The 136,896-nt window shown below is 55.1% G+C and overlaps 4 protein-coding genes across 5 annotated transcripts; 2 read left to right on the top strand and 2 right to left on the bottom strand.

Annotated features, from left to right (window-relative positions):
* The first annotated feature begins 25,115 nt into the window (after positions 1-25,115).
* XAF1 (XIAP associated factor 1) lies at positions 25,116-35,800 on the top strand. The gene is made up of 6 exons (XM_062174772.1): positions 25,116-25,217; positions 26,619-26,751; positions 28,343-28,562; positions 29,834-29,919; positions 32,414-32,728; positions 35,385-35,800. Exons 1-6 carry the CDS (start codon positions 25,186-25,188, stop codon positions 35,439-35,441), a joined length of 843 nt encoding a protein of 280 aa, XP_062030756.1. The 5' UTR covers positions 25,116-25,185; the 3' UTR covers positions 35,442-35,800.
* Positions 35,801-39,342: 3,542 nt separating this feature from the next.
* FBXO39 (F-box protein 39) lies at positions 39,343-42,428 on the top strand. Its single transcript, XM_062175421.1, has 3 exons — positions 39,343-40,368; positions 41,324-41,500; positions 42,121-42,428. Exons 1-3 carry the CDS (start codon positions 39,343-39,345, stop codon positions 42,247-42,249), a joined length of 1,332 nt encoding a protein of 443 aa, XP_062031405.1. The 3' UTR covers positions 42,250-42,428.
* A 14,347-nt stretch (positions 42,429-56,775) lies between these two features.
* Positions 56,776-75,579, bottom strand: TEKT1 (tektin 1). Its single transcript, XM_062175482.1, has 7 exons — positions 75,390-75,579; positions 68,676-68,841; positions 65,803-65,931; positions 65,316-65,459; positions 63,209-63,431; positions 57,662-57,858; positions 56,776-56,983 (listed from the first exon to the last, which is right to left on the bottom strand). Exons 1-7 carry the CDS (start codon positions 75,577-75,579, stop codon positions 56,776-56,778), a joined length of 1,257 nt encoding a protein of 418 aa, XP_062031466.1.
* A 28,385-nt stretch (positions 75,580-103,964) lies between these two features.
* SMTNL2 (smoothelin like 2) lies at positions 103,965-122,964 on the bottom strand. 2 transcript variants are annotated; one of them, XM_062216494.1, is made up of 8 exons: positions 122,566-122,964; positions 116,808-116,895; positions 116,121-116,363; positions 115,527-115,602; positions 114,572-114,760; positions 113,468-113,585; positions 113,070-113,221; positions 103,965-104,778 (listed from the first exon to the last, which is right to left on the bottom strand). In XM_062216494.1, exons 1-8 carry the CDS (start codon positions 122,962-122,964, stop codon positions 104,652-104,654), a joined length of 1,392 nt encoding a protein of 463 aa, XP_062072478.1. In that variant the 3' UTR covers positions 103,965-104,651. The 2 variants fall into 2 exon arrangements, with proteins under 2 accessions (XP_062072478.1, XP_062072479.1); XM_062216495.1 differs by lacking the exon at positions 116,121-116,363.
* Between the last annotated feature and the right edge of the window lie 13,932 nt (positions 122,965-136,896).

Here is a 136,896-nt window from a genome sequence, read left to right as displayed (position 1 = left end):
GGCGCCTCCAGCCTCTCGGTGCCCAGGGCCGCCCAGGGGCAGCTGAGCGGGCGTAGCTGTCTTTCCCTCTGCCCGCTCCGGGTGCGCAACCCTCCCGCGACCGCACCTGCTCTTCCTCGGGCCCTGGAGGGGCCGCCGATGGACGCCTCCAGCGGTCTCTGGGTCTCCCGCCCCAATCCCTGTCCTTTGCGCTCCCAGCCTCCTCTGGCTTCCCGCTCTGCGTCTCTCCTGTCCCCCCAGCCCCCCTGCCCGCGTGCACTGTCGCAGCCAGTGAAGCCCTGGGGGCTCTCCGGCGACACTGACACCGTGCTCTGTGGCCTGGGCGGCTCTCGCCCTCCAGCAGACCCGGAAGGGCGCCTCCCCTCCCAGAGGGTAGCTGGGGTCTGGAGAGGCGAGGACATAACCTAGGCTGCCCTGCAGGCCATTCCTTCCCTCAGCCCCTTGAGCACCCAGCCCTGCGGAGCACGGGGAGACCCTAGCACCTCCAAGCCTTCTCTCTTCTGCCTGCTCCTGGGTGCTCACTGTGCTCCTCCTGCACCCCCATGCCCAGCAGTCTGGTGACGGACGCCTTGCTCAGGTTCCTTGGCCACGAACCCCGCCATCGGCCCTTGCAAAGGTTACTTCCGGAACAATTCCAGGCCTTTTCTCCTCGCCATTGCTCCCTAAACAACACAGTGTGCCAGCTGTTTACAGAGCATTGGATGTAAGTCAACTAGAAATGATTTTTATTATTTATTTAAGATTTATTCAAAGGAAAGGCAGAAAGAGAGAATCTTCCATCTGCCGGTTCACTCCCCAAATGGCTGCAACAGCTGTCAAAGCCAGGTGCTTCTTCCAGGTCTGTCCCATGGGTGCAGCGGCTCAAGGACTTGGGCCATCCTCACTGCCTTTCCAGGCACATCAGCAGGGAGCTGGATCGGAAGTGGAGCAGCCGGGACTCGACCTGATGGGTGCCGGCCTCACAGCCAGCAGCTTCACCCGCTGTACCACAATGCCAGCCCCAAGAGGATTTAAGGTATAAGGAGGATGGCCAGGGTCCTGGAACCAATCCCCCAAGCTACCCAGAGATAACTGGGAAGTCCAGGCATTCGCTGCCTGGGTGTGTCTCAGGTCCTCAGACTCAACACAGCCTGAATCAGGTTCAGAGTCTCTTCCTGTAACCCATGCCCAGGCAAACACGCACCCCTCCCAAACCCTCCTGCCACTGCTCACCTGACCTCCTCCTCTGTAATTCTCACCCGGGTGACCCCGGCTTTCCCGCTGTCCCCACTTCCTCGTCCTCCCGGGGTGCGTAGCCCAGCTTGTGCCCAGACATTCACTGCTGTGGTTTCTATTCATGTCTGATTTATTTGTCATGTGCGCAGCCAGCACATTGTTCCATTTTATAAAATAAATTTCCTTATCTGAGAGGCAGAGAGAGAGAGAGCTTTCACCTGCTGTTTTACTCCAAATACCAGAAATACCTGTGGCTGGGCCAGCTCCTGCAAGGAACTCAATGCAGGTCTCTTACATAGATGGCAGAGACCCAACCTCTTGAGCCACCACCTGCTACCTCCCAGGGCAGCCAACGCCTTTGACTGGGCCTGGCCCAGGGTGTGCACTCAAAATGTTTTCTCGGGGATGTGTGACGGAGACCCCTCAGGACAGGACACACTGCTGCAGAGGGGTGTCACACAGAGCCTGCATGCGGATCCTGGCTGCATGCCCACAACAAGCCACCCTCTTGGAGCCGAGAGAGCAACGTCGGCTTTGCTTTCCAGAGGTTGTTTGTGACGATTTTGAGTTAGTGTTCAGGGCTCCTGCACATAATCGGCCACCGGTACCTATTTGCTCCTGTAATTATGCGCAAAATACACCTGCTGGTAGAGACTCTGTGATCTCTTAAAACTGACTAGAGCGATGGAGGGGGCAGGCACTGTGGTATGGCAGGTAAAGCCCCCACCTGTGAGGCCAGCATCCCATATGGGCAACAGCTTGAGTCCCAGCTGCTCCACTTCCAATCCAGCTCTCTGCTGTGGCCTGGGAAAGCAGCAGAAGATGCCCAAGTCCTTGGGCCCCTGCATCAGTGTGAGAGACCTGGAAGATGCTCCTGACTCCCAGCTTTGGATTGGCCCAGCTCTGGACATTGCAGCCATTTGAGGAGTGAACCAGTGGATGAAAATTCTCTCTCTCTGTCTCTCAAATAAATCTTGGGGAAAAAAAAGGAGGAAGGCTTCCTGGAGGAGGTGGCACTCCAGCTGAGACTTGAAGGCTGGTCATTTTCCAGACAAGGATAGAGGTTGATCAAAATCACCACTGAAGGAGGAAGTTATAATTGTGGAGAAAAACTCCAAGATAGTTCAGGGCCACTGGAGACTGAAGGGCCACAGCACCAAAGCCAAATAAACGAAGAGATCCTGCATAGGAAGACCAGATGTTATCAAAGCACCCGTTCCTCTCAAATTCATCTGTAAGTTAAAAATCCTAGGGGCCTAGCACTCAGGATAGCAAGCACCCAAGAGGAGTTGACACTTCCAGAAGGAGGACGAGAAGTGGGGCGGGACTGCTCTCATATCTCAGGACTGACAGAGTCATGATTGATGGAACCGCCAGTCACTGGAATAAGGATAGGAAGGGTGGAAGGAGCCGGTCACAGCGCTGGGTCTGGTGCAGGGGAGAGGTGTGCACAGCCCCACGCCTGCTCTCGCCTGCTGCACGCATTCACTCTTTTTTTTTTTTTTTTTTTTTTGACGGGCAGAGTGGACAGTGAGAGAGAGAGACAGAGAGAAAGGTCTTCCTTTGCCGTTGGTTCACCCTCCAATGGCCGCCGTGGCTGGCGCGCTGCAGCCGGCGCACCGCGCTGATCCGATGGCAGGAGCCAGGTGCTTCTCCTGGTCTCCCATGGGGTGCAGGGCCCAAGCACTTGGACCATCCTCCACTGCACTCCCTGGCCACAGCAGAGAGCTGGCCTGGAGGAGGGGCAACCGGGACAGAATCCGGTGCCCTGACCAGGTCTAGAACCCGGTGTGCCGGCGCCGCAAGGTGGAGGATTAGCCTGTTGAGCCGCAGCGCCGGCCCACACATTCACTCTTAGCAACACATTTTTATTTTCTCTAGATGTGCTAAATGCAGGAAAGCTATGATCCTGATTCCTAGTATATTACCTGTTATTTCTGGCTCTTATTCACGAATCTTATTTAGTTATTCCCCAAGCTGAACATATGAATTCAACGTACGCATGCAAATTTATCCAAATGCAGGAATGCCCTGCATTTGGTCACACTTTCAGCTCACAAATAACTGACCGTTTAAGCCACGTATTACATTGCATCATAGGCCGGCACCGCAGCTCACTAGGCTAATCCTCCGCCTGCAGCGCCGGCACACCGGGTTCTAGTCCCGGTTGGGGCGCCTGATTCTGTCCTGGTTGCTCCTCTTCCAGTCCAGCTCTCTGCTGTGGCCCAGGAAGGCAGTAGAGGATGGCCCAAGTGCTTGGGCCCTGCACCTGCATGGGAGACCAGGAGGGAGCACCTGGCTCCTGGCTTCGGATCGGCGCAGCGCTGGCCATAGCAGCCATTTGGGGGGTGAACCAATGGAAGGAAGACTTTTCTCTCTCTCTCACTGTCTAACTCTGCCTGTCAAAAAAAAAAAAAAATACATTGCATTATAACAAATGAGATTATTTTTATTTATTTATTTTATTCTTTTTTTAAAAGATTACATTTATTTATTTGAAAGTCAGAGTTACATAGAGAGAGAAGGAGAGGCAGAGAGAGGTCTTTCATCTGATGGTTCACTCCCCAATTGGCCGCAATGGCCAGAGCTGAGCTGATCTGAAGCCAGGAGCTTCCTCCGGGTCTCCCACATGGGTGCAGGGACCCAAGCACTTGGGCCATCTTCTACTACTTTCCCAGGTCATAGCAGAGAGCTGGATCAGAAGTGGAGCAACTGAACTTGAACCAGCGTGCATATGGGATGCCGGCACTGCAGGTGGCGGCTTTATTCATTATGCCACAGTGCCGGCCCCCTGAGATGATTTTTAAAAGCACATCAATTCATATTTTGGATTAATAGCAACATAAAATACATAAAATTGATTAAACCAATACATTTTAAAATTATTTACTTATCTGAAAGAGAGGGGGGTGGAGTAGGGAAGAAAGAGGGAGGGAGGGAAGGAGAAAGAGAATGACTCTTCCATCCTCTGATTCACTCCCCAAATGGCTCCAACAGCCAGGGCTGGACGAGGACAAAGTCAGAAGCCAGGAACCCCATCCACGTGGGTGTAGGGGCCCAAGCACTCATATAACCAACATTTCCATACCCAAAATCAGTTTAAAATAATACTTTAAAAAATAATTTGATGGGCAGAGTTGCGGGGAGGGAGAGACAGATTTTCCATCCTCTAGTTCACTCCCCAAATAGCTACAATGGCTGGAACTGGGCAGATCCAAAGCCAGGAGCCAGGAGCTTCTTCTGGGTCCCCCATATGGGAGCAGGGGTGCAAGGACTTGGGCCATCCTCTGCTGCTTTCCCAGGCCATTAGCAGGAAGCTGGATGGGTAGTGGAGCAGCAGGGACTCAAACCATTGCTCTGGTGCGGGAAATGCTGACATTGGGTGTCCAGTGGCAGTTTAATCAGTTCACAAGACTGGCCCTTCTCATTTTCTTAATATTCCTCAAAATATGAACCCACATTGGACTATATTTCTTAGCACAAAAATACTCTCTAACTGAAAGTATGGTACTGAAGAACATAAAACTAAAAGTATTTCAGAATATTGTTATAGTGACAGACAGTGCATAACTGTATGATGCAACTTTTTAAAAAATTTCTATTTATTTATTTATTTTTTTACTTTTGACAGGCAGAGTGGACAGTGAGAGAGAGAAAGGTCTTCCTTTTGCCGTTGGTTCACCCTCCAATGGCCGCCGCGGTAGGTGCACTGCGGCTGGCGCACCACGCTGATCCGATGGCAGGAGCCAGGTGCTTCTCCTGGTCTCCCATGGGGTGCAGGGCCCAAGGACTTGGGCCATCCTCCACTGCACTCCCTGGACACAGCAGAGAGCTGGCCTGGAAGAGGGGCAACCAGGACAGGATCGGTGCCCCGACCGGGTATAGAACCCGGTGTGCCGGCGCTGCAAGGCGGAGGATTAGCCTAGTGAGCCGCAGCGCCGGCCTAAAAAATTTCTATTTATATATGAAAATCAGAGTTACAGAGAGAGGAAGAGAGACAGAGAGAGAGAGATATCTTTCATCCACTAGTTCACTGCTAAAATGGCTGCAATAGCCACGGTTGGGCCAGGATGAAGCCAGGAACTTCTTCTGGGTCTCCTACATGGGTGCAGGGAACCAAGCACTTAGGTCATCCTCCTCTGCTTTCCCTGGCACATTAGCAGGGAGGTGGATTGGAAGTGGAGCAGCTGAGATTCAAACAGGTACCCAGCATTGCAGCTGGGGGCTTTACCCACTGTGCCACAGTGCCACCCCCTGTGATGCAACTTTTATTCTCGGCTGAATCATTTGACATCATTTAATTTTAAAACTGAGGTAGTAAAAGTCAACTTGGGGCCGGCGCCGTGGCTCAACAGGCTAATCCTCCGCCTAGCGGCTCCGGCACACCAGGTTCTAGTCCTGGTCGGGGCGCCGGATTCTGTCCCGGTTGCCCCTCTTCCAGGCCAGCTCTCTGCTGTGGCCTGGGAAGGCAGTGGAGGATGGCCCAAGTACTTGGGCCCTGCACCCCATGGGAGACCAGGAGAAGCACCTGGCTCCTGCCTTGGGATCAGCGCGGTGCGCCGGCCACAGCAGCCATTGGAGGGTGAACCAACAGCAAAGGAAGACCTTTCTGTCTGTCTCTCTCTCTCACTGTTCACTCTGCCTGTCCAAAAAAAAAAAAAAAAAAAAAGTCAACTTGGTAGTATTGCTTGAAATGTTGGCTTGATTTACCAAATCCATTTGACCTGATTTACCAGGTCAGCATGAATAGGCATTACAGGCAATCACGATTTCTGAAAAGGCACCATTCTAAGTACGAATTTCTGTAGAAACAGAGAAGTTGATGAAATTCTCTTGGATGCAGCCATGTGGTTTTCTGAGCAGCTCCTCAGAAAACAGACTCATGACCAGAGACAAATAAAGTAAAAATCTTTCCACCCCACAGAATTCCAAGTACAACTAAATCAGAGCTTAAAGCAAAACACTGATGCTGTGCTCGGTCCCATATTGTCTTGCTAGTAAACTCACCGACATCCAAAACCACGTGGCACACAAAAGTATCCATTTACAAAGCAGCCTCTAAAAATACACCCATTAATTTTTCATAAGCAAAGCAGAAAGTATGAATAACAGTGTTGTGAAAGCTTAACATCTTCACATGCCCGTGGAAGTCAGCTTGGGAAAGCTCATCCGACAGGGTTGTTCAGTGCAGAGACCAGGAACCCGTAGATGATTTTAAAAACGGTCACAGCTAATGCACCGTTGATAGTGCTGCCAACTTTCCTTTCTGCTCAGTTTTTAGAAATGCTGCAGCTCTTGGGCGGCGCCACGGCTCACTAGGCTAATCCTCCGCCTGCGGCGCCAGCACCCTGGGTTCTAGTCCTGGTCGGGGCGCCGGATTCTGTCCCGGTTGCCCCTCTTCCAGGCCAGCTCTCTGCTATGGCCCAGGAAGGCAGTGGAGGATGGCCCAAGTGCTTGGGCCCTGCACCCCATGGGAGACCAGGAGGAAGCACCTGGCTCCTGGCTTCAGATCGGCGCAGCACGCCGGCTGTAGCAGCCACTTGGGGGGGTGAACCAACGGAAAAAGGAAGACTTTTCTCTCTGTCTCTCTCTCTCTCTCACTGTCCACTCTGCCTTAAAAAAAATTTAAAAAAAAAATCTGTCTGTTGGGCCCACATTGTGGCACTGCTAGTGAAGATACCACCTGCAGTGCCAGCATCCCCTGTAGGCTCTGGTTCAAGTCCCAGCTGTTCCACTGCCAATCCAGCTCCCTGCTCATGTGCCTGGGAAAGCAGTGGAAGATGGCCCAAGTCCTTGGGCCCCTGCACCTGTGTGGGAGACCTGGAGAAGTTCGAGGCAACTGGTTTCAGCCTGGTACAGCACTGGCCATTTTACTCATTTGGGTAGTAAGCCCGTGGATGGACGGTATCCCTCATGTCTCTCCTTCTCTAATTCTGCCTTTCTAATAAATATATCCTTTTTTTTTTCAAAAAATGAATATATCAATAAACTCTAAATGAGGTTGCTTTTTTAAAAATAAGATTTATTTATTTAAAAGGTAGAGTGACAGAGAAAGAAGGAGAGACAGAAGTCTCCCATTCATTGATTCACTCCCCAAATGGCCACAGCAGCCAGGTCTGGGCTAGTCTGCCGCCAGATGCCAGGAACTCCATTGGGGTCTCCCACGGGTGGTGGGCTCCAAGTAACTGGGCCATCTTCTGCTCCCTTCCCAGGTGCACTAGCAGTGAGCTGGATTCAGAAGTGGAGCAGCCGGGACTCCAACCTGGTTCTCCAATATGAGATGCCAGCATTGCAGGTAGAAGCTTTACACACTGCCCCAAATGCCAGCTCCTGCAGCGTCCTTTTAAACTGGTGCAGAGGGGGCTTCAACTGTGCATGAAATGCTTTAGGGGTCAGTACTGTAGTGTAGGGGGTAAAACTGCAGCCTGCAGTACCGGCATCACATAAGGCCGCTGGTTCAAGTCTCGGCAACTCCACTTCTCATCCAGCTTCCTGCTAATGGCCTGGGAAAGCAGCAGAGGATGGCCTAAGTGTGTGAGCCCCTGCACCCATGTGGGAGACCTGAGGAAGCTCCTGGCTCCTGGCTTTGGACCTGCCCAGTTCCAGCCATTGTAGCTATTTGGAGAGTGAACCAGCCAATGGAAGATCTCTCTGTCTCTGTCTCTTCCCCCCTCCCTGTGACTCTTGCCTATCAAGTAAATATAACTTTTTTAAAGAAGTACTATTTTTAACTCATTTTGGATATGGAAGTGTTCATTATATTATTCTTAACCCTCTGAAACACATCTTAAATATCGTATAGTAAGTGTTTGGAATGTTTTTAAAGGAGCCCACACATATAATATTAGAAAGGCATTCATGATGCTCAAGGTTTAAGATCATGAAAAAATTTCTCACTTACTGTAAATGCAGTTTCTGCCAAAAGTCGTATGGTGTGTGTTTTTTAAAGATTTTATTTATTTATTTACTTATTTGAGAGGTAGAGTTACAGAGAGAGGACGAGACAGAGGGAAAGGTCTTCCATCTGCTAGCAGGTTCACTCCCCATATGACTGAACGGCAAGAGCTGGGCCCGTCTGAAGCCAGGAGCTTCTTCTGGGTTTCCCAAGTGGTTGTAGGATATCAAGCCCTTAGGCCATCTTCTACTGCTTTCCTAGGCCACAGCAAAGAGCTGGATCAGAAGAGGAGCAGCTGGGACTCGAACTGCAGCCCATATGGGATTGGGATGCTGGCACCACAGGTGGAGGCTTAGCCCAGTACAGCACAGTGTCGCCCCCACATGGTGTCTTTTAAGTTAGACACCTTTGCATCACTATGTCTATTAACTTTGATTCCTTTTCTAAATAGATCTGAGCCTTAAGTTTTTTTTTGAGAGAGGGAGAGATAGAGAGATCTTCCATGTGCTGGTTCACTCCCCAGTGGCCACAATGGCCCGAGCTGGGCCAGGCCGAAGCCAGGAGCCAGGAGCTTCTTCCTGGTCCCCCAAGTGGGTGCTGGGGCCCAAGCACTTTTACCATCTTCTACTGCTTTTCCAGGCCATAGCAGAGAGCCAGGTCAGAAGTGGAGCAGCTGGGACTTGAACCGGTGCCCATATGGGATGCCGGTACTGCAGATGGTGGCTTTTACCTGCTACGCCATGGCGCCGGCCCCCTGAGTCCCAAGTTTTAAGTCACTCCGTAGTGATAGTAGCCTTGACTGGCAAGTGTGAAGCCGTCGAGTCCTTTGGGCTGAGCAAGGGTCCCGTTTTCCTTTGCTCTAATTATTCAGTTTCCCTTGCTAAATGGCACACAATTCTTTCCTAAGCCCTTCTCCTTTTCCTTTCCCAGATACATTCGTCAATAAAAAAGATGCAAGTATTAGTGTATGGGTTGTCTTTTTGCCAACAAAATGGGCACATTGAGTGACACAGTCATATCGTTGCTGAAGACGCCATTGAAAGCTCTCACCCTCTGAATTCAGTTAGGTAGCATCTTTTATAGAGGATTTTCAGTTGCCACTTGAGACACCTGCATCTCCTGTCTCAGAGCCTGGGTTCGAGTTCTGGCCCTGCTCCCAATTCCCGCTTCCTACGAATGCTCACCCTGGGAGGCAGCAGGAGATGGTTCAAGTACTTGGGTCCCTGCCACCCACGTGGGAGACCTAGACTGAGTTCCAGGCTCCTGCCTTTGGGCCAACCCAGCCCTGGCTGTTGCTGGCATTGGGGAGTGAACCACCAGATGGGCGATCTCTCTGCCTTTCAAGTTAATTAATAATTTTTTTGGAAAAAAAAAAACTTATCGGCCGGCGCCACGGCTCACTAGGCTAATCCTCCACCTATGGCGCCGGCACCCTGGGTTCTAGTGCCGGTTGGGCGCTGGTTCTGTCCCGGTTGCCCCTCTTCCAGGCCAGCTCTCTGCTGTGGCCTGGGAAGGAAGTGGAGGATGGCCCAAGTCCTTGGGCCCTGCATCCCATGGGAGACCAGGAGGAAGCACTTGGCTCCTGGCTTTGGATTGGCGCAGCGTGCCAGCCGTAGTGGCCATTTGAGGGGTGAACCAATGAAAGGAAGACCTTTCTCTCTGTCTGTCTCTCTCTCTCTCTAACTCTGCCTGTCAAAAAAAACAAACAAAAAAACTTATCAGAACCCCAAATAAGACAGGTGTATTGGCGATGAGTGGGATCGGTGTGAGATACTGGGGAGACAGCCTCTACTGGAAGATTCTCCACAAGCAGCCACGCATTTAGAGACAAAGCCTGTCTCCCTCACACAAGACCCCAGCCCTCACCACTGAAAGCCATGTTTTTCTCAAGGTTTTGGTAGCAAAACCCTAGGGAGCGTAGTGTATGTGCGAGGGCTTCAGAAAGTTCGTGGGAATGCAGATTACAAGGAACTAGGCATAGAGTTCAAACTTTTTGTGCCAAAATTAACTTATCTTTTTTTAAAAAGATATATTTATTTATTTGAAAGTCAGAGTTACACAGAGAGAGAAGAGGCAGAGAGAGACAGAAGTCTTCCATCCACTGGTTCACTCCCCAATTGGCCGCAATGACCAGAACTGTGCTGATCCGAAGCCAGTAGCCAGGAGCTTCTTCCAGGTCTCCCACGTGGAAGCAGGGGCCCAAGGACTTGGGCCATCTTCTACTGCTATCCCAGGCCATAGCAGAGAGCTGCACTGGAAAAGGAACAACCGGGACTAGAACCAGTGCCCATATGGGATGCCAGTGCTGCAAGCGGAGGATTAACCAAGTGAGCCACGGTGCCGGCCCCTCCTTTTTTATAATTTCTGTGTCAAGACATCATTCTCCGGATTCTTTTAGCTCTTTGTCCATGGTTTCTCTTAGCTTTTTGAGCATATTTGCTCCTGCTGACCTAAAGACTTTGGTAATTTCAATGTCTGTGCTTCCTTGAGGAATGTGATAGTTAATTTTATGTGTCAATGTGGCTGGGCTAAAACAGAACACTAGAGCACATTGCCTTCCGTAACCTGGGTTGGTTCTATCCAATCAGTTAAAGGCCTTAGGAGAAGAGACTGAAGTTTCCCAAAGGAGAGATTTTGCATCTAAACTGCTTCAGATTCAAGACACAAGGTCAGCTCGGCCGGATTTTCAGCCTCCCAGCCTACCCTGCAGGTTTTGGATTTCCGAACCCACACAGTCACACGAGTCAAGTCCTTAAAAATCCCTCTCTAGTTTCTCCCTATTTTCCCTTTCTGTCTGCTTTTTGCTTTATCTGGGGAAAGTTTTCTCAACTTCAATAAACTGTATTTTATTTCTGCTCTTATATTTTTCATTTCCAAGAGTGCCTTTTTGTGCTTAAATAGTCTTTCAAATAGCATTCTCTTCTTCTTTCAGAGAGATCTTTTCAAAAATCTTTGAGTTTATTAATCTCAATTCTTATGAAGACTTTTCATCACAGTGTTATTTCTGATGACTAAAAAATTCCTGAAAAATCCTAACTCACAGGAGAATGGATTAGCAACTCAGAGGCACCATACGGTTGGCTATCTTACAGCAACTAAGATAAAGAAACTAAGCTCCTATGTTTGAATATTGGTAAGTCAGAAACATAAGGCTAAGGAGGAAAGGCCAGCACAAGGCCGAATAGCGTGCAGACACCATATCGCATGCTGTCCATGGGCCACCCACATCAAATCAATGCATAAAAACCATGCAAAGGCACGATCAACTCCAAAGTCAGCAGGCTTGGAGAAAACCAAGTTTTTCATATTTTATTTCTAAGGCTGGTAATGGGTCACGAGACATTCATTACCTCTAAATGGCTTTAATATTGCAACATATTAGCAGGATAGCTTAAATGGACAGCAATGGAAGAGGACGAGCTTGAAAATGAGGTTTATCCGAAGAGCACATTTTATTCAAAGTAGAAATACAGAGGGAACCTGTGAAGGCAAAGCCTCTGCTTCGAAAATTGGAACAAACCGGTTGCCCTTCTTCCAGGCCAGCTCTCTGCTGTGGCCAGGGAGTGCAGTGGAGGATGGCTCAAGTGCTTGGGCCCTGCACCCCGTGGGAGACCAGGAGAAGCACCTGGCTCCTGCCATCGGATCAGCGCGGTGCGCTGGCCGTAGCGCGCCAGCCGTGGCGGCCATTGGAGGTTGAACCAACGGCAAAGGAAGACCTTTCTCTCTCTCTCTCTCTCTCTCTCTCTCACTATCCACTCTACTCTGCCTGTCAAAAAATAAAAATTAAAAAAAAAAGAAAATTGGAACAAAACTGCAAAGACAACAGAGAAGATGTCGCCAAAACCCATCACTTACAAAACACGCCAGTTTTGCTTCTTCGTAACCAAAAAGGGACGGTGACCGCCTGTACTTGATAGCACAGAAGCCATCGAGGGAGAATTGCAATAGGAGGCCAATTATGCAAGCAGAAGCTAAGATCTCCTAGCATGCTAAAATGACTTCCCTTATGGAAATCCCCAAAGGGTGGCTGTTTGGATTAACCTCGAAATGGACATGTGCCACGCTTGCCATCTGCCCCGGGAATGGTAGAGCCAACTCTGGAAGGGTGGGCACAGGAAGGAGAGGAGACAGGGAAGTTGTGGATTGTACATGAGCCTGAGTGTTCGCAACCACATGCCCTGGGATTTCCCTATTAATCTGAGCATCTGATGTTTCTCCCACCCACGTGAGCTAATGTCAAAGTGCAATAGGCCAATGTAGCCGGATTGGCATTGGTTCATTTGCTTTGTTGTAGCATCCCTGTATGGAAATGTCTGCAGCAAAAGACCACAGAACCCATTGCCATAGCACCTTCCAATCTGGCTGGCCACGGGGCTCCCTGGGGCAGCCTGCCTTCGCTCCTGCACCAACAGACAAGGTTGAAACGGCCTGAGGAAAAACTAAAGAGAGATACTCAAGAGCATGTACCACACTGACCATTTCACCAACAGTTGCGTCATCCCACTCAACTGCCTTGTCTCACTCATCGCCCTTAGGGGAACCTGGCAGCAGCACTCCCGCATTTACTTCTAGTAATATATCCATGTTTCTAAAAAGGGAATTAACCTATACTTTCATGGCTTATCCATTTCAGAAACAATTTGTTGACTTCCTATCATAAAATATGAGTGTTTGGACCCCTCACTTCTCCTTCCTTTTCCCATATCTTCTCAATATATTATATAAGCATTTTAGTTACATTGGCACTTACATTGTTAGAACAATGAGATGTTGAGCCAACATCTTCCACCTGCTGGTTCACAGATGGCCTCAACAGCCAGGACACCGCCAGGTTGAAGCCTGAAACTCCAGCCGGGTCAGCCACCAGGTGGCAGGGGCTCAAGTTCTTGGGCCATCACCTTCTGTTTTCCCAGGATGCATTATCAGGAAGTGAGATGAGAAGTGGAGCAGCTGGGACTCGAACCAGCTCTCCAGTATGGGATGCCAGCATTGCAAGCAGCAGCTTAGCACACTGCACTACCACGCCAGCCCCTATGTTTCTTATTTTGCATAACTTTTTATTTTTCTTAGAGTACTTGGTTTCCATTTGTTTAATTTTTTTAAAGCCCTTACCTTTTATTCTTACTCTTCTTGCAACTGCAAAAAGGCTCTCAACATAATTTTCCACGTGGTCAAACACGTAAGGTCATACCCGTTCCTCTAACTAAAAGTAAGCGACTCTCTGCAGACCTTCCACTCAGCTCCCATCTTAACCGCTGATTCCCAGACCCCTCTGCACAACCGTCATCGAGGGTTCTCTCTGTCGCCATTCTGAAATGCCCCGGCTGCTGGATCCCCTACCTCCTGGCCCCTCTGCCGTACTCTTTCGTGGTTTCCTCCCTCACGTGGATGCAAGGCATCCTGCAATAGCTTCCCAGAAAGACAGCTCCTGAGGTCAGCACAAGCGACTGACTGGTAGCTTGGGTAGGTACAGAGTTCAAGTTGAAAATCATCCTCACTTAGAATTTTGAAGGCATTGCTCTATTTTAGTTTAGTGCCTGTGTGATTGTGGATCAGTATGGATTTTTTTTTTTTTAACAGGCAGAGTTAGAGAGAGAGAGACCTTTTCCATTGGTTCACCCCCCACATGGCCGCTATGGCCAGTGCTGTGCTGATCTGAAGCCAGGAGCCAGGTGCTTCTCCTGGTCTCCCATGGGGTGCAGGGCCCAAGGACTTGGGTCATCCTCCACTGCACTCCCGGGCCATAGCAGAGAGCTAGCCTGGAAGAGGAGCAACCGGGACAGAACCGGCGCCCCAACCGGGACTAGAACCCGGTGCCGGCGCTGCAGGAGGAGGATTAGCCTAGTGAGCCGCAGCACCGGCCAAGTATGGATTCTTTGTACATGACTTGATTGTTCCCTCTGGAAGTTTTGAAAAATCAGGGGATGGTGCTGTGGCACAGTGGGTTAAGTCCACCTGGGATGCTGGAATCCCAATATGAGCACCAGTTTGAGTCCTGGCTACTCCACTTTTGATCCAGTTCTCTGCTAATGCACCTGAGAAGGCAGAAGATGGCCCAAGTATTTGGGTCCCTGCCACCCACATGGGACACCCAGATGGAGTTCCAGGCTTCTGGCTTTGCCTTGGCCCAGCCCCGGCTATTGCGGCTATTTGGGGAGTGAACCAGCAGATGGAAGAGCCCTTTCTCTGTCTTTCCTTCTCTGTCACTCTGCCTTTCAAATAAATAAATCCTTAAAAACAACTCAATCTAAATTTCTAAGAAAGAAAGAAAGAGAAGAAAACTCATTGGCTTTCTGGAATTAGTTACCTGACATTGGTCTTTATTTATTTATTTTTTTTGTATTTATCTATAAGAAAGTCAGAGTTACACAGAGAGAGGAGAGGCAGAGAAGTCTTCCATCCGATGGTTCACTCCCCCAGGTGACTGCAATGGCCAGAGCGGCGCCGATCTGAAGCTTCTTCCAGGTCTCCCATGCAGGTGCAGGGGCCCAAGGTCTTGGGCCATCTTCTACTTCTTTCCCAGGCCATAGCAGAGAGCTGGATTGGAAGTGGAGCATCCAGGTCTCGAAACGGCGCCCATATGGGATGCTGGCACTGCAGGCGGTGGCTTTACCCACTACGCCACAGCGCCAGCCCTGACATCGTTCTTTATTCTGGTCATTGTACTGAGTACTGGCCTGGCCCTTTCCACCTGTAGTTCTTTCCGTTCTGAGAAATGTCCTTGAATCATTTTTATATTCTTTCCTCTCCAGCTTGCCTTTTTCTCAGCATCCTATGGATTCGTCGCTGAGCCTTCTGGGTCGGTGTTACAATTTTCTTTTCTCTTTCATTATCATCTCTTTGACTTTTCGTCCTGGAGAATTTCCTCAGCTTTATTTCCTACTCACTGTTTGTTTCAGAAGCCGAGAGCACACTCCCATCTGCTGTTTCACTCTCCAGATACCTGCAGCACCCTGGACCGGACAGGGCCAAAGCCAGGACAACCCAGGTCTCCCATGCAGTGACAGGGATCCAAATACGTGGAGCTATCCCACTGCCTCCCAGGGGCGGGAAGGTGGAGTCGGGACCAGGAGCCAGGAATCTAACCCTGGGACTCTGATGTGGGACATGGCTGTCTTAACAGGCCTCCTAACCGCCAGGCTAAACATCTACCCCAGTGAGCCTATTTTCGTTCCCAAATGTTCTTTTGTTATTGTTGTTCTTTTTATATAACGTCTTGTTTTCTTTCCCTGATGCAATGCCGTCTCTGAGGATGTTCATTACTGCAGGTGGCAATTGGGTTTGGTTTTCTTTTGTTTTTCTGCACACGTTTTCTTCTTTATCTCTGCTTCCTCTGAAAAGCTCTTATCGCTGACCGGTTGACCATGGGTATCTGAGGGACTGGTTCAAGACACCCCTCCCCACACCTAAAACACACAGATGCTCCAGTCTTTTATATACAACGGTGTAGTATCTGCATGTAACCTGTGCACATCTTCCCCTATGCTTTAAATCATCTCTAGACTACGTAGGATACCTAATACGACGTACATTCTAGGTACACGGTTACCGCACTGTCTTGTTTAGGAGATAATGACAAGAAAAATGTCTGTCCATCTTCAGTACAAATGCAATTGTTTTCCAAGTACTGTTGATCCTCGGTGGGCTGAACCCGTGGCTGTGGCATCTGTAGTTATGGCGAGCTGGCCCTAACTTTTGCTTTCTCCAGATCTTCTGGAGTTCACACCAGAGACACTTCCCCAGTGTACAGTGATCTTCGGCACGGGCACTGCAGATCAGCACCGGGCTGGGGGTGGGGGTTCCTCACTTGCTGTAGAGCGTTGAGGGTCACGCCGATGGCTTCTCTCCCCAGGAGCTCCCAGAGGTTCCCCGTCTGCAGGTCTCTTCTTTTAGAGCAGCTCTGAGAAAGGTCTGGCAAGTGCCTGCCTGATGCTGTGAGCCCGGGAAGTGTCCGGGGGCGAGGAGGCAGACTCTCCTGTCACCCCCATCTCGGCCTGGGGCTCTGAGCCCGCAGACTTTCTGGCTCAGTTTTCCAGAAATAAACTTCCCATCCCCTTCTAGGACTGCGCTGAAGAACTGGAAGGGGAAGTATCCTGCAGATTTTCAACTCAGTATCCAGTTGGCAGCCCTACGCTTGCTCCTACGCCCCTGGAAACCAGCACCTCCAATTCCTGAGCCTTCGGAGGTCCACGGAGCAGGGGTCTCTCTCCAGTCACCTTCCTGGCATCTCCGCTTTGGTGCTCAACACGCCCGTCTAACTCAGCACCTACTCGGCTGTCTCCTGACCCTCCGCCTGCCACACGACCCTTCTATCTACCCAGACTCCGACAATGGCAGCCTCTTCTTCCATTTATTCTGCCCCAAAACCTTCAAGTCATCACGGATTCCTCTTCAATTCTGTTGACTTCATTCCCAAAGATATTTGGAGTCTCACCCCTTGTCCTTTCTGCAGCTACTGCCCTGTCAAAGCCACCCTTGTCTCTCACCGAGGTGGTTGTAGCGATCTTCAAACTCTCTCCCTGCTTCTTCCCCCACCCCCCACCATCTTGCCTCGGTAGGAGACCCGACTAAAATGCAAGTCAGGGGATGCTATTATAGTGCAGCAAATTAAGCTGCTGCCTGGCTTGCCAGTGTCCCACACTGGAATGCCAGCTGGAGTCCCGGCTGCTCCACTTCCCATCCAGCTCCCTGCTAAGGCCCCTTGGAAGGCAGTAGAGGACTGCCTAAGTGCCTGGGCCCCTGCACTCCCGTGGGAGACCTGGATGGAGCTCCTGGGCTCCTGACTTTGACCTGGTCCAGACCTGTGATACTACAGCTGTTTGAGGAGTGAACCAATGGATAGAAGCTCTCACTTGTTCTCTCACTCTCCCTCTGTCACTCTGCTTTTCAAATAAATAAATAAATCTTTTTAAAAAATTGAAATTCTAAGATTGCAAAAAAAACCTCAAATTAAAAATTAACAGCAGATAGAAGATGACATAGGAAGTGATCAGTGAATTTGAAGCTTGACCAATGTAAATTAATCTGAAGAAAAAATTAAAAATAAATAGAATGGACCTCAGGGAATTGTGAAGAAATATCAGAATGTCTTACTTTTTTTTTTTTTTTTGACAGGCAGAGTGGATAGTGAGAGAGAGAGACAAAGAGAAAGGTCTTCCTTTGCCGTTGGTTCACTCTCCAATGGCCGCTGCAGCCGGTACACCGCGCTGATCCGACGGCAGGAGCCAGGTGTTTCTCCTGGTCTCCCATGGAGTGCAGGGCCCAAGGACTTGGGCCATCCTCCACTGCACTCCCGGGCCATAGCAAAGAGCTGGCCTGGAAGAGGGGCAACCGGGACAGAATCCGGCACCCCGACCAGGACTAGAACCCAGTGTGCCGGCGCCGCAAGGCGGAGGATTAGCCTACTGAGCCACGGCGCCGGCCTCAGAATGTCTAACTTACTTTTATGAGAATCCCCGAAGAACAGGAGACAGAACAAAATAATGGTGAAGTCATAGCTGAAGAATTCCTAAATTTGGCAAAAGGTGCAAATTTCCAGACACAAGTTCAATAAACCCCAATCAGGATAAATATGAAGAAGAAAGCCATGGTTAAGCAAATGATTATCAAATCCTGAAAACCAAAGATAATAAGAAAAACCAAGAACAGCTGGAGGAAAATGACCATGGACAGGGCACAGGGACTGTTCACCAGACACAATGCAGGCCTGATGATTTTTTTTAAGACTTTTTTTTTTTTTTTTTGAAAAGCAGAGTGACAGAGTGGAGAGATGGAGAAAGATCTTCCATCTGCAGGTTTACTCCCCAAGTGGCCACAATGACCACGTAGGCCAAAATCAGGAGCCAGGATCGCCCACATAGGTGCCAGAACCCAAGCACATGGACCATCCTATGCTGTTTTCCCGGGCACATTAGCAGGGAGCTGGATCAGAACCAGAGCTGCCGGGACTTGAGACAGCGCTCCCACATGGGACATCAATGTCTTAAGCAATGGCACCACAACACTGGCCCTCAGAATAAATATTGTAAACCCAGAATCTGTATCCAATGAAACTATCCTTTAAGAATTGAGGCAAAATAGAAACATTTTCAGACCAAATTAAAAGATTTCATTGCCACAAGAGCTATACATAGATACAGTGTGTACAGACTCAAGAGGAGAACTCTGGGCACCAGTGTTCAGGTGAGCTCCCTATGTGATGGCCATGTAGCAGGGTGCCCGGCAGGGGATGCACCCCCAGGATAAATAAAATGGAACTTGAAAGAAGATTCAAACAACGCCAAAACAGGCAATCGCAGAGGAGCAAAGGAGAAGACAGGATAGACGCAGGAGAGATGACAATAATGTGGCAGATCTAAATTCCACCCCGTCAATAATTATGTTGCAGGCAGGTGTCTGGCCTAGCAGTTAAGACACCGGCTACAATGCCTGTGTCCCACGTAGGAGCGCCTGGTTCAATACCCGGCCCCAGCTCTACCCCCAGCTTCCTCTAATCCCAGCAGTGATGACTCAAATGACTGGGATGCTGCCACCCACGTGGGAGAGCGGCACTGAGGTTCTGGCTCCCGTTTTTAGCCTGGGCCAGTCTAGGCTGTTGTGGCTATTCGGGGCGTGACTCCATGGATGGGAGAGCACTCTCGTTCCCTAACAATAAATATCAGGTTTTTTTTAAAGTTAGATTAAATTTTAACGTGCTAAGCACTCTAATTAAAATGTGGGCTGGGAAGCGACTCCCCCAGCTTCTTGTTTTCTGGGGAGAAGGGACAGATTGTTCCTTCTCTTTGCGTCCTGTGCCTGCGTGAAACAACTGGAGTGCATCTGCCCGAATCCAGGTTCTTCCTCTCCCACACGCCCGACCTTCGACCTAGAAAGTCCTTCCTGCTCCACCCCACTGTCACCTGCAACAGACAACACACGGCACACCACACACACACACACACGTCTTCCCTTCCCAAGAAGGCAGCATGAGCTGAACCCCACTGGGTCATAGCCGTCCCTTCACCTGCACAGGTCAGAATAGGTATCTTGTTGGGCGAGCTCCCTGGGAGCTGGGGCTTGATTTTGTTTGTGGCTCTAACCTCTGCACCAGAGGGTAGAGGGGTCGCCCAGCTGTCAAGTACACTGATTGACAATCCAAATCAAGTGGCAAATACGGTAGGCTATAGCTTACCGACTCCTCTCTGTAACAACTAATTTGAGTCAGGCAATGATCCAGTCTTGCTCTGTTAAACACCAGCCTGGCAGCTTGGCCCAGCACCATGTCTTTTTCCTGTCTCGCACACACGTATCTGCTTACACAAATTAACATTCCTGCCTTGATACATTTTTTTAAAGATTATTTATTTGAAGTGAACGGGGAGGGCGAGGGAGGGGGGGGGAGAGAGAGAGAGAGAGAGAGCGAGCTTCCATCCACCTGTTCACTCCCCAAATGGCAGCAATGGTGGAGCTGGGCTAATGTGAAGCCAGGAGCTTCTTTCAGGTCTCCCACTTGGGCACAGGGGCCCAAGCACTTGGGCCATCTTCCACTGCTTTCCTAGGCCATCAGCAGGGAGCTGGATCAGAAGCAGAGCAGCTGGGACTTGAACCAGTGCCATATGGGATGCCAGCGTCCAAGGCAGTGGTCTTACTCATTATGCCACAATGCTGGGCCCCCTTGTGGATATTTTGGAACAAAAATTATTTGTTTATTTATTGAAAGGCAAAGTGACAGATAAGGGGAAACAGAGAGAGAGAGAGAAAAAAAAAAAACCCTCCATCTGCTGGTTCACGCCTCCAAATGGCCACAGCCAGGCAGATCTGGGCCAGGCTGAAGTCAGAAGCAAGGGACTTTATCCAGGTCTCCCAAGTGGTTGGCAGGGGACGAAGTACTTGATCCTTCCCAGGTACATTAGCAGGATGCTGAGTTGGAAGCCGAGCAGCTGGGACTCAAGCTGGAGCCGTAAGTGGTGGCTTAACCTGCTGCTCCACAACCCCAGTCGCTTGTGGATCTTTTTGAAATGAGAATTTTAGTGTGATTTAACTAGTTTTATAGACTTTCAAATTTTCAGAAATTTTATTTATGGGGGACAGAGCTACCATCTCCTAATTCACTCTACAGATTCCCACAGTGGCTGGGGCTGGGCTGAGCTGAAGCTGGGAGCCAGGCGAACTCAGACCAGTCTTCTATGTAGGTGACAGGGACCCAGGTACTTGAGCTATCACTGCTGAATTAGCAGGAAACTGGAGTCAAGAGATGGGCTTGGGAATTGAACTCAGTCACTCTCCTGGGATGTGGGCACCCTACCCAGTGTCTTAACCAGTACGCTCAACACCGTCCTGCTACAGATCTTTAAGCAGAATATATCTATTGATAATATAGCACGTTCCTGTATCTGTGTGTGTGTGAAAACTATTCTTAATTGTGATACATGCACAGAAGGCCCCTGCTATTGACCCTGGACACTCTGGCTAGGATCGCTGGCTGCATGGGAGGGGCCAGGTGTGTCAACCAAGACCCTGGACGGGAGGAACAGCAGGCAAAGCGCGGCTGACGCCCGAACGCTAAGGAGCTGCCGCTTCATGCCCCGCGGGCTTGATGATAAGGTGCCTGCTGTCCACATGCCAACCTGGCGGGAGCTGGCAGGACATCCTTGCCACAAACACAATCACAGATACCCGAGGGCTTGCATTCCACCCAGAGCCCGGCAATTGCCTGTGGTCTGGGGAAGAAACTCCCACTCAAGCACACTGAGCTCCAGGAGCCTGCCATCCACGCCGTCATGTCGCCCAGGGCCCGGGCCCGCTCCGACCGCACGGCCGGCAGAAGCGCGTGCAGCCCCACCATGTAATTTTTGTCTGGGCAGTGAAATACCTCCGTCCTTACATCATTTTCCTTAACTTGGCGATCGCTTGAAAGAATGAAGGCCAGCTCGGATCCCTTCCCAGAGCCAGTGATTCAAACGTCTTCTTTAATGTCACGGCCCCGCACATGCAGCCACAGAATCCCACCCCACTTCTCTTTGTAGCCCCAGAACAAGGCGTCAAGGTGTGCATTATCCGTCCTGTGTCCTGGTCCAGCCAGAGTCCCTCCTCCGTGACAGATAACGGGGAGCCCGGCCAAGGCACATCTAAGGGACCCGTTCCCGCTTCCCTGCCCCACGGCCCCACACAAAGAGACTGCCGGAAACGCCTGGCGAGTGCCCGGCGGGTAGCCACAGTGTCCCAGAAAGGAATTCCAAGCCCACAACAGAGCGTTTCTCATCTGGGGAGGGGCTGGCCACCTGCCAAAGGCGGGTGGCCCAGTGATGAAATCCTGCAAGGCCACAGTGCTAATTCATGTCGTAGTGGGAATGGGGACAGGCTTTTGTGCTGACCAGAACGTGCCTGCGCACAAGCTCCCATTAGAACTAGGGCTGTCAGGAGCAGGCATAGAAACTCCGCTGTATCTGTACTGTTCCGTGTGTATGTGTGTGTGCATGCGCGCGTGTGCACATGCGTATTCAAAGCATGCATATTCATGCACGAGTTATGTAATTATAAGTTATTTTCAACATCAAAAGACAACGGTGTTTGCTGCTGCCTTGAGCACCCTGGGGTTCCGGGGTGTTCTGTGCTGATCTCAAAGACACAGCCTTCCATGTTCTCTCAGGGCGGCCAGCACTTGACCGCCAGCGTCACCGCCTCCCAGGCCCAAAGCACGCAGCTACCTCCAAGGACATCAGAGGGGACAGGTCAGACAGAGCTGGCTCTCCGTCACCTGTAGTGCGGTTGTGGCATCTGGAGACCACAGACAGATGAACAAGGGGCCAGAGACAGGCGCTAGGTCCTGTATCGGTGTAGTGTACAAGTTAAAGAACTGCTGGGGCCGGCGCCGTGGCTCACTAGGCTAATGCTCCACCTGCTGCACCGGTACCCCAGGTTCTAGTCCTGGTTGCTCCTCTTCCAGTCCAGCTCTCTGCTGTGGCCCGGGAAGGCAGTGGAGGATGGCCCAAGTGCTTGGGCCCTGCACCCGCATGGGAGACCAGGAGGAAGCACCTGGCTCCTAGTTTCGGATTGTCGCAGCCGTAGCAGCCATTTGGGGGGTGAACCAACAGAAGGAAGACCTTTCTCCGGGTGTGAGGATGGCCTCCTTGTCACTGTTCAAGACAGTGGTCTTGGACCCCGGCGGTGAGCACGGCTGCTCCCAGGGTCTGGGACAACTCTACGGACCCAGTGGGGCGGGGGTGGGAATTGGGGGCCCCCACCTGAGCGGATCTCCCAAGGGATGTAGGCAGCTTCCGCATCCGTCCCCACCTCCCCGGGGCACCCCAGAGCCTTTCCCTCCCCGGCTGCTCCCTGGCCTGGCTCAGATACGCAGCTTGCCTGCCGCCCCTCGGCTTGGGTGGGCTGCCCCTGTGCTCGGCCATGAGGGAGCTCGCCCACTGTGACAGCTGGGTGCTCACTGCATCTGAGGCAGGCCTCCGGGGACACTGACCAGCTCCTCCAGGCCCTCGGTCCTGCCGCAGCCCAGCCTGTCTTCCTTCCGCTCCGCACCACGCTGCCTCACAGCCTCCAGGAAGACCCTGCCACGCCCTTGCCCTCACCCTCCAGGGGCAAGGCTGTGGGCTACGGGATGGAGTTTCAGGGCTGGCCCCCCCGGAACTCAGAACACCTGAGCCCAGGACCCAGCCCTCCCCTCGCACCCCGAGGGCACCCAACTTCCCTGCACATTTGAATCACCTGAGCCATTGAAAAAAAAAATCCCGCAAGTATGCAGAGCAGGGATAGCACCCTCTCTGGGATGAGGCAGGCAGCGTGGTTTTCGTTAAACTTCCCAAGTGATTCCAATGTGCCGACGAGGGTGGAAGCAGCCATCCTCACACCTGGAGCACCGGGAGCCTCAAACCACGGCCAGACTCCGCACTGACCGCGTCAGGGCTTGCCACCGGTCCCCACCGCAGGGATGCCCCAGATTTGGGGACATCTGAACATCAGAGTGCACTTCGTGGGTCCGTGAGAAGCTGCAACCTGTCAGCTGTGGGAAAGCTCATTAAAATGCTGGGACAAATGTGCACACAGTCATGGTGAGTGCTGAAGCCAGTTAAAGGCTGCCTTGACTTTTTTAAAAGATTATTTATTTATTCATTTATTTGAAGGGGTTGAATGGCAGAATGGAAGAGACAGAGAGAGTGAGCGAGAGAGAGCGTGCAAGAGAGAGAGAGAGCACAAGTGGGCACTTCCATCTGCTGGTTCACTCCCCAAATGCCTGCACCAGCTGGGTTTGGGTCAGAACAGGAACTGGGAACTTTCCAACTCTCCCACGTGGGTATCAGGAAACAAAGTACTTGGGTCTTTGTGCCCTGCTTGCCCACGCGCAGATTAAAGCTGAGTAGCCAGGACTTGAGGCAGCACTCTGCTCTGGGACGCAGGTGTCCCAACTAATGGCTCATCCCGCAGTGCCATGCCTGCCCTCGGCTTGTTTTGGCTTTGCTTTTTTTTTTACGAATAAAATTTTGGGAAGCAGAAAAATGAGTAAACACGAAATAGCCTTTTAAAAATTCAGCATGAGGGGTGGCCTCCCCAGGTGCTTCTGACAGCGCTACCACGGCAGTCAGATGTCCCTGAACACCGGGGGTGTGTTCTGCGGAATGTGTCACTGACGATTTCATGGCTGTGTGCACGTGGCGGAGTGGTGGGCGAGGCCACGCCCTCAGCAATCAAGCACCAAGCTAAATTCCAGATGTACGGAGCTGTGGCCGCACTGCGTACTGCTCTAGAGAAAACCTCTTTTTGAAAATTTGTTGTTGTTATTTGAAAGTCAGAGTGACAGAGGAAGACACACAGAGAGAGGTCTTCTATCTGCTCGTTCACTCCGCAAATGGCCACAATGGTCAGGGCTGGGCCAGGCTGAAGCCAGGAGCCTGGAACTCCATCTGGCCCACACTAAGGACCTGGGCCATCTTCCTCTGCTTTCCCAGGGACATTAGCAGAGAACTGCATGAGAAGTGGAACAGCCTGGACTCGAACCGGCATCCATATGGGATGCCAGCATCACAGGTGGTGGCTGAACCCGCTGCGCCACAGAGCCAGCCCCAAGGACCTATGTTACTTGGTTGCTTTGACTTTCAGGGGTTCAGACTAGAGGTCAAGCAACCTGGTGGTTCATAACCATCTGGGGGTCCTGGGCCCCTTTTCTGAGATCAGTAAAGACGCTGGTGCCTCCTCAGGGAGAGGAGTACATGGGGACGATTTTGCATACGACTCCGGGGGGCACTGCACTCCAAGAGTTCCCTGCTCCACATCACCCAGGTAATCCAATAGATGAGGAAACATGGATGCCCAAGAGGCCAAGGTGACTCAGTCTGCCAGTGAATGACACTGTCAGGACTCGAACCCAGATCCCTCAGCCCCATGGCCATTGCAGCAGAGACAAGCCTGGCGGGGCAGGCTTGAGTTCTGAGCCTTGATCCTGCTGCCTATTGGCTCTGAGCCTTGTGTGACTCAAAGCGCTCCTCTGTGCCTCAGTTGCTCCCACTAAAGATGGAGTGAGGATAACGGGACCTCCTCCAAGTGCCCTCCACCTTAGTGTTGTGTGTTTACTGTAATCGTTTAACGGGAAGACAGACAAATGCCAGGAGCTGGGCGGTGCCCCAGGCCACCGAGCCGTGACTCTGGGTTCCTCCTGGGCTTGTCACCCACCGGGGCCAGCAGAAGGTGCAAGGGACCCAGGAGCTGCTTTCTCAGGGAGTAACCCTCAAGTTCAACCCGGTCGACAAGCAGAGGTGAGCAGCGAGGAGGGGCCGTGGTGGGAGTCAGTGGTTTAGGAAAAGGGATGGAGACCCAGATGGAGGGAAGCCAGCAGGGTGAGGGGAGAGGCTGCCACCCCGCCCCCATCCTCGGTGACAGCTCAGGGCAGGAACCTGCAGGGGCTGGCCGTGCTGCAGAGGGCTTCCTGGTGGCGTCCAGCCTTAGGGAACCTCGCAGTCAGCCCGGAAGGAGGACTCTGCTAACCCCACTCCCGGGAGCTGTGGGCTGGGCAGCTACTGCAACTTTCAGTTTTGTTTTCTGCAGAAACGAAACGAAACAAAACTCAACCGAGAGACTCCAGAGGCTGGAGCATGGAGGGCGACTTCCAGGAGTGCGGGCACTGGTAAGCAGGCAGCTTCTCCTGCAGGTGCCCCAGGCTGGCGGGGGACAGGGGCACACAGCACACGGGGCTGTTTCCAAGACAGGCATGACCGGTCCTGCCCAGAACACCGGGAAGGGCGAGTGGGAGGGGACAGGGAGCCGCCAGGGCGGGAAGCTCTCTGCTTCCCCAAGGGTGGGCAGCACGGCCTTCACTTCCCTGCACGCCCTGCTCCCAGAGACCCTAGACTTTCTGGGTCAGCCTCAAGTTCAACAGCCAGGCTCAGAGCCCCTCTGTGTCAGAGCCTGCGTACTGGCTTGGGGCTCTAATGACACTCGTGGGGTCCCCGGGCTGATCTGTGCAAGGAAGGGGTCTTGGGAGATTGTCCAGGACCATTCCCATCCTCCCATTCAGAAGGAGCTGTGGAGTGGGCTCGGAGGGCCAAGCTGGGGGCGGGACCACACCTGTAACTCAGCAGCACCTGGCCTGGGAACAACAGCTTTGCTCTCCACCTGCGGTGGGGACCAGGGTGGACCCTCTCTGGACAGCTCTGCTCCCAACCACAACCACCTCCTCGCCCTCTGGGCGCTGAATGGGCTCAAGGACAGCGGAGGGGTCAGGCCAGGGAGAAAAGAGAGGGAGGGAAAGCAAAGCCACCAGCCTGCATGTGCCCGGGCACTGTGGATGCCAAGAGCTGTCCAGCTCCCATCTGTGGCCCGCCCACATGCCGGCGACTTGGCCGCGCTCTGCCCTGGTCCCCTGGGCCTTGAGGCTGCAGCCACACAGTTTCCTTCCCCACAAGCTGCCAGCAGCAAGAACCTGGGAACAAAAGGAGGCATTTCCTGGGGACATCCGTCAGGGCAGTGCAGGCTTCATTCCTTGTGACCTCCTGCAGGTGGGGCAGGTGGTTGGCCGGCACTCTGAGACCGGGGCAGCTCTCACTGCCACAGCTCATGCAGGGACTCTGAGCGAGGCAGGAGCGCTGTCCTAACTGTCTGGGGACCAAGCAGGGGCAGCAGCAAACAAGCAACAATAACGACAATGACAAAATTTAGAATTTGGTCCCTATTACTTTGTTTTTAAAACAACTTTGCTACCCTGGGAGGCAGCAGGTGATGGCTTACTACTTGTGGGAATCCGTCCCACAATCATCACCCCCAAAAGTCTCCTTTGTAAGCCTTCCCTCCTGGCTGCTCCCCTCCCCCTCCCCTGGCACCACGAGGACTCTGCAGCATCCCCGCCTCTAAGTGTCACGATGTCACATTGTTCCGGCTCAGGGCCGGCGTGGGCAGGGCTGGGTAGGGGGCTTCATCGCCACACCCGCAGTGCTGAGCAGCTCTGGAGAGCTGGCCTAGGTGTAAAGTCTGACTCCACGCTGGATACCATGGCGATGAGCCCACAGCTCTCTCTCCCCTGTTCCTGCAGCAAAAGAAGCGTGGCTTCTGCCCATTTCGCCCTCCACGAGGCCCACTGTCTGCGGTTCCTGGAACTCTGCCCCGAGTGCGAGGAGCCCGTCCCAGGGCCGAAGATGGCAGAGCATCTCAAGGAGCACCAGCAGGTGAGGGGGCGGCAGGACAGGACCTGGGGGCCGGGGCCAGCGTCCGCTCTCCCTGCAGCCATGTGGATGGGACCTGGGGGCCGGGGCCAGCGTCCACTCTCCCTGCGGCCATGTGGACGGGACCTGGGGGCCGGGGCCAGGAGCCACTCTCCCTGTAGCCATGAGGACAAGGCCTGGGAACCAGCATCCTGCTCTCCCTGCAGCCATGTATACAGGACCTAGGGGCGAGGGGCCAGCATCCGCTCTCCCTGCAGCCACGTAGATGGGGCCTGGGGGCCGGGGCCCGCATCCTGCTCTCCCTGCAGCCACGTAGGTGGAGCCTGGGGGCTGGGCCCGCATCCTGCTCTCCCTGCAGCCACTTGGCACCGCCCCATTCAGCCCCTGTCTGTGACAAGGACAGTTTCCATTTCCAGTCCTTCCCCTACGGCTGCCATACAGCAGCCATACCAGGGGCCCCTGGTGCAGGAAGGGTTGCTGGTTCTTTGAACTTTCACGCGGAGGGGAAGCAGGAAGGGGGGCAGCCTGGCTGACTTCTGTCCCCTGCTTTTCATGTCAGCGCCTCCTAAGACCCTTCATCTCTCTGTCTGGAGTCCTCAAGCCAGAGTGATGGCGCGAGAGGGGGAGAGAGAAAGATCTTCCATCTGCTGGTTTGCTCCTCAAATTCCTGCAACAGCTAGAGCTGGGCCAGGCTGAAACCTGGCGCCTGGAATTCCATCCAGGTTTTCCCTGTGGGTGGCAAGGGCATGAGCACTTCGCCCATCCTCTGCTGCCTTCCCAGGCACATCAGCAGGGAGCTGGACTGGAGGCGGGGCAGCTGGGACTAGAACTGGCACTCATATGGGATGCCAGTGTCGCAAGCAGCAGCTTAATCCACTGTACCACAATGCCAGCCCCTAGGCATCCATTTCAATTCCAACTGGGCCGGCAGGCATGTCTCGAGCACTAGGCTGGGTGCTGGAGGGAGACTGAGGTAGCTGTACCCGATCCCTACTCTCTAGGAGCTCATGGACACAAAACCGGAGCTGCATGAGCCAAGGCAGATATGAAGCGGGTCGTGGGTGTGTCTCTCAAACAAAATAGAAGCTTTAAAAAGGTGGGTGGGCATCTGGCACAGCACTGAAGACACCAGCTGGGATGAATGCAATCCATACTGGAGTGCAGGGTTGGAGGTCCTGTGTCTGGCTGTTTAGGTCAGTTGGGCAAGGTGCCATCATACTGCTGGAATTATAGCAGGGGAGTCCCTGTGTGATTCCTCAGTGACATCAAGCTGGCCACCCTGTGGAAAGGGAAGTGAGAGGGGAGGAGAGGCCAACAGTTAAGATGTGCACCTGGCTATTCCCTCCTCGCTCAGGTAGGCTCGGAGAGCAGTGAGAACCAGGCCACCAGGGCGCCGCAGGTGCACCTGCCCGCATTGCTGCTCGGAAGGGCAAGAGAGCTCATCTTTCCCTAAGACAGACAGTCCCCCACTCCAGCCCTTCCCCTGCTTGCTCCGATCAGCTTCCATTCCCTAGGAATGTGGGCTCATGTGCTTGACCTGTCTGTGGTCAAAGAGGCAGGCCCATGACCATGCCCTTCCTGCTGCCTCCCACAGCCCGAGGAGTGCCTGGAGCAGCCCGACAAGCACCTGGAGCAGCCCGTGGAGTGCAAGTTCTGCGAGCTGGCCGTGCACCTCAGCAAGCTGCAGACCCATGAGCACCACTGCGGGGCGCGGACCGAGCGCTGCCCGGACTGCGGCCGGTTCGTCATGCTCCGTGAGCTGGCCCAGCACAGAGATGTCTGTGGGGGCACACAGGCTTCCGGGCTCAGGAAAGGTAGGCAGCTCAGGCTGCGGGGAGGAGGGGCTTCTCTCCTGGGTGGGATGCGAGGAAGGGAAGCCGTGTGCATGGTGTGTGCCTCAGCTCAGCTGGCTCTTCCAGACCTTGCTGTGTGTCTATCCTGGTCCAAGGTGACCGAGGCGCCAGGGGGTGAGGGCCTGGGGTCCCACAGGGAGTGAGGAAGCTATAGGGGACCCTGGAAATGGGAGACTTTCTTTCTCCTTCTTTGAGCTCCTCCAACACAGTCCCTGCTGGGCCTGACCCCCCTGCATCCTGTGGCAGATAAGGGACCTACACAGAGAATGCAACAATGCTTGCTTGAGCCAGAACTAGGACCGGGCACGCAAGTTCTCAGCTGACAGAACGGAGCCAGCTGGAGGCTTTGGGCCCATGTGGGGTCTCCCTGGTACCATCTCAGGTTCTGTTGACCTGGCTACCTCTTCATGAGGGTGTGTTCACCGAGGCCACAGCCATCGGTGGAACAGATCTTGTGTTGACATCACCGGTTGCTCTGGTGACATGGAGTCAGCCTAAAACCCCTTGGATGGTAATCTTGGCTGGTAGATAATCTACCCAGGGTCAACTGTGCCCGACGAAACACTGAGAAGGGTGGGATCCGTGCACATACCCCATCCTTTCAGCATGGCTGGGCTCCCATATACCCAGCACACAGCAACACAGTCGCATCAGCAGTCAGCAAAAATGCACACGGGTGCTTGGGCCCTGCACCCCATGGGAGACCAGGAGAAGCACCTGGCTCCTGCCTTCGGATCAGCGCAGTGCGACGGCAGCAGCGCGCCAGCCACAGTGGCCATTGGAGGGTGAACCAACAGCAAAAAGGAAGACCTTTCTCTCTGTCTCTCTCTCTCTCACTGTCCACTCTACCTGTCAAAAATAAAAATTTTAAAAATTTTAAAAAATGCACACGGTCAACAGCACGTTTGATGACAGAGCCAGTGAGTTGGTAAAATGAAGCAGGCTGGTTACGCCGGATTGGTGGATTGGCATTCGTAACTGCAGCTCCCTCACCTCCTTAGAAGCAAGTCCCGCTCCTGCAAAACGCCTCCTCTTAGGGCTGTGCGAGGCCCTGCCTGCGCGTCACATCCATGGCCGTGAGGGAAATGATGCGGGTACTGGGCCGCGGGTTGCCTGTGTGGCTGAGGATGCTGGCAGCGCAGCAGACTCCAGGCCAGGCGGCAGGTGTCGGGCAGTTGGGCTAACCATGGTCAAGGGCATTCATTCATGGTGCTGTTTCTGTGCTTACTCAGGGGAGAACATTTCGGCTCCTGAGAGGAAAATCTGTTGTGATTATTGCGGCCAGATGATCCCAGAAGATAATTCTTTCCACCATCTGGTGAGTTACAACTCGTCATTGTCTAGTGGTGCCAGTGGCTAGTTCATGTTCCAAAATGTGAGCTATGAAAGAAGGAGTCAGTGCCCAACTCCATAAAGCACGGATAGTAGGGGTTCCCGTATTGATGGTTTGCCTTGTTCAATAAAGGGGTTTTGGTGACTTGCGTTAGGCTAACTCATCCATACTTGGTCTGCGTTTGTGCCCGGCTTGCCAAGGAGCCTCGCTGACCACTCCCAGCGTCCCCAGGTTCCTCTGGCCAGCTCGTCTTCAGAACCCGGACATTGGCATGTGGTCCCCCCGTAGGGCCTGTCTTGCCATTTCCTGTTCCATAAGGAAGTCTTCTCTATCAGACTGTGAGCTCCCGGGCAAAACTGAGTGACTTCTTTCCTTGTCCTGTATCAGCGTTGGGCTTCAAAGGGGGTCTCTGCAGAGGTGCACTGTTGCATCTGATTGATAGAGTCCGCCTGAGAACACTGAGACACTCTCCCCTCCATAACCCAAAGCACCTTCCATGGCTTTCCTGTGCCCGGTCTGTGTCTTTTGCACAGGGTGGGGGACACTCTCCAAGGCTCTGTCCAAGGATGTCCTCTCCGTCTTGGGAAGAGAGCTGTTTAGCTTTCTTATGCCTTCAGTCCTTAGAATGATTCAATATCAGAACCAAAGAGACCTTAGACGTGATCCGTCTCTTTGTTTTCTGAAGTTACTGTGTGAAAATACACATAAATGTGATCATTCATGACCTTGAGTATAAGGCATGGGATTGTGCAATCGCGTTCCAGGACATTTGCATCACCCCCCCCCCCAAAAAAGGAACCCCATAGCCATTAGCAGCTGCTCCCCACCGCCCCTTTTCCCCAGCCTGCGGCAGCCACTGATCTGCTTTCTGTCTCCGGGTCTTCCTGTGAGGGGACAGGTCCTATAAAGGGAACTGCACAAAATATGGTCTTGTGAGACCGGCTTCTCGCACTTTGCATGGCGATTTTGAGGTTCATTGGGTCAGGCACATTGTTCCATTCCTGGCCTTGGGATGATCAAACTGTGTTTCGTTTAAGCATCGTCTGTTGGCAAGCGCCTGGCTGCTCTGCGCCATGCAGCTCCCAGCTTCGCGCAGTGCGATGAGTGGGCCAGCAGCCTCGGCACCACCTGGGCGCGTTAGAATCTTGGGCCCTGCCCCCAGAATGCTGAGTCAGCACATGCAGCTGTCGAAACCCATGCTGTTTGTTTGTTTTTTGGGTTTTTTTTTTTTTTCTCTGTAAAACACACTATCCAAGAACCTCTTGAAGCACCCTCATGTGTGTGGTCCGTGTCTTTTGAGTCAGAAGTAGGTAGTTGGTGAGCACCAAAATGAGAATGCAGCTGACGATGTGTGAACCAGCGACCAAGAGGTGACGAAGTGGGGGGCTCTCGTGCAAATGGAACTGCAGCTGTGGCCACAAACCCTGGATTTCCGTCCTGCTCCACAACCTCTGGATAACCGCTCCCAAAACACAAATACTCCGCTCTCTGCCTTTTCTGCTTCAAAAGCATCTTTTTATACCAAGGTTATTTTTTCTTTTTTTAAAGATTTGTTTATTAATTTGAAAGAGTTACACAGAGAGACAAGGAGAGGCAGAGAGAGAGAGAGAGAGAGAGAGAGGTCTTCCACCTGCTGGTTCACTCCCCAAATGGCTGCAACAGCTGGAGCTGGGCCGATCTGAAGCCAGGAGCTTCTTCCAGGTCTCCAGTGTGGGTTACGGGGCCCAAGGACTTGGGCCATCTTACACTGTTTTCCCAGGCCACAAGCAGAGAGCTGGATTGGAAGAGAAGCAGCTGGAACTCGAACCAGCACCCATATGGGATGCTAGTGCTGCAGGCCCCAGCTTAACCCACTGTACCATAGCACCAGCCCCAAATCATCATTCTTTAATAGACATCTTTTTTTAAAAAAAAAAAAGATCTTATTTATTTGAAACACAGTTACAGATAGAAGTAGAGCCAGAGAGAGAGAGAGGTTTCCCATAGGCTGGTTCACTACCCAAATGGCTACAATGGCCAGAGCTGAGCTGATCCCAACCTAAGAGCCAGGAGCTTCTTCCAGGTATCCCATGCAGCTGCTGGGTCCCAAGCACTTGGGCCATCTTCTACTGCTTTCCCAGGCCATAGCAGAGAGCTGGATTGGAAATGGAGCAGCCGGGACTAGAACCGGCGCCCATATGGGATGCCAGCGCTGCAGGCAGAGGCTTAGCCCACTGTGCCACAGTGCCAGCCCCCCAACCACCTCTTAAAGGCCCTACCTCTTGGCTGTGTTTTTGAGGGACCCATTCAAGCCATAGCAATCATCCCAGGCCTTTATTCCTGGCACGCAGACTTTTCTTACTTGCTTGGTAGGCTGGACATGAACTTGAAGGTCAGCCGTGTTTTGTAGTGGGGAGATTGGGGCTGTTTATTCTACTGTATTGTCCCCCCATGCAAACTGGAGTTGTCATTAAAGTGGACGTGTTACTCCCGATTGCAGGGTAAGTGTGGTCCAGTCACGAAGCCAAAGAGTCGGCCCCCATCCCTCCCACGTCCAGCTGCTGAGAGTCCATCTTCCAAGGCAAAGAAAGACGTCCGTCCAAAGTCAAAACAATTCAATGGGTTTCCCCGAACTTCGGAAAGCTCAACAAAGCAGGCGGCAAGAGGAAAAACCCGATCCATGGATCTGCCTTGGAAGTCGAAGCTTGAGCCCAGGGCCGGCCCAACCTCAGCAGGCGAGGTGGCCTACGACATCCTGCGGCAGTGTTCCCAGTGCGGCATCCTCCTCCCCTTGCCGACCCTGATTCATCACCAGGTACCACGCCTCTGTCCCCTCCTCACCCGCCATGAAGCAGCTAAGACCCGCTGGGTGTTCACGGCATGGCAGCCGCAGAGGGCTCTCCCCTGGCCGCTCCGTATCTCTGTGTGCTCTCCCGACACTGGCCACCTGCTAGATGTGTACCAAGTCCCAGAGACGGGGCTGCCTCAGGGCAGAGCCACATCTCTTGTGTCTGTGCCTCCAGCTTCCTAGGCTGGGCGCTGGCACGCGGCAAGCACTCCCAAACTGTTGAGTACATGAACGAAGCAGACAGTATTCAGTCTCCCTGGCTCACGCGGTACAGATAACTGAGGCGTGACCCGGAGACCACGTGCCTGTATTGGTCAGGATCCTGAGGGCGCTGGACGCTTGTTGCTAGCAGCTCAGGGTCATCTTGCAGTCACCTTCCTACCACTCTAAATGACGTTCTCACAGTGGTAAGAAGTGTCAGCCCAGGCAATGAGCCATCGTGCGTGTGCTGGTTGTCCGGCAGAAGTCTTTGAGTGGTTAGTCTTCAGTGCAAGCCATCGCCAGGTCGTTCATCTCCATTTCTCAGTGAGGAACCTGGACAGCAAGGTTGAGTGGCTTCCTCGGGATCACACCATCAGAGAGGGGGACAAAGGGGTCAGGTTTCTCCTGGAATCCCCGTGCGCGTGGCTCCATGGCTTAAGCTCTTGACTGAAGACTATTTTTTTTAATGTGTGTGTGTGTGTGTGTATGTTTTATTTATTTGCTATTTTTCAAAACACAAAAGACCTGGATTGTTGGGACGACTTGACAGGAGATGACACAAGGAAGGACAAAAGTGCAGCTGATCATGTGCCACTCCCAGCCGCCAGGTGCCCGGCAGCCTTGCAGGCAGCCTGTCCAAGTTCATCTGTGCCCACACAAAGCTGAACAGGCTTGGAGTGCATATTTCCCCACACACGGTACCCTGCTCTATCACTGCCCTGCTGTCTCCCTTTACGAGTGATACTTGATACACAATCTTTACAGAAAGGTACTCCAAACCTGCGTTTCTAATTTCTTCGTGCACACGTATGCTTGCTCCCAGCCTCCCACGGCGTGCTCCGCTTCCTGCTACCCTTTTCTCCACCCTTACATAATAGCATTGCTAGATATTGCAAATAAAAATGCACAACACTGGGGCCGGCACTGTGGCTCACTTGGTTAATCCTCCGCCTGCGGCGCCAGCATCCCATATGGGCACCGGGTTCTAGTCCTGGTTGCTCCTCTTCCAGTCCAGCTCTCTGCTGTGGCCCGGGAGGGCAGTGGAGGATGGCCCAAGTGCTTTGGCCCCTGCACCCGCATGGGAGGCCAGGAAGAGGTACCTGGCTCCTGGCTTCAGATCAGCGCAGCGCCAGCTATAGCGGCCATTTTGGGGGTGAGCGGAAGGAAGACCTTTCTCTCTGTCTCTCTCTCTCACTATCTACAACTCTGTCAAATAAATAAAAATTTTAAAAATGTACAACATTAATCAAATCTGAGTTTTGGAGAAATAAAGGCATGTTTTAGTGTAAGTATGCCCCATACAAAAGTTCTGGGGTTTCTTTTCTTCTTTTTTTTTTTTTTAATATTTGTTTACTTGAAAGGCAGAGTTACACAGAGGGAGAAAGATCTTCCATCTCCTTGATTCACTCCCCAAGTGGCCACAACAGCCAGGGCTGGGCCAGGCTGAAGCCAGGAGCTAGGAGCTTCTTCTAAGTCTCCCACATGGGTTGTAGGGGCCCAAGCACATGGACCATCTTTCACTGATTTCCCAGGCACATTAGCAGGGAGCTGGATCAGAAGTGAAGCAGCCGGGACTCGAACTGGTGCCCCTACAGGATGCCGGTGCCTCAGGTGGCAGCTTAACCTGCTACACCACGATGCCGGCCCCAGTTCTTTGTTTTGCTGATATTAAAATTTAACTGGGTATCCCATATTTTGTTACATAACTATACACAGGGCCAGTGTTGTGGCACAGTGAGTTAAGCCTATGCCTACAACACTGGCATACCATATGAGCCCCAGATCGAGCCGCTCCACTTCTGATCCAGCTTCCTGCTGATATGCCTGGGAAAGCAGCAGAATGTGGCCCAAGAGCTTGGGCCCCTGCACACACATGGGGGACTTGGATAGAGTTCCAAGCTCCTGGCTTCAGCATGGTCCAGCCCTGGCCATCGCAGCCATGTGGGGAGCGAACCAGCAGATGGAAATTCTCCCTCTGTCTTCTTTCCCTCTCTGTGTAACTCTGCCTTTCAAATAAATAACCTTTAAAACAAATAGACAGACATCCACAATTGGAATCCTATTACACACACTTCTTTGCACCTTCTCATTAATATGCAGCAATGCCCTCCTGCCAAGTCCAAGTCGAACAATGTGGCTTTTTCTGCCTGAGAGTCCCTGGTGTAGGCATTCTTTCATTTGTTCCTGCACTCCCTGAGGGTGACGGGCCTTTAGGAAGCACTGCCCAAACCTCCCAGACCCGCCTGGCTGGGCCAGCGGGCATACAGGGGACTCCATGCCTCTTCTATGTCATCACTCCCAAATCTGCGGCACCTGCCACTCAGGGCTCATGCTTGGGCACAGGGGAACAGCAATGTTCAACGGTATTCCAGAAATCCTCTGGCTTGCACCATGTCAAACGTTCTTATTTTCATTTCTGTAGGAGAAATGCCAGCGGTTAGCGTCTTTGAAAGGAGAACAAGTGAGAACTTCCAGGTAGACTTGGAAATGGAAAGGTATTACCGATTTGGAAGATTCCGTTTGTATCCTGGTTTCCCTGCTGCTTTGCTATCTTGGCCTTCAGGCTTCGGGCTTTAGAAGTTTTGTGCTGGGGCCACCGTTATGGCGTTAGTAGGTTAAGCCTCTGCCGGTTCATGTCCCGGCTGCTCCACTTCCGATCCAGCTCTCTGCTATGGCCTGGGAAAGCAGTAGAAGATGGCCCAAGTCCTTGGGCCTCTACACTCTCGTGGAGACCTGGAAGAGGCTCCTGGCTCCTGGCTTCAGATCACTGTGGCCATCTGGGGAGTGAACCACCACATGGAAGATTGATCTCTCTCTCTCTCTCTCTCTCTCTCTCTGCCTCTCAAATAAATATTTTAAAAAATATTTGCACTTTACTTTTCTTTTCTTTCAAACAGAGACCTTGATTTGCCCAAGGGCTACAGATAACCAGGAGGAGAAAAGTCCAGTTAAGTGTCCAGGCCCAACACGCAGGACCCTGGAAAAAACCTTCCTTTCTGAAGGCTGCGGGTTCCCCTTCTTTGGTTTCCTCGTTGGTTTTCCAGGGCAAGAGAGGGCGGGGTGCGGTGTGGGGTTAGGATCCGCAGGATGAGGCCCGGGGGGCCAGGAGAGCAGCGGGCTAAAGAGCAGAGGGAGGGGGGAGGGATGAGAGGCTGGGGGTGGTAGGCGATGGGGGAGGGCAGAGGATGGCGCTGACGGCGTTGGGCAGGGAACCCAGTTGGGCGAGCAGAGAGACGCCGGCAGCCTTTCTGCCTGGGCTCTGAGAAGCCCCCTCGGTGCCCCACTCCTGCCTGGGTAGAGGTGAGGCGCGCCCCGCGCTGTGGGAAGTGCAAAGGTGGGGCTTGGCTCTGTAGGGTACCGGGCACGAGAGGCCCCCCAGGCTGAGTGTCCTGAGGTTGGGTCGGGTCTGGGAGGAGCGGGAGGATCCCAGCTCAAGTTCGGGGCAAAACCTGGTCCTGGCACTCAGTGGGGCCGGCGTGGAGCGCGCCCGTGGCGGCCTCCCAGCCCCCAGCCGGGGCGCCTACCTGCACTGCAGGCGCGGAGCCCAGTCCCGCCGCCGGCCCACCCCAGCCGGAGACCTGGCAACTCTAGGTTTGCGCCCCTGAGCCCGGAGGGGCAGAGCAGAGCCCCGCAGGAGGCCGCGCGTCACAAAGGAGGCCCGGTGCTCGGCATTTAGCCCGGGGGATGGCAGGACGCAGAGCCCCCGGCGCTGGCGGAGTTGGCGTCGGAGCAGCGGCGACGCGGGCGGAACAGGCAGGCCTGCTCGCCGTCCGCGCAGCCCGAGGCGGGCGCAGCCGGAGGGGCGCAGCCAGCGGGTAACCGGGCGAGGGCGCACCGCGTGCGCGACGGGGTGGGCGAAGCTTGCAGCTGCAGGAGATCCCCGGGCCCGGGCCGGGCCGCTGCCCCTCTTCTTGGGCGGCCCAGCGCGCTTGGGATTCCTTCCGTGGTTGGCAGCTGGGTGTTATGGAGGGCTCTCCTGGTTCGAATCCCACCTCTGCACTTGCCGTCTCTCTTTTCCTCTTCCAACAAGCCCTGCTTACTGATGTGAGCACTGAGGCACACGTTAACTTGCGAGAGGTCACACAACTGCAGCTGACCAGAGCTGGGATCCAGCCCACCAGGCTACACTGCCTCTCTGGTGATTGGGTGGCCGGGCGTTGGAGGAAGGGGATTCCAGCCTCCGGGTGTGATCTGGGGGCTCCTTGCAACAGCCCTTGCAGCCCACCAAGCTCAGCAACATTCTGCTAACCCCCATCCCCTCCTCTTAAGCGTCAGATGATTATCTTGCCCCTTTGCCATGGTGAGGGCATTAGTTCCGCTTTGCCATAGGGTTAACCTTCCTAGAGTACCCAGATGCATGCCAAGTGCTTTGGGGGCCCCTGGCGCTGGGTGGTTTCCCAGAGACTACAGCAACATCCTTCGTTCCTCCTGTGGTGGACGTGTGAGTACCCATTCAAAGCAAGCCCGAGGATGCTGCCAGCCTCAGGAGTGTGTGTGGCAGGTGCCTTGGGAGAGGGAGGCAGGACCGGACTGTGCTGGGGGCTGCACACTGGCGAGAGAGGAGACAGAAGGAGCCCGGCTGAATGTGGAGACAGTGAGCCTGGGGGTCACAGGTGGAGCACACTGCTGTTAGTCCCTTCTGCCACACGTGTCCGGGTCTGCAGATGGGAGAGCCCGCTGGGGGCAGGGCCAGAGCTCCCGGCAGTGAGGCCGCATGATGGTGAGGCTTGGTCCCAGGAAGGCCCCCATGGGTGCCTGCTTGAGGATGCTCGTTGCTACGGCAGCACTGGGGGGAGCAGGAAGAGGCCTGGTGGGGATGGGGGGGGTCACAAGACAGGGAGGATGAGAGAATGGCAGAGAAACCCCCAGGGGTCCTATTTGGCTGATAGCCACAGTGGGGAAAGAGATTCAGAGCCACCCACGTGACTGAATGGATGAAAACACACAGGTAGTGAGCGCTCGTGTAAACAAAACCAGGTACCTCCACCTCCCACACTCTGGAGCAGTTGCCTTTGGGGGCAGGGCGGGAGTTCAGGGAATAATGACCAAGTAAAACCAGAGCAGGGTCTTGTACGAACCAATAATGTCTGTCCTGAGCTGAGAAACAGGATGGATGTTCCCCTCTGCATCTGAGGTTCAAGGAGAAGGGCAAACAGTAGGAGACAGAGTCGGCAAGTTCTCTTCCTCGCCTGGGCCCTGTCCTCCATGGGCAGCTCCCCCTGGAAGGCCTCCTCCTCTCCCTGGGCTTCAGGGGCCGGGCCATCATAAGGCAGCCACGCCTGGGGCTCTTGCCAGCCCTGTGGTTTTAGGAGCCTTGATCCACAATGCTGGGCTTCCTGGGTCAAGTGGCCAACAGCAGCTCTAGGGAATGGCAGGGTTTGAACTTGGAATTACAGGGTCTTTGGGCGAGAGAGGCAAAGGCCACAGCAGGGCTTTAAGGCGGGGGAAGCTTTGGGAGCAGAAAGTCTGGAGAATTTCAGCAGATGCTGTGCACAGCCTGACACCGGCTCTGCGGACCCCTGAGCTGGGCACATAATGTCCCCCGCAATCCAACAGCTGACTCGGCTTCATCTTCCCCGGTCACCAAGAAATCCCCCTTCCCAATCTCCCCGCCACGCCCAGGCTCTGCGAGACTGACCTTATCTCTCTCAAACATACACACCCTTGACCTTCTGGGGTCCTTCCCCCTGCCCTGGAACCCCTTGAATGGCAAGGCAGCCATAAGCAAAGGAGCCCACTGTGTAGGCGGCCCGCATCCCAGGAAAGGGGCAAGCCGGGCCGGAAGTCCAGATTCTCGGGGAGAGGGGACAGAGGGAATCCCTGGCCTCTAGGGCATGGCCTTCAGCACGTCACTCACTCTGTGTCCACTCACAAGTTCAACTCTAGACACCAAACACTCCTAGTTCCCTGCATGAGCACATCCCACACAGTCACAGTTCTGCGGGTTTGTGCGTGTCACACCCTCTACTTGGAGTGCACCAGCCACCCAGTCTGCCCCACAGCTCCTACTCACCCTTGCAAACCCAGCGCAGACACCACCTCCTCTGGGCAGCCCTCTCTGCTTCCCCCTCACCCTGCTCCTGTTTGTGCTCCCCATCCTCTGTGCGAATACCTGAACCTTTCTCTCCCCGTCCTGTGACTGAGTGCTGCCCCGCGTCCCTGGAGAGACTGTGAGTGACACTCCCACAGATGTGGCTGGAATGGTGCCTCTTATCTCCCAGCAACCCGCACCCGGCACAATGTCTTCCGGTTCAACTTCCGGCTGAGAGGTAACAGCTCCTCTTTTTCACTCCCCACAGGAAACAAGTGATTGCTTTTCTTCCATCCTTTGTGGAAGCCCTGCCCATTCCACAGCTTGCACGGGACATTCCGGGTCCCTGATGGACGAAGAGAGCGAACTGACGCAGCCGCAAGACCAGGGCTGCTGGGCCACTCTGCCCGACGTGTGCCTGCGTCGCGTCTTCTGGTGGCTGGGCGACAGGGACCGGTCCAGGGCGGCCCTTGTCTGTAGAAAGTGGAACCAGATCATGTACTCGGCTGACCTGTGGCGCTACCGGACCATCACGTTCAGCGGGAGACCTTCCAGGGTGCACGCCTCCGAATTCGAGTCCGCTCTTTGGTACGTGAAGAAATTCGGTCGCTACCTGGAATACCTGGAGATCAAATTCCTGAATCCTTACAACACCGTCTTAACCAAGAAGTTCCAGGTCACCATGCGCGGGCTCCTGTCGTGTCTGGGCAAGAGCAACAGCCGCCTGAAGTCGCTGTCCATCCAGCACCTGGAGCTGGACCGCCTGGTCTGGAGGAACAGCATCAGGACCGCCTTCATCAAGAGCCTCAGCTTCTTCCTAAAGAAAATGGGCAGGCACCTGGATTATCTCAACCTGAAAGGCGCCAGGCTGACCGTGGAGCAGGGCTGCCACGTTCTCAACGCCCTGAGCTCCCTCCGGAACGAGAACATGGCCTCCGAGCTCAACATCGAAGACTACTTTAGCCATCACCTGGCCGTCTACAGCAACACCCAGTTCCACAAGACCATGGCCATGTTCCACAACCTGGAGTCCCTGACCCTCAACTACAACTGTGTCTCTGACGAGCTGCTCGAGACCCTGTGCGAGCACAATGCCGGCACCCTCTGGACCATCAACATCAAGTGCCACATCCACGACCCCCACCGCCAGGTCGTCTGGGGCATGTCCTGGGCCAAGCTGGCCGGGCAGGCCCCCAACCTGAAGGTGAACTTCTTCTTCGAGCGGATCATGAAGTACGAGTGCTTGGCCCGGATCCTCCTGCAGGAGATCCCAGTCAGGAGCATCAGTCTGCGAAGCTGCTACTTCAGCGACCCCGACTGGTCCATGCGGCCCACTCTCACGGAGCTCCTGCCCACCTTCCGGCACACCCTGCAGGTAGGCAGGGACGGAGGGAGGTGGGGGCGTGGGAGCTGCTGCCTGCTCTTGCTTGGGCTCCCAAGAAATGGCACCAAACTAAGCATCCCCCTGCCCCCTGAGACCACGGCAGCCAACGGAGGCCACTGCTCATTGCTGCATGGGGGACACAGGGATTTGCTGGTCGCTGGCAACCAGGGGAAGCGCCTACATCCCTGGCTCAGCGGCAGGAGGCCCGAGCAGGAGGAGCCTCTACAGGTGGGCGGCAGGCGGACAGCCCTCTTCCTGCCTATCCACTTGGCCACAACAGCACACAGCAGGCCCTGTGGCTCCCTGTCACTGGCCCTAAGCTGGGGACCCATCTGATCATAGCAAAGCCTGGTAAGTGGGGAGACAGACTGGGGACGACCAACCTGAACCCGGGTTACTGAAGGGTTTGAGTGCAGAGATTCTGGGTGGTTCTGTAATGTGGCAGCTTTCCCGTCTATAAAGTCAGAACCATTTCTTCCTCATAAGGACCTGGAAGTGGCGTAACCACTGCCTAGAAAAGAGATAAACACCACGACTGACACATATCCTGCAAGGGAGGAACTCGGGAGGCGTTCACACAACCCTGAGGTGGGGAAGGGCACATGCAAGGTGACCCCGTTGTGCTACGGGAGAACCTGGGGTTTGTAGCTCCCCATGGTTGCCAAGCCAATCCTCCGCAGGGCTGTGGCCTGCTCCTGGCCTCTGGACTCCAGAGAGATTGCCTCCAAATTCCAAGGTTTTACAACCCTGGGAGATCACCAGCATCCTCGGGGAGCGGAGGATATACGTTCTTCCTCCAAGAACCCCCTGTGCGCTGTCCCTTATCTGCAAAGTCCCCGAATGCCAAGGCCATCAGCCCCAAAGCCAGGGCATGGAAACAGCATGGAAGGACCCCCGCCCCCAGCACCACCGCCCACACATCCCTTCCTCCTTGGTGCTTTTCCAGAAATTAACTTTCGAGTTCAACAACAACCACGAGTCCCTGGACGAGGAGCTGCACCTGCTCATCCTATCCTGCAGGAAGTTGTTCTACTTCAAAATCTGGGCTTTCCTTGACGTGAGGTTTGTGGAGCGGATCCTGAAGAGCCAGGAGGAGGGGCAGTGTGCGCTGCGCACGCTCAAGGTGAGGCCCCCACCCAGAGCGGGGGCAGCCCGGGGGGGGGGAGCTGTCAGAGGGGAGGTGGGCGGTCATCTCCCCTGGGAAGTTGCCTGCTCAGAGCCAGGACTCCCGCAGAGGGAGCTGGGCTCCTGGTCCACTGGGAGGTTGTGCTGCCTCAGCTTTGCTTGTGTCTCCTTCTTCTTCCTCCCAGGCTGCACCGGGCCGGTCCTCAGGTGCACCGGGAAGAGTTTGGGATGTCTTAGACAAATATCCCTCATGTCACCTTTAGCGGGAAACAAAACAGGGATTCTGCATCCCTGGGCTCAGGACACCTACAGACCCACCCGCTTGTCACTGTCGCCCTAACAAGTGAGGATGGCACGGCGTGTGTGTTGTATCTACTGGTGTAGATAGTCTAGAGATGAGTCCGGGTGTGGGATGGTACGCGCGGATCAAACGCAAACCCTACACCAGGCTTCCTAAGAGACCTGAGCATCTGCAGGTGTGGGGACTCTGTGAAGGTTCTAGAACAATCCCCTGCACATTTGGCCAACAGTCGGATGTGCAGCGCAGGGTTCGCGTGCCTGTGAGGCCCTAACTGACGCAGCGCCCCCTGGGTGTGGCGGGTGTGTTCTGTGGCGCAGGTGAGGATTTACACAAACAGATATGAGACAAACGAAGAGGACAGGACTCTCCGGGAAATTTACAGGAAGTACAGGAAGCTGATCGACTCAGAGCTGAACTATTTTGTCATCGCTTACCCCATGATGTAATGAATGAGCACCCTCCAGAGGAACCAGACCAGGAGCACTTTGGACTTGAACAGCCTTTCCCATCCAGCTGCGCTCGGGGCACCCCTTCCTTTCCCCTCTCCTCCCTGCCAGCTCCACACCAAGGCGAGCTGCCCCTGCTGGTGACGTCAAGGCCCCGGGGGCTTTAAAGTGCTATCTTTACCAACCACCTGGGGCTGGCTTCTCTTGTTGTCACTCGGGTTTGCTGGTTGACACCCTCCTTCAGCCACAGAGCCAAAAACACAACCCAAGGCCACTCACAGCGGCTTCTCTCCCCACCGCGGGGACCCTGCCCCCTGCGACCCCGAGCTCCGGTCAGCCTGTGGCACGGAGCATATAGAATCCTGCTGTCTCCAGACACACATGATTGGCTTGGAAGTGCTTTCTAGCCGAGCTGACCTCCATGTCATGGCCGGGACTGGTCACATACAGCCAGAGCAGGGAAGTCGCCTGCTCAGAGCCAGGACTCCCGCAGAGGGAGCTGGGCTCCTGGTCCACCGGGAGGCTGTGCTGCCTCAGCTTTGCTTGTGTCTCTTTCTTCTTCCTCCCAGGCTGCACCGGGCCGGTCCTCAGGTGCACCGGGAAGAGTTTGGGATGTCTTAGACAAATATCCCTCATGTCACCTTTAGCGGGAAACAAGCAGTACCAGAACTGGCTGCCGAGTGTGATCTCGATCCTATAAAACACACAGAGGGGTTACACAGAAGAGAGAAGGACACCAAAGATGGCCATGGCTGCAGGATTATGAGTGGCCCTCGCTGTCCCCATGTTTTCCATATTTCTCACTTTTCTACGAGGACCTTGTGTGAGTTTTGTAACCGAGGGAATGAGAGTATATTTGAAATGAGAGGTTAATTGCAATCAGTTCCCGGGCCCTGGACCACACTGCTGCTGCACCTGGGAGATTGTTGTACACATCAAAAGCTCTAAGGGAGTAAAATCCCAGGATTCTTTCCACAGTGACTCGTGGCAGGTTCCGTGTGTGTTGCCTTTTGCATGCTGGGGCCATAATTATGCCTTTTAGCCTTTTGTCAACAATTCATCTTTCCCCAGTGCCTTCCCTCCCCACTCACTGACCTACCCAACCTCCCCCAGTGGCTGCTTGTCGGACATGGCTTGCACTTCCCTGGGGGTCGGGAACGATCACCTTGGCAAAGGCCAGGGGTCTCCACTGCAGGGGAGAAGACAGCTCCCGGTGTTGGAACACGCTGCTGGCAGAGGGGCCTTGTGAGTAGTCTGTGCAGAAAGAATGGTGTGCGCTAGAAAGGACATAATGTTGGGGCCAGCACTGCGGTGTAGGAGCTACATGGCACTGGCATCCCATATGGGTAGCCACTGGAGTCCCAGCTGTTCCACTTCTGATCCAGCTCCCTGGGAAAGCAGTGGAGGATGGCCCAAGTCCTTGGGCTCCTGCACCCATCTGGGAGACCCGGAAGAAGCTCTGGCTCCTGGCTTTGGATTGGCACAGCTCTGGCCGTTGCAGCCAATTGGGGAGTGAACCTTTGGATGGAAGACCTCTCTCTCTCTCTCTCTCTGCCTCTCCTCTCTCTGTGTAACTCTGACTTTCAAATAAATAAATAAATCTTAAAAAAAAAAAAAGAATTAGAAGTGGAGTAAAAGTTTAAAAATTAATAAAAGTAAAGTAAAATGAAAACGATGTGGGGTAACTATAAGGGCAGGGCGGGGCTGAGCAGAGATTCCCAAGGATCTGACCCGCCCAACTCTGCATACCTCATTCAGAATTTAAAATTTAACGACTATTCTTGGGGTCAAAGGTCTCAAAACCTTCTCAACAGAGCCAGCCGGCCAAGGATACCCCTCTGGCCCCTCAGGCCTCTGGGACTGGCCACACTCCTGGCCGTGGCTCCCAGCCCGCCTCCTGGCCACCTCCGCGGGCCCCATCCGAGCCCAGACCGCCCGCTGGGAAAGCCGTCTGGGCAGGTGGGAGCCAGAACCCATTCCCCAGAGCGGGGCGGGGCGCTGGAAGACCAGCATTGCCTTTCGCGGTTGCCGAGGAAACAAGCGAACAACCAATTCCATCTACTGGAGGGAATGAGTAAGGCCGCGCCCCCAGCCTCTGATTGGCTAAAGCGCCGGCCCTCGAGCCACGCCCCTCAGGCTAGGGGAGATTTCCATGAATGAGCTGGGTGGACTCCGGCTCGCTGTCCATTTCCAAGCGTTTCGCTAGAAGCCGCTTGGCTCTCTGCCTTGGTCTGCGTGGTTTTGCACGGTCTGAACCCTGTCTGCCTCTCTCATCTCAGTTTGTTCCCCCTCCCCCCTTTCTCCAGCCTCGCTGCCCTATGATGGTTCACCCCAGGGACCTCTGCACTCTGGTTCATCCCAGCTGAAGTGTGAGCCCATGGGTAAGGCTTTTGCCCACCGCCTCACCCCACTGTGCTGATGCCGGCTTTCCCGTCATCCCATTTCCACTTGGCACTTGTCCACCGCTGTGGGAGGTGGTCTTGAAGCTGATGTGTTCTGCAGCCCCTGGCCTGAGCCCCAGGGGGACCTGAGCTCTGCCCTACTCACCTCTAACATCAGCAGCCAGGCGCAGACTGCAGGAGCCCAGTAAGTATTTGTTGTGTGAATGAACAAGCAAATGACCACCCACACACACACACCGAGTCTGAGACGCCGTGGACCTGAACAAACCTGTGCTGATCCACTGAAGACTTACACGGTGCCTCCTGTGCAGCGGCGTGGCTGGAGGCTCTGAAGTCCGCGTAAGCTTCAAGGCTTGCCAAGATCCACCAGTGAATGTCCACGAGTGAATGTCCACAAGGGCGGAAGATTAGAGCAGCAGTTCAGATACTGCACAGGACCCCTGCATCCCACACCCGAGTGCCGGGGTTCAAGCCCCACCTCTGCTTCAGAGTCCAGCCTCCTCCTAAGGCGCACCTTGTGCCGGCTCAAGGACTTGGGTCCCTGCCGCACCCATGGGACATCTACGCTGAGCTCCAGAATCTTGACTGGGGCCTGGCCAGCCCTGGCTGTCGCAAGCACTTGGGGAGTGAACCAGCAGAGGGAAGCTCTCTCTCATGCTTGTTCCCTCTCTCTTTCCCTTGCAAATAAATTTTTTAAAAAATGCTTTACCTACTTTGAGACAACAGATCCTGGTTTCCAGAGCAGAACGCCCGAGACCTCACTAATCACCAGCAACTCAGCAGCTGCCTGTCTCCCCAGGCAGGGCAGGGCAGCTCACGTTCCCACACCCTCAGTGCCTCATCTGAGATCCTGCCCGTGACGGGCACGCGGAGTGTAGAGCTTTGTGGTAAGGGGCTAGGAGCACTCTAGGTCAGAGCTTCACTTTCTGAGTCTGTCCCTGCTGCTGTCAGGCCTCAGTCTTCCCATCTGTACAATGGAGATGTTGTATACACTTATAGGAGATGTGGATGGGGCTGAATTCTCAGACACCTGCTTTGGCCAAATGGACCCTCCCTACAGTTTTTACTTAACGATAATTCTGGGTAAAAACTGTCAAAGGGGCAGGCATTTGGCACAGCAGTTAAACACACGGCTTGGCTCACCTACCTCCCATATCAGAGTGCTTCGCTTCAAGTCCTACCTAGCTCAACTTCTGACTCCAGCTTCCTGCTAACGCATACCATGTGAGGCAGCAGGTGATGGTCCTACTAGCTGGGTCCCTGCCACCCATGTGGGAGACCAAGACTGAGTTCCCAGCTCCTAGGGACCCAAGGCCACGTCCTCCCTGTTCTAGAAAAGGACTCAGCTCCCTGCGATGCCTTGCTTTCATGTCTGCTGTGCCAGTGTCTGGGACTCGCCTCCCTTTCCACCAGGCAAGCCTGATTTCTCTAGCCAGACACCACTCAGGTCCCATTTAGTCCCATTCACCCGCTCCCCTCCCAGGCAGGCAGACATGGCCTGGGAGTTACAACTCTCTGGGGTGGCAATGTGACCTACAGATGCTTGGGTGGTCCCCAGGAGGCGGGCTCTGAGCAGTCCAGCTGGGTCCACTGGCGGAGGCTGGGGAAGGCGCAGAGCCATGGTGGCGAGGCTGGGGAAGGCAGGTCATGGCTCACAGCCGTGGTCACGGAGCCCTCCTGTGAGTTCCAGGGTATGAGTCTCAGGGAAGAAATTACTGGGCACTGAGAAGGGGGTGAGAAGGACCCTGAAAACCCAGGGTGGCCTGGGACAAGGAGCCTCCTCTCCCTATTCCCCTCTGAACCTGTGTCTCAATCGGCTCGTGCTGCACTGACAGGTGGCTGAGACCACACAGCCACTGCTTGTGGGGAACCGCAGGCTGGCCACCTGTGGGAGCCACCTCATCTGCATCGCTTGCAGCAATCGGTCACTACAAGGCCTACGAAAACAACCAGGTGAAAAGGATGAAACAGAATGGACTCTGCATAAACAGCTAGGAAGAACCAGGTGAAACAGATGAACTTTCGACCTGAGGCTATACGCGCCCTTTCATCTGATTGGACGATATCAGCATAAAGGGACATTGGGATCTGGGCGGGGCGCAGCTGCCGCTGCTGGCGGCTCCCGCCGCGGCCCCTCTTCTTTTCTCCTCTCCCCGCTTTCCTTTTGCCCCCCGCAAGTAAAAGTTCCTTGAGAACCGATGAACAGTGACCGTATCGTGATTGCGTTGGACCCTTGCTGGCGAGGGTCCGACAAATGGTGCCGTGACTCGGATAGTCGGACCGGTCACTGGAACCAGGAAAAAATTAGAACGTGTGGAAAATATGGGAGTCTAGGCGGTAAAGTCTAGGGGAAAAATTAGAACATGTGGAAAACGTGGGAATCTAGGCGGTAAAGTCTAGGAGGATTGGTACCGGGAAAAAATTAGAATGTGTGAAAAACACGGGAGTCTAGGCGGTAAAGTCTAGGGTTGGTGCCGGGAAAAAATTAGAACGTGTGGAAAACATGGGAATCTAGGCGGTAAAGTCTAGGGTTGGTACCGCGGAAAAAAGGGATCCCTCGACAACCAAGTTGTCTTTTAAGAAAAGGAAAAAAGAAAAAAGTAGTGGGGACGCCTGTGAAAGCAGCCGCTGTAAAGCGGTGAGTTAGAACAGGAACAATGGCGTAGGGTCGGAAGACAATTGAGGGCAGCAGAGAAATCGCCTGAAGTCCTTAGGCTATGGCAACTGATCGACCAAGCTAGGAAATAGCAACGCTCTTAGGTGAAGGGGCTGATTTACTAGAGGAAACGCAGAGAGAATCTCAATCTGGGAGCCTGGACGGAGACAGAGGACGGAGACAGAGGACCAACATGGGTCGGGACAGAGATAGATAGGATGAGAGACCCCTTCTTCACCCCCCTATTACGAGAGACAAAAGGCGGGGGCTTCTCCTCGGAACCTCCTCGAGAAAAACAGGCAGGAGGACGAGGCACTCCCTCTAAATGGGAGGAATATCGCCATATAAATCGGGCTTTCCCTGTGATAGTAGACGCGCAGGGCAACCGGGGATGGACCAATGGACTAGTCCCAGAGGACTGGAGGAACCTAGCTAAGGCAGTGCTTGGTGGGGGAGACTTCCTCCTCGGGTCCGTGGCTTACAGAGAGCTCGAGAGGGCTCAGGCCCATGCTAACGCTAGGAACGGTCAGCCAGCCTGGAATGAGGATAATGACGAACAGGCTCAGGGTAGTTGCCCTAATGAGGTTTTGATGCAAGTGAGAGAACTAGCTCGGAGGGCGTGGAAGGCCATTCCAAGGAAAGGGGAAATCGGACAGTTTACCCGAGATTACACAAGGCCAGACAGAGCCCTATGCTGACTTTGTGAACAGATTAATGGAGACTGCTGGCAATATCTTTGAGACCATGGATGAGGCTATGCCTTTAGTCCGAAGGTTAGCCTAGGAACAAGGAAACAAAATCTGCCATGAGGCTCTAAGACCCTGGCAGCACAAGGACATTCCCACCTTTAAAACCTGTAGGGATGTCATGGATGAAGTAGCCTCGGGAGAGCACGTAGAAGTTCCCATGGCCAAAATTATACGCAATAATGGGCTAGGACGAAAATGTTTTAAGTGTGGAAAAGGTCACATGAAAAGGGAATGCACAGAACAGAGGCAATTGGGGCGCCAATCGGGACTGTGCCCTCTGCGGTAAAAGCAACCATTGGGCAAATGAGTGCTATTCCAAGCAAGATAAGGCAGGCAATTCGCTCCTATCGCCCACCAGATCAAGTGGCCAGAATGGTACATTCCAAAAAACGAGTGGCGGGCCCCCACACCCAGGAGCTCAAAAACTCAACGGGTGAGAGGACAAACCACGGGAGGAGTAGGACCGTCTCAAAAGGACGGGCAAGCTTTTACTGCACAGAGCTGTGAGCCACCAACTACTTAGTATTAACACCTCAAATGGGAATCCAGGCAATAGGTATGGAACCTCGGGAGCCCATGGATGATATCCACGGTTTAGGCGTTACTGTAGGAAGGGCTACAAATTCATTAACAGGGCTTATTCAGTTGCCTTGTTCACAGCTCAAAGTAATGTTCCAATCTACTAACAGTGCATCAGACTTGTTGATCTGTAGTGGTCCGACAGGCTATGCTTGCTGTGTATCGCTCTGACCCTCAGCAACAGATATGGCTTAGCATGATGGAGCGGTAGCCAAAGACGGGTAATCACTGGCGAGTGCCCCTAGCAACCTAAGAAGCAGGTGGCGCGTCGCTGGGAACCTAAGACAGGCACAACTTCGTGCCATAAATAACAAAAAAGGGGGAGCTGTGGGGAACCGCAGGCTGGCCACCTGTGGGAACCACCTCATCTGCATAGCTTGCAGCAATCGGTGGACTACAAGGCCTACGAAAACAGCCAGGTGAAACAGATGAGACAGAGTGGACTCTGCATAAACTAGGAAGAACCAGGTGAAACTGATGAACTTTCAACCTGAGACTATACGCGCCCTTTCATCTGATTGGATGATACCAGCATAAAGGGACATTGGGATCTGGGCGGGGCGCGGCCTCCGCTGCTGGCGGCCCCTCGCCGCGGCCCCTCTTTTCTCCTCTCCCCGCTTTCCTTTTACCCCCACAAGTAAAAGTTCCTTGAACCGATGAACAGTGACCGTGTCCTGACTGCGTTGGACCCTTGCTGGCGAGGGTCTGACAACTGCTCATGGTGCTGGAGGCTGGAAGTCCAGGCTCAAGGAGCCAGCAGGTTCAGCTTCTGGCCAGGGCCCCTCCCTGGTCCACAGGTGACACTGACCCCATCGGGGAGGGTTCCCAACCTCAGGACTCATCCCGTCCCGATCTCCTCCCAATCCCCTCACCTCCTAACATCAGGCCGTGGGGATTCAACAAGTGAACTGGGAACGGGACACAAGCGTTCAGGCTACGGCACTGTCCCCTCGTCTGTGCACTGGCAGAGCTGGGCTCAAGGACCACAGGGTGCCGTCCTGTCCCTTCACACATCCCTTTCTCCAGAACCCACCTCCCAGTCTCTAAACCTTTGAGATTGTTCTGGAAGGTTCTGGAGTTTCTCAAGTGAGACATCTCGGTGAGACCGTCAGTCATCCACAACTGTCACACACACCTCAAGGGCTCTCCCAGGGCCTCTGGGCAATGGCGAGAGTGGGGGTTTTTCCCAGCTAGAGAAATGGGGTGCCCTTGGCTTTGGCTTCTTATTGACACCTGGATCTTTCTGGCAACGTGATGTTGTCCCTTTCTTCACTTTAATTATCCCAATATACCTGAGAGGCGCCAACTCTCCCAGGAAAGAGCCTTTGTACCGGAGATCTTCCTTTTAAAGATCATGGTTGGGGGCTGGTGCTGTGACGCAGAGGGTTAAAGCCCCGGTCTGCAGTGCCATCATCCCATATGGGCACCGGTTTGAGTCCCAGCTGCTCCATTTCCAATCCACCTCTCTGCTATGGCCTGGGAAAGCAGTAGAAAGTGGCCCAAGTGCTTGGGCCCCTGCACCCACATGGGAGACCTGGAAGAAGCTCCTGGCTCCTGATTTTGGATCAGCGCAGCTGTGGCCATTGACACCATCTGGGAAGTGAACCAGCAGATGGACGACCTTTTTCTCTCTCCGCCTCTGCCTCTCTGTAACGCTGCCTTTCAAATAAATCTTTAAATACCGTGGATGATTTAAGGCATTGCAAGGAAAAGTATTTTATAAAGAAATTGTCTTCTAGGGCCAGCATTGCAGCATAGCGGGTAAAGCCACTGCCTGTGATGCCAGTATCACATGAGGGCACCAGTTCAAGTCCTGGCTGCTCCACTTCCAATCTAGCTCCCTGCTGGTGCACCTGGGCTCAGCCCAGGCCATTGTGGCCACTTGGGAGTGAGCCAGTGGACGGAAGATTCTCTCTTCCTCTCTAACTGCCCTTCAAATAAATAGATAAATCTAAAAAAAATTACATAGAACAGACCAGAAAATATTCTTTTTTAAAAGAAGGATTGATGAGATCAGCACCAGTTATTGGTGAGACTCCAGCTCTTGGAGGGCTGGCAGCTGAGTCCCACACCCTGCTACTTCCTTCTCCAGGCTGCAGTCTGCACACTTGTGCAGTGACCAAGTCGGAAACTGTGCACCACGGTAGATGTGACTGTCACCATGAATGTCACCCATCAGGCGATCTCCTGGGATGGCCTGAGGCTGTGGCAGGACCCACACAGCCCCAGAAGCACTGAGCCACGAAGGCAGCAGGGCTGGGCGTGAATGGAGGAGAAACCCCTTCTCCGCGGAGCCCAGACGGAACAGGTACCCTAGCGGGGTTGCGATGCCGTGGGGCTCCTCACGTGTGGAGGAAACAGCTCAAAGGAGCACACGACCAGCCCAAGGCCTATTCTCTGATGTGGAACATGCACCCATAGCAGTCACGGCTATGGCATCGGTACTGGCGGGCACACCCCGGCGGCCTGGTGAAAATGGAGACACACGGTGACTTGTCCTGCTCTTGGGACCAAGGTCGACGCTGAGGAGGGGCCTGCTGGGAATGTTAGGAACCTAACTGCTTCTGCTTCCCTCTGGTTTGGATGGATTCGGGGAGGGACAGCAAGGCCTCGTTCCTCAGCTCCCTGCAGGTTCCAGCTGGCTTCCGTTCAGCATGAACACCGACATCAGTATGCAAGCGTAGATTCTTTTTTAAAAAGACTGATTTATTTGAAAGGCAGAGTTGGAGGGAGAGACGGAGGTCTTCCATCCACTGGTTCACTCCTCTAATAGCCACAATGGCCAACACCAGGCCAGGCTGAAGCCAGGAGCCCAGAGTTTCTTCTGGGTCTCCCATGTGGGTGGCAGGGACCCAAGCACATGGGCCATCTTCCATTGCCTTCCAGGCACAGGAGCTGGACTGGAAGTGGAGCAGCCCAGGCTCAAACCAGTGCCCATGTTGGGATGTCAGTGCCACAGGTGGAGGCTTAACCTGCTGTGCCACAGTGCGCGCCCCAGCCCAGTCTTTTTAAGGCAGAATGACAGAGATGGGGTAGGGGAGAGACAGAGACAGAAATCTTCCATCCCCCGTTCACTCTACAAATAGCCAGGGCTGGGCCAGGCCAATGCCAGGACCAGGAACTCCATCCTGGTCTCCCAGGTGGGCAGCAAGGGCCCAGGAACTTAGGCCACCATCTGCTGCCTTCCCAGGAGCCAGATCAGAAGTGCAGCCCCTGGGACTCGCAGGTGGCAGGTTAACCCCCGGTGCCACAGCGCCAGCCCCAAGCTGTGACTTAGCGACTTAACCAGCGACTTTGTAGCCATAAGGAAGGCATCTTCCCCTTCCCTTTTCCTACCGTGGCTGACAAGAGTTGTGAATTATCTGTGATTACTGCATGAGTGGGAATTCCAGGAGACTACTGGGAGGAGACGGCCTGCACCCAGCTACGGAGACAGTGTGCAGCCATGGATTGTGGCGGCTGAGCGCCAAGGTCGGGAAGCCTGCACCTGCTGCCACCCTGGCTCTCCGGCATGGGAACACAGCCTGAGCACCTGCTGGATTGTCAGTTGACGGGACTCCCTGGTTTGTTGGCCCTGCACCTGCAGCCACCTCTTCCCTTTAAAAGCCCTCTCTGCTGTCTCGGTGGGAAGGAAGGAGCACATTCTGGGTTCAGGCTCACTTTTTCCCAGAGACCGCCGGGTTCTTGAAATAACCCCTTTCCTCCCACCAGCTCTCATCTCCGGCAAATTGGCTAGCCAGCGGCCAGCGGCCAGTGGCCAGCGGCCAGGGCCTGATTTCTTTGCCCGGAAGAGACGTGGTGAGGCAGCCCAGGAGTTTGGGGTGTGTGTTTCAAGCGGCCTACCCCTTTCATGTGTGCAGGGAAGGGAAACTGAGGCTTGTACCACCACCACCACCACCACCCACCCCGAGCTGCTCGGGGGCGAGCTGTCCCCGTGGCTGCCGACTCCAGGGACATCCCAGCAGCTGCTGACTACCCTTGTTCCGTGGGACTCTACCTGCCCTCCCTGCCTACGATCACTCCGTTGGGACATGGAGACGGTACTTTGGGGGAAGTCAGCAGGCTCCAGACTGGGTGAGTGGAACCGGTGCACCCCAGAAATCCTCTGTCTCTGCATTTGGGCTTAGCTTGGTCGTTTGTTCTGGTACCTGTTGCGGGGGGATGAGGTCTAAGACTATTCCCTCAGTGCCTCCACAAGGAGGACCTGGGCTTGGTTTGGAAAAGTACTTTGTGTGAGAATTTCTTCCCCTCTGGTAAGATGTGGCTGACTCGTGTCGGCTCCACCCCGAAGCCTGCCGGTGGCACGGTGGCTGGTTGGCAGCCTAGAGCGGTGAGCCTAGGACTGAGAAGTGGTGTTCTGCTGTAGTACCATATGGCCCACATAGGCGCTGGATTTGAAAGAAAAGGGACTCTTGCACGGGTCCTTGGACTACAAAGCTCTCCTTCACCTGGGGAGGCTTGGTCAGAGACCTGCAGATGCTGTGAAATCCCTTGTGTGCAAGCTTCCATGGTGTCATATGATAAGGATTCTGGTGATGAGGGTTCCAGATGGATGGCTCAAAGGAAAAGAAACAACACTTGGCCCATCTCAGACAGGAGGAAATAGACGAAGAAAGTAGCTCTTAAACGGCTTAAAGCTGCCAGCAGCTGTGTCCGGGGCAATGATGCCCAAGGAGACACGTTAGGAGTTCCTCCTGCTCTCAAATACTGCAGCCGAGTGCCACCTCCCCCGGTAAAGCAGAGACGCAGGGATGCCCCTGATTTTTTTTTCAGCATGGGGAGGTTTATTTAGAAAATGAGCACACTCAGGCACATGAGGGCTTCTTCTAGGGAGAGTGGGCAGGAAAGGGGGATTCCATACGCCGTTTGGCTCGTGCTGGGTCCAGGAGGTGACAGGAGAGAAAAACGGACCCTCCCCCTTCACTGTGTGTGTTTTTTGTGTTGGACAGGCAGAGTTAGACAGTGAGAAAGAGAAAGGTCTTCCTTTCGTTGGTTCACCCCCCAAATGGCTGCTACGGCCGACACGCTGCACTGATCTGAAGCCAAGAGCCAGCACTTGGGCCATCCTCCACTGCACTCCTGGGCCACAGCAGAGCTGGACTGGAAGAGGAGCAACCAGGACTAGAACCCCAGGGTGCCGGTGCCACCAGTGGAGGATTAGCCAAGTGAGCCGCTGCACCAGCCCTTCACTGGCCTTCTATTAGCTTTGAAAAGGGGAATGGCTACCTAGTGCTGCCCCCAGGTCCCAGGGGAGGGAAGGTACGTCGGGGGGGGGGGGGTGCTGCTCTCTTAAACCTGCTGGAAATTCCCACAGATGCCCCCATGCGGTCGGCAGTGGGAGCATTAACACGGAGTAATGCAACAACAGAAAGCATTCCTCTAACTAGTAGAGCTGACTGAGCTGGAAATGAAGATATTTCCTTACACATGAACATACTCAACTCCTTCACTGGGACTAAAGTTATTTTGCAAAGTAAATGCCCAAGGAAAGTTTTCTTTTTCTTGCCGTTTCTAAGAAAAATTATGGCTAATTCAGGTTACTAACAGCAAAAAGTGATTCTAATCAACTGGTAATTGAAAGGAGTTAGAAACTTAACACCTGTTAGAGAAAGTGCTTGTCTCGTGATACGGTATAGGGTGTGTGTACGTGCTATATGCTGTGTCTGTGTGATCCACCAAGCCTGTAGGAGCTGTTTTAATGGACGCATAGGTAAGAGTGTTTGTATAAATCCAAACTGTTACATTGGCCCGAATGGTTTTTGGCTCAAGTGACTTCGATAAAGGTGATGGGTTTGTTTCAGATTTGTTGGTAGGAGTGGTGGGACTCACATGTTGACATCATGTTTTAACCCAGGTGTTTCTTTGTAACCGACATAGGTAATGAAGATTTTCTGTGTCTACGGGGAACATTTCCTGTGTGTGCTCTCTGGTTGAGCCGGAATGGCTCAGGAGAGCTGAATCCTGAAGAGTGAGCATTTAAAATGTTGGAGATCACCTGGACTCTGCTCTGGCCCGCAGCTCTGGCTGAGAACCCACATTAAATGATTCTTTTTTAAAGATCCAAGATCTTACTTTGACCAAATGGTTCCAGCCTCTCCTCTGAAAATCCCTTAAAGTTCTAAGCCGAGTCTTTTGACGTTGAGACTTGCTGACTTTGAGAATTCTCCAAATCTGAGATGACTATGTAGCAAAGCAGCTTTTCTTCCTGTGCTTAATTCAGGCAATCAACAGACGATGCTATGAGACTGTAACTGTTGATTAAGATGCAAAAGTGACTTCTCTTTTCCATGATCCGTTGGCTATGCGCCACATTTTCCTCTCCGAGCTTTGTGCCTGTTGATTGTCAGAAATCTGCAGAAGTATAGTTCGCACTGAGACTGGCTGGCCTGAGGCTGTGCTGATGGCTCCTGCCTGCAGAAGTGACGGTTACCTTAGCTACAGGCTGCAGGTGAACATGGCTGAAAGGCTTCTTGGCACTGGCTCCTGGTCGTCAATCTCCCCCTGGCAATGTGGGGCCAGATGTGACCAAGCCACCAGGGCTGAGTTCGTCCTAGCCACAAATAGAGCCTTGTTATGGAATGTAACCAACAGTGCTGTTGGGAAAAGACCAGGGGGCAACCGCCAGTGCCTGCTTGGAGCTGTGAAGCAGCACAGCTGTGATCCGGCCGGCCACTGCCCCGAAGGCCACCACAGGCCTAGGGCATCAGACCACTGTCCCACTGCTGCACCTGCAGGGAGAGCTGTACACAGAGCTGGCCAGAGTTTTTATTTTTCGAACCGAATCTCGTAGATGCGCCTTTACTTTAGCTTATGAAACCGCTTATTACGTCCCTGTTGCCCATAGCAGTCTACCAATTACATGCTTAAGAAATCGCTGCATAAGGCTCATGAATAACTTGGACAGAAACTAGCAATTCCTAATACACTACAGCGTTTCCTGTGCTATGGGAGACATTCCAGATAGGGAGTTTTCAAAGCAGCTATAAAAACAAGTATAAACTTAAGTATTTCTGCCACAGGGGTTTTTCCCTGCTTTAAGATGATTCAACTATCAACTTGGTATGGCTGTCAATTCACCAATTTCAACTGTGATTTCATTTATGAAGCATTACTTAGGTATTGATATTTAGAAAACTTTTTTTTTAAAGACTTATGTATTTGGAAGGTAAAGGTACAGAGAAGTTTTCCATTGCTCATTCACTCCCCCAATGGCCCCAATAGCTGGGGCTAGGCCAGGTCAAAGCCAGGAACTTCTTCCAGGTCTCCCACGTGGGTGGCAGGGGCTCAAGTACCTGGGCCATCTTCCACTGCCTTAACTGCACATTAGCAGAGAGATGGATTGGAAGTGGAGCAGCTAGGACTTGAACCCTGCACCTATATGGGATTGCAGATGGTGGCTCAACCCACTGCACCACACAGGCCCCCAAAGGGGAGGAATCTGCAAGGAGGCATCTTCCCTTCCCTCTCACACCTGGGCTGCTGGTGCTGTGAATCACCTGTGATGTGTGCGTGGGAACTCCAGGAGCCTCCTGGGAGGAGACGGCCTGCAAGGGCCTGCTCAGGAGAGAGCACGCAGGGAAGCCTCCACCTGGCTGACGCCCTGGATCTCCCAAATGGCCACCACTGCAACACAGCCTGAGCCCCTGCTGCAGTGTCAATCGATGGGACTCCCTGGCTTTTCAGACCTGCACCTGCAGCCACCCCCTACCCTTTAAGGACCCTTCTTGCTATCTTTTTGGGAGGGAAAGAGCACATTTTGGATCCAGGATGACTGTGTCCCTAAGACTTCCGGCGTCTTGAAATAGAATCAGGTGGGATCAGTTTGAAGTGAGGATGCAGCCCTGGTACTCAAGTGAATTGAATCTGAACTAAACATCTTGAGCCCCTCTCCCAAGTCCTGTGATATCTGAGCTAACCCACGGAATTTGCCGAGCCACCACCAAGCCACCGGCTGCAACACAGCCGAAGCTCACACCCAGCTCTCGGCCCCTGAGCTGGCTCTGGAGTTCTGGTTGGCAGGCTGCAGCAGACGGAGTAGAAGCTCTGGCCCTCCACCCTTCCCCCCCGCCCCGCCCCAGAGGAAAGCTCTGGACTGTTCTGTGACAAACGTGTTTAATGAGGATCTGAAGCAGCCCCGGCCCTAGCAGACAGCGTCGGGGCCGAGGCCGCCCGCCCAGTCCCTTCGGTCCTCCCCGGCCCGCAGCGGGATGGACTGGCGCATCTGCACACACAGCACCTCGTCGATGTAGATGGTGTTCTCCTTCACCTGGATCTCCTCCTGCAGGGCGAGCTGCCTGCGGTTCAGCCCCTTCAGCTCTGCCTGAGCCCGGGCTAAGGTCTCCTTCAGTCTGGGAGAGGCAGGGGAACACAGGCCATCACTCTGCTCTAACTCCTCTGCAGGTACTCTATACCAGAGGGTACTGGGGATTCAGTGTGCGCTCCCCCGCCCTCCTTCCTCCCCAAGTCGGCTTTCAGACTGGAGCCATGGGCCGGATTCATGACATGGAGACCCCCATGGAGTGGCGCCATTTCACATTGCAGCGTCTGAAGGTTGAGAGTGAAATAGAGCCCCCATCCAGTGGGTCCCGCCCCAGATTCTCATAGTAGCTGGAGCTGGGTCAGGCCGAAGCTGGGAGCCACTACTCAGTTCGGGTGGCGGGAACCCAGCTACCTGAGCCGTGACTATGCCTCCCGTGGTCTGCACTAACAGGAAGCTGGACTCGGGAGCAGAGCTGGGATTCGAATCCAGAGACTGGGATAGGCAATGCACATGCCCCAGGCAGCATCTTAACTGCCAGGCCAAATGCCCACCCCGAAACTGCAGAGTGCACCTAAGCATTCGGATTTGGGATTATTTTTTCTAAGAAAAATGTCTACTCCGGGGTCAATCCCTGGGGTGACGACAAGCCTGACTGGGCTGATGGGCGGTCGTGTGAGATGGAAACCCTCAAACTCTTCGAGCGGGCTTCACCCGCAAGGCCATGGCGCCAGGCCCCTCCCCCACCTCCCGCCGGCCGCCGGCCTACCTTGCCACGTTGCTGGTGATGTCCTGAACCTCTCTGATCAGTCTGTACTGCGCGACATCGCGACACAGCTCCACGTTGGGCCGGCGCGTCCTGGTCTCCAGGCGCGTGTGAGCCACTTTGGCGGGGCCTTCTTGGTCCAGGATGGCTTTTTCAAGAACTGTCACGTTTTTCTCCTGGGACGCGATCTCTTCCATGACCTTACAAAAAGGATTGGGGTGAGGCCAGGTGCGCCCCTCAACACTCGGCAGCAGACGGCAGCTCTATGCGGACATGTAGGTGGGGAAGGGGGGAATCTCGGATTCCCACCTAAGCAGGAGCCCGGGAGTCGATCGCTCTTCCCTCGAGCAGTGGGCAAGGCCGCCTGGGTACCCAGCCTCAGAACCTCCCGGAAGGAATGCACAGGACTGGCCATGCCACCTCCTCTCCTTCCTGGATGGGAGGCCCTCGGAAGGGCCTGGCCCACACAGAGCTCTCACTGCTGCTCAGCACCCCCGTTCACCTTGCTACAAAGCCCCTTACAGCTCCACCCACCCAGTTCTGGCTTCTGGGAAACCTGGGGAAACAGTGTGAGCATCCAGAAGGAGCTTGGCTTTGTTTGTTGAGTTACTTATTTGAGAAGCAAAGAGAAACCTCCACCTGCTGGTTCACCCTCCAAATACCCACCACAGCTGGGGCTGGGCCAGGCCTTCAGCCAGGAGCCAGGAATTCCATCTGGGTCTCCCAGTGGGTGGCAAGGGCCCAGGCACTTGGGCCAGCACCTGCTGCCCCCCAGGGTGTACATCAGCAGGAAGCTGGACTCTGGGGCAAAGCGGGGAACTGAGGTCAGGCACCCGACAGACGGGCTGGCTTGAGGGTTTGAGGGCGGCTTTGTGTGCAGAAAAGACCACTTAGGAGTTCCCTGTATATTTGAGACGAATAGTTATTTAAAATCTTTAACTCTGTTTCATAGAGGTTTCCAAACACGCACACAACAGTGGACGGACACAGGCCCCCTGTGTACCCACCAGCTTCAGCAGTGAGCTAGACACGGCCAGGCTCGTTCCAGCCACACCCCTCTCCCGACCCCTGCCCATCAGCTGAGGTATCTGAGGACAAGTCTGGTACCATTTCAGTCTCGGAAACCTGACGGTGTATCTCTAAGATGTAAGGGTTCTTTCTTGTTAACACAGCTACAACATCTTTTTTTTTTTTTTTTTTTTTTTTGGACAGGCAGAGTGGATAGAGAGAGAGAGACAGAGAGAAAGGTCTTCCTTTTTGCCGTTGGTTCACCCTCCAATGGCCGCTGCGGCCGGCGCATCACACTGATCCGAAGCCAGGAGCCAGGTGCTTCTCCTGGTCTCCCATGCAGGTGCAGGGCCCAAGGACTTCGGCCATCCTCCACTGCCTTCCCGGGCCACAGCAGAGAGCTGGACTGGAAGAGGAGCAACTGGGATAGAATCCAGCGCCCCAACCAGGACTAGAACCCGGTGTGCCGGTGCCGCAAGGCGGAGGATTAGCCTATTAAGCCACGGCGCCGGCCTACAACATCTTTATTATACCAAAAACAACAGGGGCAGGGAGAGGGAAGGAGATGACTTCTTAATATCTGATGTCTAGGGTTCAAATTTCCCTGATTTTTTTTTTTGTAAATACTAAATTATTAGAGCCCAAATGAGGTCCATGAATTGTACTTGGTTTTCTTAAGCTTTTTCTTAATATTTCTTAAGCTTTCTTAGGTTCAGTTAATAGTAATTAATATTTACTAACTTTAACACTTTATTTTTTAATAAATATTTATTTGAAAGGCAGAGCTAAGAGATGAGACAGGAGTGATCTTTCATCTGCTGGCTCACTCCCCAGATGGTAGCAATGGCTGGGGCTGGACCAGGCCGAAGCCAGGAGCTTCATCCAGGTGCAGGGGCCCAAGGACTTAGGTCACCTTCTGTTTTCCCAGGCCGTTAGTAGGGAGCTGAATCAGAAGTGGAGCAGCCAGGACTCAAACTGGCACCCATATGGGATGCCGGCACTGCCTGTGGAGGCTTTACCCACTATGCCACAGCGCCGGGCCGCTAACAATCACTTTAAACTGATTTTGATTGATAGTTGTTCCCACTTCAAACTTAGAGATCCTTTGAATACCTATTTACAGCAGCATTTAGAAACTTGATGTATTGTTTTGAGTTAACAAGCAATGCCTTCTACAGTTCTTAAATAGAGCTCATCAACTTAAGCCAGTATAGATGATGACTCTCAAGCTCTTAAATATCTTAATATTCCAAATATTAAGTCTTCAAGCTTAATAAAATTTCAACTTGAAATCATAAGGCTAAATCAGTTATTCAATATCATATTTTAAGCTACAATTTTTTAATTACATAGATGTCCAATTCATTTTATTTATTTTTAAGACAGAATTAAAGAGTGAGGTCTTCTCTCTGCTGGTTCACTCCCCAGATGGCCAGAGCTGGGCTGATCTGAAGCCAAGAGCAAAGAGTAACAGCAGGGACCAGTTTTGAAGACCAGGGACATGACTTCGAATCATCTGTCTTTGCCCTGGGTGAGACCTCTAGAAGTGGAGATGCGCCGTATAGCACTGGGCCCGCAGCTAACGATAACCTGGAAGCTCTATGACGAGGGGAGATGGTGTTCGTATCCCAGCAAGGAACTCCGCCAGATCTCCTACATAGATGTGGGGGCCTAGGTGCTCGGGCCATCATCTTGCAGCCTTCCCAGACACATAAGCAGGGAGCTGGTCAGACGTGGAGCAGCCGGGACCCAGAGCTTCGGTCCTGCTCGGTTGTTGCGCATTCAAGGACTCGATGCTGAGTTTGAAGGGACTGGAGAATTAGCCTCTGAGTAGGCTCAGGGAGTCGCTGTTCTCAAGCAGTTGAGAAAATACTGAATGGCTATAACCTGAAGTGGAACCTGCTAAGAAGTGTCACAGCCGATGGTGACAAAGGATGTGCGGAACAGAAGGGTTTGCTGAGCAAACTCACAGAGCTTGTGGAAATGAGGTCACCTACAGCATGGTCATGGGCTGTAGTATTCTCCAGAAGGCATTTTGTGGAAGACGCTGAATGTATCACATGCAATTCAACAATATCATCAACATTCAGCCTCACTGGTCCTCTGACCTGGCAGTCCTCAGTTGTGTGGATTTTTGTCGGGAGCGGAAGCGGAGTATCCTGACTTGCCCTACCACTCGGCCGTTCTCAGCTTAGTAGCGGTGAAACTCTTGTGGTTTATTTTAGCTCAGGGCCAAGCAGGGAGCTTTCCTAAATAAGAAAACCCACCCTCGATCACTGTGCTCACAGGCTGAATGGCTGTGACGAGTAGCTGCAGACTTAACGGATCCAAACAAAACTTCGAAGGCAACACAGCACTTCTATGCAAAGCTGACACTGGCAAAATCATTTCAAAAACTATCATAACTTTAATTAGGAGCTCTGTCACACTGTGTCACAGACTTCCCACGACAGCCAAAGTTAAAACAAGAAGCAAGACCTCCACTCCCACACTGATGTGTGACGGCTTGCTTCCAGCCGTGCAGTTTTGCACTACAAAGGAAGTTCCCGTATTTCAAAATCCACTTCACCTAGCCTTCGACTAGATGTGACCGATCTGAGAGCCAGCGATACATTACAAGGCAATTGCAGGCTAAAGAGTCTAACAGGATTCTCTAGCTGCCTTCCAAGCAATGAACGTATTCAGATAACATCGTATGCCCCTGCGCTGCTGTCATTATTTGGCACTAGCTATCTGAATGAAGACACTTTGGACAAGGAGATGTGCCGCATCTCATCACAGATCAACATGAACAGATGAACATGTGTAATGGACTTGACAGGAAACACTAACTTGGAACTTCAGCAAAGCAAGTGTTGCCCTCCCCAGAAAGATTTCCCCTTTTCCCACTAATAGACCTGTATTACAAGAACTGTACATTCAGGGCCACCCTGTGGCAAAGTAGGTTAATCCTCTGCCTATAGCGCTGGCATCCCATATGGGTGCCGGTTGTAGTCTTGGCTGCTCCTCTTCCAATCCAGCTCTCTGCTGTGGCCTGGGAAAGCAATAGAAGATGGCCCAAGTGCTTGGGCCCCTGCACCCGAATGAGAGACCTGGAAGAAGATCCTAGCTTTGGATCAGCTCAGCTCTGGTTGTTGCGGCCATTTGGGGAGTAAACCAGTGGATGGAAGACCTCTCTGTCTCTCCCTCTCATTGTCTGTAATTCTACCTTTTAAATAAATAAATCCTTAAAGTAAGAGTTGTATATTCAATTAGTACTATATTTTTAATTTGGTCAATGAGGAATTTGCAGGAATTTGTTTCTATAGGTGCTTATGTAATAAGGGGTGATCTCAACTCTGCCTCTTGGCCCACAAAATCTAAAACAGCTGTTATCTGACCCTTTGTGGGGGAAGTCCAGTGACCTCTCTGTTAGGTTGTCCTAAACATGGCCATACTTAATTCTAAGCCTTCCTGGGGTTTAAAAACAACATGGGAATTACCCGAGCGTCTAACTTGGCGGTTGTCTTTGCTTCAGGAGCAGGGAGGTGCCCGGCTGCACAATAGCCAGGTGGAGCCTTTTCTCCTAGTGCCCACGTTGGCGGCCTCCAAGCACAAGTGGACAGCCTCGCCGTGCAAGTGCCCACTGCCCTCGTTCCGTTCCCATGCTAACACCCTGCGGCCAGGCGCCTGGCTCTCTCCACCAGATCTTGAAACGCTTTGCTCTGGAAGGGGTCCACACGGCTTCCCCGGTGGCCCCTGAGGCCTTACAGCTTAGGAAGCCCCGAACCGCTTTCCTGTGCATTCCTGTCTCAGAACTTGGCACTCCGCCATGCTTCTGAATGCTACGATGATTTCAGACCAAGTTTTGGTTGTCTCTCGATGCTCTATCTGATGTGTAGCCACCGTCTCCGAGTCCATCCCCCGATAGGGATCTCCTATCCTCCGGCCTCTCTTCTCCGAAGCCGCACCAGCCTGGCATCGCGGGTCCTGGGGGCCTGCTGGGCTTGTGCAGTGCGCCTAGGCCGAGTGCTGTTAGTGTCAAAAAAAACCCACGGCCCTGCGAGGTGTGGAAAACTGGGCTTGGTGGGCTGTGATTGTGAGACAACCTGGCCAGCCTGGGCATATTTGCCATGGGAAGTCGCAAATGCTACAGACCGGGGCCAAGCTACCAGCACTCCGCGGGGTGCACCAGGGAAAGCTGGCTGGGGTCCCAGGGCAGCAGCTGGGTTTGGAGAAACGGATTGCATCGACTGTTGGAGGCAGAGTCCTGAGGGAGGTCTGGGACCAGGTGGCCCATCTCGATGTGTCACATGGGAGGCCCGGAGAAGTCAGACGCCCACCCAGGGTCAGACAGCCAGGCACCAAGCTGTGGCCAGACCCCGTGTCTCCCGGCCCTGTCCTCTACAGCAGGGACAAGAGTGACAGCGGATGGTGAGTGTGTGGCAGAGTCCCACTACAGTCCCCCAAAGCCTGCTGTGACAGGGAAGGGGTGTGACTGCCCCTGGTGTGTAAGTTCATGGGGCGTTCTGGCTGTTGGGGTCCCGCTCTCCTGCAGCTCACCTTGTCCAGGTGCAGAGCCAGCTTGTCCCGGGCATCCTTGGTCTCCTTCAGCCCGTTCCTGAAGGCCGTGTCCACCACGTGGCACTGCCTGCACAGGTCGTCGGCCGTCTGGGACAGGATGCGGTCCACCAGGGCCTTCAGCGCCATCGAGTTGTTCCTCTGCTTGTCGGCCTTCTCCACATTGGTGTTGGAGAAGTCTAACCAGTCTTCCAGGCTCACCGAGCTGAAACGGATACACACGCACGCACTTGTGCACGGCACAGTGGGCTGGGCGAGGGCATGTGGGGGTGGGGGCAAGCTCCTGGAAACCCGCTGAGGCAGGTGGAACTGGGGCTGAGCCTCCAACCCCGGGACTCTGAGAGCGGATGTGAGGCAGCAGTGACGGCTCCAATGGCTGGATTCTTGCCTCCCACGCGGGAGACCTGGGTTCTATTCCTGGCTCCTGCCTTCAGCCTGGCATGGGGCCACTGCTGGCGTGCGGGGAGTGAACCTTAGTGGAATCTCTCTCTGCTTCCTAATTCTTTAGATAACAAGCACGCCAGACACACGTCTTGCAGGTCTGGGAAGCAGCTACCTTCGGGCAGGAAGATCCTTGTGCTGCTGGACCCGGCCTGGTTCTACCGGGATCGCTCCCTCTGAGCTGGCCCCATGCCTGCCTCCTGGTGGCCACGCTGCTCTGTGGTCCCCTCCCCTTGACTGTGAGATGAACGTGGAGACGTGGATGTCGCAAAGAGCAGGACGAGACGCGGCCTCTAGATGAGGGTGTAGGAAGCCTGGGGCTCGCTCTCTTCCCTCCCTCGTCTTCAGTCAGATCGCTGGCTGTCGAGGTGCCCGCTGCCACGTCGGGAGGCTGCCCCGTCCGCGAAGCAGCTCCCATGGCCGGGGACCGACGCAGCCACTAAGCCTTCAGACGGACTGTGGCCTCGGGAGACACTGGGCCAGAGACGCCCGCTGAGCAGGGCTGGGGCCCTGACCTGCAGAGACTGAGACAGTCACTGCTCCTAGCTGGCATGAGTTAGGGGCTGCCGCATGGCAGCCTGAAAGATGCAAGCCAGGGGCCTGGGTTGGGGCACAGCGGGGTGAGCCGCCGCCTGCAACACCGCACCCCATACCCCAGAGCCGGCTTGAGCTGCAGCTCTGCTTCTAATCCAGCTCCCTGCTAACGCGCCTGGGGAAGCGGCCCATGATGGCTCAAGTCTGTGGGTCCCTGCACCCACGGGGGAGACCCGGATGGAGGCCCGGGATCCTGGCTTTGGCCTGGCCCAGCCCTGGCTGTGGTTGGCATTTGGGGAGTGAACCAGTAGATGCAAGATCTCTTTCCCTGCCTTTCAAATAAAATCCTTAAAAAAAAAAAAATTGCAAGTTAAATAGTACAGGAAAGGTATACAGTACAACTTTTTTTTTTTTTTTTTTTTTTTTTTTGGACAGGCAGAGTGGACAGTGAGAGAGAGAGAGAGACAGAGAGAAAGGTCTTCCTTTGCCATTGGTTCACCCTCCAATGGCCGCCGCAGCCGGCGCACCGCGCTGATCCAAAGCCAGGAGCCAGGTGCTTCTCCTGGTCTCCCATGGGGTGCAGGGCCCAAGGACTTGGGACATCCTCCACTGCACTCCCGGGCCACAGCAGAGAGCTGGACTGGAAGAGGGGCAACCGGGACAGAATCCGGCGCCCCAACCGGGACTAGAACCCAGTGTGCCGGCGCCGCGAGGCAGAGGATTAGCCTGTTGAGCCATGGCACCGGCCCACAGTGTAACTTCTGTCAACTAAACAAGTTATGTGTATGTGTGGGAGTGAGTGCCTGGGCCTAAGGATGAACACAGCGGCCACACTGAGCATCTCAACGATGCAGGCGGGGACCTACCAGCTGGCCTTTTACGTCTCTAGACTCTCCCACCTGCTAGAAGCATGAACAGTCAGATTCCTGGAAGCAGGGCCTACCTGGAGGCCCCCAGGACCCCCCCGGGCTGTGTGGGATGGGCGGCAGGCGGAGGGCCTGCAGCGCTGGGTCCCCCTCAGGCCCCCGCTCCCGCAGGCCAGGTCCAGGGGGATGCGCTGGAGCCAGGAGGGGAGGGCGACGCGAGGCTGCGCCCGCGGCCAGGCCTCACTCACTTGGGTTCGATGCGCACGGCGTCCTCGGCGTAGCGGATGCTGGGCGAGTTGTTGTTGAGCGAGAAGCAGATGTCGTCGATGGTCAGCGCCACGAACTTGTCCTTCAAATCCTTCTCCAGGTTGTACTTGGCAGAGCGGTTCAGCCTGAGGGAGACCGGGAAGCGGGGGTTCTCCCTCCGGGCCGCCCCCTCGGGGTGGGGGGGCTCTTCCCCTGCTATCTGCCGCTTCTCCGGCCCCCAGCACCCACACAGGCCCCGGGATGCCTGACGATGAGCTGACCGCGCCGAGGCCCTCCACGTGGACGCTTGTGGAGGCCGCCCCTGCAGCGTGTCCACGTGTGCGGGATCATCCCCCCCAGCCAGCCCTCGGGGCCAGGTCGAGACCCCGCCCTACCCTCATCCGCCACCAGAGGGCGACTTCCACGCGGGCGCGCGCGTGGCCCCGACTCCCAGGGCGTCCAGTCCCAGCCTTGCCGGTGGCGCCGCACCTGATCTGCTCCGTGACCTCCTCCAGGGTGCGGGTGAGCAGCGCCAGGACGCCCCGGATGACCTCGGCCTCCTTCACCAGCTCCTGCTCCACCTCGTCGTGCACCAGGTCGATCCCGACGCGCTTCTCCCTGGCGGGAGGGGCAGCAGCGGCTGAGCGCGGGCAGAGCCGCCCAGGACGCGGGCCGTGCAGGTGCCGTGTGGACACAGTGAGCCGGAGCCGGTCGGGGACTGGGCACTGGGCAGGAGATGCCAAAGGGGAGCTCTCCCCGCTCCTGTGCCTTCTCGCCCCGCTCGTTGGGAACGTTGTCTTCTGATGTAGAATGTCTTCCTTTATCCGGAGAGGTTTGATAACCCAAAAAGCTGTCTCATCGTGATAAGTAGCAATAATACCAACATTAATATGCACCCCTACCCACCCACCCTGGCACTTCCTGAGCTTTCCAGATAAACAGCCTCACTTAACCCTTTGGAGCTGAGCCTCCCCGGGGATCGCTCCGTGCCACAGCGCCGGCATTGCGCGCGCTAGGTGGCTGTCAGTTCTCTGCCTTGCGCGCCCTCCCTTGGGCGGAAGGCTCCCCCACTCACTAGCTGTGCGCGTGTTGCAAGCACTGTGCGTGTCACCTGTGCCTTGCTTTGCTCTTCTGTGAAATGGGCAGAAATCGCCAGCAAGGAAGCAGCGAGGTATAAAAGCGGAAGGTGCAGCTCTGCTCAGCACATCTCCCCCTCCCCGGCGCGACCCCCTGGGCCTGGCGCAGGCCCTCACCATCAGCGGCTGCCTGGCTGAGCTCACGGAGGGGACAGGTCTCCAGGAACACAGAGGCTTTCGGGAGGCTGGGGACACCGGCGGCACACGCACTCTGTCGGGGAATGGGATGGATTCGGGAGGAGAGCCCCGCGGAGCCCGCTCGTGCGGAACCTTGTAGGGGAAGCTTGAGTGGTCCCAGCTCTCGAGCTCCCGGGGCTCTCGGGGAACGGTGGGGTCCTTGCGGGCTGACTACAGAAGGCTGCTCCGTCCGGAAGGGGCGCGCGACAGGCGGCGTGCCGGCTCTGCGGAGGGGAGCGCAGCGACTGCGGACACGCGTGCGCATCGCGCGCTCTGCAATCCGCCCTGCACTGCCTGCCTCCCGGCCTCACGGCACGCTTTCAACTTCCACGAGTTCACGGAGAGTGGGAATAAAAGGTGTTTATCTGAGGGGCTGGCTGTCTGGCCCAGCAAATCAAGCCGCTACCTGAGACGCTAGCATCCCACAAGAGTGCCAGTTCGAGTCCCAGCTGCTCTACTTCCAATCCCTCTCCTCCCCTCTCCCCTCTCCCTGCGCCTGGGAAAAGCAGGGGAAGATAACCCAAGGACTCAGGCCCCTGCCACCCGGACGGGACACTGGATGGAGTTCCAGGCTCCTGGCTTCAGCCTGGCCAGTCCTGGCCTTGTAGCCATTTAGGGAGTGACCTAGCAGATCTTTGTGTGTTTCTCTCTGTGTGTGTCATTTTACCTGGATCTTTAAAAAATAATAATAAAAATTTATTCAATTTGAAAGAATAAGAGGGAAAGACAGACACATCTTCCATCCGCTAGTTCACTCCCCAGATGGCCTCAGCAGCCAGCACAGGGCCAGGCCAATACCAGGAGCTTCATCCAGGTCTCCCACACAGATGGCAGGAGTCCAAACACTTGGGCTATCTTCCACTGCTTTCCCAGGCCATTAGCAGGGAGCTGGATCGGAAGTGGAGCAGCCGGGACAGGAATCCACACCCATATGGGATGCCGGCACTGCAGGTGGTGGCTTTGCCCACTACACCCAACGCCAGCCCTGTCACTTTGCCTTTCAAATACATAAAATGAATCTTTTTTTAAAAGATGTTTATTTTTGTGCAAAAAAAAATATTTAAAATCTATGCAACAGGTTTTTTTCACAGTCCACGCTGTCCATGAACTTTCTGAAGCACCCTCATGTTGTCCCGCGGTAGCTACAGGTCCGTGATTACTTGCTTCCTGTATCTCAACTTCTTCCTTGGCAATAAAGCTCCGGATTCTTTTTCTTTCTTTTAAAGGAGAGGGAAGGAGGGAGGGAGAGAGGGAGGGAGGAAAACCGACCAACCTTCCATCTACTGGTTCACTCCCCAAATGGCCAAAATGGCTGAGGCTGAGCCAGGGAGGAGGCAGGAGCCATGTGGGTAGCAGGGGTCCTAGTACTTTGGCCACTTTCCGCCTTCCCAGGCACATTAGCAGGGAGCTGGGTCGGAAGTGGAGCAGCCTGGACTTGAACCAGTGCTCCCCTATGGGAAAGTCTGAACCCCTGCTTCTTTGACCTGAGTGTTTGGCCTCGGGAGTGAAAGCTGCCTACAGCCCTAAGATTGTAGTGCATGGTGCCAGGTGGAATGGAGCGTCTAGACTCCCAGTTGAGCCAAGAGCCCGTTCCATCGCTGCCCCACCACCCAGCACCTGGGGCAGGCATGGGTAACTTCAGGCTTTACAGGAACAGCTGGGGTGGGTGCTGCGGCCCAGCAGGTTTAGTCAGTGCCTGGGACAGTGGCACCAGCGTCGGAGCGCTCGGTTCCAGACCTGGCTAGTCCAGGCTGCCAATCCAGCTCCCTGCTAACACACCCGGGAGGCAGCAGAGGAGGGCCCAAGGGTTTGGGTCCCTGCTGTTCACGTGGGAGATGTGGATGGAGCTCCTGGCGGGCCCAGCCGTGGCTGCTATGGACATCTGGGAAGGGAGCCAGCGGATGGAAAATCTGTCACTCCGCCTTTCAGATGACTTAAGTGACTATCTTTTTTAAAGTGCACCTGCTCTTTGGCCTCCTCCTAAGTGGCAGCCTCGCACGGTCGGCCTGGGCTCCCAGCACCACCCTCGCCCCGGCACCGCCCTCCTACCTGTAGGCCAGGCACCGCTCGGTGATGCGCAGGGGCTCCCGGAAGTCCTGCAGGGCCTTCTCCAGCCTGCCCTTGTACGTGAGCAGATCCTCCGTCTCGTACACCAGCTGCTCGAGTTTGCCGTCCAGCTCCCTCTTCCAGAACCGCACTTCCTCCAGCCGCTGCTCTGCAACACAGGGACAAGTCGCAGCCGGACTCGCCGGCTCCGGCTCCGGCCGCTGGGGGGCGGGAGTGAGCCCGGCATCACTCGGACAGCAGTTCCCGGCCGGCCCAGAGGATGGAAGGTTCTTACATTCAGCATCAAACCCGGCATTCTGCACTCGCCCCACTTCTGCAGTGTCCGCTGTTTCCAATCAACTTTGAATTTTCTCAAAGACGAGAAAAGCCAGCCAGGACCCCAGTGCTTTGCGCATCCCCCCACTCCCGATGCTCTGGCTGCTACTCCCATCCCCCGTCTGCTCACGCGGCTGTTTCCTCCTCAGCAGTTTGAGTATCACCTGTTGACTTCCTCTGATTTGCTCTTTTTTTTTGTAAAGAGCAAATTTGTTATTTATTTGAAAGTCAGAGTTACACAGAGAAGGAGAGAGAGAGGGAGAGGGAGGGAGGTCTTCCATCCACTGGTTCACTCCCCAATTGGCCACAATGGCTGGAGCTGAGCTGATCTGAAGCCAGGAGCCAGGTGTTTTTTCCAGGTCTCCCACGTGGGTGCAGGGGCCCAAGGACTTGGGCCATCCTCCACTGCTTTCCCAGGCCACAGCAGAGAGCTGGATTGGAAGTGGAGCAGCCAGGACACGAACCAGTGCCCATGTGGGATGCCAGCACTGCAGGCGGTGGTTTTACCCGCTACACCACAGCGCCGGCCCCCCTCTGCTTTGCTCTTATCCAACTCACAAGACATTCTCCGGCCCTTCAATCTCCCCATACATGTGTATCACGAGCTCATTTAAATAATGGCATTGCTTTATGGTTTTGTAAACATGTCAGTGTTTCTTTTCACTTCCTTTTAGTGACTGAAGGCAAATGTATTCTCAGCAAACGCAGCTGAGCATGGGAGGAAGGTGGTATGTGCGATACATTCCTACAAAGACATGGAGAGTGAGAAGACAGATAGGCCTTACCCTGCTGTGAACGTCATACAGCACACAAGGAGGCTTCAAGAAGTGCACCAAAACATGGAATTTAAAGATACACACTTTCAGGGCTGGCACTGTGGTACACCAGGTTAAGCCACTGCTGGCCATGCCAGCGTCCCATACAGGAACACCAGTTTGAGTCCCTGCTGTTCCACTTCCCATCTGGTTTCCTGCTAATGTGCCTGGGGAAAAAAGCAGTAGAAAAATGGCCTGAGTGCTTGTGCCCCTGCCATCCATGTGGGAGACCAGGATTCAGTTCCAGGCTCCTGGCTTCAGCCTGGCTCATCCCTGGCTGTTGCAGTCATTTGGGGAGTGAACCAGCAGATGGAAGACCTCTCTCTTCCCCAAGTCTGTCTCTGTCACCCTCCCTTTTAAATAAATTAATTAAATAATTTTTAAAAGAATAAAAATAGGGGCCAGCATTGTGGCATAGTGGGTAAAGCTGCAGCCTGCAGTGCCGGCATCCCATGTGGACGCCAGTTTGAGTCCTGGCTGCTCTACTTCCCATCCAGTGCTCTGCCAACATCCCTGGGAAAAGCAGCAGAAAATGGCCCAAGTGCTTGGGCCCCGGCCACCCATGTGGGAGACCCAGAAGAAGTGCCTGGCTTTGGTCTGCCCCAGCCCTAGCAGTTACAGCCATCTGGGGAGTGAACCAGCAGAATGAAGTGCTATTTTTCTCCCAGGTTGATCCTTTGATTTTATTGTCTCTTTCTTGTTTTAAGATTTTTATTTATTTGAGAGGTATAGTTATAGACAGAGAGAGGGAGAGACAGAGAGGTCGGTCTTCCAGCCACTGGTTCACTCCCCAAATAGCCACAACAGCTGGAGCTAGGCCAATCCAAAGCCAGGAGCTAGGAGCTTCTTCCAAGTCTCCCACACGGGTGCAGGGGCCCAAGGACTTGAGCCATCTTCCACTGCTTTCCCAGGCCACAGCAGGGAGCTGGATCAGAAGAGGAACAGCCAGGACTTGAACCGGTACCCATATGGGATGCCAGTACTGCAGGTGGAGGCTTAGCCTACTATGCCACAGCACCGGCCCATTTTATTGTTTTTTCTTCCCTCTATCTCTTTCCTTTTTTCCTACTGTCTAGACATTTTTCAGTTTTTCCTTTGGACATTGTTTTTCTGCTCTCCTATTTTTAATTTCCAAGAACTCTTGTTCTCTGAATGGTTTAATTTGAAAGACTCCTCTGCTTGTTCCATGGGTGTGATGTCTTCTCTGAACTCTAATGAGCTGAGCTTGGTGATCCCCGTCTGATTGCAGAGTGCGATGCCAATATGCCACGGGCACCTCAGTCTGCAGGGACGGCACTGGGCACCCAGAGTGCTTTGTTGTGCGGAACGAGCAGCACGGCCCCTCATTCCACTGGGGAACCCCCACACCGGGCTTTCCTTTCGGAGCCGTTATTCTCTCCATAGAAATGGCTCCCAGTCTCCTGCTTGAGCTCCTGGGAGCCAGCTGGAAGAATTGGGTCTGTGGGCAGAGTTTCATTCTGGAAAAAGCAGCCAGGGGAGAGCTGGAATGGAGCAGAGCTTCTTCGGAAAGACTTCAGCTGGGGTGGGCGTGTGCTGCCACATCCCACACTGGAGTGGCTGACTTCAGGCTCCAATTCCAGCCTCCTGCTGAGACATCAGCGATGGCTCCAGTGATTGGGTCCCTGCCACCCATGTGGGAGACCTGGACTGGGTTCTGGGCTCCTGGCTTCCGTCCTGTCTAACCCTAGCTACTGATGGCATTTGGGGAGTGAACCAGCAGATGGGAGATCTCTGTCTCTGTATAGTTTCAAGTAAAATAATGGGGGGGGGGGGGGAGGAGACTTTGACCTAATTTATTTCCAGTTCTATCCTGAACCTCCAGCCTCGGAAGTAACTGGATATAGCCAGTTTTACGCATTTCAAGGTTCCTGCAGCATGAGTCAGCCGGCTGGCCACTGTCCTCCTCCCAGCCTGACCTTCTGCAGTTCCTAGTGTGTTGACACCTGACCTGCTTTCTGGCTTCTAAAGTCGTTTTCATGGTTTGTCTATGTTGCTTCCTCCCCACCTCACTCCCTTGTCCCTGACACATAGCATTTACTATTGTGTTGGAATTTTAAAACGTAAAGAAGACAGTGCGTGTTTTCTTTTCTTTTTTTTTTTTTTTTTTTTTTTGACAGGCAAGAGTGGACAGTGAGAGAGAGAGAGAAAGGTCTTCCTTTGCCGTTGTTACCCTCCAATGGCTGCTGCGGCCGGCGCACCGCACTGATCCGAAGGCAGGAGCCAGGTGCTTCTCCTGGTCTCCCATGCAGGTGCAGGGCCCAATCACTTGGGCCATCCTCCACTGCACTCCCAGGCCACAGCAGAGAGCTGGCCTGGAAGAGGGGCAACCGGGACAGAATCCGGCACCCCGGCCGGGACTAGAACCCAGTGTGCCAGCACCGCAGGCGGAAGATTGGCCTGTTGAGCCACGGCGCTGGCCAGATGCGTATTTTCAATCCACTGTATAAACTGATGTCTACCCACTCTCACTGTGCAATTGACTTTGACCCCCGACCTTGCCTCCTCGACCTTTATTTCAAAGGTCGCCAGTAACCTTCCAGTCACCTGGACATTTTAGACAGCACTTCCTCATCCGTGAACGCTTCATCTTTCATATTTCGTGACCTTGGCCTCGTCTCTTTGTTTTTCTGCTTGAACTTCTGTTCTCCAATTCTTCTCTTGCCCAACTTTATCCCGTGTCACCTTTTCTTTCTCAATGCATTCCTCGGGTACTCCAATCTACACATGTGGTTTCCACTACTATTGGTATGTGATGGCTCCAAGAGTTCTGAATCTACCTGTTCAATTCTAACTGCCTACCATCAGCCCCATCTCCCTCTCATCTCCCTCAGGTTTCTCTGCATCATGTGCTCTGTACGCCAAGTTGGACCTCAGTTCGTTCCCCATAATAGCACATGCACCCTACCTTTGTTATTCTAAGTCATCTCCTTCGGGTGTGAAAATTCATACATAAATCCAACATGCTTATCACTGAGCACCTCTTCTCTCCTGCGTCCCTTCCATGACATCTGCCCAGTCTGACAACGTGGAATAATTAGTTACTTGTCTTTTTACTCGTGTTTTATCTCACTCACATACTAGGCTGTCTCTTTTCTTCAAGTTCACACTCCTACGCATCTAGCACAGTGTTGGATATATTTAATGGATACAAAAATCAATGAGTGATCCTAGTCCCGTTAACCAGGATAAGAGGAAGCAGGAGCAAGTTTTGAGGTTAAAGTGATGAGCTCATCTTGAGATGTATTTATTTTGAGGTGCCTAAAAGAATTTAGGTAAAATACACGGCAGGTAGTTCTCCATTTCCATAAAAAGTTAGGGTCACTGAGAGATCAATATTTATATTTGCAAAACAAATAGCACAAAGACGATAGTGGTAACATTTCCAATGAAGTCATCAAGAGAGGAGAGAAGAAAAAACCAAGCGAGCCAAAAACAAAACACGAAGAATACCAACAAGGGGTGAATGGGAGGAGGAAGCCTCACAATGAAAAAGAGGGAGAAAGGCTGGAAATGAAAGAACTGACCCAGGAGAGACGACGTAGAATTCCCAAAGCCCTGTAGCGTGGTCAAGGTGGACGGGCACTGAGCAACCATTAAGTGTGGAAACTGGGTGGCCATTGGATGGGACCAGCTGAAAGGATGCACCCCCACTTCAATCTGACAGCGCTTTATCAGTGCCGTTAGAGGGCCAGGTGACGCCACATCCCAGACACGTGTGCACCTCACTCGTCTCCACTCAAGCACCAACACGACGTGTCTGGATCACCAGCCGCAGCATGGGAACTCGCTACTACTTCTTTCAGCTTTTTACTGAACTGTCATAAACCTACAGGGAATAAGCACTCACGAATTAGGCTGTTTTCACGGTGAACACACCTGCGAGACCAATACCTAACCCAAGACACAAAGCCATCCCAGCACCCAGGAGGTCTCTCGTGGTTCCCTGCAGTTCCTACCTCCCCACACACCGAGGCTCACTTCCAACCAGAGAGACCAGCTGTTCCTTTTGTCTTTGTCTTCGGTGTGTCTGTTTCACTTCATGTAAGTGGACTGATATGCTAGGTGTTTGTCATCTACTGGACCACACATCTTACTAAGTGTTAGGGTTCATCTGCAGTGTCGCAGGCAGCTGTAGATGGTTCTCTTTGCTGACTACAACCCCGCTGTGCATCCATTCTCCTGAGTTTGGCTGTTAGAAATAGCACTTCTCTGAACACCGCAGCTTACGTGTGAATTCTTGCTGGGTAGAAGCCTAAAAGCGGAAGAGCTGAGTGAAAGGCTGCACACACGTTCAGCTTGGGTAGAAACCCAGATTTCCAGCACGCATACACCAGTGTGCACTGCCAGCAGTCGGGAAGGGGCGTTCCAGTTGCCCGGCGTCCTCCCCAACCCTTGGTGTTTTTCTCTTTTGCCTTCTTCCTGTTCTCCCCATCTTCTCATTCATTTCAGTCACTGCTGGGTGTGCCACGGCATCGCAGCCATGATTTAACTGGTGTGCCCCTCTGACGGCCACGGTCGGGCCACCTCCTCGTCTGCTCCTTGGTTGTCTGGGTTCTCGCTCTCGCTCACTCTCTTGCTCGCTCGCTCTCTCTCTGAGTTTTCTGTAGTTTCGCTTTTTCCCTAGAAGTTCTTTATGTATCCTGGATACAGATCCTTTGTCAGACATGTGTACCATGAACACCTTCTCCCACTGCACAGAGTGGAAAAACCACCTCTAAGGGAGTGCGTTAAGAAACAAAAGGTCTTCGTTTTTATATAATCCAGTTATTTTCTATGATCGGTTCTTTTGTGTTCTTGAAAGTAAGAAATTGTTGCCTTCTACAAATCATAAAAGTGATTCTAAAAGCATTATTGTTCTACATTGTCCACACAGATTGAATTAGCACTTTTTATATTTGATACGAGGTAGGGGACAGGATGTCATTTCTTTCCAAATGAATATCCCATTTGCCAGTGTGCCAGGAAGACTATCATTTTCCCATTACACTGTCGCATCGCTTCTGTCGTAAGTCGGATTAATATACATGCACGGCTTTGTTTCTGGACTCTAGAACTATGTTCTGCTGGTCCATTTGTCTCTGTGCCCTTGCTTCATTACTGTGATTATCATAGCTTCATAGCAGGACTGATAATAGGATCCACAGTGACGATCTTCCAACTCTGTCCCTCTTCAAAACAGCCAGCCCATTCTTGACCCTTTGCATTTCCACATGAACTTTAGAAGCTGTTTGCCAATTCCACCAGAAAACGTGCTCAGATTTTCATTGGCTTTGCATTCAATCTATAGATTAATTTTGAGGGAGAATTGTTAAAATACCAATGCTTCGCTTCTTTAAATGATATATCCCTGCATTTACATAAAAATTCTTCAACTTCCTGCAATAAGGGTTTGTAGTTTTAGGTGTAGAACCCTTGCAACACCTTAAGCTCAGAACCTGGAGAATCCATACATTTTGCCTTAAGATACAAAGAACGATACTTTGGTGCGGCTTAACATGACACTAACGCCACACCGCCGCCGCCGCCTCCAAGCACGCCATCTTACCGAGTTTCTTGTTCACATCGCTCTGCGACTTTCTCGTGGTCTTTTCGATGTCATCCACAAGCCTCTGGCTTTCTGCCACCAGGCGCTCGGATCGGCACCGCTGGGCCTCGGCTCTGTGGTACTGGCTCTTGTTAGCAACCTGCCATTCCGAGGGCAGGAACTTGGGTGGAGACTGCAGTAGTTTGGCCATTTGGGGTTTCCAACGACCTGATGAAAGACATACGTGTGTTCAGCTTAAATGACAGAAACTTGTCCCTCCTCCAAGAGGGAGTGGGAGAGCGCACTCCCTCCTCTGATTCACTTCCCAAAAGCTCTCAAGGTCTGGGACGGAGACAGGCCAGTGCTAGGAGCCAGGAATCAGTCCCCGTCTCCCACACAGGTGGCACCTGCTGCCTCTCAGGGTACACAGCAGGAAGCCGGAGTCAGGAGCCAAAACTGGGTACCAACCCCACGCGGTCCAACCTGAGACACGGGCATCTCAACCGCTGGGTACAAATGTCTGTTCCAGTTTGTCCAGTTCTTAGGGGCCGGTGCTATGGTGTAGCAGGTAAAGCCACTGCCTATGATGCCCCTTACTGGTGCTGGTTGCAGTCCCAGCTCCTCCACTTCCAATCCAGCTCCCTGCTAATGCACCTGGGAAAGCAGCAGAGGATGGCCCAAGTGCTTAGGCCCCTGCACCCACATGGGAGATCTGGATGGAGGTCTGGGCCCCGGACTTCATCCTGGCCCAGCCCTGCCTGACTGTTGTCGGCATCTGGGAGTGAATGAGTGGATGGAAGGGTGCTCACGCTCTCTCTCTCTCTTTCTCTCTCTCTCCCTCTCCCCCCCCCCCACACCCTACCCCCGTAACTGTGCCTTTCAAATAACATCTTTTTAAAAGTCAATTCTTTCTAAAGTGGGACACACACAGCATGAACACCTGTGTAGCCAGCCGGCCGATCAAGAAACAGGTTACAGCAGCTCGAGCCCCTTCCAGTGGCTGGTCCCCACCCCAGTCCCACGGGGCAGCCACTACCCTCACTGTGAACACTGCCGATTCGATTTGCTGTTTTGCCCTTCACAGAAATGGAGTCGCACTGTGTGTGTCCTTTGGCCCCGACTTCTCTCCCTCGGGGCGATGTCTGGGAGACGCATCGCATTGCCCTAAGCTGTAGTTTGTTCCTTCTGGTTGCTGTGCCGTGTGCCATCCTATGAGCAAACCAAGATGCACCTGTGCTGTCTACTGCTGATGCACATTTAGGGTATTTCAGTGAGTCCACTGCCTGTTCTCCTCTTTGGGTGGACTCCTGCATGCGTTTTTGTGACTCGTTAGGATTGTACCCATAGCGCAGTGCCAAACAAAACCCAAACGTGTTTTCCCAAAACAAACGAACTACCGGTGATGCCTGCAAACTGACTGCTGGGTTTTAAGCTAACTCAGCAGACAAAAGAATCTGAAACTTCCCAGGACAAAGAACAGGAAGGGGAGCTTGTGAGAAAGCAGCTGGCCCGGACCCGGAGCAACAGCAAAGGCTGAAAGGCTGCCTGGGGTCAGCTCTGACCCGGACGCCCTGGGGTCAGCTCCGTCTTCCTAGTCCACCCGCTCCTATGGCCTCTCTCAAGTTTGTCTAAGGCCCCAAAGTTGACCCAGAACCCTTGGGGTAGCCCCTGGAGCCAGCGGGCACAAGCTTTAGAGGGCGGAGGTCCACCGCTGGGGGTCCGTGGGCCGGGCTGTGCTGGGGTTTGCTTACCTCAGCGCCCCAGTGACTACTACCCAGGCTCGGGATGGGAGCCTCCTGACGCGCGCTGGAGCTATCGGCGCTCCCGGAACTGGGATGTAAACAACGCGGTCTCCATGGCAACCGAAGCCCAGTCTCCAGGGCCTCGGGGGCGGGCTCTGCTGCAGGAATTTGCGCATGCGCGCATCCGATGCCCTGTCCTGGAGGCGGTGGCCTGGCCGTGGAGCTGTAGGTGCTGGTGCTTGGCCATCTCCAAGGGGCACCTGACAGGTGACGGGAGCCAAGACCCAGTCAGGATACTGTGTACAGTGGGGGTGGGTTGGGGGATGCTCCAGGCCGTCGCAGCGCCGCTGCACGTGGAGGATGTGCGAGCGTCCTGGGTAAAGAGGAGCCGTGCCCGAGCGGACCCCGAGCTGGGAGGCCAAGCCCCGCTGACCGTCGGTTTCCCCATCGCTGAAGTGAGCGCGTGGGAGCGCACCTGTGTCTGTCTCTGCTTAAGCAGCCACCAGGGCCCCCAGCAGCCTACTGACCAAATCCACTCTACTCACTTCCCGGAGGCCTCACCACTGAACGCCACAGCTGGATGAAGTCGCCGCCTCTTAGTACTCTGTTTTAAAGACTTCCTTATTTGAAAGACAGAGTTAGAGAGGTCTTTCATCTGCTGGTTCGCTCCCCAAATGGCTGCAACGGTCGGAGCTGTGCTGATCCAAAGCCAGGAGCCAAGAGCCTCTTGCCGGTTTCCCACGTGGGTGCAGGGGCCCAAGGACTTGGGCCATCTTCTACTGCTTTCCCAGGCCATAGCAGAGAGCTGGATCAGAACTGCTTTGCCTAGCCCAGCCCCAGTCATTCCAGTCATTTGGGGGGACAAACCAGCAGGTGGAAGATACCTCACTCTCTTGCTCTCTCGTTCTTTATCTGTATTTCTGACTTTCAAATAAACCTTTTATTTTTAAAATGTTTTAATTAATTTCAAAGGCAGAATGACAGTGGGGATAGAGAAGTTTATTTTGGTGCAAACTTTTTTTTTTTTAATTTTTTTATTTTTGACAGAGTGGAGAGTAGAGGGAGACAGAGAGAAAGGTCTTCCTTTTTGCCGTTGGTTCACCCTCCAATGGCTGCCGCGGTAGGCGCGCTGCGGCTGGTGCACCGCGCTGATCGGAAGCCAGGAGCCAGGTGCTTCTCCTGGTCTCCCATGGGGTGCAGGGCCCAAGAACTTGGGCCATCCTCCACTGCCTTCCCGGGCCACAGCAGAGAGCTGGCCTGGAAGAGGGGCAACCGGGACAGGATCGGTGCCCCGACCGGGACTAGAACCCGGTGTGCCGGCGCTGCAAGGCGGAGGATTAGCCTAGTGAGCCGCGGCGCCAGCTTGGTGCAAACTTTTAAATCAATGGGTATCTCAGATGAATATGTTCTGAGACACTCGGGGAACACAGATCCGATCAACCAGCCTCGCGAGACTTGCCTGCTCCTGGATGCTTTCTAGACGCCAAACCAAAGGCTGAACATGTTAAAATGTTTATCAAACACTCCAGAAACCAGGCCAAAAAAAAATCAAAAGGAAGCAAGAAAGAAACTATGGAATGGTTTCAAAATGATGACAGCCCAGCAGTTGAAACACTGCTGGGGACACCCACATCCCACATGGGAGGGCCTGGGTTCAAGTCCCAGCTCCGCTTCCAATTCTAGCTTTCTGTGAACGCACATCTGGGGAGGTCCCTGCGACCTATTTTGGAGAACTGGACAGCATCCCAGCCTCTTCCTCCTTCTCTCTCTCTCCCTCCCTCCCTCAGTTATCTATATATCTATACACAGATACACCTCTATCTATATATAGCTAAACCTTTCTGTATCTCAAAACAAAATTTAAATGATGCCTGCACACACAAGGTCATTCATTGCAGCCTTCTCAGCAGTAGCAAGACGAGGAGCGATCTAGGTGCCCGTTAGTGGGATAAGTACGTTGCAGTCCATCCTTACAGTCGTAAACTGAAGCTCTGAAAGAGTAGAGAAAGCCGTTCCGTACTCACGTTCAATGATGCGCAGAGCAGCATGAAAAACAACCCCAAAGCCAGGTGTGGGAAGGTGGAGTCTGCGATGTCAAGAAGAAGTGGGAAGGGAAACGTCTGCGTATTAGCTTGCTGAGGCTCTGGACAGACAGGCAAGACCTGGTGCCGTTGGCTGCCTGAGGCGAAGGGGCAGGCCGGGGGGCTGCCATAGAGGGGAGACCCTCAGCTGAACACCTTCTATGTGTTTACATTCGGAACCTTATCATGTGGTGCCTTGGAAAAATGTAAAATTTGTCTCTGGAGCAGCAAGGTAGATAATCTTGTAGCCAGACCCGGGGCTAGAGTTCAAGTACAGTGGTCAGCTACTGACGAGTCAGGACCAGTGAGGTCAAAAGCAGAGTCCTGTGAACAGAGCCAGCCTCAGAGTCTGCTCTGCTGACACCGCGGCCTGGCCTGCGGCCGTGTGATCAGCCGAGGCTCGGCTCGCTGGTGGTTCCTGTAGCGAGGCTCAGCCCCAGAAGCAGCCCAGGCACAGTCATGGACAGAAACTGTGTGGTGTTTCTCAATATCGAATGCATTTCAGGAAATTTTTACATTATTTACACATTCATTTAAGTTTTTTTTAATTTTATTTGATGCCAAGTTTTTGTTACAGATTAATTTTTGCATAAAACCGTTTTGAACCAAAAAAATATATATATTTATTTGAAAGAGTAACAGAGCGAAAGGGGAGAGGAGGGGAGAGTAAGAGGTCTTCCAGGCCGGCACTGTGGCTTAACAGGCTAATCCTCCGCCTTGCGGCGCCGGCACACCGGGTTCTAGTCCCGGTCGGGGCGCCGGATTCTGTCCCGGTTGCTCCTCTTCCAGGCCAGCTCTCTGCTGTGGCCCAGGAGTGCAGTGGAGGATGGCCCAGGTGCTTGGGCCCTGCACCCCATGGGAGACCAGGAGAAGCACCTGGCTCCTACCATAGGATCAGCGTGGTGCGGCGGCCGCAGCGCGCCAGCCGCGGCGGCCATTGGAGGGTGAACCAACAGCAAAAAGGAAGACCTTTCTCTCTGTGTCTCTCTCTCACTGTCCACTCTGCCTGTCAAAAAAAAAAAAAAGAGGTCTTCCACCCCCCCAGAGGCCCATGACAGCTGGGGCTGGGCCAGGCTGAAGCAGGAGCCAAGCACTCCTCCCAGGCTTCCCACAGATGGCAGGAGCCATCCTCTGCCTCCAAGGTGTCTTAGTAGGAATCTGGGCTGGAAGTAGAAGTGGGACTCGAACTCAGGCTCTCTAGTGCGTGATGTGGGCGTCCCAAGCAGTGGCTTACTCGCTGGACCACAACGCCCGCCCCGGCTGACCCGTTCTTGAGCTCTGCCCTGCCTAGAGCTGTGCCAGGTGCCCAGATGGGTAGGATGGGGCCAGCCTCTGATATCAGACCGGAGGACTGGAGTCCAAGTCCAGTTCAGGCTCAGCCCAGCGGTGCAGTGTGCGACCTTAGACAGAATACTTGTCTTTGTAAATCTCTCTCATCTGTAAGGAGCGGACACACAGAACATCTACTAACCAGCTGACCAGAGTCAATGAAGCAGAGTGCTAGGATGCCCAGTGACTATTTTATGTCCTTCCTTTCTCTGTAAAGTGCTTAGCATCTTTTTCTGTTTTTATTTATTTTTGCTTTATGGAAAAGCAGAGCGACAGAGATCGTCCATCCCTTGGTTCACTCCCCAGATGCCCACAGCAGCCAGGGCTGCCTAGACTAAAGCTAGGGGCTCCAGACTCTCCGTAGGTGTCCCGTGTGGGTGGCAGGGAGCGGCTACTTGAGCCGTCCCCTGCTGCTTCCCAGAGTGCACGTCGGCAGGATGCTGGATCAGCAGAGGATCTGGGACTCAAAGCAGGCCGTCCTCCCTACAGGAGATGTGGGCGTCCCCAAGGGACATGCTGACCATTGCCCCAAAGGCCCGCCCCTAGCGCCTTGGCATCTTCAGGAGCGTTCATGTTCAAGGCAGCGTCTAGCAGCAGTGAGTGCAGCCAACAGCTCATATCCTAGGACAGTAACTCCTAGCTGGCAGGTCATCTGAACGCCAACTGAAATAAAACCTTTTGAAAAGGTTCTGCTTGGACCCCCTGGATCAGAATTCCCCCAGAGGGGGCCCAGGACCTGTGAGCACAGGGTGTACTTACCGCCTGTTTAAATCAGTAATGCGTGCTGATGACTGGAACTGTAAATAACCTTCAAAGTGTGTGCAGCGAGACGTGAGTCTCCCTTCCACTCCCGTCTGCCCGGCTCCTTTCCCTCCCCTTTTTCCCAAAGACACATCTCGTTATTTATTCCAATATTTTCTCTCTGTTCTTCAAAGAGGATCATCTCTGTTGTTCTATCTTCAAGTTCACTGATTCTTTTTTTCTATTCATGTTTTTCTGTCATGCTCTCACTGCTGTAAGCCCAATCATTGAATTTTATGTAATAAAACTGTATTCTCAGCTCTAGGATGGCTATGGTTTGGCTATGGTTTGGGCAGTTTCTTCCTGCTTGTTGGAGAGGGGCTTTGGTGATTGAGGTGCTGTCTGGGACACCCACATCCCCTCACAGGGGGCCCGGGTTTGAGTCCTGGCTCTCTTCCTAGCCATGCACACTCCGGGAGGCAGCAAGGGGTGGCTCAAGTGGTCTGGTACTTGGGTCTGTGCCACCCAGGTGGAAGACCCTGATGGAGTTCCCAGCTCCTGACCTTGGCCTGGCCCAGCTGTTACGGGCACTGGGGGGATGAGCCAGCAGAGGGGGGATCTTGTCTCCCTCTCTCCCATCCCTTCCCTCTCCCTTCCGAATAAATAATTTTTTTTTCTCTATTTGTTCATTCATTAGAAACATATTTCCTTTACACTTACTTCTTATCCCATGATCCATTCCACCTTAACCAAGGCTGTATTTAGAATATATGCATATTTTGGGGCACCGGATTCTGTCCCAGTTGCTCCTATTCCAGTCCAGCTCTCTGCTGTGGCCCGGGAGTGCAGTGGAGGATGGCCCAAGTGCTTGGGCCCTGCACCCACATGGGAGACCAGGAGGAAGCACCTGGCTTCTGGCTTCAGCCGTAGCGGCCATCTGGGGGGTGAACCAACGGAAGGAAGACCTTTCTGTCTGTCTGTCTCTCTCTCTGTCTAACTCTGCCTGTCAAAAAAAATATATATATATTTCTACTGAACCCTCAGATGAATTCTTATATAGACAATGAAGAATTAGACTCAATGATCTTCATGAAAATAAAATTACAATCCCTTAAAATTCTTGTATTAAAGGTGAAAGCAGGCTGGTGCCGCGGTTCAATAGGCTAATCCTCCGCCTGCGGCACCGGCACACCGGGTTCTAGACCCGATCGGGGCGCCGGATTCTGTCCTGGTTGCTCCTCTTCCAGGCCAGCTCTCTGCTGTGGCCCGGGAGGGCAGTGGAGGATGGCCCAAGTGCTTGGGCCCTGCACCCCATGGGAGACCAGGAGAAGCACCTGGCTCCTGGCTTCGGATCAGCGCGGTAAGCCAGCTGCAGCGCGCCGACCGCAGCGGCCATTGGAGGGTGAACCAACGGCAAAGGAAGACCTTTCTCTCTGTCTCTCTCTCTCTCACTGTCCACTCTGCCTGTCAAAAAAAAAAAAGTGAAAGCAGTCTTACACCCCGGACTAGACCTAGAATACATACATTCCACTTGAAGACTGTCTCACACATGGAACGTGCGATAAGACCGTGCGCCTCCCGCTGAGTGAATTGGAAAAGAAGCCATGGGAACACACTGATGTTTACTTCTGTCCTCAGAGGCTGCTTTTGGGGTCTCCTGGCTGATGATTCGGATGTGGGGTGCACCGTGTGCAGAGTGCGATTCCAGCAAGCTTCAGAAGTTCCAGTGGCAGCAAGTAGGACCCAAAAGTGTTCTTGCCACCCGTCCTGCCATTGCTGGGGTAACATTGGCCCTGGAGCCCACACAGGAAGGGGAAGCAGCGCCCTGCTGGCCGCTCACTGTGGCATCTCTGCACCCTGCGCTCGGGGCAAACCCATTTCCTCTGTGTGGCAAGAAAGAAGCAGAGCTTCGGCCACCAGGATGCCCGGGGCCGGATTTCTTTTGAGATTAAAGATTCCATCTTCCGTCATTCATACGGGAATACATAGTTTATAATGAGTGCATATATTACAGAATCAGATATTATAGGTACTGAGCAATGAGTTAAAGCTGGAGTTAGGTCAGTCCTGAGTAGTTGGCATAAAATAGGCACTCAGTAATTAATCTTTATTTATTAGATCAATGAGCCAAAGGCTTCGAAATACATCGGTAAACTGGGTTCTATTTCCTAATATGAATACCAAATCTTCCAAGGGAAGTCACTGTTGAGGCCCTCGTTTCTCTCACAGGGCTCGCTCTTCTTGTGAAGTCTGAACTTGCCAGGCTTTATCACAGAACAATTTTACACTGTGGCATAGCCTGCTGTCCTCTGTCGTGACCTCGCCATGCATATCGGAGGATCTGGAGGCCCAGCTTCTAAGGGAGGCAGAGGGCAGAGGACGCTGGGATGAGCCAGGCTCCAGATCAGCTGCCTGACCCCCGGGTTGGGATGGGAACTTTAACTTAGAGTCCCAGGGTGTCTGGCGCAGCGGCTAAGGAACCACTTGCAGTGCGCATATCCCAGAGCAGAGTGCCTGGGTTCAAGCACCAGCTCTTCCAATTCCAGCTTCCAGCCAATGTGCACCCTGGGGAACAGCAGGTGATGACTCAAGTAGTTGGGTCCCTGCTACCCACGTGGGAGACCTGAGTTGAGTTCCTGGCTCCTGGCTTTGGCCTAGCCCAACCCCTGCATTGGGGAGTGACCCAAAAGATCGGGGATCTCTCTGTGTCTCTGCTTTTCAAATATCTATATTTTTAATTTAGTATTACTGGGGCCAGCGTTGTATAGCGGGTAAAGCCACCACTTGAGACCCAGGCATCCCATATGGGTGTCAGTTCATGTCCCAGCTGCTCCACTTCCAATCATGCTCCCAGATAATGGCCTGGGAAAGCAGTGGAAGATGGCCCAACTGCTTGGGCTCCTGTACCCATGTGGAAGACCCAAATGAAACTCCTAGCTCCTGGATTTGGCCTAGCCCCACCCCAACTGTTAACAACCAACTGAGGATGGAAGACCAGTACCTCTCTCTCTCCTCTCTCCCTTTCCCTCCTTCTCCCTCTCTCTCTAACTCTTTCAAATAAATAAATCTTCTTTAAAAAGAATTAGTATTACAAAAAAAAGAATTAATATTACATTGTAAAATCATAATTACAAAATTAGTATGTAATTACATTGTATAAAAATTGTGAGGTATTTATCATATGTTCATAAAAACTTATTACATGAATTATAATTCTTTTTTTTTTCCAAAGATTAGTCCATTTCTTTGAAAGAGTTAGAGGGAAACACAGAAAGATCTTCCATCTACTGGTTCACTCCTCAGATGGCTGCGATGTCCAGGGCTGGTTCAGGCTGGAGCCAGGAGCCAGGAGCTTCACCCAGATCTCTTGCGCGGGTGGCAGGGGCCCAAATACTTGGGCCATCTTCTGCTGCTTTCCCAAGAGCATTAGCAGGAAGCTGGATCAGAAGTGGAACAGCTGGGACTCCAACCAGTGCCTGTATGGGATGCAGGTGTCACAGGCAGCAGCCTTACCCTCTACGCCACAGCACTGGTCCCATGACTGTCTCTTTATGTCCTGTTTAAAAGTACAGTTGAGGGGCTGGCGCTGTGGCATAGCAAGTAAAGCCACCACCTGCTGTGCCCACATCCCATATGGGCACCAGTTCTAGTCCCCGCTGCTCCACTTCCCATCCAGCTCTCTGCTGTGGCCTGGGAAAGCAGTAGAGGATGGCCCAAGTCTTTGGGCCTTGCACCCACGTGGGAGACCTGGAAGAAGCTCCTGGCTCCTGGCTTCAGATCTGCACAGCTCCAGTCATTGCAGCTATCTGAGGAGTGACTCATTGGATGAAAGACCTCTCTCTCTCTCTGCCTCTGCCTCTCTGTAACTCTGCCTTTCAAACAAATAAATAAATCTTTTTTAAAAAATAAAAGTACAGTCAAGGATTCTAAATGTATGTTTATTGTTTGGAAATACCTATCCGCTGCACTCCTGTAGACCAAGCACAGCCTGACCGGGAGAAACCCCGGGAAATGCAGACATCCGTGTTCTGCTTTTACGATGGGGCCCGGCCTTGCTGCTCCCGACAGTGTTGATGGTGTCTCGGCAGACCCGGTGTGCTGCTCCTCCAGAAGTCCGCATCACCTCCCCCATGGGGATGGAGTCCCAGGCCCTGCTGCAAACTTGCTGAGTCAGAACTTCAGCCTGCACAACGCTGCGTGTTCAGGGGAGTGCTTGCCCCGTCCTACCAGGGTTTCACCTCTCCACAGGAAACGGAACACGAATCTGAAATCGTCCTCGCCCTCGGACCAGCTCCCTCGGCCGATCTGACACAAGAATAGCTTTTTGTGCTGTGACTGCCAGTTTGCTGAATGGAGCCCTTGTATATTAGGAGACGAAACCGTGTGCCTTGTGGCTCACCATCACCAGTGGCCCCGGTAGCTCTGAGGATAAGCCAGCTCGGATGTCACCCTGGGGGATTCGCGTTTCATAGGCACAGAGAGCCACTTGAAAGTCGAGAGGAGGCAGGGCAGAGTGCACACTGGGCTCTGTGTGGCCCGTTTGTCTTTTGCCATCTGCCAGGCACAGCAGCTGAGGCTGCTGGATCAAATGAGGCAGACGTGTTTAAGAGCCGAGCCAGCCAATCACAGCGTGCTGTCCTGGAGGGAGCGAGGGAGGCTGCTGCCCCACCTCTTACACCTGCCGTGTGCATCGCCACACCTGGGCTTGTAGGGGAGGAGACACCCTCTGCTCTCTGAGGTTCTGTATCTGGGGACCTGTGAGTTAAGGCGACTGAAATACAGCTTCCCAGGAGAAGAGGTGTTTGTATTCACATGCAAGGGAGTGTCACAAAAAAAAAAAAAACAGTGAAAACTGTGAAGTGATTAGATTTCGCCATTTTTATACCATTTTTGCAACAAATGATAAATGATGGAGAAGCGACTGGACAGAGGGAAGGGGGTTTGGGCTTCTATGGGTGATAAATTGTGGGGAAGGACCCAAGTCAGGGGAGTGTGTGTGTGTGTGTGTGTGTGTGTGACTAATGGGAGACAAGTGTTGTTCTAGTAATGTCTGTTTAGGTGGGCCTTCCTCTGTAGGACTCTCACTCACAGTATGAGCTGGTGTCCTCTTCCCGGGACAGAGGGCCATCTTCCTCAAAGGAAAGTGGTGGGTGGCCCTGTGCCTGGCTGGGAGATGGCTGCCTGCCCTGCCCACGCAGGAGGTTAGGCGGGCAGGGTATACCATGCCTCCTGGGAGGGACCCTAGGGCCTGACTGCTGGCAGGCAGCAGGAGTCCCGGGCACATTTCCCCTGACCTCACTTCCTGTGGAAGGGCCTTGTCATCGCCAATCAGGTAAACAGCTCCGGGGCGTGGCCCAGGCCCATCAGGACCACCTGGAAAGCTACCATAGCCTACGAGAGCTTCGAGCTGATTGAAGAAGCCTAGCGGCACCACTACCAGCTCTAGCCTAGAGAATCAGTGTTGCCCTGAATTAGCTGTGCCCCCTCTGCCTGCCCTTTAAAAGCTTGAGATTGATTGCTAATAAATGGACACGTTCACCGAAACCTGTCTGCGGTGCTTGTCGAAGAACGCTGTTGCCCCACCACCCCGGTAGTGCCTGCAAAAATGTACATCTGCTTTGAAGCAGCTAGAGTGAGGGTGGAGGACGTTCCTTGCACCTGTTGCTTGGATGCTGTGTGTAGACCAGAAGACTCCTCTGTCCATGTGGCGTACTTGGGGTAGGATGTTCTCAGCCGCTTCGGCAGGGCTGGCTGGGGAGAAGCCGGCACAACAGGGTGACTGTGTGTGTGGCAGCGTCTCTGAGCTCCGTGCAGGATGACTGGCCCAGGCCCTGCCAGAGCCCGCGGCTCTCCCCACTGTGCCCGGGCTGCTGCGCTCTGACGCGTGTGGGGCCTGTGGACTCAGAGATGAGAGTCCGTGAGTATACCTGCTGGAGCAGCTCTGCAGGAAGACGGGCTCTGAGTGAAAACCACGCCCCAGGGTTCAAAAGACCAACACTTAGACAGCAAGTCATGAAATCTGGATTCACTGTGTCTTAAAATGAGCCTAGCGGGGTCGGCACTGTGGCGCAGCAGGTTAACACCCTGGCCTGAAGCGCAGGCATCCCATGTGGACACTTGTTCGAGACCTGGCTGCTCCACTTTCAATTCAACTCTCTGCTGTGGCCTGGGAAAGCAGGAGAAGATGACCCAAGTCCTTGGGCCCCTGCACCCACGTGGGAGACCGGGAAGAAGCACCTGGCTTCAGATCAGCGCAGCTCCAGCTGTTGTGGCCCTTTGGGGAGTGAACCAATGGATGGAAGACCTCTCAACCTCTCTCTCTCTCTGCCTCTCCGCTCTCTGTATAACTCTGACTTTCAAATAAAAATAAATAAATCTTTTTTTAAAATGAGCCTAACACTCTGAATGATAATAAACAGTCTACAGAAACTACTAGAAGAGAACAGAGGCAAAACACTTCCGGGCATTGTAAGAGGCAAAGATTGTATGGCTCAAACCACAAAAACATAAGAACCAACAGTACAGCTAGACAGATGGGGTTTTACCAAACCTCAGAGCTCTGTACATCACCAGAGTGAAGAGACAAGCCACAGAATGGGAGAAGGTATTTGCAAACTGTGTATCTGGTTGGGGTAGTTAATATCAAATCTATGTAAGGAACTCAAGCAACTAAAATAGAAAAAAAAATAGTAACACAACTTAAAAATGAGCAATGGATCCAAACAGACATTTCTCAAAGGGAGATACACCAATTAGCCAACAAGTACATGAAAAAATATTCAACATCACATCAGGGAAATGCAAAACAAAACTGCAATGAGGGGCCACCTCTCTCTAGTTAGATTGGCTGTTAGCAGGGGCTGTGAGGATGTGGGGAAGAGGGACCCTTGCACACTGTTGCTGAGAATGCAAATTAGCACAGCCACTGTGGAAAACAGGGTGGAAGTTCCTCAGATAAACCTACAACTAGAACCACAGTATGAAACCACAGTTTCCACTGCAGGGTGGATGCTCGAGGGCATGACGTCAGCCCGTCGAAGAGACACGGGCATGACGTCAGCCCGTCGAAGAGACACGGGCGCTCTTGTGCTTAGCACAGCACCATCCACCGCAGCCAAGAAACAGACACACCACCCAGGCATCCACCCACTGGAGACTGGGTCAGGAAAATGCAGCACCTGCGCACGATGGTCTGTCACTCAGCCACCGGACATGACGACATCTTGTCACCGGCACTAGTGTGGATGGGGCTGGAGCTGAAAGTGGAGTGGGGAGGGGGGTGTTCCCAACAGGCAGTGAATTACAGCCAGGTGGGAGTATAGGTCCTGGGGTTCTGCTGCATGGTGCAGGGGCTATAGGTAGGGTAATGTGTATTTCTGTATAAAAGGATTGTGAATGCTTTCACTATAAAGAAATGTTAAATGTTTCAGAAGATATAGCTACCCTGTTTGAAAATGACATGAAGGACACATGGTTTGAAACATATCACACAGTAGCCCATAAACAGGTACAGTTTTTATGTGCTAGTTTTTAAAAATCTTTTAATAAAACACTAAATAAGTCTAAGCACCTAAACTCAAGGAAATCATTTATGCTCCACTAGAGGGCAGTATAGTAACTAGTTTATGACACTCATGGGTTTCAGGAGCAGAGCAAAGGAATTTATGATCAGGGTTTTTTTGGGTTTTGTTTTTTGCTTTGTTTTGTTTCTAAGATTTATTTTATTTAGTTAAAAGAGTTACATGGAGGGAGGCAGAGACAGAGAGATGTTCCATCTGTTGGTTCACCCCCCCCCAAGTGACCACAATGGCCAGGGTTGGGCCAGACGGAAGGAACCAAGAGCTTCTTCTAGGTCTCCCACATGGATGCAGGGGTCCAAGCACTTGGGCCATTTTCCACTGCTTTCCCAGGTGCTGGATCAGAAGTGGAGCAGCCAGGAATCGAACTTGCGCCCATATGGGATGCTGGCGTCACAGGTAGCAGCTTAATTTGCTTCACCAGTTTTTCAATTTATGTTAAGAACTGTGTCAAGCAGAAACAGAAACCCAACGCCACCTTTACCCTGAAGGATTTAAATAGACGACACAAAGCTGCTGGAGGAGCTTTTGTTGTTTTGCTTTTAAGTCTGAATGTTTTTACTTTTTTGAAAGCGCGTGGAGCGAGGCGGGATGGCTCCTGGTCAGTTGCTATGTTGCTCGGTTGCTATGTGGGCTAGTAGTGGCTACAAACAAAATCTGGGAGATCGCATTTCCTCTACCTCAGCCCTTGGAAATGCTTCGTCTCCCTGGAGCCCCTCCGCGTGTGTGCCTGGAGCCGCAGTGTGCGTGGGTCGGGGCAGTTTGCACAGGCAGTGATAAGAACGGTGACCGCTTGTGTGGAACTCAGAGTACTGGGCAGGGCTCTTTATACAGATCATCTGTGTGACCCCCGCGGCGACCCTGTGAGTCGGGTACGGTGATTCTCACCACCACTTTACAGAAGGGGAAACTGAGGCCGGGGGGCGGGGATTGAGGGCTTGCCTGGGAGACCCAGGGTTCAGAGCAGGCAGATCCCGGGTCTGGATCCCAGGTCTGAGCTATTTCGAGGCACTCGGTGGCAACGACGGAACTGGAATCCAGGTTGAAGAGTGACTTTCGTCTTGAAAAAGATGGATGGGCTGGAATGGATAGAAATGATGTTTTCCAGGAGGCAGGCTCATGCCAGGAAACAAGAACTCTCCACGCCAAGCTGACGCCACGTCCCTGTCAACTGCATGGTGCCACGGTGGCCTAGAGCAGTGGGCTCTCCCCCCACAGTCCCCACAAAGCCCACGGGGCCCTGAGAGCCACAGCCCGGGGGACCTCCCAGGAGGAGCCTGCAGGGCACAGAACTGGACAGACAGGGGTTTGCCCAGATCCCCGGAGGCCTCGGCCGGGTTCATCCCAAAGGAAGAAGGGTAACTGTGAGTCCTAAGTGCTCAGGCCCAGAAGGAAGACTGCTATCCAGGTGGGCAACACGCCCACCCTCGGGAGCGTCACGGGCTGGCCCTGTCCCAAGGGCTTTGTCGCACAGGCCTGTGTAGGCGGCAGTGACGATGCGCGTCTTGTACACGAGTGGGTTTTCCTGGCCGCTCGGCTTCCGTCTTTGAAGAAATTCAGCCAACTCTGTAAAATGCAATCCATATCAGAGGCAGCATGGCGGACAGCTCACGTCTCTCTTTTAACAGCCAGCTAAAGTGGCACCAAAGGGATAACGGTTTTAGAAACGTGTAAGGGAAGAAATGAGAGAGGAGACGAAGACAGATGAGAGAAGCCAGGGAGGAGCGGGGGCTGACAGGGCAGAGCTGGGGGTCGCCCATCGGCTGGGTCCCTGCAGAGGCGGAGGACTGGAGGACTGGAGGACTTGGTCATGGAAATGCCTCGGTCCTATGGGCTCAGAGACAAGAGCTACGCCAGGTGGGACGGGGCAGGGATGGAAAGCAGGTGAGTGACTAGCGGTGGGGGGGGCTGCTTAGACCTCTCCCCTCCTCCACCCCCTTCTGAACGTAAGCAGGTGTCAGGGCCAGCGCTGGGGCACAGCGGGGTAAACCACCACCTGCGACACCCACATCCCGTATCGGAGCACCGGTTCAAGTCCCGGCTGCTCCACAGCCATCCAGCTCCCTGCTCATGCACCTGGAGAGGCAGCGAAGGGGGCCCAGGTGCAAGGGCCCTGCCACCTACAAGGGAGACCTGGAGGGCGTTCCAGGTTCCTGACTTCAGCCTGACCCAGCCCCCGCCATTGTGGCCATTTCAGGGAGTGAAGCAGTACATGGAAGATCAATTCTCTCTCTCTGCCTTTCAGATAAATGAATCATTAAAAAAGGGAAAAAGAGAGGTGGTGTGGCCAGCAGGCTTCCCCCGGCCCTCCCATCCCCGCCGCCCACAGAGATTAAGACGGACGTTCTTGCTTGACAACCAGGTGGCTCCAAATTCTGACACTTGGGCTCCTGCCCCAGCTCAAATTTCAGTTGCTCCCCGAGTGACTGTTTAGCTGAGATTTTAAAACACAGGTTGAGCGTCCCCTACCCGAAACGCTTGGGGACCAGAAGTGACAGATTCCAGAGGGTCTGTCTGTTCTGATTGTGTCATATTTACGTAGACTCTCTAGGCTGAGCAGCCGTAATCTGATTGTGGAGTCTCTGGATTTGGGATTTTCAGATGAGAGATGCTCGCCTGTGATAATTGAGGACAGATAAGAATGAAGACCAGAGGCCAGTAGTATGGCAATAGCAGCTAAGCCACTGCCTGCCTGCAATGCTGTCATCCCATATCTGAGCGCCGGTTCGAGTCTCAGCTGCTCTACTTCTAATCCAGCTCTGGGCTGATGCAGCTGGGAAAGCAGTGGCTGATGGCCCAAGGCTTTGGACCCCTGCCACCCACATGGGAAACCAGGACAGAGTTCTAGGCTCCTGGCTTTGGCCTGGCCCAGCCCTGGCTATTGCAGACATTTGGGGAGTGAACCAGCAGATGGATGACCCCCCTCCCTCTCCCTCTCCCTCCCCTTCTGTCGCTCAGCCTTTTGGATAAATAAGTTCTTTTTAAAACAAAAAAGTGAAAACCCATCCAGGAAATCCAATTTCCAACTAGTAGGAATTCTGTAGGGAGAGAACAGGGAAAAAGAGGCCTGGAAGGAGAGAAATTACAGCAAAAACAATGCCATCCCCCAGAACAGAAGGGTTCACACCTCTAAGGCCCCTCTAAGTGATGGATATAGTAACTAAAGACCCACACCAAGGCACATTGCAAATTTCAGAACACCCAGAATAAATAAAATACTCTCAAAGTTTCCAGAAAAACAAGTATACATAAAACATAAGGTATCTGTTGGCATTGGGTTTCTAAATAACCACACTAGGAATCCTTTCAAACTTCTATGGGAAATGATTCTCAGGCTAAAATACTTGTAACAAGATGATCAGTGAAATAGGAAGATAGAATAAGAGCATCTGAGACATGTAAGAACTCAAATCATTTTTTTAAAGATTCTTTTTTTTTAGTTGAGAGGCAGAGTTACAGAGAGAGGGAGAGAAAGAGAGAAAGGTCTTCCATCATCTGGTTCATTCCCCAAATGGCCACAACGGCCAGGGCTGGGCTGATCCAAAGCCAGCAGCCGGGAGCTTCCTCCAGGTCTCTCACGCAGGTGCAGGGGCCCAAGCACTTGGGCCCTATTTCACTCCTCTCCCAGGCCATAGCAGAGAGCTGGATCAGAAGTGGAGCAGCCAGGACTCGGATCAGCACCCATATGGGATGCCGGCACTGCAGGTGGAGGCTTAACCGACTAAGCCACAACGCCAGTCCCAAGAACTCAAATTTTACCTCATATGTAAATCCCCTCTTAGGTAGATACTGTAGGATGTGCGCCAGCACAAAGAGGGTGTAAACTAGGGAAGATGCTGTGGAAGCAGCAGTCCTTGGAAATGCCAGGATGACAGCAGGTACCTGAATGAAGAGAACGACTCATGCAGGGAGCTTAAGGTAGAAGAGATGCTAACGTGCTGAAGAAGAGGCCAGAGAGCAGGGTGAGCGCGGGACTGGGGAGAGAAGTCGAGTGATGAGGTCAGAGAGAGAACGAGGGACCAGAACGTGGAGCTCCTGCAGACCCCTGTGTGGCCCCGGGCACCGCCGCGGGGTGGGGTGCAGAGGAGTGCCAGGCGGGAACAGAGTGCAGGGGCCTGCAGGTAGAGCAGGTGGGACTTCAGTAAAATGAAGACGGCAGTGGTGGCCCGGCTGGGAGCTGGTCGCCTAGACCAGGGTCCTGGCACTGCGGGCGGTGAGAAGCGGTCATAGTCTAGGTACACTTTGAAGGCAGAGCCAAAATGTTTCCTGACACGGCGAACGTGAGGAATGAAAGAAAGAGAGGAAGCCCAAACCATCTGAGGTGCTGGAAGGATGGGTGGTAGCCCCACGAGATGGGGAGGCCACTGTGGGACGACATTCCCGCCCACGGTGCTGCACGGAACAGCACCCCGAATCCCGACAGCTGACTGGGCTCGGCCAGCCGGCGCTCACGAGACGGCTGGGTCTGCGTTGTCTCAGTGGCTGCCTCGCCCATGTTGGTGCCTCTGGGAGAGGATTTGGAGAGCTGGGGGAGGGGCCTGCTGTGCTTGCCTGGACATCTCTCTCTGATGTCACTCCAGCACAGGGCTCCAGGAGAGCCAGACACGGGGCGTGCGGTCGAGGACTCCACAAGGACAGGTTGTAGGGAAGACGGGAATGGCACTGCCTTCTATGACCTTGCAGGAGAAGCAGCCCAGTGTCACTTCCACTGCTTTCCCGTGGCTCAGGACCAAATCCCCGCAGGCGAAGTGGGAAGGGAGCGCAGGGCGCCTACCAAGGGAGGAGAGTCCAAGACAGTGTGGGGAGCTGTTTGGCCAGCATCCCATGTCTGAGTGCCCAAGTTCAAGTCCTCGCTCACCCCAGAGTCCAGCCTCCTGCTGATGCACACCTGAGAGGCACAGGTGATGGCACAAGTACCTGAGTCCCTGCCACCCATGTGGGAGACCCAGATGGAGTTCCTGGCTCCTGGCTTCCGCCTGGCCTGGCCCTGGCTGTTTCAGGCATTGGGGAGTGAACCTAAGGATGACAGCATTCTTCCTCTCTCTCTCCCTCTCTCTCCCTTTCCCTCTCCTCTTCTGCTCTCTCTCTATTTCTGTCTCTCTCTCGGTGTGTGTGTTTGCCTTTCAAATTCTTATTTTTTTTAAAGATTTATTTATTTGAAAGTCAGAAGCCACAAAGAGAGAGGAGAGGCACAGAGAAAGAGGTCTTCCAGATGGCCGCAATGGCTGGAGCTGCTCTGATCGAAGCCAGGAGCCAGGAGCTTCTTCTGGGTCTTCCATGTGGGTGCAAGGGCCCAAAAGACTTGGGCCATCCTCTACTGCTTTCCCAGGCCATAGCAGAGAGCTGGATTGGAAGAGGAGCAGCTGGGACAAGAACGGCGCCCATATGGGATGGCCAGCACTTCAGGCCAGGGTGTTAACCTGTTGTGCCACAGCACTGGCCCCAGATTCTTTATTTTTAAAATGTGGCCATGTTTTAGAACCACAACAGCAGGAGGCTTGGGGAGAAGTGAGAGAGTTGGTGGGGACATTTAGGGTCGCGTACTCGGTGCGCTGCCCTGGTGAAGTCAGCTCTGGCCGTCCATCTAAGCAAGGCTGTGAAGTGAGCAGAGTGGGGGTGTAGGACGGACATGTGGGAGAGCCACGTCCCCCCCCCCCCCCTTAGGCGGGAAACCAATGGGCAGGTGCCAAGGAAAGAGCAAGAAGAGCAGAAGGAGGTCAGTTAGCAACCTGGAGACAGACACGAGTTCCGTCACAGAGCCCGGCAAGCGGCAAGCACCGTTCCTTCCACGAAGCCGATGGGCTGGGGAGGCTGGGGACAGAGAAGGGAGGGGCTCCCGCATTCCACTGTATCTTTTAGTACCGGGACTTCGCCATCCAGGCACCTGTATCAACAACGGATACAACAAGAAGTAAGGAGCTTTTTGAAGGATGCACTTTTTGCCTCTATAAAATGAATGCTAAAATGGAGAGGGAGCGAACGGCCATTTGGCCTAGTGGTTAAGGTCCTGGTTGGTGAAGACCCCCGCATCCCTTACTGGTGTTCAGGGTCTGACTCTGGCTCCCGACTCCCACTTCCGGCTGGGAGGAGACAGCAATGATGGCTCAAGTCATTAGTGCCTGCCACTCACATGGAGGCCTGTGTTCTCATTCTTGGCTCTGAAGCTCAGCCCCAGCCCAGCTCCAGCCATTGCAGGCAACAAACAAACAACAGCATGGCTAGGAAAAGATGCCCCATCCACTCAGCAGAAGGGCAGTCTTCGGGGACACCCCTGCCACTCCCCCTTCCACTGTTCCACTGGGTACCTTCTCTGTCCCAAAAGAGCTCATATTCACCCTGGGGACCACCAGGCACAATCCAAGGACACTAGCTAGGCTGTGACCTCTGACCCAGGACCACCAGGGCTCTCCCAGATGCCTGTCACTAATCCCCCCTCCCCAGACCCTTCCGGGCTCCTGAGGTAGGGCTAATGGCCTGGCAAAGAGGAGCAGACCCCAGCTGGGTGAGTCACAGGCTTGTTTTAAAGATAAGCATGGAGACCTCGCAATTTTACGATGTCTAATGTCTCCATGTTGAAACTGGTGACTGCCCTCACTGCAGATGGCCCTGGGGAGTGGATGGGGACGGAGCTGGGGACAGGGAGGCAGTCCAGCCCTCTAAATTCAGTCTGTTATTTTTTTCCTCCCGAATAAAAACACACCTGTCGTGAAAGGCACTGCCTCTGAGAGACACTTGATACAGCAGCTGTGAGGGCCCCTGGCTGAAAATACCCCGCTTCCCCATGGCCACCTCCTCTGGGTAGAGTGACAGACGCTGCAGGGCCATGGCTGCTACAAGGGGGGCAGGACACAAGGTGCTGTGCCCTGGTCCTGGTCCTCGTCCGGGGCCTTGGATCTGGGACAGAGGAGAATCTGTCCCCATCAGAGCAAGCCAGGGCCAGCAGGAGGGATACCCTGGGGAGGGGGGACAAGATATTGTGAGCACTGTTAACCCTCTGCACGCCAGGCCACCACCTGGCCTGTGGTTCCTAGTGAGTTACACACAAGACCCTTCTCTGGTTATGTCAGAGCCCTGACTAACGTGATTCAGCAGCACGATGCTCACCACGGGGGTGAGCCATTTTGTGGGCGGGGCTGTCCTGCTCAGTGGAGTCCCCAGGAGAGTGGCAGTGGGAACAGAGGTGAACAACTCCCATGGTAGTCCCCAGCTGCTCACAGGCCCTTGGGGCGGGGCAGGGTGGTGGGGGGGGGGGTGCTGAGGACGGCTCCTTTCCTTGCTCTGTGACTCGGTCGCGTGCTTTGGAGTTGATCCAGCCCAGGCACTGCTCTGGGACAGGACCCTGGTGCGCTGGGCTGGGCTGGCGTCTGACTCACCGGGCAGCCCTGTTGTGAACACTCTGTGGCTCCCAGTGCCAAGGAGGGGGAGCTGTAGATGCTCCCCACTTGTGGGACTCATTCTCTGCCAAATTGCAACAGATTCCCCACGGCGGCTCTGGCTGGGATCCTCACCACCGCTCCTTTCTAACCGCAACTGGGTTTTCTTTCTTTTCCTGTGATAATGACGGAAGGGGATGAGGCTGGTGGTTTCCCTATGACACTCATGGTAGCCTGTCCGAGGCAGGGACATGGCGCTTTGGGGCTAAGATCTGAAACTTTGGCAAACGGTGGTGCTGGTCTGGCCGGGAGAAGCTTCGGACCTGCACCTTCAGCACCAACAGCTGCTGCCCCCAGGGACCCCCTCCCACTGACCCAGCAAGGTCCCATGGGAAGGAAGCTCGGTGGCATCTGATTAATTCTGAAATGGTCCAGGGGCCCCTGACAGCCACTCTGCCCTGCACCCACCTGGCACCAGCACCATCCATCCAGAAAATCCCCAAGGAGAGCCTCCTAGTCTTACAGGGAGCCCAGCCCACGCTCGGTCCTTGGGGAGTTTACCAAAAAGGAGCAGTGGGGATGGGTGTGTGCCCCAGGGGTTAAGAAGCAGAGGGGGAGCCAGCGTCGTGCCTTAACAGGCTAATCCTCCACCTTGCGGCGCCGGCACACCGGGTTCTAGTCCCTGTTGGGGCACCGGATTCTATCCCGGTTGCCCCTCTTCCAGGCCAGCTATCTGCTATGGCCCGGGAAGGCAGTGGAGGATGGCCCAAGTGCTTGGGCCCTGCACCCCATGGGAGACCAGGAGAAGCACCTGGCTCCTGGCTTTGGATCAGTGCGATGCGCCGGCTGCAGCGGCCATTGGAGGGTGAACCAACGGCAAAAAGGAAGACCTTTCTCTCTCTGTCTCTCTCTCACTATCCACTCTACCTGTCAAAAAAAGAAGAAGAAGAAGCAGCAGCAGCAGCAGAGGGGGACACCCACATCCCACAGCCGGCCCCACCCTAGGTATTGTGGGCATTTGGGGAGTGAACCCATGAATGGAAGATCTCTCACTGTCTCTGTTTTTCTGCTTTTCAAATACATACTCTTAAAAAAAAAAAAGAGCCATGAACAGCAAGCTAGCATTTGTGGGTGCTGGGCACCGGATGGCAGCAGGATGCTAACAGGCCAGCCAAGGAGGCGAGATTCCAGGGAAATGAAGCCGAGGGAACAGTGGAGCTTGGGGACATGGGGCCAGGCTGGCCGTTGAGGCCGCACCAGGAATCCATCATCCAGGGACAGTGGGACCCCCTGCAGTGAGGATGGTGTTGGGATCAGGTTTGCATTAAGAGGCTCTGTCTGTCCTAACATAGAGGAAGCATGGAGTTGGGCACGAGGGAGGGCCTGGAAGCCAGCATTCGCAGGGAGCTCCAACCCCAGGGAGAAGTGAGGGGAGCCAGGTAAGGGCGCCCAGTGGGTGGGGAGAGCTGGGAGCCAGAGGCACAGAGATCTTCCTGATATATAGAGTTCCCCAACTGTAGGCACTGTGGCACAGAGGGGGGCGGGGACGCCCACATTCCGTATCTGAGCTCCGGTTCAGGTCCAAGCTCCTTGGCTTCCAATCCAAGCAACAGATCATGGCCAAGTACTTGGGTTTCCTGCTATCCCCTTGGGAGAACTGGATGGAGTTCTTGGCTCCTGGCTTTGGCCTGGCCCAGCTCTGGCTTTTGTGGGCATTTGGGGAGTAAACCAATGGATGGATTCCACCTCTCTCTCTCTTTCTCTCTCATAAATAAGTCTGTTTTTTTTTTTTTTTGAATCAAGGAGAAAACAAAAGATTTCATAGCAAAAAAAAATGCACGTTTCCTAAATGTGAAAATATGCTCATCTTCACTCGTAAGAGAAATATAAATTGAAACTACCCTGTAACAATTTATCATTTGTTGGAAGGACAAGAATTCACAATATGACAACACTTCCCATTAGGGGAAGAGGCGGGGCCTGTCACGTGTCTCTGGTGGGAGCGCACAATGGCACAGCGCCTGTGAGAGGAAGTTAGCAACATCTCCCAAGTCTGTGTCTCATTGCCAGGAGCTCCCCCCGACCACAGCCCCACAAACACGAGGCAGGCTGCCTGCAGCAGCTCCGTCTGTCGTCACGAACTGTTAGAAACACGCTGGTGGCCTTACCTGGAAGACGAAGGAAGGTGAACAGGCTGCCCAGCGTGGGCTCTTGGGAGGATGAGTGCGACAGGTGTCCCCAAGCTCAGTCCCCCCCCAACCCCGATCCAGGACCCAAGCAAACTTATAGCATGACTGGCAAGAGAGAAAAACATGCCAGCAACTTCGGACCACGCTAGGCTGTGAGTGCTTGGCGAATGTGTTCTAAGGGGTGTGAAGAAAGCGGCCGAGAAATCCGGAACCTCACTGGGTGGGTTTTTTTGTTACGACAGCAAAACAGTTTAAAAATTCTGAAGCTCCTGGCTGTGTATCGTGGTAGAGAAGAAATTCATAAATATACTGAAATTGTTGGAAATCTGGGTCATCAGAGAAAAGGAAAAATAAATGTGAAAGAAGGGACAGGTGAAGCCTGGGTTACTGAATTTATTTAGGCCGGTTCAGGCCCCCAATGCCTGCAGTGGCCAGGGTTGGGCTGGGACCAAAGCTGGAAGCTGGGAGCCAGGAACTCAATCCAGGTCTTCCATGTGGGCGTCAGGAACCCAGGCACTTGCGCCAACAGCCCTGCCTCCCGGGGACTGCGTGAGCAGGAGCTTGGGGGCAGGAAGGGGAGCCGGGACTCAGAGCCACACTCTGATGGAGAAGCAGTGTCTTAACTGCTAGGTGAACCCCCCTCTAAGTGGGAGGTACCGGTGTGCTTGGCCGCCCTCTCTCTCTCAAATGTCTTAGCTCTGTCTCCCGAATGGCCCGGAAGTGTGAGACCTGAGGGCAGCAGACACCTGGATCTCGACTGACAAACAGAATCCCCACCATCAGAGATGAGGACGTCTTGGGGAAACTGCTGATGCCAAGGTTCGGGTGAGGAATGTCAAGGTCAGCCTGGATCTTTGTGGCAGAAAGCAAGGAGGTTGCTTGCAGAGTCCAGGGGCTGGGGCACAGGGACACCGGAGCTGTCTCTCCCGCTGGACGGACTCTGGGCAATTTGAGCACCAGAAGGAACAATTGATAGGAAGGAGTCGCAGCATACGGGCCTGAAAAGTCCGTCACCCCATTCATACCCTGACGTGCAGGAAGGGAAAGGCCTGCTCTACACGGCACCAGCCAACAAACACAGAGGAAATGGCAGGACTTTGAAAACATTCTTGTCCTTTAAAAAAAAAAATAGAATTATTTATTTCAAAGGCAAAGATTTAGAAAGAGAGGGAGAAAGAGCAAGCTTGTGATCACTGGTTTGCTCCCCAAATGGCTGCAACAGCCAGGGCTGGCCAGGAGCTTCACCCACGTGGTGAGCATGCACTTGGGCCATCTTCTCCTACTTTCCCAGGACATTAGCAGGGAGCGGGCTCCGTGCTCATAGGGGATGCCTGCGTGGCAGACAGCAGCTTAACCCACTGTGCCACCATGCCAGCCCTGAAAATAAGCTTTTCAACCCCCAGTATAATTAGAGACTCAGGCAAAAGTCATCCATTAATAGTCCTAAAGGCTGTTGGAGGGCAGGATGCCCCCGTGGTCTCCAGAGCATCACCCCTGCCTTTCGCTAATGAAGTGAGGGTTCCAGGAGAGGTGGGGGGCACCGCCTTCGCCACACAGTTGGACCTGGCCTGGCAGGCAGGGGGTGTGGCCCTGAGGGGATGCCCGGGGAACGCCCATCCCCGGAGCCGTGCTCTGTCCATGGCAGTTCACCGGCGTCTGCTCGGGAAACAGGGAAGATACAGACTGTGGGGCAGCCTACGGGGCAGCTGGCCTGGTTCTTCAAGGAGAGGCTGTTTCAGGTTAAAAGACGCTAAAGGGGGTGGAGGGGCAGGCATGTGGCTCACTGGGTTAAGCCGCCTCCTGGGACGCTAGCATCCCATACTGCACTGCCTGGGTTTGGGTCCTGGCTCTGCTCCCAGTTCAGCTACCAGCTGATGCACCCTGGGAGGCAGCACATGATGGCTCAAGTATTGTGTCCCTGCCACCCACCTGGGAGACGCAGATGGAGTTCTGGCCTCCTGGCTTCAGCCTGGCTCAACCCTGGCTGTTGCAGGCATTGGGGAAGTGAACCAACACATGGAAGATTCTCTTTCTCTTTTAAATAAATACATAATTTAGAAAGACACTAAGAGACATCATAATCAAAAGCACTGTGTGATCTTTAATTGGATCATGAGCTCCTGTTTTTTAAGAGACACAGTGGGGCAGGGGGGGAGGCAGCCCCCAGAGATCTGCCACGGGGACTGGGGACAGGGTGGGACGCAGGAACTCCATCCAGACCTCCCACGCGGGTGACAGGTACCCATTTGCTGTGGGCTGTGGGCTGCCACCACTGCCTCTGAGAGACCATACTAGCAGGAAAACAGAATCAGGAGCTGTGGCAGGGAAAGTGGGCAACCTAACTGGTGGCTTAATCTCTAGGCCAGATGTCCACCCTGGGGCCCCTGGACTTTCCCAAAGAGTCATAAACGGAGGCCGGCGCCGTGGCTCAACAGGCTAATCCTCCGCCTTGCGGCACCGGCACACCGGGTTCTAGTCCCGGTCAGGGCACTGGATTCTGTCCCGGTTGCCCCTCTTCCAGGCCAGCTCTCTGCTATGGCCCAGGAAGGCAGTGGAGGATGGCCCAAGTGCTTGGGCCCTGCTCCCCATGGGAGACCAGGAGAAGCACCTGGCTCCTGGCTTCGGATTAGTGCGGTGTGCCGGCCCCGGCAGCCATTGGAGGGTGAACCAATGGTAAAGGAAGACCTTTCTCTCTGTCTCTCTCTCTCACTGTCCACTCTGCCTGTCAAAAAAAAAAATAATAATCATAAACGGCATGGGGAACAGGTGTGTGTGGGGGGGGTGTTAGAATGTGGACTGTACATTAAATAGAGGGTTCACGTTCATAGGGTGTACTAACACCATGCTCATACAAGAGAATATTCTGATTTTTGTAAGAAGTTTGTGACATATTCAGGGGTGAGTTTCACGATACTTGACCCCTACTTCCGAATGGCCCAGCAGGCGCGGGGGGCAGGGGGAAGAAAAGACAAGAACAACCACAAGTGAACAGAGAGAGCACACAACCAAGGCAGAACACTAACAACCCAGGCAGAGGGATCCAGACCCTCACTGAATTATCCTGTTGTTTCCTCTGTGAATTTGGAAATTTTTCAAAATAAAGCCTTGGAGAAAACTAATCGCTCTGATGCTTCGGGACACTTGGTACGAGAGACGTTTGGCGTATCTGCTGGGAAGGGCCTTTGCGAATGCCTGGACTATTCAGCAGAAATCAATCACGCAGCTGCAAGGGCAGAGCCAAGGGAGGGGGAAGTGAGGCTCCGTGGGGTCACCAGGACGAGCTGGGCACCCGTCAGCAGCAGGACAAGCCCACACCAGCACTGGTCTCACTGCCTTGCTAAGATGCCCCACCCAAGGCTGCCCCCACTGAATCAGCACTTTGCGACTTCTATCCAATTGCTTGGAGTCCTATAGACCCACTCATAAAAGCAGAAAATAAAATATCTTCTCATGCTAGGCTCCTCCAGTTACAGAACCCTGCACCGCAGCTGGGAAAGCCGAGCGCGTCTGGTCATCTAACACATTTGCGAAAGCCATTGGCCTTAACAAACTGTTCCCCAAACACCTGGCCGGGGACAGACGAGCCCGCCAGCCTGTGCCGCACCTCGCTCGGAAAGCGCCCGAGGCCCGCTCCTGCCATGAAAAACAGCCATCAGCTGGCAGAAACGCTGAAGCCCGCAGGGCTCTGGCTAATCGTTCGTCCGGGGAAACACATGAGACTGAATAAATTTGAACAAAACGCAGGTGAGGAGCTTTCTGGAGAAACAGCAGCTCCAAAACACAGCGCCCCCGCTCCCGGGAGAAGAGGGAGGATGTGGCACCCCCTCCCCCCAGCTGACGGCCAGGCGGCAGGGGCTTTACCAACGGGCCACTTCAGTGTCAAACAGAATGCTGGCTTCCAAATGCCCTGGGATCCTGAGACCTCCTCGTGCTCCCCCCGCCACCCCCAGACCACAGCACTGCCACCCACTTTGTCCCAGAGCTAACCAGGCTGAAAACTCGGGAGCTTCTAACGAGCCCTCATTGCCCCCAGCTCAAAAGGCCAGACAGGAGGCTGACGGAACCAGCTTTAAAAAGAGCTCAACTTGGGGGCCGGCGCTGTGGCACAGCAGATTAAGCCCATCAGCATCCCACATGGGAGCGCTGGTTCGAGCTTCCAATCCGGCTCCCTGCTGATGTATCTACGAAGGCAGGAGAATGTGGCCCCAGAACCTGGGTCCCTGCCTCCTACATGGGAGACCCGGATGGTGTTCCTGGCTCCCGGCTTCAGCCTGGCCCGGGATTGCTTTCTGTCACTCTGCCTTGCAAATAAGTAAATAAATCTTTGTTTAGGAGCAGCTAGTCCGTATTTTTCTGGCTGAGAGGTCTTGGTTTCAGTGACATCTGCTCTGTGTCACGTGCAGAGGTCTGCAGCCCGGGAGCGCTCCCCTCCACATGTGTGACTACTCAGTGACGTAGAGGCGTGCCGTTTATAGAGCCCCGGTGTTCCCAAATTGGCTTTAGGTTTGAAACCCTAAGCTTCAGCTACGTGCCTCTGCTAATAATACGGTTCAACTTCCCACGCCTACCAGAGATGAGAGCAAGCTGGAAAAGGGAATATTTCCCAGCACGAGAGACTCCAAAGGATGCGGTGAGAGGTCAGTCTCCACCAACAAAGGCACTGTGACAGCTGCTCCCTGGGCTGTGGGCTCTGCCATGTGGCTGCTGACACCCCCAACTCACCACACGGGCACTGCTGCCAAGAGCCTGCCGCAGGACATGAAGGCAATTAGCTCCTTAAAGGGGAGTTCTAGGAGCCAATGGCTGGGGGCTGGCAATGTGGCCCAGTGGGTTAAGTAGTAGCCTGCGATGTGGGCATCCTATATCATAGTGCTGGTTCGAGTCCCGGCTGCTCCACTTCTGCTCCAGCTCCCTGCTAATGCACCTGGGAAAGCAACAGAAGATGGCCCAAAGTGCTTGAGCCCCTGCCCCCCAGGTGGACAGACCCGGATAGAATCCCAAGTTCCTGGCTTTGAGCCATTGCCGCCCTTTGGAGAGTGAACCAGTGAAAGAGACAGCTCTGCCTCTCAAATAAAAGAAACCCTCGTACAAAAGGGAAGTCCATGGCTGAAGTCCAACCCAATTGCAAAATGACACTTGGATAAGAATAAGCTGATGGCTGCAGCTTTGTAGAAACTACAGATTTTTCTATGAAAATCATACACCAAACAACTGTGACAGTAGACTGACTGCCAATGATGAGTTTGCCCCAAACACGGGACCACCCAAAAACCTGTCCTCTGGGACCCCCATTTATCCAGGGTCACTGATCTGAAGGGGGACCCTTCTTGGACAGCAGAAACAGGATACAGACAGGCAAACGCAGAGACAGCGAGTGTCAGCTTCAACTTTGCAAGCAAGGGAGTTAAGTACAGAAACCCTTCCCATGAGACGCGAGCGTCTTTCCCTCGGGAACAAATCCTCATGCCTGGACCCACAGAAATAACGGATCCACGCGAGCTCCGACAGACACATCTCTTTATGTACAAACAGTCAACCGTACAGATGGGTTTCACTTCCATAAATACCTGCAGCAAATTATAAAAGATGTGAACCAAACCTCACCGTCTCAGCACCAAGGGCCTCCCCTCCCCTCCAAAGCCCCACCTTCCCAGGAGCCCGTCCTTAGCCACACACGTGTGGGGCCTCCTGGGAAGACCAGGGGAACTCGGGACCAAGGCAAAGGCCTTCCCACCTCCCAGGGCGCGGGAGTGACTTGGCGGAACCTGGAGGTGGTGAAGCTGCTCCTTCCCCGGGCTTCGGGCTTCTCGCCACACTGCTGACAAAGCCGTCCCTCTGTTGCCTGGCCGGGGCCCACAGAGAGGGAGGAGAGGGAGCTACGATGGTGTGAGGAAGTAGAAAACACTGGGTATTTTGATTAAAAAAGAAAAAAAAAAAAAAACGGGGTGATTGACAAACCCTGTCCAGCCAATGTATCAAAACCCCCTGGGGGAAGATGGTAATTCAACTTCCAGAATCTACAAAGAAGGCATTCCTGGAGGAAGAGCATCCCTTAGCACCAATTTCTCTCCCTGTGCCTCCGAGCCTTTGGCTGTGACAGCGAAGTCGGGGCCCAGCTGGGCGTGAGGGGCGGTCACAGCGTGTCCTCTCCGGGAGGCAGCTCCTCCTGAGGGGTTGTCCTGACTCGGGGGCCATGGGCGGCCCCGGGCTCTTCCCAGGCTCGCATCTGGGGCTCTGCAGGCCCGAGGGCCTTACTCGAAGCGCCGCAGGTGGTTGTAGAGAGACTGGACGTAGGTGAAGACACACATGGGGTCCGGCTTGCGGCCCATCACCATCATATCCTCCACTTCGATGAGGCGCTCACAGTTAGCCAGGCTCCTGAAACAGAAAAGCCCTCGTCAGAGCCACAGACCCAGCAATCAGCAATCGCCACTGTCCCCAAAACCGGATTCAGCCAGGAGCCCGGGGTTTTCATGTGCCCAACGGCAGAGATTTAAATAATCCTGGCCTGGGGGCTGGCACTGTGGCCCAGTGGGTTAAGCCACCAGCAGTATGCACCTGGGAAGGCGGGTAATGATGGCCCAAGTGCTTGGGCCCCTGCATCCACCTGGGAGACCCGGATGGAGTCCCATGCTCCTGATTTTGGCCTTGGCTCAGCCCAGGCTGTTGCCTTTGAGGATGAACCAGCAGAGGGAAGATCTCTCTCTCTCTCTCTCTCTTCTCTCTCTCTCTCTCTCTCTCGTTGCTCTGCTTTTCAAGCAAATAAGTCTTTAAAAACCAAATTCACTCATTTGCTTCCTGAAACCATGTTTTTAAACTGTTTTTCATTATGAGCTGTAGTGAGAGATTTTTCATGATTCTATGCACACAGTTGTACAGAGGGCATGTCACACCCATATACACGCAAACAGCATGCCTGTTGTACCCACACACTCATGTACAGCAGGTGTGTCATACCCACACACACACGATGCAGAAGTGTCACACATACACACGTATCCACAGGCATGTCACACTCACACTATGTGGCAGGCGTGTTGTACCCACACACACGTGTACAGCCAGTGCTCCATACTCCCAGGCCACACATCTTTAGATTCACCCAACCACAGATTGAAATAATTAAAAACAAACAAGCTGCACCTGCACTGAGCAGACTTCTTTTTGTTGCCACTTCAGTACGGCGGTATCTACACCGCAGGTACGTTGTGTTTGGAGGTGGAAGTCATTGAGAGCACATGGGGGACTGTGGGTGACCTGAGACCACTGCGCCTTTCTGAGGACTTGAGCACCATGGATTTGGTGTCCTGGGGGAGGCCTGGAACTGAGCCCCCGTGGGCACCGAGGACCGGCCATTTACAGGGTCGTTTCACAGCAACATGGCCCACGGCTGCTACTGATGTTTTCCCTGCAATATTTCATGCTTACCCTTCTTCCCCTCCCCTCTTTGATAATGCTGGTCATGAACCACTAAATACATGTTACAACCTACTAGTGGGTCATAACTGGGGGTTCAAAAAACTGCTTAGAATCATCTCGTCATCCCACACCCAGCCCCCCAGGACCCCGTGCCTCCTGCCCTGGGAGTCCGTGGCTCAGCTCCCAGGCCACCGTGTGGACTTGTGTGGAAACTGTGGTTTTCCACTGTGCTGGGGGAGGCAGAGGCCTCACAAAGTGTGATGGGGAACACCCAGGTCAAGACAGCGGCCTGTGGGGACAGTGCAGTGGCCAAACTGCCGCTTGGGACACCAGCATCCCACAGTGGAGCGCCAGTTCAAGTCCCAGCCGCTCCATCTCCAATCCAGCTTCCTGCCAAGGCACCTGGGAAGGCAGAGGATGACGACCCAAGAACTTAGGTCCCTGCCACCCATGTGGGAGACCAGGATGGAGTTCCTCTCTCCTGGCTTCGGCCTGGCCCAGCCCTGGCTGTTGTAGCCATTTGGGGAGTGAACCAATGGATGGAAGACCTCTCCTCTCTCCCTCTCTTTATGTCTGAACTGCCTTTCTATCAAAGAAGTTTTGTTTTTTTTTTTAAGACAGATTTTTCTTTTTATTTACTTACTTATCTGAGAGTTACAGAGAGAGAGGGAGAGACAGAGAGTTTTCCATCTGCTGCTTCACTACCAAAATGGCCACAATGACTGCGGCTGGGTCAGGCCGAAGCCAGGAGCCAGGAGCCTCCTCCAGGTCTCCCACGTGGGTGCAGGGGCCCAAAGACTTGGACCATCTTCCGCTGCTTTCCCAGGCACATTAGCTGGAGCTGGATTGAAATTGGAGCATCCGGGACTCCAACCAGCACTGATATGGGATGCCAGCACTGTGGCTGGCAGCTCTGATCAAATAAATCTTTAAGGGAAACAAACAAACAAACAAAAACAAACAGATATTGCCCTGTGCCTCGGAGCACTGAGTCCTGAGATAGCAGCAGCCGTCTCTGAGATGCCAGCCCTGTCCCTACACCGTCTGACCTGGGTCCCCCGGGCATCCAGTGGAGCTGGCCTGAACCACAAGGGCAGAACCACAAGGCAAACCCGCTGCACTTGTCCAACTGTCAGAGCCCTACCTTCAGCGGCTCCAGGGACTCTTCAGTCTGGTTTCATTTTTTCCTGAATTAGTAAGTGCATAACTGTCAGGGTTCAAACCCCAACAACACACTTAGCTCTCTCAGCCTCAGTTTCCCCCTCTCACAGGGGCATGAGGATCAGGGAGTTCATGCGTCACACAGCAAAAGAGCTCAACAAATGTAGGGGATTGTTATTGTTGCTATGTTTTTTTGTTTGTTTTTTAAGATTTTTGTTTATTGGAAAGGCAGAGCTACAGAGGGAGAAAGACCATCCATCTGCTGGTTTACCCCCCATATGGCTGTAACTGACAAGGCAGGGCCAGACCAAACCCAGGAGCTTCATCTGGGTCTCCCACAAGGGTAGCAAGGGCCCAAGCACTTGAGCCATCTTCTGCTTTCCCAGGTGCATTAACAGGGAGCTGGATCAGAAGTGGAGCAGCCGGGACTCAAACCGGTGCCCATGTGGGATGCTGGTGTCGCAGGTGGCAGCTTAACCCACCAGGCTGCAATGCTGGCCCTGACTGTTGTTTTTTATCATCACACTTGGCTTTAAGATGCAGAGTGGATCACGGAGAAAAGAAGCCTGGATGTGGAACCTACACAGCAAAACCCACAATGTTCCCACTGGGCCCTGCTGTATGGCGCTGGCCAGATGCCAGGCCTCTTACCAGAAACCAAATGTCACATCTGCCCCATGACCCGTCCCTGCCTTCCCCTTGAGGTGTGAGCGAGTGGCCTGTGAGAGGGCCCAGCAGCCTCGTGGGTGACAAACAAGCCCTCCCTTCTTAGCACGGGAGAGGCCAGGGCTCAGCGCCGGGGCAGCAACGCAAAGGGGCCCTGTCGACAGCCAAGGATTGAACACCTGAGGCTGGGGAGCCAAGTTCACCTTTCAGAGCTGTCATTCAGCATCTGGCGTCCTCCACCTCACCTGGCCCACGGGAGAGCTCCCCCCTGCCCCTCCCAGGCCGGCTCCTCAGGGGATCCCAGGTGCCACAGGTGCCCAGGCCATTGCCCTGATCGGTGGCCCCAGTGGTCCCCATATCAGATGAGGACAGGACCAGAACACTAGGACCTCACTAGGAAGAGAATGCAAAGGTCCCTGTCAGAGGCACGGTCCTTGCCAGCCTGGCCCCATTGCTTGCCACCAGGTCCCGGCCAGGGCACCTGACCCCCCCACCCCGAGGACAGGCCAAGCCGCTGTGCAGGTGGCTCTGGCCCTGAGAGTTTTCCTTGTGCCTCTCTGCTTTCTTGCCCGTTTGTATTTTCCACCCATTGGCCCCACAGGGCCACCCTCAGTCTAACTTTCTGTCCCCGGAAAAGAGCCCCGCGCCTGTCGGAAGAGAGCCTTCATGTCCACGTCTTCACCTGAAACCAAGCACCTCGGGCCCCTTAACTGTCCTCCCAAGGGGAACCGCGGGCCCTGCTCTGCAGCCCACCTCGCTGGAGGCACTCAGAGTGGCCAGGGTGTCCCAGCTGTGCAGAGAACAGCACGTAGACCGCCCTCTCCAAGCTGACCTCGGCTCAACGGCCGCACCCCTGCCAGGCAGCAGATCTTTGGGATCAGGAGCGCAGGCCTCACCCTGGTGTCACGCACCTCGGCCCGGCTGGGCAGCGAGCTGTGAGCAGGCAACCAGGGCACTGGGCCTCCATCAGGTCCCCTGCCCCACTGTGATCCTTAAAAAAAGCTGACAAGGGTATGGGGGTGGGGCTGGTGTTGTGATGCAGTCAGTTAAGCTGCTGCTTGCTTTGCTGGCATCCCATATGGGCGCCAGTTCCTGTCCTGGCTGCTCCACTTCTGATCCAACTCCATTTCTAATGCATCTGGGAGAAGCAGTAGATGATGGCCCAAGTGCTTGGGCCCCTGCACCCACATGGGAGACCCAGATGAAGCTCCTGGCTTTGATTGGCCCAGCCCTGGCTGTCGTGGCCATTTGGGGAGTGAACCAGCAGATGGAAGACCTCTCTCTGTCTCTCCCTCTCTCTCTGTAACTCTGATTTTCAAATAAATAAATATATCTTAAAAACTGAGGCCGGTGCCGTGGCTCAATAGGCTAATCCTCCGCCTGTGACGCCGGCACACTGGCTTCTAGTCCCGGTCGGGGCACCGGATTCTGTCCTGGTTGCTCCTCTTCCAGGCCAGCTCTCTGCTGTGGCCCGGGAGGGCAGTGGAGGATGGCCCAAGTGGTTGGGCCCTGCACCCCCATGGGAGACCAGAAGCACCTGGCTCCTGGCTTCGGATCAGCGCCATGCGCCGGCCGCAGCAGCCATTGGAAGGTGAACCAACGGCAAAAGGAAGACCTTTCTCTCTGTCTCTCTCTCTCTCTCTCACTGTCCACTCTGCCTGTCAAAAAAAAAAAAAAAAAAACTGAGCACAGGGCTTCCTGAGACAGGCCTGGCAGGACCCAGCGCTGGCCACCATCCCCAAGGCTCCTTTTACTTTACCATGCATCTGAAAAGCAGAGTGGCAGACAGGTTGTCCCGCCCCACAAAGCTAGGACTCTCACTGGGAGACAAAGGAACAGTGGTCCCAGCAGGCACAGGTGGGACCAAGCTCAAACAACAGGAGCCCAGGAAAGGGGCAGCACTAGCTTGTCACAAAACCTTAGATGCCCCGAGTCTTAAAAGAAAAAAAAAAAAAAAAACTTAAAACTTTACCTTTGTAAAAATGATAGAAATGTGTTTTAAATTATTAAACAACACAGAAAAGTGCCAAGGAGAACGCCATCAATTTTAAGGCAGATTTGTTGGGGGCCCTGCCTGGGTGGGGGTGGGAGTGGGGCAGGAGGAAGGCTGTGGCCCCCACCCCTCCCCCTCCCCCGCCCATTGTGCTGGGCAGCCACCCCGGGGCTGACCTGTAACAGAGCCGGCAGCAGGGATCTGGGGGGTTATTTTTACATTTTTAAGCCTGTTCTAAATGCGGCGGAGGGTGCCAGGGCCCACGACTGGCTTGAGACAGACACATGGGTACCACAAATAGCCTGGAAGCCCCTCTCTGCCGGCGAAACCTGAGAGCAGGACACATTCCCCGCAGGGCGAGCGGGAAGCCTCGGCCACATGTCCTGCCCAGCACTGTGCAGGAACAGGGAGAAACCAGCAGGCGCCGGCCGACTGGGCCCCTTCCATAAAAGGGGCTGCTCGTCTTCGGGCCAGGCCCTGAACACCTGTCAGGCCAGGGACGCTCGCCGTGCTGTCAGCACCGCGTCACTCACACAGATTAGGCCCCTGGGGAATCTCTGGGACCTTGAGCTAGTGGGGGGAGGGCAGCACACAACACTGCAGACTGGGTGCTGTCAAGACACTTGCTCCTGGAAGGTTCTGGAACATTTCCTTCCTGCTGCAGGGTGGACCCTTGCTTTGAGGACTCTGTGTCCTCCACCTTCCCCGGACCCCAGGTTCCTCTCCTCCCGCACTGCCTGCTTCCCCAGGCTTCATTGTTGAGCTCTGGGCTCCGCCTGCATAGCTGTCTGTGTCTTTGGCGGGCTTTGGCTGTCAAGCCCCTGAGGAGCATCTGTTTAAGGCGCTGAGAGCCTGGACCCTCAGGCAGGTGGCCCTGAGCTCTCCAGCCAGTTTTTCTAAGCAGCCTAGTTTATAAGGACCAAGGTGCTCCAAGCTGCTCTTCTCCCAAGAGACCCCAGCTTCCCCTACCCTCTGCCCCAGGTCCCTGCCAGGGACTCACAATGGGAGGCTCAGGTCTAGGCCTACTCTGGATGCCTCTCTCGTCTCCATCACACAGTCCTCCCCTCCCCAGCGGGAGCAGGCTCTGGCCACAGGCACGGCAGGCCAAGGTTTGTGGCCCACTGTTGACTCTCGGGAGGAAGGGGGAGGGCTCAGGCTACCCTCCACCACTGCCTCCCCTGGCTAGGACTCCAAGAAACATCTGCATGGAGTCTGGAGGCTCCACGAACTCGGACCTGGTGCTGGGAAAGCACAGCCTGGAATTGTCTGGCTCTGGCTGCCAAGGGAAGCTGTGCTCCCTGCAAGCTGGGGTGCAGAGCCACCACCCCGGGGGCCCAGGACGGCTCAGCTGGGTCCAGTGGCCAGGGCAAGAGCTGGCACCGTGTGGCCCGCTGCACTTAGAGAAGAGCTCTGTATGTGTAGCCTGGCCTCCCCAATCTGGGGTGGGTGTTGGGGCACCCATGTCAGAGCCCAGATCCCACCCGCTCCAACAGTCTGATCTTTGACAGTCGGCACGGCTGCACCACCAGCAGCTGGGCCTCCTCTGGGGAGCCAGCCCCCGCCCCCACCCCCCCGGCATTGTGCTGTGGCGGGCGCTTGGCTCGACTTCCCTGGCGTCTGGATCCAGTTGCATAACGCGCTCGTCCAAAGCTGTTTCTGCAATTAGGATGACAGCTAATCCCTGGCAGCCGCGACAGAGGAGGGTTGAAAGTATACAAGGAGTTCTTATGACCCCAAGAGGGCCCAGAGTCCAGGCGCGCCAGCCAAGGTGACACGACCGGCCAGGACTGATAGCCCCAAAAACTCAGATGCTCAGAGCCACAGGCTCCTGTCGCCTCCGCCCGCCCCCAGGGCCTGCCGGGAGAGCTGCTGCTGCTCCTAGCAGGGCTTCCAGTACCCAGGGCAGGTGACGAGACTTGTTGGCTCAGCTCCCTCCCTGGCCAGGCTCCGGGCCCTGGTGGGCCAGGAATGGAGCAAGGAGGCCTGGGAAAAGGCTTCCAGCAATCCTAAACAGCACAGGAAGAGCCGAGCACTGCGGGCAAACACGGTCTCACGCAGACGGACCCTGGGAGCTAACAACACACAGGCCCGAAGTGGGGAGAAAAGGACTCTTGTGCCCCCAGGAAGGTCAGCTTGAAGGCCAGCTTGTCACAGAGCTAAGCACCAGGTGGCCCCCACGCCACTCAGCCATCCCTGATCTCCACCCTGCTGGCTCCCAGGCCCTCCCTCTTCTCGCTGGGATCAGCCAACAAGAAGCCCCGGCAGGAGGGCAAGAGCAGAGTGAGGTCCGAGTATCATCCAACAGCTCCCTCTTGGCTGGGTCACTGCGAGCTGGCTGCATACGCTTGTCCCAAGCCCAGCACCCAGCACCCAGTTGACAGCCCTCCCCGACATAGCAGCGAGCAGCTCCACCCTGTTGTCACCCCGGGGTGCTGCCCAGTGCCTGCCTCATGTCCCTCCCCCCTGCCCACATTTCTGCAAGGAGTCCTTTTGTTGAATCCCCTGCCCCAGCTTGAATGTGCACCTGTCCATCCTCCCTCCCCGAGGCCCTCACAGACAGATCCCGCTCTGCCAGCCTTCGCATCCCACGGGCGTTGCCCTCAGCCAGTAAATCAATCAATCCCAAACCGGCTTCTCAAACAGCCCGATCCCAGAACCAGCCCCGCCTCCCCTAATCTTCTCCCTAGGAGCAGGATTTAAGAAAGAAGGTCCCCACCCAAAACTCATGCTGGGGCTTGGTCGCCGGTGTAATAGTGTTCAAAAGCAGTGGACTTTTCAGGAGCACTTGGGCCGGAAGTGGTCGGCCCTCCCGAATGGACCGATGCAGCTCTCCATGGAGTGGTCAGTGATCATGAGAACGAGCTGTCACAGGGCACCTGGCTGCCTTCTTCCCCACGTCTCTTCCACACACTCCCGCCTGGCCTGAAGCAGCACAAGGCCCTCACCAGAGCCCAGGAGATGCCCGTGCCCCTGGCTTGGACTTCCCAGCCTCCAGACTGCACCAAAGCAAACCTCTTTCCTCCGTAAATGAGCTGCTCTCGGGCATTCTGTTATCACAATGGAAAATGGACTGAGACAGGAGGCGAGGTCACCCTCAGTGCCAGTACGGTATTTAGGGAAGAAAGGCCCCGTGTTAGGAGCAAAAGCTACTTCCTCAGTGTCCTGGGTGCCCTCCAACTTCCTGCTGATCGGCAGCCCGGGCTCACCCAAGCCACTGCATGTCTTTCCACTGTCCCTCATGCCCTGTCCAGGCACCCCGAGGCTGGACACACAGCAGAAGGGGCAGCACCAGCAGGAACCAAGCCCTCGCTCTACCACGGGGTGCAAACCCCACTCCGGGCCTCAGACACACTGCACAGCTGCCCACAGCCTGCCTGCCCCCAGGCGCCCCAGCCCAGGCAGAAGCCAAGATCGGCCCCAGCGTACTCACTCAGCCATGCTGAAGGCCAGCTCGAAGTTCTTCTGCCGCTGCGTGGGGTTCAGGGCGTTGTAGTCGAAGGCATCGGGGAAGAAGGAGTGTACCAGGGCACAGAAGGCCATGCCGTCGCTCCAGCTGGAGGAGAAGTTCTGCAGGTCCACGTGCTGTGGGCAGCGGGGTGGGGGCATTGGTGGGGGCGGGATGATGACAGCTCCCATCCCAGCTCCCTGCACCCAAGGCAACCCCACATTCTCCCAGGCCTTCCCCAAGGCCCCCAGCTCAGCAACGAGCCCTCTAAGGGGCGCTAGCCAGGCTGCTGCAGTCCACATCCCAGGGCTCTGGGTCCCCCTGCCCCAGCCAGGAGAAGGAGGGCCGGTGGGAGGCCTGCTCAGGCCCCTGGCCCGGCTCACCTGGTAGCCCACGGTCTTGCTGCGGCACCACTCGAGCAGGATTTGCTTGATGCTGCTGGCGCTGGCCACACCAAAGCTCTGGGACCGTTTCAGCTTGGCCCTGGTCTCCCCCTTCCCCCTGTGGAGGGAGGCCAGATCTGCTGTGGGGGCCACCCCGGCAGCTGCCGCCTCCCAGCAATGGTATGGGGTGGGGTGCTCTGCTCAGCCAGGGGAGGCGCTGTGTCCACGCGCGGCCTTAGTGCCCACAGCCATGGCCCCGGACACCCTCCCTGCTGGTCTGTGGCAGGGTCGTCACTCCCTCCCAGCCCCCTCCCCAGCTCCCCTGTTTACTTCCTTCGTCAGGGAGCAGGGGTCACTGGGTAATCCTGATGCGGAGGGCCTGAACCCCTGTGACCAGGTGCCCCTACCTGGACGGCCCCTGCCCTTCGTACCCCCTCCTCTGAGCCTCCCTGTGGGTGCACAGCCTCCTTCCGGGATGGCTTTCCCAACCAGGAGGGATGGCTTCCTTCTCGGGGCCCCAAGGACATTCCCTAATGGTCAAGGGAGGTGGCTTGGAGGTCAGTAAGGACACTTGAGGGGCCCATCTCCCTCACCAGAGTAGCGTGGGGGCTGGCCTGGGCCGTGCCCTGCACACAGCAGGTGTCAACACCATGCACGGACAAGAAGACTGGACAGGTATGCATGCAAAGGTGGGCTGTAGCCAAGCATCCTGTCTCCCAGGGGCTAGGGTAGTGGCCAGTGGGGAACTTGGGTCCCCTCTTGAGGCTTTGAGCAAGTCCAGCTTCAGCTCAGAATCCCAATCCCTTCCAGTTGCCCTGTGCTGCTCAGAAGCTACAGGAGTGACCACCTGGGAGGAACGCAGGTATGAGGCAGGCCTGGGGGCCCTGGGGGGGCAGGAAGGGCAGAGGCTGGCTCCATGCCCTGCAGCCTTCTTCCCTCACCTTTGGGACCACTCTGCACATACACAGCCCCTGCCCAAAAGGTCTCATCCTAAGAAACTGCCCTCTGGAACCCGGGACATGGCTCAGCCATGGTCGCAGCCCCCCACCCCGACGCTGGGCCTGCTCTGGGGGCCGGGACCCAGTCTAAGGTGCGTGTCCATACTTGCCCGCCGTATCCTGTTCCCACTTCTCAAACAGCGCCTTGCGAGCTTGGGCACTGGAGGTACGGGGCAGTGTCTGCGACCTCACCAGCTCCCGACGGCGCTCCCCCTGGCGAGGGGCCTGAGTCGTGGCCGGCACCGGTGGCGGCGGGGGGGATGGAGGTGACTGGGGTGGCGTCACCAGTGGTGGGCTAAGGAGAGAACCGCCAAGTCAGGGACACAGACCCAACCTCACACGCCAGGTCCCCGAGTCTCCCCAGCGAGAAGGAGGCAGACAGCTGCACAAAAGAGGGGGCCCCGCCCAGGGCTAGGCAGAGAGGCCGCAGCTGCTCCAGCCCCTGCAGGCTTTCGGAACTAAAGCAGGCCTGGCCAGCAGGCCCAACCCGGGGAGGTCTCGGTGCCTTCGGAGGGCAGGGGACACCTCCTCCCTGAAGACCTGTCCCCTCCCCACCCCGCCCCCACTAGATAAGTCCCTCCTTGTTCTCCCCAGATCAGCCTGCCAGAAACTCACACCCCTCCCCCAACCCCAGTGCCAAACACAGTGCAGCTGGCCGGGGTGGGGGCTGGGTAGGGGGCACAGAGGCCACCAGGGGCCCCACTGCCCTGCCACAGCCCGGGGCTCCTCTACGTTCCTACTCTCCCTGTGGGCAGGGGGTACCCAGCTCTGAGGCCCCAGCCAGCTAGGGCAGAGGAAGAGAAAACGGAAGATTCTCTTACAGTGCTTCCTCCAGTGGGGGCTGAGACCCCCTCCAATCTTGAACTGACTTGCTTCGAAGGGGCCACGGAGGAACCAGGCTGCAGCCCCAGTTCCCTAAACAACTCCCCCCACCCCAAGCCCAGCCCGGTCTCCTCCTGCTGGCACGGACCCTCGGGCTTCCTGCCTTAGCTCTCCAGAGGCACCGGCCCACAGAGTGCACCTGCTCCTGGGGTCAGCATAGCTGGTTGGGGCAGACTCACCTGTCATTGAGCTTGCCTGCCGTCACCACCCCGTAGCCAGAGCTGGGCAGAGACCGGGAGAAAGAGGGAGTCTTTTCTGCAGGATGAAGGGAGGGAGAGAGGTCACAAACCCCGCCTGGACAGCGGTAGCCACCGGCCCCCTTCCTCCCACCCGGTGCCGCCTCAGCTGACAGCAGAGGGGAGAGGAGCGCAGAGCAGCGACACCCAGAGGTCTTCTAAAGGTCCCCCACCCTGCTCCTGAGGGCTCGGAGCCCAGGGCCATCTGTTTGTGTGTGGTCAGCAAACACTGCTCCCAAAGCCTCCTTCTGGGAGCTCAGAGAGCCCCGCTGAGGCCTGGGGAGCCTGGGGCAGAAGGCCACCTTCTAACCATGGCCTTGACCTATGAGAAGAGGTCCCCCATGATGGAGGATTCTGTCTCATGCCATTCGGGCCAGGATGGACCCCTCCCTCATGAGAGCAAACAGGCTAAGGGAAGGGGTCACAAGGACAGGCAGAGGTGGCCCTGGGTCTGCCCTGCCACACGGCTCCCCGGCACCTGCCCTCCCTCTCCCACCTGAGGCAGGACGGCCCCAGGGCATGCTGCCCTGCTCATACCACTCGGACTGGAAGTCCAGGGGGTGGTGGTCTCGCTGGGGCTGGGACTGCAGCCCCCCAGGATGGCAGCAGATGTGGGTGACAGCACTGCAGCTGATGTCTCCCCAGAGAATCTCTCGGAGACTCGAGTGACAGCCGTGACTGGCTGGTGGGGCAGCCGCAAGGAGAGGCTCACGGGGCGAGGCTTCGGGGCTTCCGGTGCCGGGAAGGTCTGAGCAAGTTCAGAGTGTCCATCGCCTGGACCTGGAACATGTGACAGCCACAGCAGCCTCAGACACCCTGGAAGGGTTCCAGCCTCCCTGAGCCCTCCTCCCACCTCCTCCAGGAAGGCCTCCATGAGCACTCCCGGCCCCTTGTCCTCCCCCACTGGGGATGCCTTGCTGCTCCATCCGGAGCTGATCTTTCCCTACTTCCCCTGGTAGCCAGTGCTGTCAATACCAGTTGGCTCATCACTCTAGTGTCCACCCTGTTCACAGCTCAGACAGTTCCTCAGTCCCTGCTTGCTTTCCTCCAGGGACCGGGAAGCTCACTACCTTCCAAAGTCTCCCCTTTCCCTCTGCGTCTAAAAAGTTCCATTTCACTCAGAATGAGGCGCTGCTCCTGATAGCTCTCACCTGCTGGGGACCCCAGTGGGTGGCCTGACCCCCAGCACCACCCAGGCTGCCCTCCTCGGCCCTCAGCCCGTACCTGCCCCTGGCTGGTGCCCGTTCTCCAGGATGCACGCGTTGGCGGCCCTCCTGGGCTCCGGCTCCCCGGCGTCATCCTGATCCACACTCTACAGGGGCACAGACACCACTGAGGCCCAGCATCAGGGCCCCACCCCCCAAAGTCCCTTCCCAAATCCCCTCCTGGCCCCCAGGAGGGACAGCGATGGGCCAAGGTCACACAGCAAGCTGGGATGGATGAACCCAAGAGGCAAACACGTCCCTAGGCTCAACCCAGAGTCCATGAAAGCTGAGATAAAGGCTGGACTGAGGGTCCAAGGGGGGCAGGTAAGGGGGCCTACCCCTCCCCTCAGGCAGGACCATGGCCACAGGGACACAGGAATTGTTGGGTGCAGGTGTGGGCTGCTCGGCCCCATGCACCCCTCTACCCTGCCTCACCCGGGGCTGCGGCAGTGGTGGGGCGGGCAGGGGGCACAGAGAGCCAAGGCCAACAGCCAGCGGGGAAGCCCTGGATCCTGGCTGGCTGTCAACCACATGTCCAACAGCATGTCCCCTCCGGGCCTCAGTGTCCCTCTTTGAGAAATGGGAGCAATTATGCACATCCCGTCCGGGCGTCCACCAAGCAGCAGGCCCTTCCCCTGGCTCGCTGCTGACCGCCGGGTGGGTGCTAGCAGTCCCGTTCTACAGAGGGGACCCAAGGGCTCAGAGAGGCACTGCCCAAGGTCTTGTAGTCACACAGCTGGAGGGGTGGCCAGGAAGAAAGTTCTCCCCTCCTCCCAGGCAGGGGGAAGGGAGGGCTGAGAGTGCCTGTGGGGCCGCTGGGGGTCTGGCTGGCAAGAGGGGATGGGGGAGACTCCAATCGGGAACTGTACTGAGAGCCCACCACGGGGTGGGGGGCTGCGGCAGAGGAGCGAGACTCAGGAGGAGGGTGCCTAAGACGGACTCCATCCCGCCCAGCAGGGCAGGGGGGCTCCCCAGAAGCAGAGAGGCCCGAGTCAGGGGATGGGGAGGGGAGGCATTGGCAGCAGCGCGACCAGTGTCTGCCCAGGCAGGGGGACGTGACGTCACAGGCGCTCGGATCATGCACACCTGGGACACGGGCTGCCTGAGGATTTGGACTTGACTCCTTAGACAAGAGTTTGAGGAACACTCTCCAGGAGCCGATGGGAGAGTGGCGGGGCACAGGAGGGTTGGGGTGACAAGGACTCAGGTCTGGGACATGATGAGTGTCCAGGAACATCAGGTAGTGAGGAGGGCGCTGGGTACTTGAGCCTGAAGTTTAAGAGAAAGGAAGGACCAGTGATGGAGAAACCCAGCAGAGACAGAGCCAGTGTGGGGTGCGGTGAGGGGGGGCCTGGGATAAGGCACCCACATTTCAGAAAGCAGAAGAGGCATCGGGGCTGGGGAGCAAGAAGGAGCAGCCAGAAGGAACCCGGCAGAACACTGAGGAGGCCTAGGGGCGAGGAAATCAGGGCGCCTGGCACAGAGCCTGCTGGAGGTCAAGGTAAACTCAAAACAGCATCCATGGAGTCACTGGTGATGGCCCCAGTAAGAGCAGGAAGGGGGCGGCTGGAGAGAAATGAAGGTGTCACAGGAGTTTCAGCCATGAGTGAGCCTGGAAAGGGGACTGGGGGCAAGGCGAGGGACATCTGCAGGTGGCCAGGGAGTGACAGAGGGCAGGGCCCGGAGCCAGGGAAACCTCTGGGGGCTGGCAGAGAGGCCAGGAGGTGTGGGGCGACTTCCAGCACTCCAGGCGGCAGTGGGAGCTGTCCCAGGACCAACCCCAGCCCCTGTGTTGCCAGAGCCTGCTCAGCTCTGGGGTCTCCTGGTCACTTCACCCTTCCTGCTCTGGGCTGGCATGTTCCACAGGTCGCTGCAGGCTGATGGCGAAATCACTTCCCATTTTCCCAGGAATGTGGGTCTCTGTAGGGCCCCCCTTGATGCAGGGACCCCACGCTCCATGGTGCCCCAGGGACCAGACAGGAAGTAGGTTCTGCACCAGCCAAGGTCTTGCACCTGCCTCCCCCACCCTCCCCTAGGGAAAGGGCTATTCTGGGATCCCTACAACCTCTCCAGCCCAGTCGGTGGGGGTGAGGGCCGCCCCTGAACTCACCCACACCTGTCACGGTTCCTGAATCAGGACTCCTCCCCCAGCCGTGACTCCATCCCCAAGGCGCTCTGGCCTTGGAGGGCAGAGAAGACAAACGTCTCCCAGGACCCAGCCCCCTGGGGGACCTGTCTCAGCCAGGTGACAGGGAGGAATCGGACCGAGGCTGGGGTAAGCAGGAGCTGATCCAGGCAGGCCAGAGCAGGCTGTCCTCCATGCCCAAGCCCACCTTAGGGCTCCCACTTGTTCTTCAGGGGGTGGGAGCCCTGGGGAAGGGAGAGAGGGGCGCCTCAGTGCTGGGGCCAGGGCAGAGATCACTAGAGAGCCTGCATAGGGTACAGACCCTGGGCTGGCCTCCTTCCCCCACCCCACCGCCACCAAGATCCCCCATCTTGGCTTTGTTTTAAGGAGGAAGAGAACCATTGGGAGGGAAAGGCCATCTTCTGGGTGCTGCCCAGCCCCCCAGCCCAGGTCATATACAGCCCCTGGACCCCACCCCAAGACACTTCCCACCGCACTCACACTCGGCTCTCACCACAGCTTTAAAGGACTCAATCCACCCAGCCCCTGAGCCCTCGGCTGGCTTATCACAGGGTGTTGGGAAAGGAAGGCAGATAAGGGAGTCTGGTTTCTCTCACAGCCAGGCCTCCGACACCCAGCGCCTGGCAGCTGTTCCCGTGGGACTCCACCGCCTCAGCCACCACAGGGATCCAGGGGCTCCCACGAGGCCAATGATGACATTTCCAGGCCAGGCAACAACCCCGGCTCAGCCTCCGGGGCCCGGGGCCTGGCCTCAGACTGCCCCATCCACCCCAGGCCCCCAGCTGGCTCCTGGCTCCTGGCTCCAGCCGGATGACAGCAGCGGCTCCCGGATTCGGCACACAGAGCCCGACAAAGCCAGGCCAATCTCCCTTGGTTTATGTACAGGGACACTGCGTCCAGCTGGGAGGAAATGCCCACAATGCCTCACAGCAAACGCCCCAAGTGTGTTTCCTATCTGCTCCAGGGTCTTCAGCTTCCTGCAGGAAGTCCACCCTGATTCACCCTATGGGATGCCCCCATCCTCCTCCCCGGCCATTCCCGCGTCATCCTGTGCTGCAGCAAGGTCAAGGGCTGTGCACTCAGGTGTGACCTGAGCCACCCCGTCCCACACTGAGCTCTGGGACATCTGTGTATTCTCCTACCTCCAGCACCTACAGCCCCCAGTCTGAAAGCAAAAGGGTCTCTAAATCCCACTGCTTGTGCCTCAATGGGCAGCGCAACACCAACCTCAACAAGGTCTGACCACAAACCAAGCAGTGCGTCCACCACCGGCTTGTGTGCACAGGCAAGCCCCTCCCTCCCAGACCCCCACCCCAAGCATGGAGCAGAGATGCCGGACAACTGGCCACGTGGCACCCAGCTGTGACTCTGTCCATCCCATCGTCCACACTGCAGCCTTGCCCGGGAGTCCTGGACCCTCGTTCTTGACCACGTACCTGATCACACACAGTACATGAACAGCAGCACGTGCAGGGTGCCGCACGGCCCTCTCGCTGCCAGAAACCAGCGCAGAGCTGCGGTCAGTGGCCCTGAGAATGTGGGTGGCAAGAGAATAGGGCCCTGGGGCTTTGGCAGGCAGGCAGGGAGACCTGACCGTCCTGGAGACGGGCCGTCCTCACCCCCAGCACTCAGCTGCCCTGCGGCTCCTGCCCCTCGGGCCTCTCTGGGGTCCAGGTGGGTCTCCAGCCTCATGCCCCAACCTCTGCTTCCAGAAGGGGTCCCCGGCCGGGTCCTCCTGTGTCCACCCCCCGCCATGGCTCCCTGGCCTGGCTTTGGCTTCCTTCTGACTGAGGCCTCTGCCCAGGGCTCCTTCCCTAATGCTTGTCCCGAAGGCCTGCCCCCTCTCTTCCACTTCAACTGCCGGTTCTGCCTGTGCAGCCGCCTCACCTGCAGCCTTGACCACTCTCCACAGCAGCAGACCCAGGAAGCCACCTGCCCAGGGACACCGTCACCTGGGTGTCCACAGCCCCACACACTGAGCAAGACCCAAACAACCCCACTGCTGCGCCCAGACCCGTGGCCCAGAAGTCGTCCAGCCTCGCATCCCCAGTCTGCCCCAGGCAGGCCCGTCCTTGGCCATCACATACTTATTACCCATCTCCAGCCACCCTCCACGCCACCATCCATCCCCGCGTCAGTGAACAGACACAAGGGGTCCCCGCCCCTCCCCTCCCCCACCACCCAGAACCCAGAGGACTAGCTTGGCACCAGTGAACAGTGGGGAACTGCCACCGAAAAATGTCCATGCCTGGAGAGAGGCTGTACATGTACACATATGTACGTGTACATATATCCATGTCTACTGGGACAGCTGCTTGCATAAGCAGAAAAGGAGCAACGCATGCTAACACAACCTCAGAAACGACTGGTGACACAGTTGATTAGGCACGTGTGGGCTCACGGTGGGGACTTCACACCATGGACAAGCAGGGTCGTACTCATAGGACACACCTAAGTGGATCCATGTCTCCATACACTTCCCACGGAGCACTGGGACACCCAGGGGCTCTGTCACCCACCCCCCCGGGGGAGGGGGGAAGCCCAGCTCCTCTGCCAGCCTCCAGGGGCCCTTCACAGCCCCCACTCCCATACCTGGAGGCTCCCACTCACCCCCCTGCGGCAGCAGCAGCCCTCCTCCAACACTCCTTCTGTGTTCTCAGCAGACCATCTCTGGCTGCAGCTCGCTGGGTTCTGCTGGGTCTGGGGCCGTCTCCCTCCCCCTGCAAGGCCTAACCCTGAAGCCCTCCTTGCGGTCCCCAGAGATGCAGCTCTTCCCACAGCAGGAGACCTGAAAGCCCTGGGAATAAGCCAAGCAGGGGCAGCAGGTGCAAACTGCCCCGACTCAGACCCTGGAAATCCAAGCTGGAGCACAAGCTGGAGCAGAATGGGAAGTCCTGCCTAAGGGCCACTGCACACACACCATGGAAACCGCCTACCCAGGACCTGCCCACACCAAGAGGCCCATGTTCTAGGTAGTGACCTGCCGACACCAGCCTCTGCCCCCCCACCCCCGGGCCCCCACTCGGTGTGGGCCTCTGGCCAGCCACTGACCCCAGAAATCTAGACGCTGCTCCAGGCCAGTTCTCCCCGCCCCCCTCCCTTAACGGTAAGAGATTTGCCCCCTGCAGTGTCGGGTTCCCACCAGTGCAGGTTGGACTGAACTGGACCACACAGAGTCTCCCCCCACACACACCTAGGGGCTCGTTCTTAATCCGGGTTAATCAGCAACCCCAGCCGTCAGGCCTCAGCGGCAGGCAGCGCGGGAGGCGCGTGAATGACGGTGCTGAGCACGCCAACACGCCCAGGGCCCACACCTGGGCGACCAAGCCCTAGCGTCTTGCGACAGAGGGAAGAGGCAGAACTCAAGGAAAACAGAGCCCGGCTCTCAGGAAGGGAGGGGGCCCCAGACGGGTGCAGCAGGTGGGTCAAGCAGCGCCTCTCCTGTCCTCTCCAACTCCGAAGCGTGGCAGGAACCGGGTCGCCGATTCCCACAGGTCGGTGGAGGCACTGCCCCAGCCTGGCAGACGAGCGCTGGTGCACGCACTCGGGGCCAAGGCGCGGGAACCTCACTCCCTGGCGCACGCGCACCTGCACCCACGCGGCGCACTGCGCCCCGCTCCCCTAGGCTCACCTGGCCGCGGCCGGAAAGAGAGAAGGTGGCGTGGCTGGCGAAGCGTGCGGTGCCCAGGCGGGGCGCACGCTCCGGAACCCCGGGCGCTGGCGGAGGGCTGGGCGTGCTGGGCGTGCCGGGCGCGGGGGACAGCCCTGTCGCCAAGCCCAGCGCCTCCACCTGGCGCGTCAAGCGCTCGAGCTGCGCCTGCAGCCGCTGGTTGTCGCGCTGCAGATCGGCCACGGTGCGCGCCAGAGGGCCAGCCAGGCGCAGCGCCTCGGCCACCCGCCGCTCCACGCCACGCTGCAGCCCCTGCATGTCCTCGTGCAGCGCGCGCACCGCATCCTCCAACGCGGCCTCGTAGCGGCCCAGCGCCTCGCGCACTGTGCGCTCCTCCTCGGCGTCGGGGCCGGGCTCCATGGCCGAGCGGGGCGCACCGATCTGAGAGCGGGCCAGGAACGGGAGGAGACCCGAGCTCTGCAGCTCGGTGCGGGGACTGGCGGTGCTCGGAGGGCTGCGCCCCAGGGGCGGCCGGAGGGGCGGGCGCAGGGCGGGGCTGGCCCGGAGAGCCCCAGTACTGGGCGCCGTGCGGGGGGCGGGGCTGAGGGGCGGGGCCGGGGCCCCTTCGGAGACGCCCCCCCCCCCCCCCCCCCCCGTCCTGGGGACCGGCGAGACCTTGCGGGTAGGGGCTCAGGGAGGAGCCGAAGAAGCGCACGCCCCGCCTCTCCTCCCAGGAGGTGTGGAGCTGCTGTTAGAAGTGCCCAATCTGAGTCCCCTAGCAGCCTGAGGGGTGGGCTGCAGGAAGAAGGCTCGGGCCCCAGTATAGACATCACTGTATGCCTTCCCCCAATGGCTCTCCTGGGATCAGATCCCGGCTGCTCCGGGAGATCTGCGAGCCGCAGCAGCAGCCCCGCACAGGCGCCCTCCCTGTGCGGTCCGGCACGGCTCTCTCAAGCAGGTGCTCACCTGGGAGGCCTTACCTGGTATTTCTTGCACCTGTTACAAGAGGGCAGGGAGAAGGAGATAGGTGGTGAAGTCCCCTCCCTGTCCCTGCAGCCTGTCCCTGTCCCCCAATCCTGCTCTTGTGTGGCAAGATCCCAATGCCGTTCCCACCCGTGGTCAGTGGGGGCTCCAGGCTCACCAAGGGCCCCTGTCAGGAGATCCCGGAGAGCCTCAGGGCAGGCAGCTAGGAGAGAGTGCACTTAGGGCTGAGTTCTGGAATCCTGAGCCAGCAGCCTCCCCACGGGGAGAGGCTCAGTCCCTGGCCTATGCCCTCAGCCCACCCACATCCCAACCATCCCAGCAACAGGAAAGAATGGAAAGAGTTGCTGAAGGATGGTGGACAGATACTGTAAGTTGTAAGACTGACTTAAAATAAAAATGGGAACATCCGGTCCTGCTTTGTGCAAAAAGCTTTTCCCGAGCAGCTTTCCCTTTCCCAAGCCTGGTGCTCCTGCGGGAGGCCCCCAGGCTGGCTGAGCAGGCACAGCCAGATGACCCACAGGAACCAGGAGTCTGACAGGCTGTTCCCGGCGGGTTCCGCTTCCAGGGATGTTTGCAGCTCACAGATCCTCTTGGACAGGCCTGCGATGCCCCCAAAGGAGCTGGATCCGCCTAACAGATGCTGAGTGCTGATCCCCCCTCCCGCCCCCTGCAAACAGGGACAGGAAGGAACGCTGGGTTACCTAATCCATGGAGCCTTCCAGCAATTATTTCATGAGAAAGTCAAGTGCCAAAAAGTGCATGCTGCCTTGGGTGTGCGTGTGTGTGTGTGTTCCGAGTAGCCGTCTGGACAGGGTGAGGCACACAGCCTTCCTTTCTCAGGGTGGAATCTCTGATGGAGACCTTGTGAGATGCTGCTAAAGCAGCTCTTGCCCCAGATGGCATCATGGGCTCCACAGCTCTGAGCACAGGAGCCTGGAGGTGCAAAACCCCATCTTAGCCAGAGAAGTTCAGTCTTCATGCTGCAGGGCCCAAGGAAGGCCCGCTCTCAGGGGGTCTTGGGAGGGGCTAAACAGTTTGGCCCCTGGCCCCACAGCTGTTGTGCACCTGGGCATACACCTGGATGGGTAGCTGGGAAGCAGAGGGCGGGGTGGACTGCAGGGGCACTGTACTGTCCAGCCTCAGCTGGGTATGCGGTCCCTCCAGAGCCACCTAAGCAGGGCTGCCTGGGCACGGGGCCCAGCCTCTCCCAGGGCTGTAGCAGAGACTCTGTTGAGGGCGGAGATGGGTGCTCGCTGCGGGTCCTGGGAAAGCAGATGGTACAAGATTCAAACCATCCCCCCTGGCTCCTCGCCCTCGGCAGTCAGACCACTGAGTCAGTAGCTGGAGCTGAGCCTAGGAGAGAAAGAGATGAACCAGGAGTGTGAGGAGGGGGCTGGGAGGGGATGGGGGCGGAGCAGCATGGTGCTGTGAGCTCTGCTCCCAGGCCCAGGGGGCTCCCTCCCCCTACACTCCCCTCCTGCCCAGTACCAGGCTGCGAGGGAGGTGAGGGCTGATGAACCTGGCTGAACTCCCTCCACATTCACCAGCCCTGATGTCAGTGAGCAAGTGGAGACCGACCTCCCACTGAGGCCTGGGGGCCCTGGCGCCTGCCCTGCCGGCTCCCCTTCACCTGGCTCTGACCGCCCCCCCTCCACTGCCTGCCGGTCCCTTGCTTTGCTCCAGTTCGAGGCTCCAAGTGAGGTGGGATGGCGCGTCATCCAGAGTCCCCCTGCCAGCCAGCCCACACGGTCAAATCCTTATCAAGACAGATCCATAAAGCGAGAGCAGTTAGAGCCCTGGGCTTGAGACGGGGGAACTGAGTCCCCGAGAGAGGCTAGGGCAGGCCCCAGACCATGCAGCAAGGCTTGCGAAGACCGGAATCCCTGCCTGATGCACTGCTTCCAGCCCTCTTCCCCACTCCCAAACCCCTCGGGCCCTGGGCAACACAGGACAGGCTTGGAGATGGAGAAGGACGCAAGGAATGGACATTGGCCCATGAAATGATGCCATATCAGAGTGCCTGGGTTCGAGTCGCCACTCTCTGACCCAGCTTCCTGCTAACGCCCACCCTGGGAGGCAGCAGAGGATGGCTCAAGTACTTGTGTTCCTGCTACCCATCTGGGAGACCTAGATGGAGTTCTGGGCACTTGGCATTGACCTGGCCCAGATGTCAGCTGTTGTAGGCTAGAGAGTGAACCAGCAGATGGAAGATTCCTCCCCCCCCCCTTTCAAAAGAAGACTGATGGGCCCTGCCCACCTGCCTGGGACCATTGCTTCCCTCTCTGCACCCCCAGGTGCACAGGCATGGATGCACACACACATACTCCCAGCATGCATCAGACCCCATCTGCAGAGAGCAGGGGCCGTCTGCCCCACATCTGGTGCAGTGTTGCTTTAGTGAGTGCTCATCAACGCTGGGCACTGAATGTCTAGGAGGAGGGAACTCATGGAGAGTGGGTGAGGCCAACAGGACTGCTGGACGGATGGACAGTGAGGGAAGGGGAGGGATGGGGCAAGGATGGCCTCCAAATTCTGGCTGGGACATTCAGGGGTACCATTCACGAAAATGGGTCGCAGAGAAAGTGATTCAATGGAATTGTTGAGTTGTTGGGGGGGGGCAGCTCCTGGACACATCTCCAGGGTCCCATCCGCCTTTGCTCTGGGTCAAAGGCAGCAGCTGTCGATCTCATTGGGAATCTTTCCAGGCTGATCCAGCCAGGAAGGACCAGGTCAGATCCATTATCTGTGAGGCCCTGATTGGCCCTGCCACACCCCGCTATGGAGGCCCTGGCAACCATGCCTGCTAGCGGGCAAGGTGCAGAGACTAGCCAGACCCTACCCCTCCCAGGCTACAGCTGCAGGTGGCTGGGGGGAGAATGCCAACACCCTGCAAGGAGAGGCGCACTCCAGCACCGAACTCCCCCAGCCCCATCAAACACACCAGCCCCAGCTCCTCCTCCTCCCAGCTCCTGCGAGCCAGCCCCTGGCCCTGGAAACCGTTGCCTTGTTTTGAGCTCCACAGGGGTGGGGACTCAGGCTTGCATTTATCTTTTCCTGCCAGGTTGCTGGGTTCAGGAGCCAGGCGGAGTGATAAAGAGGGGGTAGAAGATATGGGGGAGGCTGTGCAGAGGTCCCATGGTGGCCATGTCCTGTAGTCCCCAAGTCTCATCTCCAGCCAGGACCCAGGGCTGTGCCTAGGAGAGGGACACATGGGCCACTGCCCTATTCCTTCCCCACAGCTTTGCCTAACAGATGCGAAGCACAGGGGCTGATCCAGGACCTTTGGCCCCTAGGGGGTTGGGAAGAAGGAACACCAATTGCCCTCCACTCCACCAATTCCTCCTTCACAGCGGCCACTCTGGTGGGCATCTGGGTATGTCTGTCATGCCAGTCTTTGTCCCGCATGGTGTGGGTGTGTCTGTATAGAGGAAAGAATTCGGGAGTCTCCACTGCACATACATGTAGAGGGAGGGATACTAGTTTAGAAGCTTCCACGTGCGGAAGAGGGTTTGCGCCTAGGTGGCGATCCTGAGAAGTTGTACATGTGCGTCTGCATTACAGGTGTCGGAGTAGGCAGCAGGGTGCATCCTATGCAGCCGATGCCACCCACATGCTTGTCCCTAGGTGTCATGTATGTCCACAGGCACACGTGGACCAAATGTTTGAGCGTGAGCATGAGTGCAAGGGTGGAGCGCATCGTTGGCAGACCCTACCAAACTGGCGTAGCTCTGCCAAAGATGCTCACCCTGGGTGCCGCGGGCCCACCTCTGCAAAGGCTCCTGCCTGTGCAGTTCTAAGGGCCGTCCTGATTTGGGGAGGGGGCGACAGAGCAGAGCTTCCTGCCCTTCAGGACCCCGGTTGGGGAGGAACCACCCACGGAGCACAAAGACCTCCCAGTTCCGGCCGGAAGGGCTCGTGGTCCTTCCCCCAGAGGCGGGCTGCACAGGGTGTGGAGTGGGGACAGCTGCTTCCAGCCCAGATAAGGCTGCTGGGCTCACACTTTCCATTCGTAGTACCCAGCCTCCTGGGGTCCCAGTCCCTAAGCCCAGGCCCCAGGGCCAGACCGTCCCAGCTCCCACCGCGCAGCCAGGAGAGCAGACGGAGGCCCCGGAGCAGCAGGCACTTGTCTGAGCCTTGGGGAAACAGGGGCTCAACAAGCGCCCAGCCTACTGTGTCCTGGGCCACAGGGGACAGGCTCTCAGGAGCAGGCCAGGCCCAGCCTGGGGACCCTCACGGCTCAGATCCAGACTCCGGGGCCCCTGGGAAACCCTCCCAGGGATGGGAGGAAGGCCGCTCGGGCCCTCTTGTGACAGCAGTCTCTGAATGCAACTCTGTCTGCCCTGCCCTGAGGGGCACACGTGGGCCCCAAACTCTGGGCTCCTCCTTTCTCCCTCAGTCCCCCCACAACTTCCCACCCAAAGGCCCGGTCCCTCCCCTCCCCCTTCCCAGGAAAGGGGCCGGGGGAGGGGTTATTTATAGGGCCTGGCTCAGCGGCTCGGCTCTGGCTTACTACGGGCCTTCCCCAGGGGCCCCACAGGCTGGGCAGTGTCTGCTTTCAGCCCAGCAAAAGGCCTCGTCAGTCAGAGTGGGCAGCGGGGGTGGAGGGGCCAGGCCCGGGGCCAGCCCAGGGCTGAACGGGCTGCGCGCACTGGCTGGGGCCGCGGGCCGGGCAGGGGAGGTCCCAGGGGCAGCTGCCCTTCTTCCAGAGGGCCACCAGGCCGCCACCTCCTCCGGCAGCCCCCAGGCATCATGCTCTGAACTGTCCCAGCGAGGACCCCTGCCCCATCCATGAACCCACTCCAGCAACAGGGCCATGCCTTTGGGTGCCATGCAAGGTTCTTCCTGATCGGGGACCCTCCTACCCACCCAGTTCCCCACCCAACAAATGCACAGGGCTCTTCCACACTCCTCAAACACTGCCTGCCCTGAGCCCCCGGCTCCAAGCACCGCTTCCGCTTGCCAAAGATTTGTCAGTTCTTCAGAACCCAGCGTAAAGGCCGCAGCCTCTGGGAAGCCTTCCTTGAGAAGCTGTCGCCACTCCTCCTCCACTGACCCCCACCACCCTCTCCTTCCTGCCTCCCCAGGCAGCCAGCCCTCCCCACTCAGGCTAGGGGCCCCCAGAGGGCAGGACCTTATCTCCCTCATCCCTCTGTCCCCCCTTGCTCAGCCCCCATCCCCACCACTGCAGGGTGAGTCAGGGGAGCAGGTCCTGGATGCATGAGTGCCCCAAGGAGAAAATGAACAGTGACAGGGTGACTGGGAGGGCCAGGGAGGGAGAACGACTCCATCAGCCGCTCCTGAGTCTGGGGGAACTGCTTGGTGTCCCAGTGGGCCGGAAGGCGGCAGGGGCAGCTCAGGCCAGGTCTCAGCGACACAACTGGGCCCTGGGCAGCAGCCAGATCGGTCACTCTCATTCTTTCCAGATCAAAGTTCCCCCAGGGAACAGCCCGGAACCCGACACTGGCCCTGGGAGGTGGGGCCAGCTGGCCCCGCGCAAGGGGAGGGCAAGGAGAGGCCAGCACCTGTCCCTGGCTCCAGGGACACCAAGCCCACGGCCCAGGGAAGGGACTGGACACCACGCACACCTACTCCAACCCAGCCCCACCCACTCCTGAGGAAGGGCCATGTTGGTCGTTGGGGTGGGCGGAGGGAGGGGGGCGTCCCTGGGTCTAGGTCCTTCTGAATCAGAATGTCCCAGAATTCCCCCGGTCCCCCGGGGCCATCTCCCTGCACTGCCCCACTTCTGCTCACACTTGTCTGGCCCACCTCCCAGCTACTTCACTCTCAGCCCCCTCCAGGGATGTCTCCGTCTTGAGGGTCCTGTGTCTGTTTTTCTGTCTTGGCTCCTTTCTGTCCCAGCTCTTACTATGTGTCCATTTCTCTGTCTCTCTCTGCACAAGACATTGACAGTGGGGGCGGCATGCTAGCCCTCTTTACATTCTTCCGTCCTGGGGTGGGGCGGTCCCTACTGTCTGCCAGGAACGTATTTTCCTAAGGATGGGATGGGAGTGGGAGAGGGTGGAACAGGGTGGGAGAGGCCCCTACTGCAGCCTCCTTGCTACCCTCCCGCCCTTGAGTCTGAGCCGGACCGAGAGACCCCGTGAGCAGGCAGGGAGGAAGTGGGCAGAGCCCGTCTGGGGCAGGCCCCTGGGTTTTCTGCAGCTGGGTCCTCTTCTTACTGAGAAAATCGTACCGCAGTCAAGACAGACTTCATGGCCGCACTGCCACGTGCAAGCTAGCACACGAGCGTATACACACACACAGAGCATGTCAAGTAGTGGTGAGCACGAGCCCGGGGCCCTGAATCCCACCCACAGTTCAGCACTGTTGATGCCTCGGTTTCCTTGTCTGTAAAATGGGATCATAATAATCTGCTTCCCAGGATGGTCATAAGAGTTAAGTAGTTGGTAATGTATGAAGGCTGGCCGGCGCCGTGGCTTAACAGGCTAATCCTCCACCTTGCGGCGCCGGCACACCGGGTTCTAGTCCCGGTTGGGGCGCCGGATTCTATCCCGGTTGCCCCTCTTCCAGGCCAGCTCTCTGCTGTGGCCTAGGATAGCAGTGGAGGATGGCCCAAGTGCTTGGGCCCTGCACCCGCATGGGAGACCAGGAGAAGCACCTGGCTCCTGCCTTTGGATCAGCGCAATGCACCGGCCGCAGCGGCCATTGGAAGGTGAACCAACAGCAAAAAGGAAGACCTTTCTCTCTCTCTCTCTCTCTCACTCTCACTATCCACTCTGCCTGTCAAAAAAAAAAAAGTTACAAAGGCTATGGGTCTGGCACCTGTGACCGTGCACACAGTTTCAGTTACCTGTGGTTGAGAAAGGTGAGTATAATACAATGAGCCATTTTGAGAGCCAAGTACAGACGCCATCCTTATCAGTTTTATCATAAGTTTATTGTTATAATTGTTCTATTTTATCATTGTTGCTGTTCATCTCTCACTGTGCCTAATTTATAAATTAAACATATATATATATATATATATATATATATATATGGCACAGTATACGTATTCTGACCTACCTATCTGGGGTATCAGGCATTCATTGGGGGTCTTGGATTTCATCCCTGTACATAAAAGGGTTCTCCTGTACATACGGGCGACATGTGTGCATGTGGCTAAAGAAAACTAGTAAATAGGCACATATATTTAAAACTCATCTCAACAAAAAACGAGAGGTTGCTTTTACTCCTCTCCTGTGGCCTCTATCAAAATAGGCTTGTCGCGAGTGCTCAGAAACGCGAGTGTGCAGCTCTGGGGTGTGTGCACGTCCCCGGCTCTGACTGTACAACACAAGTGAGTTAACAAACAGCGGCCGTGCAGCATGTAGAGAAGGGCCAGTGTCGTGGCACAGCGGGTTAAGCTGCCATTTGTGATGCAGCCATCCCACCTCAGAGCACGGGTTCGAGTCCCGGCTGCTCCACTTCCCATCCAGCTTCCCGCTAATGCGCCTTGGAAAGCAGTGGAAGATGGCCCAAGCACTGGAGTCCCTCCCACCCATATGGGAGGCCTGGATGGAGCTCCTGGCTCCTGGCTTCAGCCTTGCGCAGCCCCGGCTGTTGCAGCCATTTAGGGAGAGGAGATGGAACTCTCGTACCTCTGCAAAGTGATGCTGTCTCTAACTGTCGGCTTGACCCGCCCCCTTCCCAGGATGCGCTTGTAGCCGGGCCCAGGGCGCATGCTCAGGCCCGTAGGGGGTCCCATATTCTATAAGAGGATGTGGTCAGCTGGGTGGGGCGGGCGCCGCAGCCTGGTTTTCTGGCTTCCCGGCTCCGGGGGGTTTCAGACCCCGGTGGAGCTCGGCTCTACACGCCTTGAGGTGCGGCTTTCAGTGTTCCTGGCGACTGTGGCGCGCGGCCTGCACACACAGGGCTGGGCCCGCCTCTGCAGCATCGGGCGGGCACTGAGCGCGCCCCGACACACGCTGGGCTGAGGCCTAGCACGCGGCCTGAGGAGTCTCCAGAGAACCTCAAAGCAGGGTGCGGACCGCGGAGAAGACCGGGCCCGGGCAAGCAGACCAGCCGTGGCCGCCGCCCCCTAGCCCAGGTGGTCCAGTCCCGGCGGCCCCACGTCCCACCCAGCTCCCTGCTGATGCGCCTGCCAAGGCGGTGGAGGGGCCCTGCCTGGCCCCTGCACCCACGGGGGAGGCCCGGGTGGAACTCCTGGCTTCGGCCTGGCCGCCCCAGCGGTGGCAGCCACTTGGGGGAGTGACTCAACAGATGGACGGTCCGTCTCTCTCACTCTCTCTCTGTCATTCTGCCTTTCAAACAAATTAAACTTTTTTTTAAGTCATTTTTTAAAAAGAAAGCAAACCATTCAGAAGGGCTGAACCTTAAGGAAATAACATTTGAGAGTTGGAAAGGCGGGGTCCTCAAAGAAATATAAAGAAAAGCGGATCATGAACTAATAGGACAAATGAAAAACAAAACGCATTAGAAATTACAGAATTGAAGTTACAGTAGAGTCTCAGGGACGCCTCCATCCCACATCAGACGGCCGCACGCGAGACCCAGCCCCTGGTTCCAGCGTCCTGCCAGTGCCCACCCCAGGAGGCAGCAGTGGGGGGTCAGTTGGGTCCCTAGAGCCCACGTGGGAACCCAGATTGAGTTCCCAGCTTCGGTCACTGTGGGCATTTGAGGAATGACCCAGCAGTTGAGAACACACTTTCTCTATTTTTTTTTTAAGATTTATTTATTTATTTGTAAGGCTAAGTTACAGAGAGAGAGGGAGACACAGAGGTCTTCCATCTGCTGGTTCATTCCCCAACTGGCCACACCTGCCAGGGTTGAGCCAGGCTGAAGCCAGGAGCCAGGAGCTTCTTCCAGGTCTCCCACACAGGTGCAGGGTCCCAAACACTTGGGACATCCTCCTGTGCTTTCCCAGGCCATAGTAGGGAGCTGGATGGGAAGTGGAGCAGCGGGACTCGAACTGGCACCCATATGGGATGCCGGCACTGCAGGCAGTGGCTTAACCTGCTGTACCACAGTGCTGACCCCTTCTGTGTCTAACAAATCAATTTTTAAAGTATTTTAAAATAATAATAAATAAAACCTCAAAAGGTGGGCTGGGGGGGGCGGTGTGTAGCCTAGCAGTCGGGGTACTAGCATCCCACCCTGAGAACCTGGATTGGATTCTCAGCTCCACCCTGACTCCAGCCTCCTGCCAATGCAACGCTGGGAGATGGCAGTGATGGGTCAAGTCATTGGGTTCCTGCCACCCATGTGGGAGACCTGGATGGTTGTATTTCTGGCTCCCAGCTCCCAGCTTCACCCTGGCCCTGGCCCAGCCACTGTGGTCATTTGGGAGTGAACCCAGCAGATGGGAGAGCTCACTGTCACTCTCTCTGCCCCTCAACTAAATATGATTTAAAGTGGGCTGAGTAGCTAACTGAATACAGCTAGAGAAAGATAATGAAATGGAAGATTAAACAGGAAATGCAAAACCCATAAGTCCTTATATTGAGAAAACAATCTAAGCATGAAGAACAAACACAATCCCATTTCTACTTCCGTATTTTAGCAAAATTTAGAATATCCCGGGATCAATAAAACATTCTACCAGAGAAAAAGCTGATTACCTAAAAAACAGCACTGGAAGCCAGAAAATATTTTCAAAGGCACAAAAATAAACCTGAACCTAGAGTTGGGTACATAGCTATAGCAACAGCAATTGAAATACATAATTTTCAGACATCACTTAAAGAACTAAACCTACAAAAAGGCAGTGAGTTGCAAGGAAAAATAATGAGCAATAAATCAGTTAAATACATTGGCAAATCGAAATATCATCTGTCATCATTAATCTTACTTAGTTGATACTAAACTGTTTTTCAGGATTTATTTGGAGTGATGGCCTTGTGGTCTAATGGGTACAGCCGCTGCCTGTGGAGCCAGCGTCCCATATGGGCACCGGTTTCTGGCCTGGCTGCTCCACTTCCAAGCCAGCTCTCTGCTAATGGCCTGGGAAAAAAGTGGAAGATGGCCCAAGTGTTGGGGCCTCTGCCACCCCACATGGAAGACTCGAATTATGCTCCTGGATCCTGGCTTCAGCCTGGCCAAGCTCCAGCCATTGCAGCCCTTGGGAAAGTGAACCAGCAGATGGAAGCTTTCTTTTGGTATCTCTCTCAGTGTAACTTTGCCTTTCAAATAAATAAAAAATAATAAAGTTTTTAAAAAATAATAATAACCGAAGTAAGCGTGGGAGCTGAAAGGTTAGTGTTTCTCTCAGTAGCTCTGCAGGTATCAGTTCTGAAAGACCTTGTATAGATTCCTCGGAGGGTCTTCAGTGGAACTGAGCCCAGTTCACCCACGATGGAGACCTCAATAACACACTCGGATTGGCTTTGTCTCCATCCCTCACTCTCTCTTTTTTTTTTTTTTTTTTTTTTTAACAGGCAGAGTGGATAGTGAGAGAGAGAAAGGTCTTCCTTTTTGCTGTTGGTTCCACTGATCCGAAGCCAGGAGCCAGGTGCTTCTCCTGGTCTCCCATGGGGTGCAGGGCCCAAGCACTTGGGCCATCCTCCACTGCCTTCCCGGGCCATAGCAGAGAGCTGGCCTGGAAGAGGGGCAACTGGGGTAGAATCCGGTGCCCCAACCGGGACTAGAACCCGGTGTGCTGGCGCCGCAAGGCGGAGGATTAGCCTGTTGAGCCATGGCGCTGGCCTTCCATCCCTCACTCTCTAGCTTCCTGCCATTACCTCTCAGATAAGCTTTCTTTTAAAAAATGTTTATTTTATTTGAAAGGCAGACAGAGATCTCCCATCACTGGTTCCCTCTTCAAATGCCTACAACAGCCAGGGCAGGGCCAGGCCGAAGCTGGGAGCTGGGAACTCCATCTAGGTCTCCGTGTGGGTGTCAGGAACCCAACTTGAGCCATCACCACTTGCAGAGTCGCGTTAGCAGGAAGCTCGAGTCAGGAGCGGGAAACAGGACTCACATGTCCGGCACTCTGATCCGGGACGCAGGCACCCCAAGCCGCGTCTTAACCTCTGCACCAAGTGCCCGCCCCAGTCACAGCCACTTCCTGGGCACTCAGGGACCTCGAAGGACCGTTCCAGGTGTGGGGAGGGCAGCAGTGAGCACACAGGGGCCCTGCCCTGGGGGAGCGGATGTTCCGCTGGGGGCAGGCGCTGGCCAGTGACCTGAGGAAGATGAGCTCAGGCCGTGTGGTTCTCAGAGCCAGGATGGCCTGACCAGACGCTGTCCAAAGATTTCTTTGAGACTCAGGAAGAATGAGGCAGGCAGGCCCCGTGTGGGGAGAGCAGGCAGCCAGAGCCAGGGTGTGGTGTGCTCAGAGGCAGAGGGGCCCAAGAAGGAGCAGGGGGTGTCGGTCTCTGAAGGGCTCCACGCGAGGGGAGGACACGGTCCTGCCCTGCGGAGGGTGGATTTGGTGGGGCCCACGTCGGGCAGGGATTCCTGTTCGGTGTGCACCTAACTCAGCTCTAAAATGGACAACGCCCAAACTGGGAGAACCACAAGAAGTTGAGAAATCTGTTAATCATAAGGGGGAAGCTTAACTACCATGGGAGGAGGAGGGTGCGGCTCCCTCAGCCCCTCCCCCATGGCCCTGTAGCTCCCATCATTTCCCAGGCCCTTTGCAGCTAAGCCTCACCCTCAGCTCCTCCCAGCACTCCCCCCCCCCCCAAGCAGGTCCCCACCAGTCCCTAACCTGCTCCTGCCCTCGCACGCCAGCCACCTCCACACAGCATCTCACTCCACTCCCCACGGAATCCCAGCTCCCCCCATCTCCATAGGTTACCAACTCAGGTCCCCCATGGCATTGCAGTTCTGTGTCATCCAGCTCCCTGTCCCTCTGCCCCGTGTGCTCCAGTTCCTCTGGTCTGTCCTGATCCCACAGTGCCTAGTACCTCACGTGGGACTGTGGGAGATCATTCACCCATTTCCCAGATGGGCCGTTACACAGGGACTTTGAATTGCCCCGATGCTCCTCCAGGTAAAACACGCACAGGGTGTAACGTAGCCTCCAGCTAGGCCCCTAGGCCCAGAGAGAGGGAAGGGGGGAAGTCCCCTTTCACTTCTCACCCAGGCGGGATGAGAGCGTGCTGGCCCGTGGGCAGTGGGTGGGTGGCTAGGGGAATCCTGGCATCCAGGCAGGGTCCAGCAGCTGTAATGTGCACAGCCAGGCCAGGGCAGGGTGGGGCGGGGAAAACCTGCCGCAGCAGGGCCAGACTGTATTGGGAAAGGCTATGACTTTTGGAGGTGGCCAGCCTGGTGTCACCCCATCTACCCCATCATCACCCAGTGCCCCCAAAACTCCTCACCCCAGCCAGGTGCCCTCAGCCCCTCCCAGCACCTCCCAATTTCCCACAGAGCTCCCCAGGCTCTGCTGCATCCCGCAGGTCACCCCATTTCTCTCACCCAGTCCGTCACGGCTCTGCTAGGGACAAGGAGATCATAGCTTACATTGTTCTCTGTATAAGAAAGTAGAATAGGGGTGACCAGAGTCTTAGGAGAGGGGAGAATGTTTACTGGGCCCAGACTTCCTGTATGGGAGGATGCGAAGGCCCTGGAGAGGGATTGTGCTGCTGGTTGCACAATAATGGGAACGTCCTTAGTGCCGCTGAGCTGTACACTAAACAGCACTTAAAATGGTAACTAACATTTCACCACCATAAAAAACCGTGTTTTCCTTTCTCTCTATACAAGACAGCTGCCAGTTCCTCCCAGTCCCACCCAGTCCTCTCTGCTTCTCTCCAGCTCCCTCGTTGCTCTTTGGCCCCATCTCCCTTCCCATGTCTTCCCTGTCCCAAACTAAGTCCCCTCCATCGTCCGGGTCCCCCACTCTTCCGGTGACTCCCAGCCCCTCAATCCCCTGAGTTCCTCCCACCATCCCTAGCCCCCAAGGCCACATTCCTTTCTCTCGGTTCCCAACAGCCCCTCTGGGTACACTCCATCCCATCACTACCATTTCACCCTGCAGCTACAGCTCATGCCACTTCCCCCTGCCCCGTTCCCACCCAGTGACCTTGTTTTAGTCAAAATCTTTATGCATCCAGAAGCTGTTTTGCCTTTCTGGATAAGGATGAGTTAGGGATTGTGATGGAAACCTGCCTGTGGTGGTTTAACAAGTACGACAGGATATGAGAAGAGAACTTGTTTTGTCGGAGTATTGACTAAGACCCTGAGACAATAGATGCCAGTGGGGTTCCACACTCCAGAGTGAGGTCAGCCCACTAAAGCAGAGTTTGCAAACAGGTGTTGAGACCAGTGTTGTGAGCTTTAGCTGACCACCTTCCCAGCTCACTGAAAAGGACACAGGCTAAGAACTGTTTTAAAATTAGAGCTGGGGGCCTGCGACGCCGGCACCCTGGGTTCTAGTCCCGGTTGGAGCACTGGATTCTGTCC

This window comes from Lepus europaeus, chromosome 18 (assembly GCF_033115175.1).
Source record: "Lepus europaeus isolate LE1 chromosome 18, mLepTim1.pri, whole genome shotgun sequence".
Lineage (NCBI taxonomy): Eukaryota > Metazoa > Chordata > Mammalia > Lagomorpha > Leporidae > Lepus > Lepus europaeus.
This window is presented reverse-complemented; position numbering and strand designations above follow the sequence as displayed.

What these genes read in the sequence shown, in the direction of transcription:
- XAF1 (XM_062174772.1), top strand. Translation starts at nt 25,186, where the DNA reads ATGGAGGGCGACTTCCAGGAGTGCGGGCACTG. An exon ending in TTCCAGGAGTGCGGGCACTG is followed by an intron (nt 25,218 to 26,618) that starts GTAAGCAGGCAG and finishes CTGTTCCTGCAG; the next exon opens with CAAAAGAAGCGTGGCTTCTG. An exon ending in CGACCCTGATTCATCACCAG is followed by an intron (nt 32,729 to 35,384) that starts GTACCACGCCTC and finishes TCATTTCTGTAG; the next exon opens with GAGAAATGCCAGCGGTTAGC.
- FBXO39 (XM_062175421.1), top strand. Translation starts at nt 39,343, where the DNA reads ATGGACGAAGAGAGCGAACTGACGCAGCCGCAAGACCAGGGCTGCTGG. An exon ending in CCTTCCGGCACACCCTGCAG is followed by an intron (nt 40,369 to 41,323) that starts GTAGGCAGGGAC and finishes GTGCTTTTCCAG; the next exon opens with AAATTAACTTTCGAGTTCAA. An exon ending in GTGCGCTGCGCACGCTCAAG is followed by an intron (nt 41,501 to 42,120) that starts GTGAGGCCCCCA and finishes TCTGTGGCGCAG; the next exon opens with GTGAGGATTTACACAAACAG.
- TEKT1 (XM_062175482.1), bottom strand. Translation starts at nt 75,579, where the DNA reads ATGGCCAAACTACTGCAGTCTCCACCCAAGTTCCTGCCCTCGGAATGG. An exon ending in GAGCGGTGCCTGGCCTACAG is followed by an intron (nt 65,932 to 68,675) that starts GTAGGAGGGCGG and finishes CCCTCCCGCCAG; the next exon opens with GGAGAAGCGCGTCGGGATCG. An exon ending in GAGGTCACGGAGCAGATCAG is followed by an intron (nt 65,460 to 65,802) that starts GTGCGGCGCCAC and finishes GGTCTCCCTCAG; the next exon opens with GCTGAACCGCTCTGCCAAGT.
- SMTNL2 (XM_062216494.1), bottom strand. Translation starts at nt 122,964, where the DNA reads ATGGAGCCCGGCCCCGACGCCGAGGAGGAGCGCACAGTGCGCGAGGCG. An exon ending in CTGGACTTCCAGTCCGAGTG is followed by an intron (nt 115,603 to 116,120) that starts GTATGAGCAGGG and finishes TTCATCCTGCAG; the next exon opens with AAAAGACTCCCTCTTTCTCC. An exon ending in GCAGGCAAGCTCAATGACAG is followed by an intron (nt 114,761 to 115,526) that starts GTGAGTCTGCCC and finishes TTCTCTCCTTAG; the next exon opens with CCCACCACTGGTGACGCCAC.